This window comes from Pyrus communis, chromosome 1, assembly GCF_963583255.1.
Source record: "Pyrus communis chromosome 1, drPyrComm1.1, whole genome shotgun sequence".
Lineage (NCBI taxonomy): Eukaryota > Viridiplantae > Streptophyta > Magnoliopsida > Rosales > Rosaceae > Pyrus > Pyrus communis.
In genome coordinates this window covers 4977159-5118550 of record NC_084803.1, presented here as the reverse complement: position 1 = coordinate 5118550, position 141392 = coordinate 4977159, and the positions used below count along the sequence as shown (strand labels likewise).

General features: G+C 36.6%; 14 protein-coding genes, 2 long non-coding RNA genes and 3 pseudogenes across 22 annotated transcripts; 11 read left to right on the top strand and 8 right to left on the bottom strand.

The window, feature by feature from the left end:
• Positions 1-1112, top strand: part of LOC137715466 (patatin-like protein 2) — a 2144-nt pseudogene extending 1032 nt beyond the window's left edge.
• A 1880-nt stretch (positions 1113-2992) lies between these two features.
• LOC137742684 (patatin-like protein 2) lies at positions 2993-5702 on the bottom strand. The gene is made up of 7 exons (XM_068482618.1): positions 5434-5702; positions 5118-5299; positions 4532-4721; positions 4271-4432; positions 3746-4051; positions 3443-3615; positions 2993-3300 (listed from the first exon to the last, which is right to left on the bottom strand). Exons 1-7 carry the CDS (start codon positions 5581-5583, stop codon positions 3216-3218), a joined length of 1248 nt encoding a protein of 415 aa, XP_068338719.1. The 5' UTR covers positions 5584-5702; the 3' UTR covers positions 2993-3215.
• Positions 5703-13119: 7417 nt separating this feature from the next.
• On the bottom strand, positions 13120-15887 carry LOC137715435 (uncharacterized). Its single transcript, XM_068454772.1, has 4 exons — positions 15525-15887; positions 14699-14932; positions 14206-14307; positions 13120-13860 (listed from the first exon to the last, which is right to left on the bottom strand). The coding sequence occupies exons 1-4, from the start codon at positions 15885-15887 to the stop codon at positions 13228-13230; spliced, it is 1332 nt and encodes a 443-aa protein (XP_068310873.1). The 3' UTR covers positions 13120-13227.
• Positions 15888-29958: 14071 nt separating this feature from the next.
• Positions 29959-32145, bottom strand: LOC137715314 (patatin-like protein 2; annotated as a pseudogene).
• Positions 32146-35316: 3171 nt separating this feature from the next.
• LOC137741811 (26S proteasome non-ATPase regulatory subunit 14 homolog) lies at positions 35317-38556 on the top strand. The gene is made up of 6 exons (XM_068481531.1): positions 35317-35520; positions 35795-35972; positions 36476-36557; positions 37104-37280; positions 37358-37525; positions 38184-38556. The coding sequence occupies exons 1-6, from the start codon at positions 35379-35381 to the stop codon at positions 38373-38375; spliced, it is 939 nt and encodes a 312-aa protein (XP_068337632.1). The 5' UTR covers positions 35317-35378; the 3' UTR covers positions 38376-38556.
• A 2556-nt stretch (positions 38557-41112) lies between these two features.
• Positions 41113-42621, bottom strand: LOC137714392 (probable carboxylesterase 2). The gene has a single exon (XM_068453621.1). It carries the CDS (start codon positions 42599-42601, stop codon positions 41501-41503), a length of 1101 nt encoding a protein of 366 aa, XP_068309722.1. The 5' UTR covers positions 42602-42621; the 3' UTR covers positions 41113-41500.
• Positions 42622-46397: 3776 nt separating this feature from the next.
• LOC137744554 (succinate dehydrogenase subunit 5, mitochondrial-like) lies at positions 46398-48207 on the top strand. Its single transcript, XM_068484341.1, has 4 exons — positions 46398-46657; positions 46871-47184; positions 47271-47456; positions 47921-48207. The coding sequence occupies exons 1-4, from the start codon at positions 46483-46485 to the stop codon at positions 47975-47977; spliced, it is 732 nt and encodes a 243-aa protein (XP_068340442.1). The 5' UTR covers positions 46398-46482; the 3' UTR covers positions 47978-48207.
• Positions 48208-50489: 2282 nt separating this feature from the next.
• On the bottom strand, positions 50490-51606 carry LOC137714797 (uncharacterized). The gene is made up of 2 exons (XM_068453935.1): positions 51276-51606; positions 50490-51160 (listed from the first exon to the last, which is right to left on the bottom strand). Exons 1-2 carry the CDS (start codon positions 51540-51542, stop codon positions 50717-50719), a joined length of 711 nt encoding a protein of 236 aa, XP_068310036.1. The 5' UTR covers positions 51543-51606; the 3' UTR covers positions 50490-50716.
• A 980-nt stretch (positions 51607-52586) lies between these two features.
• On the bottom strand, positions 52587-53809 carry LOC137717673 (uncharacterized). The gene is made up of 2 exons (XR_011065822.1): positions 53579-53809; positions 52587-53417 (listed from the first exon to the last, which is right to left on the bottom strand). It is a non-coding gene; the product is annotated as an uncharacterized lncRNA (long non-coding RNA).
• Positions 53810-54001: 192 nt separating this feature from the next.
• On the bottom strand, positions 54002-55710 carry LOC137715838 (uncharacterized). The gene is made up of 2 exons (XM_068455191.1): positions 55535-55710; positions 54002-54775 (listed from the first exon to the last, which is right to left on the bottom strand). Exon 2 carries the CDS (start codon positions 54748-54750, stop codon positions 54217-54219), a length of 534 nt encoding a protein of 177 aa, XP_068311292.1. The 5' UTR covers positions 54751-54775; positions 55535-55710; the 3' UTR covers positions 54002-54216.
• Positions 55711-56407: 697 nt separating this feature from the next.
• Positions 56408-60611, bottom strand: LOC137739428 (uncharacterized). The gene is made up of 7 exons (XM_068478996.1): positions 60055-60611; positions 59742-59830; positions 59487-59622; positions 57967-58065; positions 57705-57830; positions 57251-57513; positions 56408-57152 (listed from the first exon to the last, which is right to left on the bottom strand). The coding sequence occupies exons 1-7, from the start codon at positions 60221-60223 to the stop codon at positions 57039-57041; spliced, it is 996 nt and encodes a 331-aa protein (XP_068335097.1). The 5' UTR covers positions 60224-60611; the 3' UTR covers positions 56408-57038.
• A 2325-nt stretch (positions 60612-62936) lies between these two features.
• On the top strand, positions 62937-65277 carry LOC137718610 (origin of replication complex subunit 2-like; annotated as a pseudogene).
• A 3970-nt stretch (positions 65278-69247) lies between these two features.
• On the top strand, positions 69248-70048 carry LOC137728655 (uncharacterized). Its single transcript, XR_011067931.1, has 3 exons — positions 69248-69677; positions 69791-69889; positions 69976-70048. It is a non-coding gene; the product is annotated as an uncharacterized lncRNA (long non-coding RNA).
• A 2529-nt stretch (positions 70049-72577) lies between these two features.
• LOC137738316 (uncharacterized) lies at positions 72578-75976 on the top strand. The gene is made up of 7 exons (XM_068477956.1): positions 72578-73051; positions 73575-73632; positions 73755-73835; positions 73971-74006; positions 74285-74524; positions 74610-74751; positions 75202-75976. Exons 1-7 carry the CDS (start codon positions 72870-72872, stop codon positions 75711-75713), a joined length of 1251 nt encoding a protein of 416 aa, XP_068334057.1. The 5' UTR covers positions 72578-72869; the 3' UTR covers positions 75714-75976.
• Positions 75977-76892: 916 nt separating this feature from the next.
• Positions 76893-79521, top strand: LOC137713729 (B3 domain-containing protein At3g19184-like). The gene is made up of 6 exons (XM_068453075.1): positions 76893-77030; positions 77120-77218; positions 77316-77519; positions 78058-78264; positions 78534-78622; positions 79305-79521. Exons 1-5 carry the CDS (start codon positions 76893-76895, stop codon positions 78564-78566), a joined length of 681 nt encoding a protein of 226 aa, XP_068309176.1. The 3' UTR covers positions 78567-78622; positions 79305-79521.
• Positions 79522-79983: 462 nt separating this feature from the next.
• LOC137713720 (B3 domain-containing protein At5g42700-like) lies at positions 79984-82864 on the top strand. Its single transcript, XM_068453065.1, has 6 exons — positions 79984-80179; positions 80316-80414; positions 80552-80755; positions 81178-81384; positions 81510-81566; positions 82627-82864. Exons 1-5 carry the CDS (start codon positions 80036-80038, stop codon positions 81564-81566), a joined length of 711 nt encoding a protein of 236 aa, XP_068309166.1. The 5' UTR covers positions 79984-80035; the 3' UTR covers positions 82627-82864.
• A 2180-nt stretch (positions 82865-85044) lies between these two features.
• On the top strand, positions 85045-89843 carry LOC137740361 (probable protein phosphatase 2C 12). Of its 2 annotated transcripts, none has more exons than XM_068480243.1 (10): positions 85045-85215; positions 85512-85839; positions 86354-86525; positions 87225-87378; positions 87459-87522; positions 87735-87842; positions 88110-88235; positions 88413-88651; positions 88865-89067; positions 89183-89843. In XM_068480243.1, exons 2-10 carry the CDS (start codon positions 85639-85641, stop codon positions 89206-89208), a joined length of 1293 nt encoding a protein of 430 aa, XP_068336344.1. In that variant the 5' UTR covers positions 85045-85215; positions 85512-85638; the 3' UTR covers positions 89209-89843. The 2 variants fall into 2 exon arrangements, with proteins under 2 accessions (XP_068336344.1, XP_068336336.1); XM_068480235.1 differs by having other exon boundaries at positions 85045-85229.
• Positions 89844-95016: 5173 nt separating this feature from the next.
• Positions 95017-96413, top strand: LOC137714636 (BRI1 kinase inhibitor 1-like). The gene has a single exon (XM_068453800.1). The coding sequence runs from the start codon at positions 95215-95217 to the stop codon at positions 96184-96186; it is 972 nt and encodes a 323-aa protein (XP_068309901.1). The 5' UTR covers positions 95017-95214; the 3' UTR covers positions 96187-96413.
• A 4427-nt stretch (positions 96414-100840) lies between these two features.
• Positions 100841-107551, top strand: LOC137749388 (phosphatidate phosphatase PAH2-like). Of its 6 annotated transcripts, none has more exons than XR_011070207.1 (13): positions 100841-100962; positions 101070-102639; positions 102827-103739; positions 104318-104625; positions 104725-104798; positions 105019-105103; positions 105497-105583; positions 105684-105756; positions 106095-106138; positions 106293-106421; positions 106520-106618; positions 106761-106910; positions 107012-107551. XR_011070207.1 is itself a non-coding variant. In XM_068489483.1 (12 exons), the coding sequence occupies exons 2-12, from the start codon at positions 101593-101595 to the stop codon at positions 106815-106817; spliced, it is 2916 nt and encodes a 971-aa protein (XP_068345584.1). In that variant the 5' UTR covers positions 100841-100962; positions 101070-101592; the 3' UTR covers positions 106818-107551. The 6 variants fall into 6 exon arrangements, 3 of the variants coding, with proteins under 3 accessions (XP_068345584.1, XP_068345603.1, XP_068345589.1); XR_011070206.1 differs by having other exon boundaries at positions 107007-107551; XM_068489483.1 differs by having other exon boundaries at positions 106761-107551.
• Positions 107552-141392: the final 33841 nt, after the last annotated feature.

Genomic DNA, 141392 nt, shown 5'->3' with positions numbered 1-141392 from the left:
ACTATTTTTCATTGATTTTTTTAATTAAATAGAGTATTAAGATATATTATCTCCTAAACAAATTTGAACCACATTATTGTTATTCCACTATGAGGCTTAGCCTACCTCCCCTCTCCCTTAGTGCAGATAACATCATTTGTTCAATAAAAAAACAATATATTATCTCTTTATCTCCTTTTAATATATAACACGGTGTAGAATGCATAGCGTCTAACTCTCAAACCTAAAGGTTAAGGTACCTACACTCTCTAAGAGCCTGGCGCCTCTTCCCCCTTTCTTATTCAAATAAATAGAGAAAGACATAGAACTAGAGGGGAACATATATAAAACCAAAAGGAGGGCATGAACCCCACCAATGAACATTGAACACCATATTGATCAACACCATGCTAAACAGTCAGCAACTTTCTTATCTTTATATAAATATGAGAAATCTGAATCTACATTTAGGGGATCACATTTACCTACTACATTGTTGACTACTTAATTATCAATAAAAGTGATACAAAAAACACTATGTTAATTAGGCGCATTTGGAATTTCTTTTGTAAGAATAGCTTTTGCTCATGAAGCAATTTTATTAGAGGTGTTTTTGTTACAAATATGTTAAAATTTCTGTTAAAAATTCAACAACTTCTTTAGAAAGCGTTTGTTTGACCCATATCCATGTTTTTCTGCCAAACACTATTCTAGTTTTTAGTTGCCAAGAGTCCAATACAGGCTCCTAATCTAATTGTAATAACACAATTAAATGCAATAAACAAAAATGCAGGATGACACATTAACTGGACAAGTATCTTCTGTGGACATAGCCGACAAGAAGAATTTGGATGATCTTCTCAAAGTGGGTGAAGGCCTCTTGAAAAAACCAGTTTCTAGGGTTAATTTGGAGACTGGCAGGGTTGAGCCTTCAAAACACGAGTCCAATGAAGAGGCTCTCACTAGGTACACCATATCAATTACCAAAACCAGATATAAATTTTTACAGTTTCTGTGGTAAAATTTTTGTAGTAATAGAAAATTGTTATTTGTGATTGTGCAGGTTTGCAAAACTATTATCTGAAGAGAAGTGGCTTCGCCTTGCAAAGTCGCCTGTTGCAAAGCCTAACTGATATATCACCCTTTGAGTCTATGACCAAACTAGCCAAGATTCTTTCGTTTTTGTTTTTTGGATAAAAATCGTGACTCTTTTCTTTTGGTAATTCATTTGAATGATAATTAAATTGCTGTAATAACGTCAAGTTGGGGGCAAGTGATCCATCATACTGTTGATATTATTCTTTTAGATTCTTTTTTGTGTTGGAATAAGTTTTCTTCCGGGTGTTGTATATGCCAACTTAATGACTTTTCCAAAATAATTGTAAGTTGCCGAAAGAGAAAATAAAAAAATAAAAAATAAAAAAAACTTATACTATGTTTGGATGAGGAAAATAAAATTGAAATTTTGACAAAAGATATAAATTTATAATTTGACATGCACTAATTTCCTTATTTGAATCATAAACATATAAATTTAGAATTTCTGTGTGAAAAAAATAATTTGAATTTGGGACCTCCATTTGTCAAGTTTGAAATCCATGTAAATAGGTGTCACTTCCAAATTTCTTTGAGTGAGAGTTTAAAAATAAAAAATAAAATTCATATTCAAGTGTCATTGTTCTTCTAGGTTAACCAAACAAAAAAATTTACAAATTCTAAAAAATAAAATTTCGTCATTTCTATTTATATCATTTTAAAATTACCTAATAATCTTAGTAATTATAAATTTCCTTATTCAAACAAAGTATTAGTCAATAACCAATTGCGGCTTAAAACTATATATGATCAATTGATCTAATTAAATACTTTCAACAAAATTTAAAATATAATTTTCTTTTGAAATGCAAAAACTCCTCATCCCTCTTGCTACACACACACACATACATATATATCACAAGATTGCTACATAATTGTCTTTCTTATGAAAGCAAGGTTAATTATATTTTTTTTCACTCATATGTGGTTCAATTTAAGCATGCCTAACCACTCTCGCCGATAAAATTCGATTCGTAAAGAAAGTTTTGAAAAGTTGGATGTGACATACGTGAGCGTTTGGAACGGTTGGAGGAGCATGCATATTTGACCAAATCACAAGATTGCTCCGTAATTGTCTTTCTTATGAAAGCAAGGTTAATTATATTTTTTTTCACTCGTATGTGGTTTAATTTAATCATGCCTAGCCACTCTCGCCGATAAAATTCGATTCGTAAAGAAAGTTTTGAAAAGTTGGATGTGACATACGTGAGCGTTTGGAACGGTTGGAGGAGCATGCATATTTGACCATTTGGTCAAGCTATGGTCCATGCTTGATGAGTCTGTCGTATAATGACTCTTACCAGCAAAATCCACAATTATAAGTAAAATGCTCTTAATTAATTATTGTTTAGATAAAGAACACGTGAGCTATCTATCATACGAGTCTGACTGCTTTATGGAAGTGGAGTCATTTCGTGATGGAACTTGTTTCTCAAAGACCCGCGAAAGAGACTTTAAAGATTGATTTTTCGTTCCAGCAAGCAACAAAACCAATGAAACAAAAACATAAAAGTCTGAGAATATTACGTAACAGAAAAGGAAATTTACACTTTGGTCGGAACTGTTCAAACTTTAGTCAATTGGCAATGTTGGGGATAGTTAATTAAACTCTGCATAATTTGGTTATATATGGCTCTTAGCCATATTGTTGTTTCAACTTTTTTAATTATATATAATATTATTATTGTTAGGAGTTGATTTTCACACACTTTTTTTAGTGTCCTGCACATTTTTATTTACAGTGTGAAAGGCTAAAAAAAATTAATTAAACAGGGTGAGTATTTATTTTTTATTTTTTTCTTTTCGGAAGAGAGTTAAGCGGACTGAGAAAAAAAAAAAAAAAGGAAGGAATACAAAACCTTGATAACTGTCGAAGAAAAAAATTCATAACCGAATCAAAAATTACAAGATGAAAAAATAATCAAAACCAAGAAGTTGAGCGGTATTTATTGGGGGAGAAAATAATGAATTTCAGTACTGAATTACAAGAGTAACTAATTAGCAATAATTTCACCATATGGTTAATTATTTTTCTATATAGTGCTTTATTTTATCTCAAATGACTTGATTAATCTTCCAAATAAAAATTGAATTTTATTAAAGGGAATACTAAGTGTTTGTGAGAGAAAGCAGCTTGATCATCAGTTGGACTTGTTGGTTACGGCCTTTCCATGTGGTGATTGCGTTTCACGGACCTTCCTCTCCCGAGACAGAATTCCAGCAATCCTGCAGCACGTGAAGATTAATTATTAGTCAAGAAAACAAATAGTAATTAGCAATTTTTAATCAATAGTATTACATATATGATCATGCTAAAATACGTATATAGTGGAAATATGTGGTGAATGATGATTAAATTATATATTACCTTACGAGAGCCTCTTCATTTGTAGATTGATGGGCAGGTTCAAAGACACCGGTATCCATATTCACCCTTGAAACAGGCTTTTTCAGCAATTTCTCTCCGACTTTCACAAGATTATCCAAGTTTTCCTTCGTAGCAATGTCTACTGAAGACACTGTCTTTTCCAATGTATCATCCTACAAACATAAATTTTACTCACGTAAATATTTTTTTAGCATATAATTGATTTATATAGCAATATAAGTATGCTCTGTTGTCAAAGTGTAAGTATTTTAAACATACATAGAAAGATCGATGTATATATACCTGGATTCGAAGATAACTTTTCTCACAGTTAAGAGCTTGGAAAACAGTGGCAAGGTGAAAATCAACCATGTCACTGCTGGCTTGGGTAAATACATCGGTGAGTGGACAAGAACCTCCGCTTGTCAACCATGCCAAAAGACCCCATTTAGCTACGTCATTGGCATGGTACTTCTCCTCACATTTTGCAGAACCAGTTCCCAACGATACAACTAAGAACCGACCATACCCAGTTGGTCTCGTGGAAAAGTTGAAGTCGGAATTTCCCTGGTGGATTTCCTTCGTGACTTCGTTTATGGCAACCAATGCCTGAGAAATGAACAAATTTAATTAGAGGAAATCGAAGTGCTAGTTGGTAATTATATTGTCATGAATAGCTAAATATATCTTTTACATAAAATATAGGTGTTTAGATTGGATTCCTAGATAGGTATTCCCATGAAAATTCAAAATTCTAACACTCGAGTTTTTAATAACAAATTAGTCTTATCCATATTTTAACTATGGAAACTACGTATTAATGTTTACCGGGTTATTAGCAGCGACACCACCATCAATGAGATGGAACTCTCTTGTTTCACCAGTGGAAGTTTTGGTTTCAAAATGATGTGCTGGAAGGTAGGTTGGTGCTGCTGAAGTTGCAATACATATGTCCGAGAGTAAAGCATCTACGCAACTCTTCTTCTTGGCCTAAAATCAACAACATACACACATTAAATATATATGTAGAGAAAGAGCAAACTTTTTCACAAAATTATTCCAAGAGAGAGTATTAAAAAATTAACCAACCTCATAGCTGGAAAAGATGGTTGGTTGGAGCCGCTTTATATCAAAAGTTGGGATTATAACGTTAGTCAATGTGTCGTTCAATCGTTTGTCTCCTAATTTTTCCTTCACTATATTATGTAAATATTTCCCATCATATTTTGGTCCTGTCAAATTTTTAACCATATCCACGGCTTCACCAATTAGTGGAGCGCTGAAGAAAAAAAGAAAAAAGATTATCTGATTGTTAGCAAGTGTAGACTTGTGAAATATAGGAAGGAAAAGAAGCAGAAAGAAAGGATTAACGAATGAAAAAGGTCGATAAGCTTATAAGAAGCAATTGAAAAAAGTTGTGATTTCATTATAAAATCAATTGGCAATATGGAGTGACTTAATTTAATTACTTATAAGTTCATGCAAGATCCTTCCTCCTACTCTGATGAAAAAAAAATTGGGTTCTACTATAAAATTAATTGGCAATATAGTGAGTAGCCCAGCTCACTTAAAACCTAGGCAAGGTGTCTTCTCCCATCATTGTAGAATTCATTCTCAACGCATGCAAGGTCCATTTCAAACAGATTTCAAGTTAAGATTGTAATTAAGTAGGTACCTGCCCTGGGGGAAGATTTTCGGGCAGTGTTCGAGGTAGAAAGCGTTAATATCTTTAGCAGAAAACAAGGGACGATTATTTTCATCTGGGGTAGTAAGCATGGCAGTCACAAGTCCACCTGTGCTAGTCCCTGTAATTACATCAAAGTAATCTGCCAGCCTTGCATCTTCACCATCCAGCTTCTGCATATGGCCAACAAATTAAAGTAAAGGTTAGTTCGAATGTGCAAGCATATGTTGTGCTTGAGATTAAATTAAAGTGACGTTTAACATTTTTAATTTGAAGTTAAATTATGGATTTAAATTGATATTTATACCTGAAGCTCAGACTCTAGGAAGCTGAGTATAGTTCCGGGGATAATCCCTCGGATACCACCTCCGTCAATGCTAAGGACAGTGACGAGGTTTCCATAAGTGGGAGACTGAAGAAATGATCTTGCTCTTTCCATTTGAGAAAACGAAGGCATATTATGAATGATAGTCGGCACAGGGAAGGGTACGTAGGAACGAAACGGTAAGTACTATTATGAACCGGAAACAAATGCAGAAAGCAAACTTGGGTGATGACAATTAATCTGGGGGATGACAAGATTAATTGAGTGTAAGAACTTTGAGTACCTATCTACGCCTTATATAGAGATCTTTTCCCCTCCAACTTTGACCCTAAGCTTATAGGTATGTATCCAAAACAAGTTTTAGTTGGACCATTATCTATTCCTGACTTTTCAAATTAGGTATTGCATTCTTGTGGACATGGTTGGTTAATCAAAATGACAGATGAATCTTCTAGGTGATTACACTATCAAGCATAACAGTCCACTTTAAATCTTATTTAAATTAGGGACTTTTGAATTTTAATCCTTGAAGAAGATTAAAATTTAATAAAAATTTTAGTCATTTAATATGTACTTAATTCAAATTCATATTATATTTTTGTTTTCATATTTAATAGATATCTTATTTTCTCAAAAAAAAAAAAAAAATTCTTATTTAATGTCTCTACATTAAATTTTAAATTTTAAATTTATTATTATACACATTTTAATTCTTTATGTCACATCCCACCCCGGAGCGGATCACTTCCCAGGCCCGCTCCATCACCGTAGCACGATATTGTCCGCTTTGGGCTTACCATTCCCTCACGATTTTGTTTTTAGGAACTCACGAGCAACTTCCCAGTGGGTCACCCATCATGGGATTGCTCTAGCCCCTTCTCGCTTAACTCCGGAGTTCCTACGAAACCCGAAGTCAGTGAGCTCCCAAAAGGCCTCGTGCTAGGTAGGGATGGGAATATACATATAAGGATCACTCCCCTGGGCGATATGGGATGTCACAATCCACCCCCCTTAGGGGTCCGACGTCCTCGTCGGCACACACGCGGCCAGGGTTAGGTTCTGATACCAAATTGTCGCATCCCAGCCCGGGGTGGATCACTTCCCGGGCCCGCTCCACCACCGTAGCATGATATTGTCTGCTTTGGGCTTACCATTCCCTCACGGTTTTGTTTTTGGGAACTCATGAGCAACTTCCCAGTGGGTCACCCATTATGGGATTGCTCTAGCCCCTTCTCGCTTAACTTCGGAGTTCCTACGGAACCTGAAGCCAGTGAGCTCCCAAAAGGCCTCATGCTAGGTAGAAATGGGAATATACATTTAAGGATCACTCCCTTAGGCAATGTGGGATGTCACACTTTAATTTTATTTAACTTCCTTTTTAGTGTACCTAAACGTCTGTACCATAATATATTTTACTAAACTAGTGAAATGAAATGTTCGCACCTAAATTGTGAAATCCCGTTCCTGGATTTCATTGTTCTAATCTACGTATTTGTATTATTGAGATTTTATATTATTTCTCGAGAATTTATTTTAAATTGTTTGAATTTAGATTTTAACTAAACTAGTTACAGTGAAGTTTGGAAAGTTATTATTTACTCATTGAGTTTGTCCGAGAGAAAGTCCAAGCTCTCCTTCTGCTCGGTGTTGGGAGAACTAGCAATGGATTGGTTTTTGGGAGTGTAGGCGAAAACTGTTTGCGAGTCCGGATTATAACGGTATAGTTACGAACATTTGAAGTTGTGATACTATAGATTTTAGGAATTAATTAATTCTCACTTTGTGGGTAAGAGGGCAATCAGATATTTGGGTTAAGGAGCCAATTAGTTACAAGAAGGAGGGGACAAATGAGATGTTTTTTTTTTTGTGGGGGGGGGGGGGGGGGGGGGGGGGAGGGAGGGGAGGGAGGGATAGGCAGCAGCCAATGGAAAGAAAAAAGAAAAAGAAAAGAAAAAAAAAAAAAAAAAGGGGGGGGGGGGAGAGGGACCTTCCTCTTCTCGTCGACAAAACCGGTTTCGACCCAGTTCTAATTCCGGCCAATTTCTGCCATTTTTCAGGGGAAATTCACCCATCCAACACCTGAAAACTACTCCATAACCTCCCCTCTACCACCTCCACCGAAATTTGAGGGTTTTTAGGCCCAAAATCATAAGGAACTCCACTGGAGCACCGGAGGTGCTCGACGGTGATTCCGCCGTTCGGGTGAGTTTCACCACCCACTACCACCACCCGTAGTCAACTCCCCTTGGACCTAGGAACAAGACCCAACAGGTTGTGGGGGTGTTGGAACATCAAGGAGGTCGAATTGAAGAACACCCATCTTAGGGTTCCCGTTGTGTGACATTCAATTTATGAAAATGTTGTTAGTTGAATATATTATCGATAAGGTCTGCCACTTGATTATTCTAACAATTGACGATCTTATCATTGAATTGACACTAAATTTTAGTATGCTATGGTACATATTGTTTAAGGACCTTAGGAACTTACTAGTGAAAATCTAATGATTGGATCTTACGGAGCAATTGACGTAAGATCATGGATCCTACCGCAGAACAACGGTTCGATCCCTCATTAAATGTTGTTGTGGGAGACATATGAGAGTTTTTAAGTATGTAATATGGTTATTACCTTGATTTCTTATATTGGTATCATCTGTGAATATGACTTGGTTTTATAATGTGATTTCTATTGAAATGTGATTATATATATATATATATATATATATTTAGCCAGACCTATGTTATTAAACATGATTTGGCTTGTGTACTGATGTTGATAATGATATGTGATTGATATGCATATTCGAAAGGTGGTTGATGTGCATAGATGGTATGATATAATGAAATGTTAGTGACTTTAATATATGTGAATATGAAATGGTTTTATAATTATGTTTCTTATAAATTGTAAATTTTTACATTTAGCCATCAATGTAGTCATATGAAGTGGGATTTGACATGCATATTGGAAATATAGTTTGTTTTGTATGATTGGCTTGATTTAATGAAAGGTGAGGGCTACTAGTGGACCGTTAACTCATTGTCATGGGGTTTGTTGCTTCGAAACATGTGTCAACGCTCGTGTCATTATTTCATTCTCGTTCGTTGAGTCTTTGTAACTTGAGTAACTTGATTCATGTGTTGTTTCATTGATTGGTTGTTATGCATTGTGCTCCACGATTCCGTTGAGTGATGGTCTGGAGTCGTGTCCTGGTTTTGATTCCGTTGAGTGATGGTCCGGGATCCTTCCTACTCCACTTCGTGATTCCATTGAGTGATGGTCCGGAATCGTATCCTGGTTTGGATTCCGTTGAGTGATGGTCCGGAATCCCTCTTACTCTACAATTCCGTTTGAGTGATGGTCCGGGATCGCATCTCCCTTGGATTTCATTGAGTTTGGATTGAGATAACTTCAAGGATGTAGACTTCGGCTAAACTGTGTCGCTCTAACCCTACTTTCCATTGTGTGTATGAGAATATGGTTGCGAGATGTTGTGATTGTTTCAGACGAACCGTTGGATGGTTGGGTGACTTCCTCGGAGTTTTCAAAAGTTTGGTATTGATTTCTTATGAATGATTTATATTCAAGGTTTATAAATTGTGATTGATGGCTGGTTTTATTATTGTATCACATGCTTATATTATTGTCACAACCCTGAGCCTCGTAGCATATATGAGTGCCTGATTTGCCAGTGCACCAATCTCATAATGTAGGCATTGACTTTACATATGACAGGTCTGGGTAGATTACAAGAAACCGCTTGATATTTTGGTTCCGTTGAATGGTTTGGAACCCAATGTTGTTGGATTTCATTGAGTGGTTCGGAATCCTTGCTCTTGTTCATTTCCTTAAGGTGATCTTAGAATTCTAAATTCGAGTGGATGGGAATTACCCACAATAGATATTGTGAATATAAATTGGAATTACCATGTTTATTACTCATAATCCAAGTGGGGAATTATATAGAGTTCCTTGGTTAATTCGTGAGATGTTTTGTTATCGCATTGCTTGATTAACGTAATTAAATGCTAAGATTGTGCATCTTGATTCACGTATTGATTAATTGACGGGATTGTGGAATGACGTTGGATATGAGTGTTGTTATTATGATTATGTTAGTTGATTAATATTTCTAGAGAATAATAAGGTGCTTTGTCAATTCTTTAATACGTTACACGCTATGAATTGTGATTTCATGTGGGAACGTGATGATTTATGTGATAGATGAAGTGGAAATAGTATTCGTCTTATAGGATTATTACGTTGGATATCATTGTTATGGTTATGACTAAACGTGTTGATAAATATGGCGAGAGAATATGATTGTGCTTCGTCGTTTGTTCTTTGAAGGATTGCATGCTATACATTGTGATATTTTGTTGGGACATAACGACTTATGTGATGAATGTTCGAGTATAGTGAAATGGTGAACTACGAAGGGCTTGATCCCTGTTGAGGATACGTAGGCAGTCTAACGAGGAGGTTAGATGCAGCCATAAAATATTTGGAAATTACTATGCAATTTGGACCTTGAATGGTGATTTATTCATATCCCGGAGGCGGGGTATGTTAGATATACAAGTATTTGGTGGCGTCACGTGTTGAGATCGGGGCATGACATAAATATATTTTAATGAATTAATGGCATATACGAAAATATACAAAAACATAGGTGTACCGAAAAGTATGTACCTAAATAGATTACACTAAATTAGTGTATCGAAATGTCCGTACCTAAATATATTATACCAATCTAGTGTACCGAAATGTCCGTACCTAAACATATTATACTAAAACTAGTGTACCAAAATGTCCGTACCTAAATATATTGTAATGAATTAGTGGCACATAAGAAAATATGCAAAAACATAAGTATATTGAAAAGTTTGTACCAAAATTATTTCTTTGTTATATAAGATATTTACAATAAATTGGTGATGGAAAATGTCAACAAATAAGGCTAATTCATTTTAATTTCAAATGAAATTAAAATTTACAATATTTTACATAAAATGTAATTCATGGACACCATAAAATTATAAATATAAAAAGAAATTGAATGCATATGATGACATTAAATAGAATCTAGGGGACTAAAATCAATATTTAATCTTATATAAGACATTTTTCTAAACTTCATCTTATTTAAGAATTAAAATTTAGTTTTCTATTTAAATTATAGGCTTATTTATTGTTATGCTCCTGAAATTCAATTTCAATTTCATTTTGCCCCCTGAAACTCAGAAGCCACTACTTTATTCCATGAAACTCGATTTTGATCTCATTTTACCTCTTGAAACTCAAAAAGTGCTACTTTATACCCTGGAATTGATTTTGATCCCACTTTGCCCTTTGAAATTCAAAAGTTGTCATTTTACTTATTGAAACTCAATATGCACTCCACTTTTTGTTTTTTTTTTCTACCCCCCCCCCCCCAAAAAAACACCTTCTTCGTATGTTTTTAATGGCGGTGGCTGGTGAAAGAGATACGATGGTTTTTATTTTTTTGTTCTTTTTTACTATGCATTTATTTCAAGGTGAATTTTGGCATCTTACTAATTATAAATTTTGAAGGGATGAACTTATTTAAAAAAAATAAAAACAAGGCAATGTAAAATGAATTTTGAATTTCAGGGAGTAAGGTGACGATCTTTGAGTTTCAGAAAGCAAAGTAAGATCAAAATCTAGTTTCAGAGAGTAAATTGACGATTTTTAATTTTCAATGGACAAAGTGGGATCAAAATTAAATTTCAAAGAGTAAAGTGGTAACTTTTGAGTTTCAAATGGTAAAGTGGGATCGAAATTGAATTACAGGGAATGTGATAAAAAAATAAGCCTAAATTATACAAGGAAGATAATTACACATACAATGAACAGATCATTAAGCGTGTGAACGTGTTTTGGTGAATAAAGTTGGTGATTTTCAGCATTGTTGATTACATGCTATGTTCTCGCATGTATGAATGGGGAAGAAAATTCATTCAAACGAGTAATAATCTTATTAGTGATGATATTTAAACATACAAAATTGAAACTATTGATGATTAACTCTATAAAGTACTTGAGTTCCACATACAATCATGAAAGGTTCACGTTTTTATAGAGTGCTAATAATGATGTCGATCTTGTTTGTCAAAGCGTTATTGTAATAGTGCATGGCATGGGCACATACTTATAAACATACCCTTTATTATTCTTCATTTAAAAGTTTAAAATACAACCTATGCTATTATGCATGTCAATGTTTCAGAGAGCCCGATTAACGCTCATTCATAACTATATCAATAGTATCTCTAACTTGTATCTTAATTATCGGCTGGACAACACAACATGTGTGAACGTTTTAACACAAGAAGTCTTGATAGTAATAAAAGTGCAATCATTATTCATTATATATTATAATTTATTGGCCTTACGTGCAGCCAATTTCACAAGTAGCAAGATATTAAACTTGGTAATTCGGAAAGGGCAAGCTAAAGACACTATTAGGGCCTACATTAAACTCGATGGTGCAAGGTAAGGGCTCAGTCACAAAACTCAGTTTGATATCATGTCAAAATTTGAAGGAGACGGACAACTGTTCAATTCTAATCATACTGATATTGTTTTCGAACTTAGATTTTACTATGTGTATGTAAAATTTTATCATGAAAACCTGCACTAGAACGGAAACCATTTATCATATCTTGTAGTTTATTTCGCTAATTTTTCGATGTTTGATTCGTTTAAATCTTCAACATGACAAACTTTCTTGATTTTAATTATCCTTAACTGTTCTGAATTGTTGTTCAGCCAAACAAATAGACATACAATCGCGAGCCAAGTCAACTACAAGTCTACGAGAATTGGTCAGACTTTATGTGGCGTCTTAAAAAGTCATTACCTAGACGACTAAGTATAATTTTCAAAACACACTACTGGACTTTTATTTCTGAATGATTCAGTTCGAATCCAACACGACAATTCCAATAGAGCACTTGCATCTTAAAATAATTAACTATTAAATACCCACTACTAGAAATTTGGCTATAAGCCACTCTTTTCATTCGGTGGCTATTGTCAAGTGTTGCCACTCATATTGGTGGCAAACCTGTATGGCCACTAAGCACCCACTAAACTAGAGAGTGTGGCCTATGTAGAGGACTATATTGTTACAATAGCTACCAATATTACATTGGTGGGTATGTGAATAGTACAACATTTTTATATTTTATAATTATTTCTAAATTTCAAAGCATGTCATTGTCTCTCTTATTAGTGGCTAGGTTTGAGACTAACATTGGTGGCTTTTATACTCATACACCCACCAATCCTATGTGTCTCTATTAGGATTAGTGGCTTTTAAAGTTAGGCACCAACACTGGTGTGAATCTATAGCATTCCAAATGTCCGGTAGGTTGGAATTGTATTACATGCATTTTAGTAATAGCTATGTACTCTATTAAAACTCAGCTTCTTAATATAGAATTGGCAAGAAATTTAAATTTTCAAAAGGATTCACATTGACAACCAACCACACTTTATATCCCCATACATTTATCAATAACAAGGTTTGTCTCTATTAAAGACACCATATTACATTCAAGTCTGTTGTCCAACACATCCAAGTACCCAAGGATGATGACATTACATTTTGTTTCACCTATGTACCTATGCACATCCACCAACAACAAACTGAACAAACAACTCCACCCACTTGGATCTATGCCTTCCCTATGGCATTTGTATATATACATGAAGCAAAATTCACAAAAACGTATCACAGTTAGCTTATCACTTACTGAAGCCAGTGACATTCACCATGCATGGACGATACCCAAGCTCATCATCTGTGCCATTATTCTGTACCACAACAAAACCCTCATCTTCAACTTCTCCACTTGCTTGGATCTCCATACCATTCCCTTGTTCAATTCTATTGACACAAACTTGAGGCACATCAATGTGATTTGGTTCCACCATGCCTCCATCAGCAGCCCTCTTCAGCGCGAACATAATTTCAGCCCTCATTTCACGCTTCATATTCTCCACTTCCAATTCCACCTGTCTATTGTGTGCCACCATTGACTCGGCATATTCTTTCCTCAATTGTGCAACCACATTTGCTGCCTCAATCCTTTGCCTTTCTTCTCTCTCACTTGCCTCCATCTTAAGTTTCTCAATTTCAAAGTTAGCAGCTTTTCTTTGCTCCTCATACGATGCTTTAATTGCTTCAACCTCTCTACAAATTCCCCTTTTCTCAGTTATAATACCTGGCACATCAGACCACACAACCCCTGTCCCAAACCCTCTTACACGGTTGTCTCTCTCAGGCCCCAATACATTAGCGTACACAATATGCCGAACCTCATCAGTTATGATCTCATTCCTATCCTCGTACAACTTCAGGTTTGTATTGAATTCATCCTGCAAGTTGTTTCCAAAATTAATTACCAATGTATTTGCACTGTATATACATTTGAAAGCCTTCTAAATCAAAGATATTCCAACCATGTTTCTCAAAAAAACTAGTACTATTAGTTATTGTTCTGTTCTTCAGACTACAGTGCCTACCAATAAACTCATATGCATCAGAATCTTTCATTACTTCACTGTATTCACTAATGCAAGCTGCTGTTGCCTTATGCTCTTTGTTTCACTGACATTAAATAGCACATAATCTAATACACCTGATTGTTCACATTCCACAAACCTTTTATATATCTCACCTACAGATAAATTGTAGCAGCCGGTAATTGATGGCATACTTACAATTATTGCAGCTGATCGAGCATCCACTGGTTCCCCATTCTTCCGAGTATGTGTTAGCGTAAAGAATGTGATGCGGTCTGGTTTGCTTCCATTCGCTTGTTCCTGTTAACAGAAATTGTCAAACAACTAATTGACGAGTAATTTCATAACATTGTTTTCGACCGGCACCTTCATTCCATGTGCACTAACATGTAGTTAAGTTACCATAACACAGAACTCACGGCAGAGCCTTACATGTTCGTGTCTGAATTGCGCAAAAGACTTGGTTCCAGTCGTGTGATTTATTTGTAGCGCTTTCCTGTTCTTTCTACATGATGTAGCACGCTTCTACAGATGCCAAGTTTAGCATGCATTATTAGGGCTATGTGAAAGGAAATTCATCCTAATTTCCAATACATACAATCCATACATTTATCATCCACATTATGTCATAACTAAATAAAGCATATATGGTGCATAAAAAAGGAAGAACTTTGATCATTGTGTGTACTACCTGAGCATCTACAGTGTCCCATAGCTGTACTAACAATTTCCATTGGCCTTGGTTGACACGGCCATCATGACAATGGAACCTCTCCGCTAACGGTGAGTGCAGGCATGGCGTATAGTATGCCTTCTTCAGGTTTGCCTTGTAATCCTTCCATCTATCATTCAACTTCTTCTCACAAACCCGCCGAATTTTGGGCTCCAATTCGAGTGTTATACCATCTGTCCAATCAAGAGTCCCCTGCCCATGTACATATACATGATGTTGTTAATTATGCACCATCATTTAATACATGAATTATGAATTTGTATAGTGAACCCGTAATACCCATCCAGTAGGTTTGAAATATTTGTGTAATCGTACAAATTAAATTTACAGCAGACAAAGTTAAAAGAAGCCTCATTGCGCATCACCAATCTGCATAGATGCTGCCTTTTAGTGGTGTATAATGTGCTATACACCGTATTGTAATTGTCTATGGAGCCTCTTACGACATAATTGGTGCATCTCATTTCAAATATATCACAATGAACCCCAATTTATTGTATTGCTACTTTCTAAGTCACCAACTGCAAAATAATTGACATGGCCAATTATTTGTTAAACTTGTGTATGGATAACAGCAGTTCAGGTCAAAGTAGGTTTCGAATGCATTAATCATAATTAAAAGCCTAAGGCTTCAACCCTGCTTGTTGAGTAAGTCAATAATAGGCCATGTGATGCCATTATGTGGTTTTTTTTTTTTCCAGGGTTACAACTAAAAAGCAATGAAATAACTAGCTATATATATAGGAAAACCAACCAACCATTAATGCCTTTACTGTTGATTTACCTTAATCCTCTGCCAAGCACGATCCATGTTTGAAGCCCTGTAGAAATGCCTCCAATCAACTACATTAATTGGAAAATATGATGCTTCTTGAGCTAGCATTCCTAAGAACCTAGAAAATCTAGCAACGGTATGAGGAGGCTCTACCGGCTGCCCTTGCTCATTAAATTTCATCAGCTCCTTTGTACCATTTGGTGCCCATCGTGGCCTATTTATTCCCCTACTCGCCTGCACTGAACGGGTTATACGTTGACGTTCATCCACGATGCCTTCGACATTATTTGGAATTGTGAATTGCTGTATGTGGTCATGTTCCATCAGGTTGAATGCCAATGGTTGAGTTTCGATGCCTTCGTCAATCGACATTGATGCAACTGAGTTATTCTTGCTGACCCACAGCACCTTCGTAATAACTTTTCATGTAAACACAACACAAGAGTGTTTAATTAACATTTGTAAACAAAAGCATTTCAATTTAACACCTCAATTAATTTCCTAGTAAGAAGAGAAGAGTGGTAGATACCTGCTGCAATGGCTTTAATGTAACCTCTCTGCCTGAAGATAATTTCTTCTTTGAGTTGATAACTTGATGCATCTAAACAGCTAAAGTGAATAAAGTTAATTAAATGAATCCACACACGTTTCCTATTTGAGAGCAGCAAATTGAAAATTTGGCAGATACTTAACTTGAGCGGGAAATCCTCCCGCCCAGTAATCCCTAGGAAAACAATTATTTAATTCATACACACTTATGGAGGTCAGCAGGTAGCCACAAAAAATGGCCAGGTGTTGCTATTACCAAATAAAATAATTGGCAACCCATTAAATAATTGATCAGTCTGTGAGGTGGCAGATGGTTGATGAGATTGGCATATGCATTGTGTGGTCAAATTTGAGTGCTTTTGTAAGAAGAATCCCGGAACTATTAATTTTCCACACCCTAATTAAATGTTAATCCACTAAGTGGGTGTGAACTTACAATTAAGTGCCCTGCCCTCCATTCTAATCTCAATTATAAATATCAACCTTGAAGAGGTTTTTGGACGTACAGCAGTTTCAACTTCGTCTGAAATTTACACCTAATCACCAATGTCGCCTTTATTCCCAAATGCTCGCAGACAGCTATTTTGTAACAGAAGTGAAGACCTTTTTCCTACAATGGATCATGAAGTGCTTAGTCCCACGATGCGTGCCCCAACCAATAACATTGCAACCCCAGTTCCCACCCAAGAAAACCTTGTCCCTGTGCTCACTGCCAATCATGAAGATCCTGATTTTTGGCGTTACCTAGAAGCTAACTTTCACATTCAATTCGAGTACGAGCAAAACCCCACACTGGATTCAGGTGCTAACCAGCAGTTCAAATCCCCTGCAAAGACAACTACTGCTTCGGGTGAATGGAACGACTTCTCGCATGGCTCTAACATGCCTATTTACCCTCCTCAATCACCCAATCCCTTGATCAATATTTATTGTCCTCGTTATGATGAGGCAGCGAAAAATGTGATCTTGAAAGATGAGCACTTTCCATCTGATCTTCCAGGTTTCGGTGTGAATGTGATTCCTCCCTGGTCCAACGAAATCGGCTACATGAAGCATGGTAGCAGTGGAAAACATCCTTGCATCAATGGTGATATTGACAAATTAATGAGTAGTGGAAAGCAACCTTCCATCAGTGGTGACACAGTGAAAATAATATCATCTTTTTTCCCGGGTGATTCATACCGCTTTGATCCTATTGAGATTTGCAATGCTGTACATTTCGATTCTGATTCTGATTGTACCAGTACTGCGAGGACTCGTCATCCTCAAAAAAGGTACAAGGCAGTTAAGGAGTGTGCTGCGTGCGAATATGTGGGTGGTCAAGAACATTGTGATTGGATGAATCGTGCTACAGGTCAAGCAAAACAGGAAGTCATCCCCAAAGATATGCAGAATGCAAAATCACCATCCGATGATGCTTATGGTAAGAAGAGTTGAACCTGTTTGGGAATGGATGTTATATTATGCTATTAGTATTCACGTATGTCTAGTGCAATGCAAGATATCAACCTTTACAAAACAAATCTCTAGTCTTTTGCTCTATGTAAACATTCATACTCAGATTGTACCTCCGTACAAGATATGGATGTTTATCTTATGAACCTATGCAGTTGGTAACTATATAGACCGTTATGTTATTTTTGTTTCTGTATGGATGGTTTCTGGAATCAATATCATGTATGACTACTCTATGTATTTTGCAATTATAATAATGTGTAGTAGTTTGATTTATACGTATTCAGCTACAGTTGCGCTCATTAAATAGCATGACAGAAAAACAAAGAAATCTGAAGACAAAATATATAGTCAAGTAATGCTTACATCTTCCAGAGCAGATGAATGGTTAGAAACTTCAAAGTTTAGAGGAGAAAACGTTGGTTGCGAATTTCCTTCAAGATCCCTAGCTATACCATGTAGAGCTTTAATAGTACAACCAAACATGTTTTTAAGCTTTCCTAATCTTCCTCGTAGTTCTTCAATAGCTTTCAAAATTAAGCCAAATTAATAATGAAGTTGTATATAGACTGACAATTCAATCTCAGGAATGCATGCAAAGACAATCATCTTCTTATCTAGACCTTACCTCCGCCATCGTTGATACAAAGGACTGCATGTCCTCTTCCATATATTTTAATTGCTGCTCCTGTTGTGTCACTGCAAATGCCACAATGTTATGCAAGACTTCAAGGTGCTGAGTTAATGTGGACTGAAATTTCTTGACTAGTATCCGGTTTTCATCTTCAATTTTGTCATTCCACTCTACAAAACCATCCATGGTCATAATCATAAATAACCCGAAGTTGTGAGGGAGATCTGATGCAGCATTCTCTAGCTCTGCTCTAATTAGCTCAAATGCACGCCCAACGAGTGATTTCTCTGAAAGTTAACAATGGAATAATAGTAAGAAAAGGGCATTTAAATGTACCTTCCAGCTTTAAATTAATATATGCATAAATATAAACATGAACTAGTGTAGAATAATCCCGAATGTCGACTGTATAACTTTAAAGTAAGATGAAATGGAGAGAATCTATCTATGGTCTAAAAATGCAGATGGTGGCACGACAATTTGTTTTAGCAGCCAACTTTGCTCACCCAATTGGAGGAGATTGACTATCAGAAATTCCTTCTCTTTCATGGTCGCATTTGCTTGTCAACGCTTGTCGTCAAGATTATATAGTTCATGTCCAGTTTCCTCAAGCATTATCTGAATATAAAGTGTTTAATTATCTCAGAACAAGAGCAGAAAGAACAAAATGAGACTCTGTAAGTCCATATTACAAATGTATTACCTCAGTTTTTCCAAGTTTATCATTCAATTGTACAACCAAAAGTTGTTGACAACTGTAAAGTTCCTGAAGCTCCAGCAATTGCTGCTCTTAGGCCAACGTAACGTTTATATTAGTTCCCACCTTGTAGTCAATATTATTCAAAACGAAAGGAATGAAATCTTGACGGAGATACCTTGTCTTTTGAATCATAATAAAGTTCAATCCGCTCTATCTTTTCAGCCACTGCATACAGTAAATAAAGAGTTAATGAAGTTAATAACCAGTCAATTGTGAATGTAGGAAAAGCAGTCCATAATTCATTTAAATGACAAGAATAAGACCTTCTTCTCTGCTTCTTCACTAACATAACGATCTCATGGTATATATATTCCATTCTTCTCTCTGGCAGCATATACCTCTGCATGAACATAAGAAACATGTCATACAATTTAGCTTGCAGCACAGTAACACTAAAGAATCATTAAATAACCTGTGAAACAAAAAAAAAATCTCTGGACAGAGAGATTGAGAGCACATCAACGCTGGAATCAGTTAACAACCTTGCTTGAACATACGATCAATCTCAGAATACAAATCGTTGATCAAAGCAGACTTCATCATTTTTTGATTGACCTGAAACATTAACCAACAACAAACCATAACAAGGGTTAGAATGAAAGACATTTGAACTATATAATTTGTGAGAACAGGGATGGTGCAAACTTTTCACCTCTGGTTTGTTCTTTATATTTTTGGCACGGTGTGCATAGTCGAACGTGTTGAGTGTTTCTTCCAAACACTACATGAAGCTGCCACTTAAAGACACCAATTAAATATATTGCATATAATACGAAATCAAAAAACTAATAGTCAGGGCAATGCTTGGTTCAGGAATGAATGTCAAAATGTACAAATATTTCCATATCCTACAACACTGTCAGCGAATCAATACTTCGTATAACTAGTACGTTCATCAAAAGTGAGATGCTTTTACAAGCAATCTTCAAAGTCTTGGGCGTCTACATCGATTCTAACTCGAACCTCATCATTATCACCAATTGCATGTTCGACATCTTGTCCATCGCACGGATCATCATCATGTGTTGAGGACATATCAAAGAAATCACGTGGTCTTGTTTTGATTGCAACATGCCATTCTATATCTGTTGGGTCTTGTACATAGAACACTTGTAGTGCTTGTGATGCGAGAATGAATGGGTCACTTGTAGACGAAATCTTATTGAAGTTAACCAATCTAAAGCCATATCTGTCTGATTTTACTCCCTCACCTGTATTTCTGGAAGTGCCATCAAACCAGTTGCACTTGAATAATACCACTGTCCGTTCCATATGGTACTTGATTTCAAATACATCTGTTAGAACCCCATAGTAGTCTACCAAACCGGTAACAGGGTTCCGGTCACGTGGGCCAGCATAACTTGGAACATTAGACTGTAGGAAAACACCATAGTTTTGGTAATTCCCATTGGATTGTGTGCCTATTACTTTGAACCTGAACCCATTACATACAAAAATCTTATATCTCCGACACCATTTACTAGGTCCATTAGCAAGCGCTACTAAGTCGTCAGTTGCCCTTGGGTCACTTGATTGTTGCAATTGATTAACCTACACAATTTACACCCACGTTCATATGCATAGTTAAGAATAGGAAGCTAAATAGGAAACCAGTACACGCAGAATCAACTTATTCCGTACTAACATGTTTTTCAAACCAATCTGGGAAGGATTTAATAGCTTCTTTCTCTGCTTGTAGCATGGTTACACGCCTCCCTCGAGTTTTTTGAGCATTCTCCACGTAACTTCTGTATGTGAAAATAAAGTCATTCTCACTCTGTATAACCAAAAGGAGAGATTCAGAAGTTGGTGCCATTTAACTGCAATATATAAGATTTAAGTGTAATCACCTCCTATATGCCATTGACTTATCACAATTGGCTAAAACATACGATCGTGCAATCTCCCAATCGTGGTTGTCAAGATGATAATCTTCCCGCATACCAAGTGAATGCCCAGTGGCACAAAATATGTCAAAGTCACCCTCATAGTCAGGACGTATTCTATCTGCATTTCGGCTTGGACGGTTCAAACGTGTCTCCACGCCTTCCAAATACATCCCACAAAAAGACAAGCACTCCTCAGCCAGATATCCTTGGGTCATGTTTCCCTCTGGTCGATTTTTATTTCGAACATACTTCTTCAACGTCAGCAGGAACCTAATTTAAATAGGACAACATCAAATTTGTTGTTCTAAATTGTATGATGCACAGATGTAATAACCATACAAATATATTAAAAGTTAAGGAATACCTCTCAATTGGGTACATCCATCTGTAGTGCACCGGACCTGCAAGTGCAGCTTCCTCGGCAAGATGTATTGTGAGGTGAAGACTGACGACAAAGAATGCAGGCGGTAATATCCTTTCCAATTGGCATAGGATCATAACTATTTTGGGTGTGAGTTTGCGAAAGCATTCCACTGACCCTTTTTTAGTACACAAATGTCTGAAGAATGCACTTAGTTCCAATAATATCTGTGCAGTCGCAGTTGGGAGGCATTTACGTATGGCAATTGGAAGGAATTGCTGCATTAAAACATGCCAATCATGACTTTTAAGTCCCCTTACGATCTTTTCCTTTGTATGCACAAGTCGTGAAATATTGGACGAGTAATTGTCAGGCACTTGTATTGAGGCTAAAACCTTGCAAAACAATTCCTTCTCTAATGGTTTCATAGTATATACACCGGGAGGCATCTTTGGCTTTCCATTGACAAATTTTCTGTGCAACTCCGGTTTCATGCCCATCAATTCCAGATCCAACCTTGCATTCAAGTTATCCTTGCTTTTCCCAACAATACCCAGCAGAGTTGCAACCAAACTTTCAGTGACATTTTTTTCAATGTGTATGACATCAAGGCAATGTCGAAGCACAAGATGTTCCCAATACGGCAACTTGAAGAAAATACTATGTTTCTTCCATGGCCCAACTGTTGCTCTAGGTAGTGGTCTTTTTTCTCCAACCATTTTCCGTGGGGTCTTACCATATTTGAACCGTAAAATGGACAACTGTCGACGACATTCACATCCGGTCAAGGGGGAAGGTGCTTGCTCTCTCTCGTCAGAAAGATTAAAGGCTTTCCTCTGTCGACGAAAAACATGTGACATGGGCAAGAAACGACGGTGACCCATATAACAATATTTCCTACCCTTTTTAAGATATGTCGACTCAGTCTTGTAGTTGCAACAAGGACATGCTAATTTCCCATGTGTGCTCCAACCGGACAAGTTCCCATAGGCGGGGAAGTCGCTAATAGTCCATAAAACAGCTGCTCGTAAGGTGAAGGTCTCTTGCCTAAATGTATCATAAGTGGGAACCCCTGAGGTCCACAATACTTTCAGCTCGTCTATTAATGGTTCAAGGTATACGTCAATATCATTTCCCGGAGATTCTTTTCCCGGTATTAACAAAGCCATCAATATGAACGGTGCTTTCATACACAACCAAGGTGGTAAATTGTAGACAGTCAACAATACTGGCCAGATGCTATAGTCGGAGCTGCATTTTCCGAAGGGGTTGAATCCGTCACTTGCCAACCCAAGACGTACATTGCGCATTTCATCACCAAATGTTGGAAATTTCAAATCTAATTGCTTCCATGCAAAGGAATCAGCTGGATGTCTTAAGAAGCCATCCTCGGGGCGAGAAAGCCCATGTCAACACATATCTTCACTGGTGTGTCGAGACATGTAAAGCCTTTGTAAGCGAGGTGTAATAGGAAAATATCTTAGCACCTTCCGAGGTATTCTCTTTTTACTGCTTCGTGATGTCTCATCAACCTCGGTTGTATATCTGGACACACCACATGTTTGACAAGCATCTAAACCACTGTTATGTTTCCAATACAACATGCAGTCATTTTCACATGCATGGATCTTTTGGTGAGGCAACATGAAATTTTTCAGCAATCCCTTTGTACTCATCACGTTATTTGGTAAAGAATGACCATTTGGGAGTATATGTTTCAAAAGCTGAAGATTAGCTTGCACTGCACTTTCGCTGCACCCATATAAACACTTGTTTTGAAATACTCGTATTAGGAAGTCCATTTTCTTCATACCACAACCCGGATATAATTCTGCGTTGCCGTCTTGCACCATGGCTTCAAACTTACGTGCATATGCAGGTATCACAGTTTCCTGCCCGCTGTGATTATTAATAGGCATGCCACCCATTACACTGGGACGAGAGAAAATATCTTCAAGCAAGGGGCCTAGTTCACAATAAGGATTAGTAACAGTAGCACTTTGTTGTGCAGCTTGGCTACTTGCAATAGGGTCACCAAATGTCTCTCCATGCCATACCCACGAGCCTTCCAAGTATGAACGGTCCATACCTTCAACAATTAGATGTGCTTCAACTTCATTCTTACTCAACCAGAACCTATTCAAGCATTTAGCACATGGACATTTGATGTTGCCATCAAGAGAAGAAACTTGCAATGAGTTTGAGATAAATTTTGCTAGCCCTGTTCTGTAATCCTCTGTAAACGGATTCAAACTGGCCCAACTTTTGTCCATCATTACTGAATATAATCAATAGTTTGCAGAATTGGAACAATAAGGTGCCTAAAAATGAATGCACCCACCCTCTCTCTCTCTGTCTCTTTCCTTGTAATTGCGCACCCAAACCCTATGGAAAATCCAACAGTCAGAAAAGGAATTGAATGGGAAATCCAACAGTGAGATAAGGAATTCTAACCTATATTCATATTAGAGATAAGCATAAATGTAGGAAAAGATTTATAACATATTCGAAAAGTGTAGAGAAATGGGATTTGAAGAACCATTTTAATGAAAACAGAAAGGAAGGAATATGCAATTTTTAACACCCCAACCACCATTATCACTTTTACACCCTGTTGTGGTTTCATAAGCTTCTCATTTTCTTAGTATGAAGCTCTCTTTGTGGGCCAAAATTATAATAATAATAACAATACTAATTCAAACAGTAATGGAGATTACCAAGGAAATGAGTTTTAGGTTCTGAATGGTTTACTAATTCGCATCCATTTGGTGTGAAGACTTTCTTTGTTTCATGTTAGGTGACGCACAAAATCTCACAAATGGTGGTTCGACAACTGACCTTGCTCCTAACAAACTGCAAGAACAGAAATTAAATCATATGAAAATAGTAAAAAATTATTCTTTCATCGTAAGTCATAAGGCTCGAAATTTTCTATCAAACTAATTCAGAACCTCAAACAGAAAACAAAACTTCAACATTCACAGTAACAACCCTGAACAATGAACGAAACATTAAACTGAAATCAAATCATGTCATACCTTTTTAGGTGATGCCCCTATCAGAACATCAGATAATGTACCTCAAAATGGACTGAAAAGTGGCAATGAGAAGAAAACCAAGCAATAAATAGAAGCAAATACTTCATGATAAAAACTGTGTTCCAATGTACGACAAAAAATTGTAGTGCTTAGACAACTGGCTCAGGTGAGAGCACCAAAAGGGAGACCCCAACAGTCATTGATAAAGAGAATGTGTTTGTGCCAATAAAAGCCTCCTTGAAGTTAGAGAGAGATATGAAGTACTACTATACCGCTCTTTGATTATAACTTCTAGATTTTATTAGATCATCTACGTCATCTATGGAGGAATAGACCATATGGGTTTGCTCACCCCCCGCAAGTGGTTAAAAAAAACAATGCAGGCTCAAGCTAAAGATGTCTGCATCTGCTAAACAAAGAAGTCAATGCCTACAAGCAGTTAGTAGGCAAACCTGGAATATGAAGACTCAGACTGTCAAACAGAACCATTACAGATGCTTACTTTGACCTTAAGCTGGTTCTTTACATATAAGATGGTAGTAATACCTTTTCATGGAACACGAACACACTGAAAAAAATATATCCAAAATTAGAGTGTGTTGTTTTTAGCAGGTGCTTCTAAAATTTTACAGTATGATTGTCGGACGGCCATGTGATATTATGTTTATATTTCATATAAATAATACATATCTAATTAATGTATATCAACTGTTATTCACTCATAATTTAGCTAATGAATATGCGTAACTATGTGACTGAAGAAAGACACAGCTCTTTAGTAAAGCTGTGTCCAGCAACCCATGGGATTATGGAATGTTAATCCATCACTCTTGGAGAGCGGTGGAAAAGCTCTAATAAGGGAAAATCGCATAGTTATATCTATTGACGAGACAAAATGAATGCACGTAGGTAAACAGCAGGGAGTTGTCCAACAGAGGTCATGTCGCTTCCTCGTCCACTAATAATAACATCGTTTTGAAGGTGTAGACCACATAACGAAGCATGGAATGTAGCTTAACTATTAGTTCTCATGCAGTGGTAGTAGGTATCAGCTAAAAAGCATACCAAAACTTAAAAACAGACAAATTATCATATGCAAGTTCGTTCATAGCCATGTTTCAATAAGCCACTTTCTCTACCAAAGTCTTTTTTTGTGTTTATGATGTTTACAGAACATACACAGAAAATGCGATATCCGTATAGCATAAGCTTAACCAACAGTGGAACTTTACATTGACATTTCTACTTATATCCCTTTTCTTTTAGTTTGTACAAGCTGTAAGGATAGTAGTTTGTAAAAAAAACGTAGTTGCGATTGCCTAACTCGTCCTTTCGTTGAAACAGTAAACGAATTCATATATTTATATAACAAGAAATGAACACCTAGCTTATATCTCCAAGAACAATAATAAGCTTAAACCCTATATGGTTTGCAGTTTGATCCAACTTGAACAGATAGAAGAAGCACTTCAAACCCAACCTTTAAAAACTCCAAAGATTCGAAGACTTAATAAACAAATTGAAAAGTTAGATCTTAAAAATGCTGAAATTAAATATAAGAAACACAAAATTACCTGTTTTTACTCCCTAAAAGCAATTCAAGGTGATGCAGCCCCAAATTAATTGTAAGAAACCCAAGCGAACATAAATAATGAACCGAGCAGCTTAATCTGATGAGAAATTGAAAGGGCGATGTATGAGAAACAGATAACCAGCATCGCGGGAGTGGAGCTTCCGCTGCCCACGCCCGTCGCCAACTAAACGAGGCTGCTCACAGTCTTGACAGCTACGCCCTGTCCGCATCGTGGGAGTGCAACTGGTTCACGGAACTACCCGACTTCATCATCGATGCAATAATGGCCGAGAGATGCGATTAGGGTCCAACGCTCTGTCCTTTTATGGGTTTTGGCCTCTCTATCTCCCTTTAGTAAGTCATCATAGGTTTTGAGAACCAATCAATATATATCCCTGCTTTGAAAACCAAAAAATTAACCAGCACCAGGTCCGAACAAAATAATAATGTAATAAAAAAGTAGAAGAAAAGTAAATTTAAGAAATAAAGTTAGCTAACTGATACCAATATTGGTGGCTGATTTTTAAGGCCACTGATATCAGTGGAATCCCACTGTTTAGCCACCAAAAAATAGTAAGAGTAGCAACTTTATATCCATGGCCACCAATTGCAAAGGGTGGGCAAAAAATGGTGTGTAATGAGCATATTTCTAGTAGTGACCATGAAAACTTAAAAACTGTGTCGAAACTTTTGACCCATATTCCTCATCCATAATAGCACGAAAGTGTACAGTAAATAAATAATTCCCTAATTCAATCACCTTGGGTGAGTCTAACCTAACCCTAAGCCTCTCTAGCCGAACCCTTGTTGGTTACGTAAATACATAAGGGCTGCAAAGTGCCATCTTGGCATTAGAATTGTCTACCAAATCCAAATATGCATGTTGTCTCTTTGACGCTACTCTGAATTTATTTTTTTGCATGAACATTTTTTACTAGAAGAATCTAGTCTGAACAATTTATTAGAGAAGAGGCATTAATCCAAGTCATAAAAAAAATCAACAAATACAGAACGCGTTGTCAAATCATGGTTTACCGCGTACTGGTGTTTGTTTTTCTTTGTGAGATTTCCCAGTTGATTATAATTCATCCTTTTGGCTCATAGAGACTAGTTGGGCATGCTCAAGTACCGTTTCTTATAGCTCTTTTGACTGGTTCTTGTTTTCTTTTCGACAAATTCTTGTTGTTTGACTACCCTGCCTTGGTGTATGGTTTTTCTAATCTAATTCTTCATTACCTTAGCTGCTGTCGCCAAAAAAAAAAAAGAACAGAAGAAATGTTATCTGTGGTTATAAATTTTCAACTAGCTAGAAGGTAATGAACTATTACATCCAAAAATATCTGCGACTATTAGAGCATGTCTAGCGGTGATCCAAAAGCCATGGCAATTGAATCAAATTGCCCTCGCTTCAAAAATTGTTGGTCTACCGGTGAAAAATTTTGGCTGGCGATTGGTGGGCTCCAGCAATCCTGTTGGACTGCCCTTGCAAGAATTGCAAGGGATTTGGATCCTCGGATCCCCTCCCTGAGGATCATAAGGATCAACGAACACAGACCGTTTATCAAAAATCGTGCAGTCACAATTTTTTTCTTTTGTTTATTTTTTACGCAAAACGATGGTGTTTTACTTTTAAAAATATAAAAAGCATTTAATTAGAACCACACGATTTTTTATCAACAGTCAGTGTCTGGCGAGGATCCAAATCCAATTACAAGGCCTTACTCCCACTGGCAATGGTGACGTCAGCCTTGCAACAGGGTGGGGTCCACCCACGTGTTGTACCTGGAGCCAAACGGGTCCAATTTTTGCGCGCCACAACTGTTGAATTTTTAACAGTCTGTTGATCAAGATCGTTGAATTTCCAACGGTAAAGAAAAATTGAAAAATATGTTGATGTGCCACATCATGTGACATCATTTGGCTTATTTGATTTATAAAAAAAAAAATATGAAAATCAACGGCTAGGGTTAGCCTACAGTTAAAAAATCGACAAAATACAAAAATATAAAAAACTTACAAAGTTTTTATACTTAAAACAATCTTACAAAGTTCACGATTAAAGAAACGTTCAATACACTTAAAAAAAAATTGAACAAACGATATTATCTACACTAAAGAGGTGGGGGAGTAGACTAAGACAACCTAAGATCTCTCACTTACAAATGAAGAGGAAAACCATTAGATAGTAGTACTAAGTGATAGTACTTGCAAATTAAACATACTGTCTAGAGTGAATAGTAATTGCCCTTACCTTTTCTCTTCCTAAACGGGTGGACTTACACAAAGGCAATTATGGTTTAAAGTGAATAGTAAGGACAATTTCATTGCCCTTGCCCTTGCCTTCTCTTTGTCCTCCTAAAATGAGTGGACTTGCTCTTAACATCAACAATTCAAGCATAAAAGTCTTAAGATGGGGATCGCTCAACAAAAAGAAAAGTCTAAGCCAAAGAAAGTTGAGGTTTAGACTTATAAGCACATGGGACAACCTGATCTAATATCATGAAGAAAGTTAAGGTTCCACCATAAATCAATTGGTAATATAGAGAATAACTCAATTATTTATAAGCACATACAAAATTTTTTTTTTTTCACCATGTGAAATTAATACTCTCAACGTAAGACAGAGATGATTTGAGAAGTATATGTAGATGCTTCTTTCTTTACAAGTTCGTAGTATCTTAAGAAAGTTTTCCTAAAGAAATACAAATGTGAACCACAAATTAGTCAAGGGTGAAATCTGTAGTCATTATTCAGTTTAATTAGTATTTGTATCTAGAAAGAATTTTTCCAAACATATAAGAAAATTTTGCAGCTTGTCTTGCAGGTTTTTACCTTTTAGGTTTAATGGAGGGGTTTGGGGTCTATGTCTACCCAATCTTTTTTTTTTTTGTATTTTCTTTTTCAAGAGGGCTAAGGTCTATGCCCCCCCCCCCCCTTTCTTTTTCTTGTCTTGCAAGTTCTTACCTTTTAGGTTTATGGAGGGGTTTGGAGCCTATGTCTACCCAATTTTTTTTTTGTATTTTCTTTTTCAAGGGTAAGGTCTATGCCCCCCTTCTTTTTCTTGTATTCTTTTTCAAAATGGGTAAGGTGTATGTTCTCCCCCGCCCCCGCCCCCCCCCCCCCCCTCTCTCTTTTCTTGTATTTTTCATTTTTCTTGCTCTATGAGGGGTAAGGTTTATGTCCCCACTAATTAGGTGTAACTTCTTTTTTTATATCAATAAATTTCTCTCTACTGACAAGGTTTTCCTAAAAGACAAAATATAAATAAATAAAAAGTCACAATGACAAGGTCTTCCATGGATACACGAGGCAGATTTTATTGGATCTCACCTAATCATGAGTTGAAATTCTATACAGAGGAAAGATTTTTTTGTTTCGGAAGTGATCCTCTACCACAATGGTGGAGATGAGTATTGCTTTAAAACCATAGTGTGGGTTCGAAACTCATGAGATCGTGTATGACAAAAAAAAAATAGAAGACTTTTTCGTTTCACACAAAAAAATTCAAATGTCCGGAATTCTTTTTCTTGGCTCAAACCGTCAAAGTCCAGAATAATAAATTGGCTACCGATGTGTGAGTATTCTCCGCAAAGTAGAAGTTTCGTTTTCTTTATGAATAACATTTTTGTTTCTTTTTTACGATTAGTTCCTTAATAATTCATGCATGGCTCGGTTACACCATATACGTACCAAAATCCAGTTTTTGCCGTACTGTTCTTTATTTGGCTCAACTCCGATCGAGCTGGTCTGTTTCAATTAATTATTTGGGATATCCATGTTACGTTTCTAATTCATGGGATTGCCTTAGAAGGAAAAGGAAAACTTATGCTAAAATAAAATACTTGGGTAGTATATATAACCTTTCAAATAAAGAATAAAGAAACTTAACTTAGGTTAGCTAGAGCTAGCAGTATGCTCTACCTCGATTATCACATGAATAAAAAATGAAGGGCACAATGCTAATATCAGAACCAACATGTATTTATTGAGAGAAAATAAGTTCAGTACTGAATTACAAGACAAATAATTGTTTAGCTATCATTTCATCATGGCTTTATGATAGCTTTTTTGTTTTTCATAAACAAATAACTGAATGAAGGGGATAAATTCAATAGTATATAATCGTATACATGTAGAAGTGTATATACGGTCAGTATTGTATTTTGCCCTGGAATATATAAAGATCAGTTGGATGCTGCGTCCTTTCCATTTGGTGATGATGATTTCAGTTCATGAACTTTGCTCCTTTCAGCCCTCTCCCTTGAGAGAACTCCGGCCACCCTGCACATGGAAATCAATTTTTGAAAGAAGAAATAGTCAGTGAAATTTGATATACACATATAGTTCTACAACTTAAAATTAATTTTGGATTTGGTGATGTGCGTATGCAGTATTCAATACCTTATGAGAGCCTCTTGATTTGTAATTTCAGGATGAACAGGCTTTGCTTTTCCAGTATCGAAGTCAACTCTTGAAACTGGTTTGTTTAACAATTTCTCCCCAACTTTTACGAGATCATTTAAGTTTCCCGAAGTAGCAATATCCACAGAAGCCAGAGTTCCACTCAGTGTGTCATCCTGCAGTAATTTTTCACTTTCACGCATTAATTTTTATACATATCTTACTAGCTAGGTTAATTCGCTATGTTAAAATTAATCATTTAGTCTAGTAATATTTTCTTCACTTTACTGAATCAAATTGTTATTGGATCATAAAAAGATTGTGCTCATGCGTACCTGAATTCGAAGATAATTGTCGGGAGACTCAAGAGCTTGAAAAACGGTAGCAAGGTGGAAATCAACCATGTCACTACTCGCTTGACTGAATATGTCTACCAGAGGAGCTGAAAAATTAGATCCAATCAACCATCCCAAAGCACCCCACTCAGATGCTTCCTTGGCATCGTACTTCTCCTCAGATGTTGTACCGGTACCCAGAGATATAACTAGGAACCGCTCATACAAATTTTCATTTACACCCAAAGGAACGAAATCAGGGTTACCCTTGTGGATTTGTTTTGTAACTTCGCTCATAGCAACCAAAGCCTAAAACAAAAGAACAAAAAATAATTAATACTTAAAATTAATGAACAGACACGTGTGTTCATAGTGAAAATTAATTAAGTTTTCGGATCAATACCGGGTTATTAGCAGCCACGCCACCATCAGTGAGATTGAATTCTCTTGTTTAACCAGTTGGATTAGTCGATTTAAATTGATATGCTGGAAGGTAGTATGGAGCTGCTGAAGTTCCGATACATATATCCGATAGCAAAACATCTAGGCTATTGTTCTTTTTCAACTAAAATCACGACAGAAATGCATATACAAAATCAAGAACCATTGCAAGGAGCAGAATATAAGAACATAAACAAGAAAGTTTTGGCAGTATATGAGATTTTTATATTGTCAGAATTTGAACATGAACTTTTGATCAGATTGATTTTTGAGGGTACGAGAGATTCACAGTTTAGCAATGCAATAGCAGACTCTCAGTAAGAAAATATTGACCCATATATATGTATATATATTGTTCGAATTAAGAGAGAAACAAACCTGATAGCTGGAGAAGATAACTGGTTGGAGCCGCTTTATATCAAAAGTTGGGATTACAACGTTAGTTAAGGTGTGGCGCAAGTGCTTGTCTCCTAACTTTCTTTTACTACGGAATGTAAATACTTCCCATCATATTTTGGTCTTCCTAAAACTTTCAAGTTCTTAGCGAGGTTATCAACAATAGAACTGTTGTTAAAAGGAAAATAGCTAGGTTATTTTTCAGTTAATATATAGTCACCGTATAACATTAATTAACAAATTTAAGAGCTAATATATCTGACAATATATATACCTGTCTTGGGGAAAAATTTTAGGGCAGTTTTCAAGATAAAAAGCGTTAATATCTTTAGCAGCATACAAGGGACGATTGTTTTCATCTGGGGTGGTAAGCATGGCAGTTACAAGGCCACCTGTGCTAGTCCCTGTAATCACATCAAAATAATCTGCAAGCCTTGCATCCTTGCCATCCAGTTTCTGCATAGCCAACATAACTTTGTGTTATTATATCAATCTACCAGAATTAAAACACATGTATATACATTTCTTGATACTACAACTCCGAAGTTTTAAATTCGCCGCCCATCATGTGTTACGGTTGAATCGTATTAGTAACAATATAACATGATGTTAGGATAATAAGCCTAAGTAATAAGCATATATATATGAGTTCTCATGCATTGGTCAATTTACCTGAAGCTCGGACTCCAGAAAACTGAGTATAGTTCCAGGAATAATCCCTCTTATTCCACCTCCATCAATGCTAAGAACAGTGATGAGGCTTCCCTTAGTGGGAGAGTGAAGACATGATTTTGCCATGAATGGTATTGGAAGAGATCAAGGTGATGCACAGGACTTAATATTTTGAAAGTAAAACTGAGGGAATAAGTAGAGGTTTTAAGAATCTAAAAGGAAGGCCGTTGATCAGGAGGAATGCAGGTATGTCATGAACCTGAAGTTGTAGGCTTTATATAGTGAAAATTTCAGTCCAATTTTAAAAATTCCTGACAGATATTTTGTTTAGGATTGTATTAAGGAAATTAAAAGTGCACAAATTCTTGTTCTACAAGGATTAGGAAAAAATTAAGTTTCTTTGTACAAATTAAGAATCCTATAAGCCTAATTGGAAAAAGAAAGAAAGTGTACTTTCTTATTAGAATAGGAAATAACACTTTCTTTCCTATTCCATATAGAATAGGAAAATAGGCTTTTTGGGGACGATTGTTCACATGAACAACAGAGTGAAACACTTGGAGAGTGCGAGATATAAAGACCTAGGGTTTGTGACAGCAAAGGAGGTTTTTCTTGTAAATCAAAGGGGTTTCATACTAGTGAAATATCTCGGTAATCCACGGAGTGGACGTAGGAGTTTTGACAAAACCGTTCTTTGTGTTCATGGCGCGTGCGTTTTATTTTGTGTGGTGTTTTGGTTGTTTGTTTATTCTTTGTGCTTAGTTAATTGTGCGATGATAGTTTGTCAATAACAAGATCATGGAGAAAGCATGTTTGTACTTCAATACCAACATGTATATATACTAATTCGACGTCAATTTCACGTACTTAGAAATATTATATACTGTTTATCCATAACATGTAAAATATACCATGTTGGTATATATTTCACATATAGCAACGTACTGATCTCGCAAGTAGTCACATAAAATTTTCGGATGCAAATAATTTTCAAAATAGCACTGTACTTCGAAAATTTTATATGCATTTTTGCCGTGGAAAATTCATGAATCATATCCACAACTAGGAAACATTTTTTTGCTTATCCGAATACATGCGACATGGCATGTGGTTCAATATCCTAGTGGACAAAGTGATGAGTTTCTACACATGCGTTCCGGGGGTTCGAAACTCTCCCCTCCCTAAATTTTAAAAGAATGGAATTTAAAATAATATGGTTAGAGACTACATATAACTCGTCAAACTTTTTTTTTTCAACAAACGATATTATCTACACTATGGGGAGAGGGTGAGCGTAGTCTCACAATGGGATAGCAATAATATGGTTCAAAATCGTTTTTTACGATAATCGAACCTAAGACCTCTTACAAATGAAGATAAATACCACTAGACCGTATACAAAGTGACATAATTTGTCACCTTGAGACTTCTATTGTAGACTGATTCAGAACGTTCACTAATATTCCTAAACGCGTACGTTTTTCAACATGTATTAATATTGGTATCGGAAAATTCCAGTATTTAACGTCTGGAAATTCATTAATTTGTGGCCATTGCTGTCCTTATCATCACCAACTTACAACTTGTTCAGTCTTTCGCCTCCATTAGCATTAGGCATTTTGATTTTGATCGTTTCATTGTACGTTGTGTGCTCATGATAGCTGTAAGTCTGCAACTACAGGCCACACGCTGTTACATTCTTCTAGTATACAAAGAAATTTCAGATATCAAGGAACTTGAACGTCGTGTTTTCTTAGTGGTATTTGGTTCATATGAAACATTTAAGGTGCATTAAATTGTATTGACATTTCGTTGTTACAGCTGGAAAACTAATTGACAATATGAGAAGTAGCCTGATTACTTAAACATGCAATTTTCCTACTTATTGAATGTTGGATTCATACTCTCAACAAAACAATCCTCTTTTCAAAGTAAATTTGAATGAAGTTTCATACCCATTATTCGGATTAATGATTAATTCCAGTCCAACCCTTTGAATTAATAATTGCCAAAAGTGAGAGAAGAATGGTTGGTAATCAACCACTAATCAACCAAGAGATATATTGTGAGTGTTTTAATGATTTTTTTTAAAGCAATAATAATATTATTTAGACACATAGAAATCATTAATAATATTCTCTAATATATGTGAGAGTATTTAGTGGTGTGGTTAATTGTGTAAATCACCATAGCTAAACAATAATTTTAGTTAAAATATGTTGTGGGACTCAATTTTGTATAGGAAGCTAACATGGTATATATAAGATTTTTTTTTATTTTTAAAAATGGGGACAGCTGGTGGCAAGCCACGTTTATCCACTCATTTCTGGGGCCGGTAAGACTCACAAAGGCATTTCAGCCTCCTCCTAGCCACAGTCAAGCAAAGTCACCAACTTGGAGTTTCGAACTCAGAATCTTCTTGTTTTTTTGTATTTTAAAAGCCAGAATATGTGCCCTTACCACTGGGGCATTTACTATGATTATGGTATATATAAGATATGAATGCCGCTACTTTTTCAATTGTCATATGTTTTGCCACATTTTCAATTGCCACAAGTATTATCCTTAAATTTTTACCTTTAATATGACTTACATCCTTTTTTACTTTACCTTTTAATCCTGTCAAATTTTTATTATACGAGTAGTGTTTGTTTATATACCACGGTTTTGTAATGAAGCAGCGCACTTAGTTGCATCTTAATTTTTGTAGAAATGGTGGTTACCATGAATAGGAATGGTTTTATATGCTCTTGCTAAGTTTATAAACGTTTCCATTCGTATCTAATAAAATTATTTTACCTCTTGAGAAAAATGTTTATAATATAAGTAGATGACAGACTTACATTTCAAATTATGGCACTAATTGATAAAATCATGTTACAAACTGCACTATTAAAACCACAGTGTAGTTTAATAGTTACATTGAAAAACTTCTCATGTGAAAAATGAAATAGCATTGCAAGTGCCCCTCTATCACAGTGGTGGAGAGGAGTGTTACCCTTGCACTACGGCGTGTGTTCGAATCCGGTCGGCTTCCTAATCTAACATCTAAATTTTACAAATCTATCATTTGACCCAAAAAAAAAAAAAAAAAAAAAAGATGAATTAGCAGTGTCCTCATATTTGTCTGTAGTTTGGGCTGAAAATGTTTGTATTTCATCGTAGGCTCAGCCCACTAGTCATAAGCAGCCCAAACTATTAACTGGACCAATCAAATAACGGCCTATCAGATAATATTAAACAAATTTTAATATAAAGAGGATTTTTCCGAATATTTATTTATAAACGAGAGCAGAGCTGTCTTGCTAGAAAAGAAAAGCAGAGAGCTCCCCAAACCCAACACACTGAAAGCGAAGAGAATGTCTGGCATGGAGAGGCTTCAGAGGATGTTCGCCGGCGCCGGAGGAGCTTTGGGCCACCCTCCTCCAGATTCCCCCACCCTAGATTCCTCCGAGCAGGTTTACATCTCCTCCCTTGCCCTCCTCAAGATGCTCAAGCACGGTGAAGCTCTCTCCTTCCTCTTTCTGTCTTCCAGTAATTTACGTCTTCTCGAATCAGCTTGAATTTCGAATCTCGAAATTGGGGTTTAGGGATTTGATGCTTTCTGGACATTGGATTTGGGATTTGTTTTTTGGATTTCAAAACCCAAAATAGGCTAGTATGTTAGTAAATCATGTGTAAATTATTCATTTGGGATCGTAATTAGGGTTTCTGGAGTTCTTATATGTAGTTAAATTTTTTTCTTACTCGTGCTTTGGGACTTGATAATTAATAGGAAGGGCGGGAGTCCCCATGGAAGTGATGGGATTGATGCTCGGTGAGTTTGTGGATGAGTACACTGTTCGAGTTGTCGATGTCTTTGCGATGCCGCAGAGTGGTACTGGTGTTAGTGTCGAAGCTGTTGACCATGTTTTCCAGACTAACATGCTTGATATGCTGAAGCAGACTGGAAGGTATCCACTCTTCCACTTTGATTAATGAAATTTTGGGTAGTTGTTGAAAATGCTTTCCACAAGTTCCGTTTTCCGAGTTTTAAGTGATAAACATGTCATTGCTTCTTCTGGCTTGCACATATATTACATTCAGTCGTTTTTTTTTCTTTTCGGAAAACCACTAAGTTAATAAGAACTGTATGATTCAGTTGGAGAATTTTATTGTAGAAGGCGCTCGTGCATGGATTTCCAATGTAGCTCTGAGTTTTAAATTTTTCGTTTCCGTTTGTGAGAAGCTTGATAATCGTGGATTTTCGTGAAGATGAGTGCAATGTGAAGTTTGTGTTAGATGATAAGTTAGAATAGCTTATTAGAACCTGCATTGTTAACTTGTATAATACTTATACAATTGTGTCATGGTTTCACTCTGTGTTCTGCTGCTTCTGCACTTTTGTTGTTATGAATGACGGTCTAGTTATGCTGATTCCCTATCATAATATATGTTCTACTGATTGGCAATGCAGACCGGAGATGGTGGTAGGGTGGTACCACTCGCATCCTGGATTTGGCTGTTGGCTATCTGGTGTGGACATTAATACACAGCAGGTTGGTTTGATTCATACTTTATATTTCATTGAGCTCAATTCATTTTTTTTGTTGAGATAACACAAACTTCTAACCATGCATAGAAATTTTTTTATCAGTTATTAGTTTCTCTTAATGTTAGATGTTATATTTATTTGTGGACATCAATGCATGTTGATGTCTTTGTTATGAAGAAAATAGTTGGTTTTTAGGCTCATTGGCATTGTTCTGTATTGGCTATTAACTTCTGTCTATTTTGTTGTTACAGTCTTCCTCTTTGGACCCCAAATATGAGGATTTCCTCTAGGCTTAAATTTCTCTGGGTCCAATTCTACATATTTATTTTTAGTTGCCACTGACATTGAATCTTTGATGTGTTTAAATTCCTAATAGTTTACCGAGATCATATGTGTGTTCATGTAAAACATGCTTTGGTCCTTTTTTTTTATCAACTAAGATTGAGTAATGGTATACCATTACCAGCGGTGATGCCCTTGATTAGAAACTTGATTGTTGGTTGGTGTAGGAGGGCTGTGGTAAGTAATTGTTATGCTTTTATTCTTGCAGAGCTTTGAAGCTTTGAATCAACGTGCTGTGGCTGTGGTGGTTGATCCCATCCAGAGCGTGAAGGGAAAGGTCGTCATAGATGCCTTCCGTCTCATTAACCCACAAACAATGATGCTCGGCCAAGAACCACGGCAGACAACTTCAAATCTTGGGCATCTTAATAAGCCATCCATTCAAGTAAGTCCTAAACAAGTAATTTTAATCTCCATTCTTTGTGATCACCACTTTTTGACTTAATGCAATTTCCTCTTCAGGCATTGATCCATGGTTTGAACCGGCATTATTACTCTATAGCTATTAATTACAGAAAGAATGAGCTTGAGGAGAAAATGCTGCTTAACCTCCACAAGAAGAAATGGACAGATGGGCTGACACTTAGGCGATTTGATAATCATTCGAAGACAAATGAGCAAACTGTGGAGGTAAGCAAGGTTTTGTGAACCTTAAGTGTGGTGGTTTGGGCTATTGAATTTTTATGTTGAATTGGGTGTCTATCGCTCAAGTACATGTTAGTGATATTTACCCATGGAACCAAGTTAGTCTATTAGCATCACGTGCACTTTGCTTTCTTGATCAGTATGAGGTCATCCGTTGGTAATGGTTTCTATTGAAGGTGAGTAGTAGGTGGTGGATGATAAGGAAAGCAATTTAGGGCCACCGTATGCCTGATAATCTGCCGTAACAACTTTCATGTGGTAGAATGTTCATAGGAGTAGTTTATGCAAGTTTTAAACCATGAAATCTGGTTGTCTGCTAGGCAGGTCAAGATATTTCTTTGACTGTCCAAAAATCTAGGATTGTAGTTTAAGAAAAAACCAATGGAGACCTGTCTCAGTGTTGTGTGCCTGGTTAGGGGTCCATGTCCTCACAGAATAAAAACTATAAGGACCTGCCAGAATTAATTTTCGAAAAGGTTTGAGGTTACCCTTTGTACTATAGGTCCATCCTCTCTTGCTAGAGGGACTGTTGGAATGTTTTGTTCAGGAAATTCAAAGTGTGAGCTGGTTTGCATTGATTATAGGTCCTCTAAAATTTAATCGCCCAAAGTCACGATGAACTTTTTTCTTTTGGCTTCTGCAGGAGATGAAGAACTTGGCTGTCAAATACAACAAAGCAGTTCAAGAGGAGGATGAGTTACCACCCGAGAAGCTTGCAATTGCCAATGTAGGAAGGCAGGATGCGAAGAAGCATCTCGAAGAACATGTCTCCAACCTGATGTCCTCCAACATCGTTCAGACCCTGGGAACAATGCTCGACACTGTCGTGTTCTAGAGAGTTGTGAGTGTGAAACGAGTCTTCACTGTTTCAGAAGGCATTGAATAGTTTTCATTGCTTTGAACAATGGGCGTATGTAAGACTAGTTTCATAAAACTTGCTGCATCTAGATGCGTCTGTTATATTTGGAGAATTTTCTACTTTCAATTAAAACCGTTACCATGTTGGTTTAAATTTACTGATGGATTGTGTTCATAGTACATGAAAAGGGTGTTCCATCTGTCTCCTTTGCTTCATGCCTTCCTATTTATTTTGTGAAACACATCGCCTCGTACGTACTACATCAAAAAGCGCCACTCCTATCGTGGTATCCCGTTTCAATGCAGTAATAATATGTTTGAATTTCAATCCTCATGGTGTTATGTTATTGGATCGGAATATCCGGTGACATTGAACATATTTCATATAGGCCACTCTCCGTGAGCAATGCCATCCCAAAGAAACGCCTTTTAAACTGTCCACGTTACGCACGTCTTTCTGTCGGGAACAGGTTGTCCTCTATAAACAAAGCCAAGGTTTAATTTGATATATTTACTTTTTGGCTGAGCATCTCCAATAAAGATTAAGTGAGTAGTCAAATCTTATTTCCATAAGTCACGCAGGCAAATATAAAAGTAAAGGTTAAAGATGAAAGAAAATAATAATTTGTTTAGACAATTGAACATACAGCATGACACGTTAGTTTTTATAGTACAGTTTTACTTATTTTGTTTGCCTACCCCATTAGAGACGCCTAAAGCTAAGGTTTTATTTAGACTTAATTCAAGGATTATGCAATAACACAAGAAAATTTATAACTCAGCTGATAATTCACCTTTATACTTAAAAGGGTTATTATACAAAATGGCCCTTGAGATTTGCATGATCAATAGAAATGGTTTCTGAGATTGAAAATCAATAGAAATGGTCCCTGAGATTGTCCACCGTCCGTGATTTTGGTCCTTCTGTTAAAAACGATTTTGGGCAATTTTCAAAGCTTTGTAACTCAATCGTTTCTTTACCAAATTCGACCCATAATATATCAAAATGAATATAGGAAAGTGTAGAATAAGATTATACATATTTGGAAGCACAATGGTTGCCGGAGATGGCCGAAAAATGCTTGAAAGGTGACTGATCCGCAGAAAAACTGGAAAACTCGCTGGAAACTGGGTAAACTTTAAACGTTCATAACTTCTTCAATACTCAACCAAATCAAGTGATTCAAAAACGAAAATAATACTTCTTGACGAAACGAAGATAATGGTACCTTTTTCGAAGGCTAACTCGCCGTGGTTTGGTCAAACAACGGCTCGAAAGTGCCTAACCATTTTCGAGTTAGCCACTTTCGAGCAGTTTTCTGGCCAAACCATGGCGATTTAGTAGTACAGAAAGATATCATTCTCTTCGTCTCGTTGAGAAGTATGATTTTTATTTTTGAATTACTCGATTTGGTTGAGTATTGAAGAAGTTATGAACGTTTAAAGCTTACCCAGTTTCCAGAGAGTTTTCCAATTTTCCAGTGGACTAGTCACCTTTCAGGCTATTTTCCGGCTACCTCCGGCAATCATTGGGTTTCTAAACAGGTATAATATTGTTCTACACTTTTTTATCTTCATTTTGATATATTATGAGTAGAATTTGGTTAAGAATTGATTGATTTACGAAGTTTTGAAAATTGCTCAAAGAGTTTTTAACGGAATGACCAAAATCATGGATGGTGGACAATCTCAGTGACCGTTTCTATTGATTTTCAATCTCATGAACCATTTCTATTGATTTTCAATCTCATGAACCGTTTCTATTGATTATGCAAATCTCATGAACCATTTTGTATAATAACCCTACTTAAAAATTCTTTGTTTGATCTCCTCTTTCTCTTTCGATGAGATTCCGAGTTCTTTTCTCCTCATTCTATGAGATTCCGCATTCGTTTCTCCCTTTTCAATTATTATGTTGCCCCCAACCCCATTAATAGATCACACTAGTACAATCCTTTTTTTCTTTTTTCTTTATTTTTGAACGAGAAGTACAATCATATTGCAAGTAGCTTTTATTTATTTCATTGCATCTATCCGAAAGGGATATTCTTCAGATCTTTTTCATCAAATCCATCAAATTCATCAATTTAGGTTTTTAAAATTTGATCTAACGATTAAAGTTATTATAATTTTTAAAATGAGCCCATGTTTTTAACTGTTTAATCAAATTTTAAATACCCATATTAGTTAATTAAGTGGATTTGATTGAAGGGATTCAGAGATGATCCATTTCCGCATCTATCAACAAGGCGAATCACCTTACAAATGAAACAAAGACAACTGCAACAACAACAACAATGAATGACAAACATTGACAAAAGTACATTTTTCATTTTTTTTGAACGAGAAGTACAATCATATTGCAAGTAGCTTTTATTTATTTCATTGCATCTATCCGAAAGGGATATTCTTTAGATCTTTTTCATCAAATCCATCAAATTCATCAATTTAGGTTTTTAAAATTTAATCTAACGACTAAAGTTATTATAATTTTAAAAATGAGCCCATGTTTTTAACTATTTAATCAAATTTTAAATACCCATATTAGTTAATTAAGTGGATTTGATTGAAGGGATCCAGAAATGATCCCTTTCCGCATCTATCAACAAGGCGAATCACCTTACAAATGAAACAAAGACAACTGCAACAACAACAACAATGAATGACAAACATTGACAAAAGTACAATCCTATTGAAAGTAGCTTTTATTTATTTTATTGCAAATGGATCTACTTCGGATTCCTTCCATCAAATTCATTAAATTCATCAATTCGAACCCTTAAATTTTGATCCAACGATTAAAATTATTATAACTTCTAAAATGAGTTCCTGTTTTTAGCCGTTTGATCAAATTTTAAAAATCTGAATTATTGATTAGATAAATTTAATGAAAAGGATCCGGAGGGCACGATCCCTTTCGCATCTGTCAACAAGCAAATCACCTTACAAAGAAAACAAAGACAACTGCAGCAACAATAACAATGAATGACAAACATTGACAAAGGAATCCCACCATTGAAAATGGTCTTCACCTTGTCATTTTCCCACGTAACAAGATTTCCCACAAACTAAAACAAATGCTTCCAATCCATTCCACCTCCACTAATCTTGATTAACGAACTTACCCAAATCCCTAATCAAGATCTTAGCCTTGTCGCAATTGGGATTAAAGATATGAAAATCATGATCCTCCCCTCGTGTTTCAATCAACTCCTTCCTCCCTCCCCATTTGCTCTTCACCAATTCCTCATAGTAAAGCCTCCCTCTATCCCTCAATATATCTTTTTCTGCCACCATAACAAGCACTTTCCCACAAGCCAACCCCTCCAACCCCGGCGCTCCGTCCAGAAACGGGTTGATAAGCGGGTCATCGCCGCCTTTCTCCGACGGACAAACGAAATTCCACCACGTGTCCACCATTGACTTCCTCACCAAATCCCCCACCTCCCCGCCAATTGGCTTCTTCCCCCAAAAGTAAGGATTAACCATACCAATCCCGGCAATTTTCAACTTCGGATCCGGGTCGGAGTCCTTGATCCGTAAGGCCAAGTGGTGTGCAATGTTGGCTCCTGCGCTGTCTCCGACCAAAAACACGCGCCCGAAATCGACGTGGTCCTTGACCCACGAATCACGATCTTCGCCGCCGTTAAAAACCCAGTTGAGGGCGGCCCAGCAGTCTTCATAGGCGGTGGGGAGCGGGTACTCAGGGGCTAATCTGTAATTTACTGAAACTGCGATGGCGTTGGCTTCTGCAACAAGATTGTTGAGGCTGGTGTGGTAACACGGGTCGGCGGCTGAGGATATGCAGAAGGCGCCACCGTGGAGGTATACAACCAGGGGGAGTTTTGTGCCAGGTTTGGCGGTGTTGGGTCGGTAGAGTCGGGCTGAGACGCCGGTTTGGGGTAAGATGACGATGTCTTTGGATAAAACTCCAGTTTCGGGGTCTAAGCCTGGAGGAGCAACTTGGGTTCCGGCGACTCTGTCAATTGTGCCGTCTTTGAGGACTCGGAGGTATGGAAAGACTTCGAGTAACACCTCTGGTGAGGTTATTGCAGCCATTTGTACGAAAGAGAAATAAGGAGAGAAGGAGGGTGAGGAGGAGGAGCAGGAGGGGAGGAGGAGAGAGAGAGAGAGGCTTTGGACTTTGGAGTATGACTTGAATAATAGTGACAGGAGATTGTGAAGGATTTTATGCGATGACATGCATTTTATCTTATGGAGGGGGGATGCGATGAGGTGAGGGAATGGAATTGTACATAAATATAGTATTTTAAAGGAAGAAGCTAGATTAGGTTAGTTGAATAAGACAGTATTATGTGCGGTTTAGTTTAATTTTTTTGTTTTTTAAAGGGGTGCGAGTCTCGGTTATCTATCATTTTCAGGAGTTAAAAAAACTCATATTGGCATTTCAACCTTTCCTAACCAGAAGTTTAACTTTCACACAAGCAACGGATAGAAAATAAAAGCATTTATAGTTCCTTGGTTGAAAATCTTCAATGCTTCTCCTTCTTGCCTTCTTGGTAGTAGAAATGATTTTGGGGAATCACTGTGTCAAATGTCTGTCATGTGTTTCTTCATAACGACAAGGATTGTCTGCCCTCCCACTTTCGGTGCCCTTCCATGCTCTCCTATTTTGTGTGGTCACGATTAAGCCACATCAACATTTTATATTGTTTTTTTATAAAAATAATAAGACAAAAATAGATAGTAATATAAAATGTTTGACGTGGCTTAATCGTGACCACACAAACAGAAGGACACGGGAGGGCACCGAAAATGGAAGGACAGACAATCCTTGTCCTCTTCATAAATGCATTTTGACATGTTGTTTAAAAAGCAAGCACTTTAATTTTTTAATAAAATTTAAGTGCATTTCAAATTAAAGCACTTCTTTTTTAGTTGAGCGAGATAACGTTAGTAAGATGAATATTAGATTAGTCACTGATAGAGTTTAAATTCATGTCATCATGCAATGATACAACATCTTTCCATCACTGTGTTAAAATGACACTTGCAAATTAAAACACTTCTAGCATAACTGCATAAGTGTTTATAAGCATAAATGATTTTAAGACAAGCGGCTCTTATTATAAAATATAAAACATTACTGCAATAACAAATTTTTTAAACTTCTTTTAAGCCCCACAAAGTTCTTCTTCTTGTTTTTTTTTTAACAAACAAATATTATCTATATTAAAGGAATAGAAAGTGAACTAAGCTTTACAGTGAACTACCCATAATAATGTAGTTTGAATTCATTTTTGACGAGAATTGAACCTAAGATCTCTCACTTACAAATGAAGATGAATATCATTATACCATAATACAAAATGACCACGACGTTCTATTTTAAAAGGTGAGAGAATTGGATTAAGCCCTACCATGTGCTAACCATGTCACAATGTCACACGTTTAAGTCTTGTATTAAAAACGTTATCTACTCTTTAAGCTAAAGTGTATATGTATATAGACGTTTTTGTGGGTAGTAACTTACCAGCAATTTGTAATAATCAGACAAAAAGAAATACGTTTCTGTGTGTAAAAGAATTATAAAATTAAAACAAAATATTAAGAAAAAAAGAATTACAAACAAAGTTCCAGCCCATTCCATATGGCGAAGCAGCCAGCTTAACCAAAAATATAAGAAGCAACCACCAACTGTTGAAAAGACTGGTGGGTAATGAATGCCCACAGTACATTGGCAGAATTTTTTCAGCATTGGTAGAAGTTTTCAATGCTCATGCAAAGTAAAATTAAATTTGTAAATGCATGGAGATTGTATTGTCAAAGGAAGTGTTGTAAACTTTAATGAGCAGTTATTGCATCAGTTTAGAGTTGGTCTATAAATACAGCACTCCCTATGTTTTCAAGTGACAGAGAAATATACAGACAGAAAGAGAAAAAGATCAATAACATCATCTATTCCTTTGTATTTATTTGTTATCCTCTTGTGCTATGGTTTTAGTGTGACATTTTACATCTGCCTCGCACCTACCATTAAAAGGTTACCTCTCTAACTTTGACTTATTTATAACACGTTATCATCATGAGTCTCTAAATATAATTATTCTCTCATCTCTTTTTGCCGAACGAAAGAAAGAAAAAATGTTTCCTCTAAGGTTTTTACTGTTCATTTTCTTCCTCTGCCTCAACTGCGCGATGTATCAGGGAGAGATACATATTAGGAGGAGCATCCATGATACATGCTTGTTGTACTCTTTTTCCTTTGATTAGGATTTTTCCCACTAGGTTTTTCATATCAAGGTTTTAACGAGGCAACATAAGCATACTTGACACTACATCAACGATCCAGGAAAAGTTGTACTCTTTTTCCTTCGCTATGGTTTTTTCCCACTGGGTTTTTCCAAGCAAGGTTTTAACGAGACAACTCATGTTGATATGTGGGCATCCAAGAGGGAGTGTTGAAAAGACTGGTGGGTAATGAATGCCCAAAGTACATTGACAGAATTTTTCCAGCATTGGTAGAAGTTTTCAATGCCCATGCAAAGTAAAATTGAATTTGTAAATGCATGGAGATTGTATTGTCAAAGGAAGTGTTGTAAACTTCAATGAGCAGTTAATGCATCAGTTTGGAGTTGCTCTATAAATACAGCACTCTCTATGTTTTCAAGTGACAGAGAAATATACAGACAGAAAGAGAGAAAGATCAATAACATCATCTATTCCTCTGTATTTATTTGTTATCATCTTGTGCTATAGTTTTAGTGTAACATTTTACATATGTCTCGCATCTACCATTAAAAGATTACCTCACTAACTTTGACCTATTTATAACACAAACAACATTGTTGATTGGACATCAATTAGTTTTCTAAAAGTGGTCAAATTTCGAAATTAAATAAACAAAAGAAAAAGCTAAATAATGAAAGACGTGTTTCTTTCTGGAACATGAAAATGGGACAAAGCAAGGTCTAATAATTTGATCTACAGGCTTCAAGATTTCAGCTATCTTTTTTTTATAAAGAGTGCATTTTTGCTCAACATCATTTAATGTGATGTATATTCATCATCTTATTTATCACAGTTAGATGAATTTGAATTTTGAGATTTGTGCTTATCTACAATTCGAATCTCGAAATTCAAACTCATTTAACGGTGATAAATAAGATGATGAGAATACACCACACTAAATGATGATGAGCAAAAATGATCTCTTTTATAAAATATTTTATTATTAAAGAAAGTGTAAAATATTATAAACTATTATAATAATGTTAAAAAGTGGAAATTACGAATTCGAGACGTGGATAGAAATACAAACGCAAGATTTCAGCTACCTGCGTTGAAAAAAAAGCGTGAAAATGTGTGTTTGCGTGGGCAATGAGGACATTAAAATGTCCAACAATTTTGACTTCACAGTTTGAAATTTGAAGATTGTTGCATTCACATTATTTTTTCTCCTCACTTTGCCATCATACACTTAAAAATCAACATTTCTTTAATTAATCTTGTATCAATGTTGGGAAGTGATTCTAGAAGGGATAAAGCATTTTATAACAAATCAATAACGTTAAAAATGTTTGTGGATCGTAAAAGCAACCCTAATACTATAAATAGTTGAACAACAAATTTACATCGTATTTTATTTTGTGTTTCTTATGTTGGATTTTTACATGCTTCAACAAACTAAACTCGGAGTTGGACGGAGGTTGCACGAACGAGCTGAACCCTAAAGGAGCCATCTAGCAAAATAAATATGGATGGACTAAAGCAGTCTTGCTCGACCCACTGCTCACGCCAAAGTCGTTAATATTTTGGCTCACCATGCGCAAGTGGTGGTGAGCATCACCACTGAACGAATTCCGTTTTAATAAATTTAAATTTCGAAAAATATTATCAAACTGCAACTAATGCGATCGTAAGAAAAAATATGCACTCTCACAAATTCAGGTATCCAGCCCAATACTATAGGCCGAAACCCAACATAAAAGCCCAAAAGTAATTTCCACCTGAGACGCTAATTGTTGTGCAAAGGTGTCAACAAATCCACTTGCCGTTCTGCGACCCGTCTCTCCTTTCCCAGTTTTCCCTGCCCATCGATTTTCTTGTAAACGTCCGTAATAATGGAGAAGATGATAGCTTTGAGATCGCTCTACCGCTCAGTCTCTTCCAGATCTTATCGAATAGCCGCCGCTAACCAGCAGCTACTACGCCACTCTCAGCCTCTCCACTCTTCCGCCGCTGCTGCGCGAACCCTCTTCAGTGCCTCATCCCCCCTCGCCAAGGACCTCTCTTCCGGTGCGTCCCCCTTCTTTATTCGACTTCAATTTCTTGTTTCAATGAATTTTTTTTTTATAGATACGAAGCAAATTTGAAATGGGTTATTGTTGCAATCTGATTTTCTACATAAAAACTGCGTATTTGAGCTTCGTGTGATGCAAAATGATCTGGGTTTTGTAAATTTTTTTATTTTCTGCTGAAATTTCATGTGGGTATGTTGCAAATCCGCAGATGATTACAAGTCCCCGTTTTCGAGGGGGTTGGGAAGTAGGAAATTTTATAGTGATGATGTGAGTCACTTGCCTGCCATTAAAGACCCTGCGCTGCTCAATGTTTTCAAGGATTTGCTGGCTGCTAGTTGGGATGAATTGCCCAATAGTGTCGTCCATGAAGCGAAGGCGGCATTGTCTCAGAATACTGATGACCAGACCGGCAAAGAGGTTGTCACAAATGTTTTCCGGGCAGCGGAGGCTGTTGAGGAGTTCGGCGGGATGATTACTAATTTGAAGATGGAACTTGATGACAGTGTTGGTATGAGCGGAGAGGTATTATAATCATTAGGGACTTTGTGGTTTCACTGTCGTCTGTCTATGCAATTCTCTTGATTTTTGTGTTTTCGTATTGTCTGTAGAATGTCAAGCCATTGTCAGATGAGTATGTGAATGCAGTGAAGACCATTTTCAGTCGCTACATTACCTATTTGGATGCATTCGGGCCTGAGGAGACCTATTTGAGGAAGAAGGTTGAGACAGAGTTGGGAACTAAGCTGATATACTTGAAGATGAGATGCAGTGGCATCGGTTCTGAGTGGGGAAAGGTATTAATATAAAGATGATTAAAGTTATAGCTAGATAAGATTTTCGGTCAATAACTTTTATAATTCATGATTATTACCTTTTGAGAAAGCCATATCAAATCATAGGTACAGTTATTTGGTACTTTTCTTATCCGTATGAGCAGCATTGAAGCAAAATTATCGTACTCATTTAGCTCACTTAGGAGAATAGAAGATCAAAATTGACATGTTTGAGGATATATATTTTAGGTCTGGTAATGATACTCGGCCCCTTATTTTCTTTCGCTCTTCCCGTGGGAACTGGAAAGGGGTCTTTCAACATAAACAATGCTTAGGCATCAAGCTTTTCATTTCGGCATTTGTGGTACATGGTTTGTTATTATCCCGCAGTGCAGGGACTCCTGTTTGGCATATCCACCTGTAGTGTGCAAATCAATGCGAATCTATTTGTAGACTTGCTCATATGATTTTGTATTCTGTTGCAGATCTCTGTTCTGGGAACTTCTGGACTTTCCGGGTCATATATTGAGCAAAGAGCTTAATCCCAGCATTTCAGAGAATGTTACCGTAATTGGAAGCTTTCCGGTTTTTGGAATCGCGTTTGTTGGATATTTGGAAACAGGCCAGATGTTCAGCTTCTGATGACAGTTAATAAAGAGAATATCTTTCTTGATCTATTAATGGAATACTGTTGCATCCTGTTCTTTCATCTGTGATGGTGTATAACGTTGTAAGTTTGTTTCGTCAAGTAATTTCCGTTTGATTTGTTTCATTTGCTTCTGTTGAGTTGATAATATTGATGATGGAACAATTGCCAACAATATGCAACGATAATACGTCATTACGTTTTATTGGAAATCATGGTGTCACATTATTAATGACATATTGACGGTCCATTTTTTACACATTGGTTCCATAGACACGGACTAAACAAAAGAACGTTCAATTTATTTGGTTAAATAGGGAACTGCAATGGTACTCTAAAATGTTGTCGTGTACTCAACAGACATCGTTATGTTTCGGACTGGACACATGTGAAAGCAAGTAAATATAGGGTCTAGTCACGAATTAGTTCGAGCTGGTTTTGGATATGGGAATCCACGTTGGCCGAAATAAACTACCCGAATTCGACCTACATCTCCGATCAAATGTATTGAATTAGTCGTCCTAGATTTTCTCCCACTGCAAGACTACATACACATTTGAATGGTGAACGATGCACAAGTTGAAAATAACAGGTTTAGGAAAAATTTGGATTTTTCTACAATCTCATAGTTCTTTGTAACAACTTCAATTTAGAATTCATCTCCAATCAAATGTATTGAATTAGTCGTCCTAGATTTTATCATATGCTCCTGTGAGAATCTCATACGGCGTTAATCTCTGTATGTGTGTTACAAGTGTAACACAAACCGTCTCCAGTCTAATTGTCGCCTTTCTCCACATAGTTCTGTGGCAAGTTAAGTTCTACCATATGTTTTTCAAGCAATCAAAACCTCGTGATTGTTGTCCCTCGATTCTTCTCTCTTTTCACCGGAACTATTTTGTTTGTCCGATGGTCAACTCTTCTACCTCTGCTTCTGTCGCCCGGTCTGTTCTTCCCTCACGTCATCACCGTCAAGCTCGATTCCAGTAATTACCCTATTTGGTTGTCCCAAATTGTTCCTTTGCTTAAGAGTCATAACCTCATGTGTTTTGTGGATGGTTCTTCTCCCTGCCCTCCTTAGTTTCTCTCCGACGATGCTGGAAACAAAACCGACAGTGACAGCCGTGATTTTAAAGATTGGGTTGAAAAGGACCAGCTTGTTCTCTCCTGTATCAATGCCTCCATAAGCCATTATGCGCTTGGTGACACCGCTCACCGGTACCATACCGCTCGCGAAACTTGGCAAGCTTTGGAGAAACGATTTGCCTCTTCGCATCAGAAATATATCTCAGAGCTCCGTAGTCGTCTTCATCGCACTACTCGCGGTTTCTCATCGATTACTGAATTTCTTCAACGCGTCGGCACTATTACGCATAAGCTAACGTTAGCTGGTTCTCCTGTTCCTGAGACCGAGGTCATTGAAGTCGTCATCAACAATGTCGGCTCCCGTTTTGACAATGTCACTTCTAAGGTTCGCGGAAAACCAATTACTAACGACGAATTAAAGGCTCTCCTCCTCAAATCTGAACATGGTAAGGATGACGTTGACGCATGCTTTTGCAAGGGGGTTCTCGCGGTGACATTGCTAATGCTGTTTTCCATGTTGTTTGCCGTGACTTGAGCGATAACAAGAAGCACAAAGGTCGAAGCTAAAAGGTTTCGTCTACTCGGTCGTCATCTCCAAGCTTTCTGTGCTCGTCGCTCGAACGCCCTGCTCGAATCTGAAGGACTCGCCGTTTAGTTCTAGTTTCTTGTGTAGGGGTGTTCGTCTTGTGCTCCGGGTTTAGCTTCTGGGGTTCTTTAGATTTCTGTATGGCTTGTACTTTTTAATTGTTTTTGTTTTGTCTCTCTTCTGTTTAAGGTTGTTTTGTTTCTCACAAATAAACTTTATTCTAGTTGTCCATTTTATTCAATCTATTCAATCATCTAGACTCAATCTCATTAAAGCTGCAATTGCGGAACAAAATGATCTGTATCTTAATTTATCATAGATTATGTTTACAAGAAATTAGACAAATTAAAAACCATCAAAACATCTGATTGTAGAGAAGAGACATAGTAAGTAATTGGTGTAAAAAACATTAAAATGACCAAAAGCACTCTATTAAAGGTCAACGTATGTATTCAATGACAGTTTTTTGTCTTCTTCTTTCTTTTTTTTTTTCTTTTTTTTTTTTTTCGGGTAATTTCATGGGTTTCCTTATTTAAGTGTCCAATAATTTTCATTTATTTGTTTACCTTTTGCATTAACAATTTATTGTAAGTAACTTGTATAAGAAATTTTTAGGTATGAAATTTTTTGTGCACTTACGGATTTTGCATAATTTCTTCTGTGTTACCAATATATTTAAATATAGACGTTTCGTTACACTAAATCATTATAATATGTCAAGGTAAGAACATTTAAGTATACTAATTTGTTATAACACATTTAAATAGAGACATTTTGGTCCAGTTGTGCATTTGCATATATGATAGCTTTACTTATCACAAAGTATAACATTACCATTTCAACTAAAACTTTATTCTAATTGAATTATATTCCATCCATTTAATCATCTAGACACGAAATAACTTTGAATAACTTGAACTTTGAACCTCCTTTGTTGGTGGTGGGGGTGGAGGAGCTACGACTTTAAACCATCTTAACGAACTTAGTGCCTTTTTTCCACAACCACGACTCAGAGGGCGACTTTGGCAGCGGTGGAAGCAACACAGCCTTCCGGCAAAGCCCAAACGGCCAGCCATCACAATGACGGAACTGCTGAATTATGGACTGCCTTGGAAAATCTCTAAACTCGATCCCATTAAGGCTCGAACAGCGCGACAAGCTTGTCTTGACAGAAAGAAACACGTCTCTACTTGCAGCGTCGCTTGAGCAGCAAGAAAGGCAGCTTGCAACCGATAAAAAATCTGCTTTCTCATCGTCTTCATGATCCTCCTGCTTTTCCACTCCTTTCTGTGTTATGAATAAATCACCCGATTTTGAAGAGTAGACGAAAGAAAAGCTATCTGAGAAGCTGCGCGGCTTGCGCCTCAGCTTTTCCATAGCACGGCTTCGAATCGCAGACACAATAACCTGATGGAGAAAAAACAAGTAACAAAAAATGATAAAACAACCTGTAAAACACTCATAGATTAATGAAAACATGAAAATTTTGTATGGAAAATCTTTGTTCGGGTACATAGCTTACTTCCTGTTCCTCATCAAAGTCGCTTGTCAAGCACTCCTCCGCACGGCTCGAAACCGAAAGCTTTCTGCCGGTATGGCAATTCGCAAACGCATCGGTGAGACAAGCAGCAAGAAATTTGCATCTTTTGGAAGGATTTGGTGATTGTTCATCTTCGTGATAAAAGATGCTCATGTTGGAGTGAAAAAAAAAAAGTGCTTTGGGTTTGTAAGCTGTAAGCCAGAGGTGCTTTGAGATACCTACAAAACTAGTGCTTTTGGTGTGTGTCATTCTTACTCGACATGATGTTCGGATTAGACCTTCACCTGCTTTTTTTGACAGCGGCTTCTCAGCTTATTGGAAAATGGAGAAGATTGGTTTCTATTCTTTGGGTTAAAGACAAAGCTAAAAAAGCATATTAGACGTTTTAACAAAAGCTAAAACTCCTCCCCTTGAGGTTGAAAATGCTTTTGCTTATCTCACGGCCATTAATATTATTCCCATTGAAGAAGACCTGTAACTTCAATCCGTTTCTTCGGTTTTTTTTTTTCCTTTATTTAGTGCTGCTCCTGTAGTCTTCATGTTCATGCTTTAAGTTGAAGTCATGGGAATTAGGACATGATACCAAACCTAATCTTGACATATTTGTTTTTTTTTTACAAGACAGTATTCTAATCACTTTAAATTATAAGAAGAACAACTCGAACTTGAGTGCTAAAAGCAGACACACTGGGCCTAACTGGCCTAACCCACGCTTACGAAGCTATTTGTTGAATTTTCCTAAAGTGAGAGTGCCCTCAAAATGTTGTCTCAACTGAAGAAAATCTTGACACAACACATAAATTTGGCATCTTTCCCCAATTTCATTTTCATTGAAAGACAATGGAAACTAGTTGAAATTAATGTGGTGTCCCAACATAAAGGTAAACTAATTAGAAATTTCTTGGCCGTTAAATTCTAGGAAACATCATAACAAAGAAAGATCATGAGTCTGAGATCTCTTGAGCAATATCTTTGATTTTATTTTCTCTAGTCTCCCTAGACACCGAGTTCATATAAAACCCTAGATGTGAAAATGGATTGCGACTTAACTACACCACGTATGCCAGTGCGGGTCCCAAACTAATAATGAGTTGCCAAGTAGAAAAAGAAAAACAACACATAACAATGTGTGTCGCTTGTTTTGGTGTACTGTTAGGTTGAAAGTATTAGACGAGTCTTCCTTGACAACTAAATACACAGTTGCATACAATCGGTAATAAGTCAGATTTGCTCGTTAACGGCACCAATCATATCTAAATTAATAGAAAAAAAACCCAAAATTTAGAAAAGAAGAGAGGAAATTCTGTACTAATGATTAACCATGGTTAAATACATCATTCATATCTCAACTGATCAAACAATCAACCAAGTGTTTAGACCTTTAGGCAAGAGCAAAGGAAAATCCTGTACCTATACAACTATACAAGTACTCAAACCTTATCTTTATCTGTAAGGCTTTAAAGCATCATCTCCATCACCAACCACCCTCGTGAAATCTGCTCCGGACACTAACGTCTACATCTCCCCTGTTCCCCAATTGATTGATCATTAAATAGCTCCAAATTATTGTTGCCGACCTCCAAATCCGCATGAACAGAGCATGGAAAGTTGGAATCAAACATCCCAAATTTTGATGTCATAATAAACTCCGCTGCACTCGAGATCCTGAGTTCGATTCCTCCTTCCCCACCATGGCTTGCATTAATTATAAAGGGCAAGATAAACTCAGCTGGTGGACTTATGGAGCTGCCGAGATGTGAGAGAGATCAAAGAGTGGAGCTTGGTCACGGCAGAGGTCTGATCAGGCGGGCACATAGAGAGAGAAGTGTTCAGAGAGAGAAGGGCCTCGTCGAGTTTCCCAGCTGCCAAGGCTGCGCAGCCTGCCTTGTAGGCTTGGTCCGCCATTCGTGCACTGTATTCCGGTTGATCAGGGATCTCCGTTTTCCCCGTCGAAGACGAAGAAGACGGAGAGTCGACAAGAGCGGTGGCGCGTGCGTACTCGAGATTGCAGATTGCTGTGTTGATCTCCGCCATTAGAGCTTCCGGCATTGCTTTGATGGTCTTCAGCTTCACGCCGTCGAACACGCTCCGCCACTGAGAGCTTTTTTCTGAAGAACCCATCTCCTGTTTCCGATTTATGAGAAACCCGATTGGGAATTTTAGTTTAAAATACCCAAAAACACAATCTTTGATGAAAATCAAATTTCTTTCATTTCACAGGAAGAACAGTGCCCTAATTTATTTAATTTTTTGTAAAATTACCAAAAAGGAGGAAAATATCGTACCTGGGAATAAAGAATTAGGATTTCAACCTTATCGGATCGATTGGAAAATCAGCAACTGATCGGATGCTGAGAATCGTAGACCCAATTTAGATTTTGTTTCTTCAGGACGTGACTTTCATTTTTATTTTTTTGTCATTGAGAAAAAAATAATAATAACAGAGTAATGGGTTCCTGATGCAACCAAACTCGTACAAGGGCCCATACAAGTGTTGGGCCGCTATTCAGCTCCAAAAATTCCACTTCGATTTTCGAATTTCAATTGTCGCGATTTAAGTTATGTAATTTGTTAATCGTACCATTTAAAGAATAAGAACTCATTTCCGTCAAATCTTCGGATTAAAAATATATATAAACAGCGCAAATGCTTATCCATTGCAAATTCCGTGTATCAAAAACAAAAAATTGCAAATTCTACGGAAAAAATCACGAAATTAGTACGTTCTTATATTGAATCAACTAGTAAACTACAAAACAAAAATCGCGACAACCGAATCTACAGGACCGAAGTACAGCTTGTCCCATTTTCTATCGTCCAACTTGTCCCATTTTCTATGAAATTTCAACATGAAACGCACAAGGCTCCCGTCATTTTAAGCTGTTGAAACTAAAATCTTGAAACGAAAGCCTTCGTCCCCCATTCAATGGTTATCAACAATCGTAATAAAATCATCTGAATTGATCAATATCCGAACTTTCAAAGAACAAGACCCGCAGGGGATGACAAGCGATGCTGGCAATGCGTTTTGTGCCTCGAAAGATATTTTCCTTCCATCTCTTAACAAACCATATCCCATCTTCTCCAACTCCAAAGAATCAACGAAGAAATAGTCACCACACCGGCACTGGTAAAAGAGCTGAATGGCCTCTCCCGCATCTTCAGCCATCACATCTTTTAAGCTGATATCTTCTGCAACCATAGCATCAAGACTCGAAGCTCGCAGTGCGCTATCATAAAGTGTGCGAGACCTTGAATCGCCAAGGATTTCCCAAGCCTTTTGCACCTTCAGGAATCTATCTCCCGATCCAGAGGTACTTTGTGATTTATCAGGATGACTATCAAGGATGGCAGATCGGTAGCTTGCTCGGATATCTTCATAGCTTGCATCTTGTTTCACGGAAAGTATTTCATAGTGAGTTTCCTGAATGGAGTTGTTGCAAAGAACCATACTCATAGCTACTTGCTATCGATTAGCTTCACTGCATATGAAATGAAAAAAATTCTGTAATTTCTTTATAGGCAAATCTAAAGAACCATCAAATGCGATGCGTGATTTCAAATTGCAAACACCCCTACGCGCCACAAAGTTAAGGTTTTCGATATGTTCTAAAAAAATAATCGGACCAAACACATAAGACATCTGGATCGACCATTCAAGCTTCTATCGCTAATAAGATTGCTATTGCAAACAAGGAAATTAACATCAAGCACGAAAATACAACGGCATTCAAGTATTTTACTAATTATCTCTGCAGCTCAATAAACCCTAACCCTTGTCCATCGTTCTCGATGTCCACCGGAATGCAGTCCCTCTTTTGGGTTCCTCCGGTCAAGCGCATAAACCAAAACATAAAAAAAAGGTTTGAGCTTGATTCATTAATTTTCTAATAAAATCTGTGACAGGAGACAGCAAGTGCTTGAACCCATCTGGGAATCGAAAACCCAAATTGAAATTCAACTAAACCAGATAGGTATATAATCTGCAGATCAAGTATAGAACACAAACTAAATTTTCAATTTCAAAGAAGCACAACTTGAAATCAGAGGTAAAACTGGGGCTACAGACTGACAGGAATTTCAGAATTCTTAACAAGAACAATGATTTCAAAGTGCAAAAGAAAAAATTAGAGAATTAAATCCAACCGGATTGTTGGTTTTTCGGAACCAAGTAAAGATCGGATTATGCACAAATTCAACCAAAATACGAAGAACAAAGGGAAACGTAGAGATTAAGTTACCTTCGCGGGCCGAGTCAGCTCCAATCTCTCGCGCGATGACATCAATAATGGCGGGCGGCGAAGAGCGGGGCTTGGAATCGCTTAAACTCTCACAGTTTGTAGCGACGATGAGAGGCAGCGGCTCTTAAAGTCTGGTATAGCTGGTAGAGCACGGACAAAACACAAAATACATTTTATATGACTCCATCCCATTATTAGGGACGCAAAGATGAAAATCTTAACGTTACGTCTACTATCACGTGCTTTTATGATTGCATTTAATAATAAAAAAATTACGGCTAGTTTAAAACTGCTTTCAAAATGATTTGAAAGCACTTTTAGTTCACAAAAGCACGTATTTTCAAACAAGTATCAATTATATGCTTTTTACAAAAAACACTTTAAATATTTTTTTCAAGATTCACTTATATTTTACTAAAAACTAGTTCAAAAACCACCTTTATGAAAAATGTTTTCACTTATTTTAAAAACACTTTCTAAAAGTACTTATAGATATATAAAAATACTTTCTAAAAACAGCACATGTCAACTGATTCTTTGACGAAACACTATTAAATACTTTACCGTTTTATGATAAAACCTCTGCTAACATAAACCCTTTTTTTTCTTATGAACATAACATAAACCCTTATTAGCAAAAGTGTTTGTTTAGTAGGGTGGTCCCAATTTACTCAAACTATCCTCACTAATCATCCACCCACCTTCACTATAAACACCCAATTCCCCATCCTAAAGTTACCTTGTTGGTAGAAGTAAGTTTTGCTCTCTAATTAATAAAATTGTTCAACCTCCCCCGTATCATCGAGGTTTTCTCAAAAGATAATTCGTAGCTCTCTCGTACCGTCGAGATTCTCTCAAAAGATAATGCATACCGTTGCGGTTCTCTCAATTCGGAACTGTACTTTATCCTTTATACAGCCGATGAGCATTAGAAAAACATAAATGTTGAATGCTTACATATCACTTCTCAAAGGTACAAGCTAAACGATACTTGAGCAACAAGAACTGAAAATTTCGTACTCTGTCTCCTTGTAAGGATAGAGAGCATTATGTAGTTATCCAAAGAATTAGAGAGTAATACACAATGTTCAGAGACAGAAATTCATATTCCCCATTCGTTACCGATGCACGGGGAGAGTTTCAACGTCTAACAACAAAGCTCACTATGCCTCCGACCAGGACTTCTTTATCTTGAATCATCGGCGCCAAACACCATGACAGACCGTATTACAAAAATGACTTGTGAACAAACAAGCAGCATGGAGCGCATCCTGAACCTTACAGTCACTCCATCTCCCTCTCTTCGAAAACTCTTCCTATTTTCCTCTATTTTTCACAGAACAATTAACGGAACAAAAGTATATAAACCCAGGGAGACCATGATTACGTATTCCAGTGAAGGGTACCTTCGTGTGTTTTGTGATGTTTCCAGAATATGGTAAGCCTTTGCAGGTCAAGTTACAATGACAAGGGTTTGTCCTTTTCTGCTGGGAGTGGCGAAATCCTATCGTGCGCCAACAATGCCAGAGGCCCAAGGAACAACGAGTGGTGCTGATGGATGGCGGTTTCTATATGATTCAGGATACTTGTCCTTGAAATTAAGTTTAGGCGTTTCTGCCTGCATTTTGATGATTGAAGACAAGAAATATTAGGCTCAACTGGATCAACATAATCACGAATATATAAATTATAACGAAACGGTTATTTAGTTCTTACGTATTTAAGCCAGCACTCTCCAAGTTTATGCTCATAGATATCTGGAGAATGGCAACCAGTTTCCGACGGGCAATAAACCCATATATTACATCTCTTTTCATTAGGCTTAGCACGTTTAGCTTGATCCAAGCAAGCCTGACAACAGTCAGCTGCACTATCTTTGTGGTGGTTAAGCCCCCATCTTACAGCAGCACCATCATAATCTGTATGAACTTCTGCATGGCATTCAGGAGGAAGCGGCCTGCCGGGCAAAATTTGATCGTCTACAGAAAATCAAAGGAATACGTACATCAACACATGGAATAAGTTTCTACTATCTAAATGAGTAAACTTCTCAAAACTACCAGACAAGGATCGTGACATTTTCTTTTTATTTTGTAAAGGAAAATAAAAGATGATTTTTTTTTAATGATAGAACGAAGAGAAGGGCATGGAGCCGAAATTGATGAAGTACCTAACTCCTCTTCTTCACCCTCAGGTTTATCATGATGTTCCGTGTTACGAATTTCAGGAGGAATCCAAAGGCCCAAATCTTCCAACAGCCAAGTGGAATCAGATTCCAAAGCTTTTACTAGCATTTCTATAGAAAACAAAATCAGAACAGTAAACACCAGAGTTTGTCAAAACAATTGTACTACCATTCATAGACTGCTGCATCATATAAGCTATTGAATCCTAAAAAGAAACCACACATAGTTCACAAATAATGACCATACCTGCTTCCTCATGAAGGACTGTTGAATTTGAAGCCTCGGTCTCAATTGCCAACTGCTTAGCTTCTTTTAGTTTTTCCTTGCACCATCTTTCAACTACTTCTGTTTATTTAAGCAACCACCATCAACATGATAACTTAATTACTACAAGTAATGAGAAATAATAAACTGAATTATATAACACATATTTTGTATCCTTTAGCTCATCACACTAATCATAGTTGGTCAGTTTAATTATTAGCAGCTGATAAGTGTTTGTAAAGAACTTAGTGTAGCCATGGGAATTTAAACAAATTCAAATTTATATATCCAAATGGGTCAAATTGATTAATGGGAACAACACTTTACAAAGGTTGGTGGTTTACATGCAATTGAATTCCGGTATGAGCTGGGGTAACCTTTTGGCATCTTTTCATCGTTAAGCGAATATGTTGTAAACTTGTAATGTACGAGTGAAAGAAGCACTCAAAACTTGAACAAGGTGGAAGCACTTTATACTTAACTGGAACATATCTAGGTACTAAAACACACAAGGTACTCACATATCTGAACTATGGCCACTCTTACTAAAAAGACAATCAGTATCGACCCCACTTAAGTCACATGATAAATTGAGAATTCCATAGTTAACTGAAAAGCAATTATCCAGGGAAAAAAAAACAACAATTATCCAAGTCATCATGCACCACCTACCCAAAGAGACAAAAATGGCACAGAAAACAGAAAAAGCTACGTTAGACTATAAGTTTTTGAGTGGTTACAGAAATACAGAGAAATGCCTAAAGCAATCCCTTCCTTACAAAGATCTGGTTTGTCATAAAATCAAGAGAAAATTTACATGCTACCAGAATATCAGGAAGCAATTTGTTCCTCGAGACAAAACAGACAATCTTCTATATCCTTTCACGTGAAACCTACCTAAACTTCCCTTTAACGCGTGTTCTCGCCTTCACTCCTAAATATGCTATTTCTGAATATGTAACGGATAATTTCCTTCAGAAAGCTGAACAAGTAGTTGGAATATTGAAAGCAGGAAATCTACCATACGATGATACAATATCATAAAGAAATAGATAACGGGAAAGCATGCACAAACAGAAAATGAACTTATAGAAAAACATAAAAAGCCTAATGATTAGGGATTTAAACTAAAGCTACGAAATCTTTGGATTGTCTCCCTTACCAAAACTTGTACAGTTGCTCAAGAAAACGACACTTCATTCAACCTTAATGTGACAGTATCAAAGAACCACTCAATGGTTATTAGAATTTGTTATCAATGTCGATAATTTTAATTTCAGATACAAAAACTGAAATCAACAAAGATAAAACATAAATTCATAATCATATCTATTTCAAGACAGAGTTGAAAATCACGGAATGATGAATTATGTTTTAAACCATTTATACAAGATTTGATATTGCATGGCTATTAATTATTCTAGTCCAACATAAAAGATTTGCTTGAAATGCAGATAACAAAAAGAGATAAGCTAAAGAAAATAAAATTGAGCTGCACTGACCTCTCTGCTCAGTAATATTTGCTTTGGGCCTCAAGGTTCTCAACCTATCAATTATCTCATTAGTCATCTTCAGTTTCAAAGGCTGCGGCAATTCAACCGCTACCTCTCTGTAAAGCTCCTTCTTCAGTGCCTTTACCTTTTGCGCACAACAGAATAGTCCTCCATTAAATTAAAAGGACTCGCAGCATATCGCTCTACCGATTCAATCAAACGGATCTACCTACCACCACAGAAAACTCATAATGCATATCTTACCAATCTAATTAGCTCAACCGGTTCAGCTGCTTTTCGAATCCGAACTGATTCCTCCATCTTCCTAATCTGATCCGGAGTGTACTCAAACGCTGAACCAATTCACAAACAAAACATTTCCTCAAAATTCCCAACTGGGTTTTCTGAAAAACGCCTCAAACAGCTAGTGGATAATCCAAAGCAACAAAATTTAAAGAAAACTCATCAAACATGAAGCTAAATTCCCAACTGGGTTTTACCAGAAACACCTCAAACAGCTAGTGGATCATTCAAAGAACCAAGATTTACAGAAGCTAGAAGAGAGAGAGAAACGTACTGGGGCGTGTATCTCTATCGGAGTAGATGTAGAGAGAACCGTAGAGAGAGCGAAGAACATAGAGAGCAACAACGATGTTAATGGAGCAAACGAGGAGAGTGGTCTTCTTGTACGAAAAACCCCAAATCCCTCTACCTTTAAATCCCCATTCTCCTCCTACCCGAGCCATGCCTTCGTCTCTTCTCCTTCATCCCACCATATCTGCCGACCTCACAGATCGATCAGAGCCAGACCCAGATCAAAAACCCAAAAGCCCACAACTTTCGAAGCCTCCCCTCTTCCGACGACAGACCCAGGTTGTCCCTTGCTCCAAGGCAGCAGTGGAATGAGTGCTTTTGGCTTTTGGCTTCTGGGTTTTTCCTGTCTTGCCTTATTTGCTACGATTTTGTGAGATACACGCAAAGCCGTCGTCGTAATTAGGATAGAGAAAGGGATTAAATGATAATGATTAAGATTAATGAAGAATAAGTGGCCTGGTCTGCGCGGGGGATTAATGAAGAATGATTATGGTGTTTTCTCAGATGATTCCGTGATTGTTGGTGTTTGCTCGGTAGTGGTGAAACAGCTTAATCAACCTATTTGCCTTGTCTCCTCTGCCTTGCACTAACATGCGCCGTGGGTGGATCACGTCCTAATCCTATGTTATATTTTGGGAGAACTAATTTTTATTTTGTTTTATTTTTGCAATACTAATTTGCCTCCATTTCTTCCTTTAGATTTGTTTGTTCCAATATCTATAATCGTACAAAAATTAGTTTGAAAACGTTTTTAAAAAAAATAGTACTAAGTGACAGGCACAATCATATTTGAATATGACATTAACAAAATTTTAACGTTTTTAGATGCTACCGACATAACTTGAAATATTACACATCGATTGTAAGCAAGTAAATGTCACTCAACTAAATTTAATTTGAATCTAGGAACCTCAAAATTTTGACACCATAGCAAAATAATCATTTTTGTTGTTGGAACCAAACCTAATTTTAACCCAGTAGATTTGACAATTTTTTAACTAATTGATTTAGACCTGATTTGGTACTGAGGTAATTCTGAAAAAAACTGATATAAAAAAAAGCTGGGAGTTGTTTTTGTGTTTGGTAAACATTCAGCTTCAGCTTTTTTTCACAGTTTTGGGTGAAAAGAAAGCCAAAAACAAGAAGTTGCAAAACCCAGCTTTGAAAAATCGGCTTTTTTTCATATCTGTTTTACATAAAAGTTTACCAAACACTATAATACTGTTTTTTTTTTTTTTTTTCAAAAGCACATTTACAAAAAAGTTTACCAAATACTCTGCTGCTTTATTTCACAGCCGCTTATTCTCACAGCACAGCAGAATCAGTTTTTTTTCAAAGCACAGCAATACCAAACCAACCCTTAAACTTTAATTGTGTAAAATTTCAAGTAAACTTTTCACCATCCAACACAAATTTGGCAGAAAATGCCTTAAGTTTGAATTCATGTCTGCTGTTAGTAACAAATATTTAATGATTATACTCACTTATCAAGTATATCAAAAATTTAGTGAGCAAATATATTTTACTTAAATTGTGATCAGTATCCAATTAAATAATAATATATATATATATTTTTTAATTTGTGATATATACCTAATCAAGCTAGTCATACGTGCATATATTTCATTTTATACAACAATAGAAAGATGTGATGTGCCATAGTTTTATTTTTTTAATTTATTAGGAGGATGTGACACGTATAATTGTCGGCACACTAAACATAATTTATTTCTTCTCCTAGTTGCCACGTGTCGAGAATTGAGGACAATTTATTTAATTCGAATATCTTAATCAACTTTGGATTAATTATCGGATTAATTGTAGGAAACCGAGAGTTTGATGGAAGGGATCCGGAGATGATCTCTTTCTTTACTTGTAAACTCTAGGCTCACTTGGAAATTATAGCATATAATATTTATTGGGACAGTTCTGTGTCACTATCATTTTACACAATTGTCAACACACATTTTTATGAGGTACACTTCGTCATGTATTTTAACTATTTAAACCGTTTATCATTAAAGTCTTCCCTTAAATATCATGTCTATCAAAAATCACCCAAATCTGAACAACTAAGGGTTTAAAGTTTCTTTGTAGAATCGCATGTGTTCATTTTCTTCACTACATATATTCTAAAAAGTAAACGATTCAAATTATTAAAATACATTATAAAGTAGTATTCACATAAACACTGTTAAAAGTTGTGTAAAACAATTGAACCCCACGTCCGCCCCCAATATTAAATAACGTGAAACTATGAAATTGGTAAGACCACAACAAACGAATTTTTTTTTTCTTGTTTTTTTTTTTTTTTTTTTTTGGAGAACACGAATTTGCTTCACTTAAGGTAAACGTTCCTTTGTAAGAAGTCAACTATCACATTCTAATTAAGAATTTGATTTAATTTCGTGTTGTCTAATTTTATTTTTTTGTTCATAAGATATTGCTGGTTACCGTGTTTTGCTCAATTCTAATGTGGTTATTATGTTTAATTTGTTAGCAATAGTACGGATTGTTTGAGACAACTTTTGAATTACAAAGTAACGTTCCTAACTAAGTGTTGCACCAAAATTTTAAAATGTTTATGAGGCATACAAATACTTTCCAATAAAAACTTGGAAGTTTTAATTAAAAAATTAACGTGCTTATAGTAAAATCACTTATTGCAAAAACGCCGTAAATGCTTTTTCAAAAGTAGTTTTAAACAAGCCGTTAGACAAGTGACTAAAAAAGAATGGGGCTTACAAGGGAAAACAGTAAAAGTGGCCCAATAGTCCAGACTCGGCCCATGTCCAGTTACTCAAAAGAACAGGAGAAAAATCGCGGGAAAATCAAGAACTGCAAAAAGCAGCTTTACTAGGGCACACGTCCTCTGAGACTTGGAGTGATTTGGGGGCTGCAATCAAGTCGAAATCAAAGCCATGGAGATGAACGACGGCGAGAACGAAAAGTTTGGGTTCTCCAGAAACTACTTTCTGGCAAAGGAGCTCCGCGGTTCCGGCAAGAAATCGCAGTCGAAGATCTCAGATATCGATATCGTCGACGAACAGGTAATGCTGGGTCGCCTTCAATTCCTTCAAAATTTCCAAATTTTTTTGTTAATTTTGTTAAATCTTGAAACTTTGGCCGGAACTAGTTGCGGCGGCGGCTCAAATCGAACCCAAACACGAGAAAGAGGTGAAGGATGTGATGAATAGTTATAAGAGTTCGTACCCAGAATGGGCTTTTGAGCTTTGGTATTCCTCTAGCTTGTAGATTGATTAGAAATGTTTGAAATGCTGTTATTTCAATTGGGTTTTTAGATTTCTTTGTTTCTATTTCGGCATTCAGGTTTCGTTTGTGTCTAGGATTGGATAACTCGTATGGTTAGGTGTACAACGAAATGAGAAATGAAAATAGAGGTGAAGGAATTTTCATTTTCTAGGGATTAGAAGGGATAAGTTACGAGGCCTCGATATCCCACTAGTTTATTGCGATTGCAAGTGATAAGTTTTCATCATGACTTGTCCATGAACATGCCTTGAATATAGTGAGTTATTCAATTCATGCCAATCCTGGGCACCAAACGAGCCCGTAATGTTCTCATCCAGATGGACTTGCAAATTGTTTGCCAAAAGAGAACGTATTGATCATTCTGGCTGCATATGCCACAAATTATAGTGCTTTTTTGTACTTGAGTATATAATTGACCACAACTGCTTTGATGCATTCATTCTATAGGCAATATCTACTAATATTTTCTTACAACAAGGAGTTGCGTTATATTCTTTTAACAAATGATTTAGTTGTGGACTTGATGCCTTCCATTTCGAATCAGTTTTTCCGTAGATTATAGTTGAAAGGTTCTGCTAATGTGTGTTCTTATTCACCCTTTTTTAATGTGTAGATGTGGTCTTGGCCTTCTTATGTATGGATTTGGATCTAAGAAGGCCTTGCTTGTAGATTTTGCTTCAACATCGTTAACCGAGTATTCTGTGGTTGTTGTCAATGGATATCTGCAGGGAACAAATATAAAACAGGTAATATATTTTGGATACGGTTCCAAAGCATTTTGTTATCGTTCTACATTTACCAATTGTATGGCTTTACCGGGCTACCAAATGTTTGCAATGTAGGTTGTGGTAGCCTTAGCTGAACTTCTGTGGGATCAATTGAAAACCAAAAGGAGTCCTTCCAGGAGCTCGTCCAAAGCGCAACAGCCATTTAATTCCAGATCCATGGATGATCTTCTTGCATTTTTGGATGGATCGGAAGATACCACAAACGAATGTGTAGTATGTGTCGTCATTCACAACATTGATGGACCTGGATCAAGGGACTTGGAAAACCAACAGTGTCTTGCACAAGTTGCTTCTTGTTCTCATATTCGCATTATGGCCTCTATTGATCATGTGAATGCACCTCTTTGTAAGTCTTTTCTTGTTATAACTTGTTATATCGGTTTACTTAGGACCTCTGAATTCTGAGTCTCTGACTCATGTTGGTTCCTGAAACTTTGCGTCTCTGTCTTCATAAACATAAAACTAAAGAAACCGTTTTTTGTTACTCTGCAAAACAACAATATCATATGCCATCAACTTAATCACACCTTCTTTTCCTTTAATAGTGTGGGACAAGAAGATGGTTCACACACAGTTCAACTGGTGCTGGCATCACGTTCCTACCTTTGCACCATACAAGGTCGAAGGAATGCTCATTCCGCTGATCCTTGCACATGGAAATACCACCCAAAGTGCCAAAGGTGCTACAATAGTTTTGCAGAGTTTCACATCCAATGCTCAGAGCGTGTTCAAAGTTCTTGCAGAATATCAACTATCCCACTCGAACGAAGAAGGTAAGTAGCTATAAAGACTATATTAACTCTTGGAGCTTTAACCTCTATAATCCATTCCATCCGTTATCTGATAACTTCCGTATTGTTCAGGGATGCCGATTGATAATCTCTACGCAACCTGTCGAGAGCGGTTCCTTGTGAGCAGCCAGCTTACCCTTAACTCCCATATGACAGAATTCAAAGATCATGAGTTGGTGAAGACCGAAAGGAATTCTGACGGCCAGGATTGCTTGCACATCCCTCTCACGAATGAGGCACTTGAAACACTGCTAGCGGATCTGAGTCAATGACTTGTAATTAAACTACTCAGTCCTTCAAAATTATGTAGATTTTATGTCCTGATACAAGTGGCAATAATCCAAAATTTTCACTCCCGGCTTAAAAATTGACGATGTATTGAAGTGTGCACTAATCTCCTCGTGCTCCAATCATGTAGAAAAATTGACAAATTTGAATGTAGGGGGTCAAATTTGAACGTTTAAAAAAATAAATGGCTCAAATTCAAATTAAGAGTCGAAAAAGCAAAAAAAAATTTGACTGGTATTTAAATGGTTTATTTATGCAAATGCAATCATTCAGGGCAATGGTTTATCTCATAAGCGGGTGCGTTGAACGCGTAGTTGAAATGAAAAAGACAAATTAGATGGACTAGGATTTGAGTCAATAGAATAGCAGCCAAACACACCTGCGTAGTTGAAATGAAAATGACAAATTAGATGGACTAGAATTTGAGTCAATAGAATTGAAAATGACAAATTAGATGGACTAGAATTTGAATCAATAGAATAACAGCCAATTTGAATGAAGGTGGAAACAGTGCAAGAAAACGACAAAGTTATCAAACAACGTTACTACACGGACTAATCTTCCCCCAAAAAATCAAACGCAAAAAAGGGCGATAAAAAAATAACTCACAAAATTAGCAACTCTTTGGCGTACGGGTCTATGTCTATCCAGCGTGCTGACACCTCCATTCAATAAAACACCACCACGTGTGAAGTAAGCGTATTTCCATGATTAAAGGCTCAAACTTACAGGATTTGGCACGCTTTTTTGGTGGCGAAGTGTGGAGAGAATTTTTGGTGTGCTGCAACGGTTTAGTATAATAAATATCATGAGAAGTTGTTGAATATTTTCAATGCACCGAAAAATACGACAGTTTGGACAAATCAGAGCAAAGTTATCTGTCCCACCGCACCTACCTCCCTCCCTCTCAAAATCTTTATACATACGTCGTACAAGGTTTTTTTATACTTTATTAACATTTGGAGTTTATTTATACTTTCATTAAGTATAACATAAGATTTTATAGTATCCACTTGTGTAAATATTTTAAATTGACGATCGAATTAGTTCTTGTATTCATATAGGATCCAAGAGTGTAGCTATAAAAAATCATCAAAATCGGAGTTAAAACTATTGTTAAATGGAGATTTTTCGTTTATAACCGTTGAAAAGGTTTGTCCCATTACTTGTGTATGCAATCTCGAAGCATATACAAACAAGTTTGACGGTTGGATCTTTGAAACTAGTTTCGTACAATGTGTTTCCCATCAAGTTCAATGGTATATATATTTACTAAGTATATTTTAATTTATTTATTTTGTACTTATAACACTTAAGAAATTGAATGATATATATGTAAAAAAAAATTATTGTGGGTTTTTGTTAGAAAAAATATATTATTGTAGGGTTTAAGTAAAAAAATTGAATTTGAAAGGAGGAAAGTCATATTTTCAGTATTTTTTATAATTTTTTTTTTTAAATAATACCTTGCGAGACACCTTAATGTGATCGTCGCGTAAAACCACTTTGTGCGACGTCAAATTGTATACTTATGTCATGCCAGTTGTGATAATTTTGGTGGTGCAATACTGAAAAATAGGCGTTTTTTTTTCAAGTTTCCAAGTTTGGACCCCAACTATTTCTTTCCCGTAGACCTCACGTTTCCCTCTCGCTCATTTCTCCCCCTCTCTCTTTCCCGTAGACCACTCTCTCCTCTTCTTCGCAAGCTTCAACCCCAAATCTTGAACCCAAACATGTCTTTCCTCTTCACAATCTCAAATCCAACCACCACCACCACTACTCTGTCGGTTGTCTCTCTCCCTCTCGTTCTAAACAACGGCCCGCCACGCGAATCAAGTCCCAAAATAAAGGTAAGGGTTTCTGTTTTTTTATGGGTTTTTGTTATTTAGGGCTTAGGCTCAAATTGCATGTCGATTTTTGAGTACTTTGTCGAAATCTCCAGATAAAATTGGATGTTGGTTCTGGTTTAGGGTCAGATTGCTTTTTTCGTGATGTGATTCGAGTTGATTGTCTGAAGTTTTTGCAATTTTGTTGATCTGTATATGTGTTTTGTGTATGAACATGGAGGTGTTCTTGGTGGACTAGGGAGGAAGGAAGGTTTAGGCGATTGAGGAACTTGGATATTGATTAAAGTGAATCTTGTCTGCAGGTTATTTGCTTAAATCGTATATTTTTTTTGTTTGAGGAAATTGAATATTTGGATGTGAATTGAGCATTGGATAGTGATTTGATATTGGTAGGGACGATAAGAGTAATGAAGTCCAACATGTGTTTTTGTACATTTGGTTTTCCTGTGTCTTTACTTCATGGCGCAAGAATATATTCACTTTTATCGTTTCAAAACCCTAGCTAATGTGATTATAATTCCGGACCCATTTTGCCATCTTGGCATTTTTTCATCTCACCTAGTTTAAGTGATACGTTAGAAATGTAAATGCTTGCAGATGGAAGGATAGTATGGTAAGAGTGATTGGCCGGCTGTCGAATATTAGGTTGTATGTTGAATAATTTGTTCATGGTTTATGTCGTTAGTCTGTTGGCAATTCGTGTTAGGAAAAAGAAAAACACAGGGGTCTACCATTTCAATATCTCTTCCAGGAGTGCATAAGCTTATTCCATCATTAATTCCTTGAGCGTGAGATGAAGGATTTAGGTTGCAAATAGCAAATTTAACTTTTTTTCCTTAAGGGTAAATGATCAAATTTAGCAAAAGCTATTACTTCGTAATGCTGCAATTATTTCTTTGTAATGGTCATGGATATGCAAAAGTAACTTTAATTTCCTCATGTCAGTTTTTTTTTTTTAAAGTATTGTATTGAAATGTTTTACCTTTCCTACTTAACACTCTCCAATTATAATGCGAAACGGGAAAATTCATTCCTATTTATATGTCAATCACAATTGTTGTATTTTTTCACCGCAGTTTGATTAGATGCTAACAATTTAATCTCACCATAGACAAGAAGGAAAATGCTCTCCTTTCATCCCCAAAGGTCAACTGCTGCATGTTAATGCATGCAGTGTGTACTTTTTGTTTTTCCTAAAATTCCAAAGTTGGTTTATTTGTTCAGTTTTCTTTACTTTTTTCTTCTAGTTTCAAACGCAAGGAAGGATTAGTTTTCTTTGTTTAAATTGTCTATTTTTTTTGTTTGAGGAAATTGGATATTTGGATGTGAATTGAGCATTGGATAGTGATCTGATATTGTCTTAAGTCGATCTTCATGTGTACATAGAATTGAGTTCTTGATAAGTAGAGGTACTAACTTTGACTGGCTCTGTTTGCAAAGGATTATGGATTTGGTAATTTGTTTTCTTTAGTCGTTTCGATTAGTAATTTTTGTGATTAAACACACTAAGCTTGGGAGATCAAATTATATGTAGTAAAAAAAAAAACAGTCCATCGTGCTACCTTCGATTAGTAATTGTTGTGATTAAACACACTAAGCCTAGGAGATCAAATTATAGAAAGTTGGGTTGGTGTTTGATAGATTAGGATAGGTCTCTTGGTTTAGGTTTAACTTTTTTTAATCAATCGTGCTGCCTTGGATTCATTACACTTTTTAATCTTCGGTTAATGTTTGTTCAGTTTTCTTTGCTTTCTTCACACATGGTTTATTTGTTCAGTTTTCTTTGCTTTTTTCTTCTAATTTCAAATGCAAGAAATGATTAGTTTCTAATGTTATATTTTTATTGTTCAAAAAGTGTATAGATGTCGCAGTTGATCACTCATCGTCGGAGTGTGACCAATGCGCCTCCCGCATTATCAGCATTTACTACTCCAGGCGTGAGTGCTCCATTGATTGGGGAGCCTACACCCCTTAATGAGGCTACTCCTACGGTGTCTCAGGTGCCCGTCTCATTGACGTCATTAGTGTTGGTTTAGCCGCTCAGTGCACGGCGGCCTCATCGGCGCCGCCGCGAGCAGGAGTCTTTGCGGGTTGTGAATTACTGTTATTTTACTATTTTAAGGTTTTGGGAAATACTATACTATCAGGAGAAGTTGTGTCGATTTTTTTGTACAAATTTAAGCTTAGGGTTTTCACCATTTAAGTATTTTTGGCTAGCTAAAAAAAAATCAGGGGGTCTAGTTGAATGCTGAAGTAGGTACATAGCGTACGTCAGGCCGCCTCCAAGATCAAGATTGCGTATGACCCGCGACATCGTGAAGCGGCTACCTCACAGCAACATAGCAGCGTCGTTAGTAGATGTGGTGTTGTTATTCGACAAAATTGTCCTTTTTATATTCGTAGGTCATTTATGATCTTCAGGACATATCCCCCGAGGCCATGGCCTACTTAGAGGAGTCTTTAGCAACCTGGTACAAATAGTGCAAGAACAGTTTTCACACGTATTTTAAGCGATGGAATGATCCGGAGATTGCTCGCCTATATGTTCCAATCGAGTTGCAGGACCGACCGGAGGATTGGGAGTGGCTCTGCAAACATTTTACAGACCCAAAATTTGTGGTATGTACATAATATTTTAATAATAATTTATTATTGTTTTAGTTATTTTTTAAGCTTTTATTATTATTTTATTTCAAATAGTTGCACTAACATGTATATTGTGTGTTTAACAGAAGAAATCTATTGCTAGCAAGAAAGCTCGGGAGTCAAAGACACTTCTCCACCATTTCGGTTCGAAACCCTTTTCGTATAGGCTTGAGGCACGACATCAGGTAAAAGTATATTAACTTTGAAATTTTATACAATTTATTTATTATTATTGATTAATAAAATTTTCTTAATGTTTTTTTTCTTCAAGATGGTTATAAGTTTTTAGAGATCGACCTGTTCGAGGAGGTTTACGTTCGACCTGGTGATGAGACCACGGATCAGTTTCATGTAAGTATATGTAATTCTTATTATTCTTATATGTATGAATCGTTCAAATATTATTTATATTTTGTTATTAAACATTATATGTTTTTTCTTTATTATTACAGGTTGTTATGGTGGAAAAGAGCACTGCTGTTCTCTAAGAAGCAACATCGCAGCTTCCCCTAGAGACCCCGATCGAGGATGTCACGGTACTCGAGGATGTAGGTTTTCAGATCCTGACTTATGTCTTGGATCAAAACTTCAGTCGTCATCATGACAAGGTTGTTCGGTGTATGGGTAAAGCGCGGGTTCATGAGACATGTGCCTCTTCTTCCATATTTAACACAGCAGAGGTCAATGCATTAAAGGAGGAAGTGACAACCCTAAAAGGTTAGCTTGCGGTCCAGGGTGAGGAGATAAAGGCCCAGCGAGGAGATGAGGACCTATGCCTGGACGGTGAGAGACCTTGTACGAGCCATATAGATGTCCGACCTCCAAATCTCGCTACCAGCACTTGATCTTACTCTACCTTTGACCTCAGAGCTACCTCGCCCTGCTGATACCCAGTAGCTTGATGTATCAAACCTAGAAGACTAATTGTAGTTTTTTTTTTTGTTCGGACATCTTGTATGTACAATTTCATATATTTTATAACTAAATACTTTTGCTTGGTTAATTAATTATTGTTTAGAATTTAATTACAATATTTATTAAAAAAAATTAAATTTTTTTTTTTGACATAAACAAAAAAAAAAAAGGGTTTGCATGATGCATGCCTACGTCGCTCAAAGCCACTAAGCCACTTGGCGCAACACATGTCCTATGTCGCGCAAAGCCACCTAAATCACTTTGCGCGACGGACTCCCTGCGTCGCACAAATTGTCATTAAGCGACGTGTGTTTCCTCTTCGTTGCGCAAATCCTATTGTCACTGCCTTTGCACGATGAAGGTTTTGTTGTGCTATTTTTCAGGCAACGATTTTTGACTTTGCACGACGAAGGTACCTACGTCGCTCAAAGTGATTTTTCTACTAGTGGATTAAGGCTTAAACTTACAGAATCTGGCACGCGTTTGGTGGCGAAGTGTGGAAAGAATTTTTAGTGTGCTACGGCACGGTTTAATATAATAAATGTTATGAGAAGTGGTTCAATATTTGAAAAAAGAAAATATAATTATTTATATTATGATTCTTGATGTACTCAATTGTGTTCCAGGTATTACAAGTATAACTTTGTACAAATCAGACCAAATGTCCTAATATGTCGAGCATAAAAAAGAATTTTTTTTTCAATGTGCTCACACAACAAGTACATCAAATATAATAATACAATTAATTAAAAACTTAAAAAAAATTAATCAATTATATTTTGACCCTTTATATATCTATATAGGGATAAGATTCAGAAACAAAAATTTTTACAAATGCTTTTACACTCTTTTTAAGCCTTTTGATTACATGACATCTAAGAGTTCTTATTTATTTATTAAATGACATGGATGCTTATGTGAATTTTAATTACTATTAAAGATAAAAAAAAACATAAAATCTGGAAAATAAAAAATATAATTAAAAAAGAAAGATAATTTAAGTGAAATTGGTTCTCTAATTCCTATTTCGATCAAGACTTGGATTCAGACTTTGAACCCTAATAAAAATATCATGAAACTTCTTCTTTAAATTCATATGCTTGTGCAATCAAACACATGCCTGATTTCACCCATGTATTGAAAGGTTCTCGCAAACAGACCTGATATTATCAGAGAAGATTATATGAACGAACTGTGCATTCTTCAAGATGACGTTCCTCCCTTCCCCAATAAGGTAGAATCTCAATTTACCAAAAAGTTATTGGTTCCAGTTGCTTGCATTTGTGATGAGACACTTCTACTTTGTGGGGTTTGCTTAATTTATTATAGCATATGGCATGCATTGATTCAGGCTGCCTTCGAGATAACACAAGAAGAAATGGGGCGACCCCTCGAAGCTGTTTTCAGTAAAGTTTCATGATTTTTTTTGAAAAGTGTTGTTGGTACTTCAAAAATCTCATTCTATACTCTTTATAAGTGTATTTTTCTTACCAAATATAGAAAGTTTGGAGTGTAGAATAACATTTTTGAAGTGCTAATAGCAATTCTCTTTTTTTATTAGATTCGAAGTCTGAATCCAAGTTTTGATTGAAATAGAAACGAGAGAACCAATTTCAGTTAAATTACCTTCCTTTTTTAATTATATTTTTTATTTTTCAGATTTTATGTTTTTTTCAGTTTTATTTTATGTTTAATACTAGTTAAAATCAATATAAGCATCTATGTCATTTAATGAATAAATAAGAACCATTGGATATCATATAATCAAAAGGCTTGAAAAAAATGTAAAAGTATTTATAAAAATATTTGTTACTTGATTCTATCCCATATATATATATATATATATATGTACACACACATATATATATTCAGTGCACCCAAAAATATGACAGTTTGGACAAATCAGAGCAAAGTTATCTGTCCGACCTCCCCTCCCTCCCACCCTCTCCTCTCTCTCTCTCTCTCTCTCTCTCTCTCTCTCTCGCTCTCTCAAAATCAGCAGAAAGTCCAAAAAGTCCAAAGCTGGAAAAACGCCCATTCCCCTGCCCGAAAGATGCAAGCTTTTTACTTGGGATGGAAACCAGATAATCACACCCTCCATCTCTTCATCCGTTTGATCGAATTGAACTCCAACCCAATAATTATCTGCAGTTCCTAGAGAAACCCAATTCGAAAAGTCAGCGTTTTTCAGCTCGAGTTCTGAGAATTCTGCAGAAAGAAAGAGTTGGGTTGCTGGGAGCGGCGGAGGAGATGTGGGGGTTCGGGGGTCGGTGTTATTGGGGAAGGAAGCAGCGGCGGAGCGATGGGGTTGAAGGGATAGTGGTGTTGTTTGCGTGGATGTCGAGCCAGGAGAGGCAGCTGAAGAGCTTCGTGGAGCTCTACTCGTCTTTGGGTTGGAACTCTTTGGTCTGCCACTCTCAATTTCTCAATATGTAAGTTGTTGTTCGGATATTTTCGCTGAATTGGTGATGTTTTTCCTATCAAGTTTCTGCTTTTACTTTCGTTCCCAATCGGGTTTGACTTGTTTTGATGAATACGTAAATTTGTGGAGGAGAAATATTATTTCGATGGCTTGCAACTTATTTATACTAGTTGGCGGCGTTTAGGGAAACATTCCTGGCAGCAGGCATGTTACAGAGAAAGGAAGGACTGCCTTTAATTGACGGAATTATTCTTTTGTACATGAATGTTTCAAGAAGATTACTAAGTACATCGTTGTTTATATTCTTCCTCCCAGTGATGATATAATTCGCCTTAAAATTCAATCTTTAAATGTTTCAAAGCTCAAAATAACTTGCAGAACTTGCAGAACTTGAGCTATTATGTTTGGATCTGTCTGTTTTTGTGGCTGCAATCAATCATTTATGTATAATTGCTACTTGTAGAATGACATGGGGCGGTTTGCACGCATCATTTTGATTTTGGACTAACGTTTGATATGCATGATTTCTGCAGGTTCTTCCCTGAGAAGGCTACAACTATAGCAACGGATATTCTAAATGAACTTGTTGAGGTCAGTTGTAACTTATACCACAGTTATATATTAATAGGTTCAGAGATACTAAAGAACCTGTTTAATTGATTTTCCTGAGTAAAGTTGACCAATTACCGCTTTCCTTTTTATATGAAATACAGGAGTTGAAGATTAAGCCTTGCCCAGTGGTCTTCGCTTCTTTTTCTGGTGGTCCAAAAGCCTGTATGCTCAAAGTTCTTCAGGTAAACTCCTTTCAGTTCTGAATGCTCCATATTTTTTCGTACTTTCAATGTCAAAAGGATTTCACTGGTCATGTAAAGTAGCAAGCATCCAATTGATTGAGGATAAGTATTGACTGCATCTTTCATTTTGTGCAGATAATTGAGGGAACTTGTGAAGAAAAACTGAGTCTGGTATACTCTTTTATTCCTTTGAATTTCATTAGTGACTGACTTGACTTATAAAAAATAATGTAATTTTTGTATTTAAAAGACGTTGAGGCGTCACATAAGGGGACCAATGAAGAAAACGACTGCCAATCTCATTTATCACTGAAATATTTTAGGTGATCATTGGTATTTTTTATGTTAGGGGCAATATGGGGTGGAACGTTCCATTTGGACTGATTCTTACAGTTTTGAGAGTTCTATTATCCGTAATCTTATTAATCTTCATCTTTTTGACCGTGAAGGATGATTGCCGACTGGTTAAAGACTGTATTTCTGGCCACATCTTTGATTCCTGTCCAGTGGACTTTACTAGTGATCTGGGTGCTAAATTCGTTCTTCACCCAAGTGTCCTGAAAATATCTAAGCCACCAAGATTTGCATCCTGGATGGCGCAGAGCATTGCATCTGGGCTCGATGCGCTCTTTCTTAACAGGTTTGAGTCACAACGTGCTGAGTATTGGCAGACTCTCTACTCCACAATTGTGAGTAACTAAGTATACTCCAGGCTGTCCTCTATCTAAAATGTCATTTTGTTCTCTTCATTTATTCTTTATGATTCTTATGCAGGGCATGCAGGCGCCGTATCTCATCTTATGCTCGGAGAATGACGATCTTGCCCCCTATCAAGTTATCTATAATTTTTCGCAACGCTTACGAGAACTTGGGGCTGATGTTAAACTAGTAAAATGGAATGGCTCTCCTCACGTAGGTATGCTTCTAAACTTAAACTCAAAGGCTATTTATTGAGAAAGTTGAGGTTCTCCCATAAAACTTATTGGTAATATGGGGAGTAGCCCAACTTATAAGCCGATGCAAGGTTCCTCCTCCCATCAATATGAGATTTATTCCCCCTCACGTGTGATGGTGGAGCATGTGTGGCTGTTGGGCATCATATCTGGGACAACTGCTCTAATAATAGGAAGAAGTTGGGGTTTCACCATATTGCCATTGATTTTACAGTAGAACCTCAACTTTCTTCATGGTATAAGAGCAGGTTAGCCTGCATGTGAAGTCCAATGACCACATGTGCTCCACGTCAGCCAGTTCTTATTTATTTCCTTTCTTTCCAAATTCTTATTTATTTACTTTCTTCTCTCTTATCGATAGCATATGTGAATATACTAAAATCCTACAACTTGATTCATTGTTTCACTCACAGGTCATTACAAGCATTATCCAGTTGACTACAAGGCTGCCATAACCGAACTCCTTGGTAAAGCAACCAGAGTTTATTCCCTAAGAATTAGACGGCTGGAAGGGGAAACAATTGGCATGCAGGCAACACAAGATGAGATCGTTGACAATGAACCAATGAATAGCCTTAGAAAAGCTGCAGGAGGCTCAAATGGGTTTCGAGGAGTCACTCTGGCCTCAAGTGATCACTTCTTCACGCCCGGCTCAATGGAGTACGAGGGAGGTAGAGATGTTGGGTCCATGCAAGACGAGCGCAAGGAAGGGATAATTCACCTGCCTAACCCGCCAACTCCAAGCATGAATGCCCACGGGGTTCTTGGTCAGATCCTTTTCGACGTCTGTGTTCCAAAGACTGTTGAGGATTGGGATATAAAGTCGTCATCAGGTTCTTTGAACGGGAAAGGCAGCTCAATCGCTTCAAGAAGACGACATGCCCCCTTTAATCCAATCAAGTGCATACGTCGCTCAAGATTATAATTTGGCACAAGACAAGAGAGATGAAGTTTGTTATCTTTACTTTTTCATTTCTTGCTTTGTTTCTGGAATAAGGAGGATAAGGTACATTCGGAGGCGGTAAGCCGACGATGATCTCATTCTCCGGCATAAAACATGTACTGGCACTGAAGAAACTTTAGGTGGGTGATGAGAATCGTTGTAATGAATATTAGAGGAAGCTGTAAATGTAGAAAAGAAATGAATCGTATGAGTTTGGCAAAATATTAATGTTTTTTATTTTATTTTATTTATTTATTTATTTAACAAACGATATTATCTATATATAGGTAAAGTCTCACGATAGGTTAGTCTTAAAGTTTCTTATACCAAAATAAATCTTAAGAAAATATGAGTTTGGTCATACTTTGTCCAACGAAAGTCAACTTATGTCATTTTGAACTTGAAACTCAATTTCGTCTTACTTTGTTTCTTTTTATGAAAAATCAATCAAATCATTCATGTGTACAAAATAACACTAAAAATATTTAATATTTTCAAAATAGTAATGAATATACAATCATGTATCTCATTTAGAGTTTAAACAATGAAATCTTGATAAACATTAATCAAATGATAAATTTAATTTTTTTTCATTTCTAATGTTAGGTAGATTGAATTTATAATTAAATGATGTGGCATTAACAAAAAATAAGTACGGTAATCAACATTAAATTAATAATCCAATAATAATGTTAGGAAGACTAAATTTGTAGACAAAATTTACAAACTAAATGATATGTCACAAATACATATGAGCATGTCTATCAATACTTAAATCATAATCCAATTACAAACTTTCATGTTATTTAATATACAAAATTTAATTTACGCACTTGGTCTTTATTAGCATTACCCTTATTCCGTTTATCTCAAGTAAACACGCCCTTAAGAACCATTGGGTAACTAGGATTGCAAGTGGTAAATTTTGAAAATTCGAATCTCAACCGTTGGATCGATTTGACGCTAATTGGTTGAGAAAGGAATAGACTATTCAGCTTAAATTCAAAGTTGAGTGCTGACCAATCAGCTTTACCTGTGACGCATCAATTACTCAACGCAGTGGGGAACTTAGCAGTCGACTACCACTGGGTTTTCAAATTTACAATTTCCCACGAGGGAGAGAGCCCAAGAAAATTTTCTGTTTGTTTCTCGGGAAAAAAAATGGTGGCGCCTAAGTTATCGTACGAGGAGTCTCGCCGGCAGCGAATGGAGGAAAACAAGAAGAGAATGGAAGCTCTGAATCTGCCTATGCTTGCTCAATCTCTTAAAAAAAACTCAAATTCTCCAAAACCCTCCCCTGTAATCCCTAAAACCCTCGACCCCTCCTTCTCTCACACAAAAAAAAAAGAAAAAAAAGCTCTCATTCTTAATTTCTCTTTTATTCGCAGATGAAGCGCGCGAAGGCCCGCACGGTGGAGAAGCAGTTGGTGGAGGTGAGGAGGTCCTCCCGGGTGGCAAATCTTCCGACCCCAGTCTACAAAGAAGTGGTGGGTATTTTGATTTTTCCTCTGATTGATCATATGCTTCTTTCTTTTTGTTTTCGAATTGGAAAGTTGAAATCTTTAATGATTTTATGGTTTGTAGAAGGTTGTGGTGGATCGGGAGATGAGGCCCAGAAGGTATTCTACTAATAGACATAGGGATTTGTCGAACCGGGTTTATGCTTCGGATGAGGCCAGAGATGACGCCACTGCGAGAGCTGAGGCATTAGAGTCCGGTTTGGGATCCAGTTACCCGACCATGGTGAAACCGATGCTGCAATCCCATGTCACCGGTGGATTCTGGCTGGTAAATTAGTCTGCTTCATATGATATATATTTCACATTTTCATTGTATGTTTCTTCTGTATTCTATATACTGTTGGTTGGTTGTTAAAAAGCTTGCGAACTTTGTACATTATCTCAACTGATTCAAGAACTGAGACATTGTTCGATTGACGTTCTGTTTGATGTGAAATTTGGCTCTAGGATTGGATTGAAATGGCTAACCCACTATATTCAAGGTATATTGAAGGCAAGGCAATCGATTTTTTATTTTGAGGGAATTAGACATGAAAAGAACTTATCCCTTCTAATCCTACCATTTTAGGGTATCCGCGGATAAGTTTCCTTAATGAGTAATCTATCTTCCACCTGCAAGTTGGACACAATTTTTGCATTCCTTCTTTCAGTATACCTTGAATATAGTGGGTTATCCATTTCAGTCTAATCCTAGACGCTAAACGAGGCCTACGTGTGTTATCAATTATCTTCAGTATCCTACTTCATAATGTGTAAGTATAGGCGTACTTGCACTCATTCTGTTTAATGTCTGCAAACTGCAACAGGGTCTTCCAAAATATTTCTGCAGCAAGAACCTCCCGAAACGTGATGATATTGTGACTTTGATAGATGAGGATGAGGATGAGTGCGAGGTTATATACTTGGCTGAGAAAAGAGGACTCAGTGGTGGATGGAGAGGGTTCGCAATTGATCATGGTTTGGTGGATGGGGATGCATTGGTCTTTCAACGAATTCGGCCTAAAACACTCAAGGTTTGGTTACAGGTTTCTTGACAAAGTTGAACTGAAATTACAACAGTTTAGTTCACAAGCTGCATAAAAGTTTTAGTATTTTACACTTGGTTTGGTTAAATGAGGCTGATTCTTTGTTAAGCTCCAGAATAAGTATATTACCTTTAATAGATACCAATTAATTAAACTAGATAAGTTCTCTACATATGTCCATTTGCTGTATGAGACCACCCTATCATCCTGGTTTCAGTGTGCGTTTTTTGTTTCATGTACTCGCATTGTCATTTCAGGTGTACATTATAAGGGTGGAAAGAGCTGAATAGGGCTACAAGCTTTAACTAATGTCAATGTTGGGTTTTTTGTGGTCATTGTTGCTGAGGTAAAGTTTTAAGTATTTTTCTCTTGCCCTTTCAGCTATGCATTGACAAATGGTTGAACAATATGTCATCTGATTTCTACCGCTTCCTCGTCATCTAAGACTGCTAGTGATGTTTTCTACGATTTGTAAATGCACATTTCATATGTAGCCTCTTGACCAAGTCATACATTTACTCATTTGCTTATGGTTTCCCAAGTTCTTCAACATATCAAGCCCAATGTTTGTTCTGCTGCGAGAAAACCTACAAAGCTGTGATTTAATGAACTTTAAGCTAGTTTCAGAGTTGATTCTTCATATGCAAACACTACGCAAGGCAGTTGTTTGCATTTATTTAGTTAGAATAAAGACTTCTCGAAAGTTCAAGACTCGAAAAATTTATCACATCATTGAAGTTACATAAGCTTGCATGATGCATCTGTCTGTGTTATACGTAGAAACGATGTATCTTCTAAATTCTAATGCCCCAAGTTGCTTGAATGGCATACTACGATGCATGTACCCGAAGTTGCCTTCAGTTTTCCCGTAACTGAACGAATGGCGTTCTTCCTTGTTTGCCTCTTGGACTAGGTTGCTTTCTGAATAATGTTGTTGGCAGTTTTTACCTCATTAGCGTTCAAGCGATTTTGTTCGTCTTAATTCTCCTGTCTTCTCCCTCACGCAGCTCTTTTACTTACTATTGCAGGTAAAAAGGATTTTGACAGACTCTGTTCAGCGACGAGCTTTATTTGTTTCGAGAAAATTACATGTTTTTTTGTGTGTAATAGAAACCACCAAGGGAGCCTTGTAGGGTTAGCGATGAAGCAATCGTCTGCAATCATATTTTTGAATGTTCTCCGGTGTCCCTTTAAGACTTGTATGAAGAACCCATGAAACGAACAAATATGAATGAACATCCGAGTTACTCTTATCTTTCACGTTTCTCTGCTTCTATATTTCACTCAAGATTTTCTTTAACATGGACACGCGACAAGCGATGACTAAACTAAAACCTCCAGTTGTTTGATTGTTGCATCGAGATAAACTTAGTTAGATTTAAATATCCTTGTGTTAGTATATCAATCTAATCGTATGTGACCCAACATGTGACAAAAATGCTGCTGCATTTCACCAGATTTACAGTCACTAGACCGATGGTAAATTTGAAAGTTTGAATTCACCACTTTAATATTAATTTTAATGGAGGTAAAAACAAAATATTTACGAACTCGAAAAAAAAAAAAAAAAAGAATAAATATTTACTGCTGGGTGCAGACCATTTCTCAAGGCAGTGGGAACCCAACGGTCGACTAGCAACGACTCTTTTAAATATTCACACTGTTGCCACCATTTCGCTTCATCCTTCCACCCAAAAACCAAAAAAACCAGAGAGAGACAGAGAAAGTCCGAGAAAATTTTCTGTTTGGTTCTCGGAAAATGGTGATGGCAAAGTCTAAATTGTCGTACGAGGAGTCTCGCCAGCAGCGATTGGTGGAAAACAAAAAGAGAATGGAAGCTCTCAATCTGCCTATGCTTGCTCAAGCTCTTAACAAAACCCCAAATTCTCCCAAACCCTCCCCTGTAATCCCTACAACTCTCTCTCTCTCTCTCTCTCTCTCTCTCTACACACACACACACACACACACACACACATATATATATATATATTTCTCTGTAAACACACTTCACATTCTGCCTATTCTTCCTGTATTTTCAGATGAAGCGCGCTGGGAAGCCTCGCACGTATGAGGTGCAGATGGTGGAGGTGAGGAGGTCCACCCGGGTTGCAAATCGACCTGCACCCGATTACAAAGAAGTGGGTCATTAAATTTTCCCTCTACTTGCTCAAAGCTTCAGTCTTTGGCTTTTGAATGTGTATTTTTGAGTAGGGTTCTTCTGGGCCTCTGGCATTGTATGTAAAGTTTCAATTTTTTATGTCATGGTTTGTGACAGGTTGTGGCGGAGCGAGTAATGATTCCGAGAAGGAGCTACGCTACTAATCGGCATAGGGATGTGGCGAACCGGGTGTATGCTTCCGATGAAGCCAGAGCCGCCGCGATGGTGAAAGCCGACGAATTAGAGGCCAGTTTGGGATCCGATCACCCGACACTTGTGAAAACAATGCTCCAATCACATGTCACCGGTGGATTCTGGCTGGTAAACATTAGTCTCATCCTTTCACTGTATGCCGTTTGTCTGGTATGGAATTGTTTGTTAAGAAAGAAACCAACTGTTTTGAACAACATTTTCAGTTTATTTGTGTTTTATATGTTAGAAGAATGTAAAGTCTCATATCGAAAACCCGACAAAGTAAAATACTACATAGAATGAATGGTTTCACTACCAGTCGCACCGAGTTTTTTTTGTATAAAACCCCACACCCGTTGCACTGTGCATGTGATTAAGTTGGTGTGAACCGTAGTGAAACGTATATCCCTCTCCGAAATCTTAAATATTGGAGCAGTCGCTGGACAATGTAGCAATGTGCTGTCGATGAAGAAAGTTGTATTTGCTCAGTATATGTCCGAAGTGCTGCTTCATATTGTGTATGCAATCGTATCTTGTGTAATTGGCAACAGGGTCTTCATGTCAGCTTCTGCAAGAACCACCTCCCAAAGGGTGATGAAGTTATGACACTGATCGATGAAGATGGCGACGAGTACCCGACCATATACTTGGCCCGAAAAACAGGACTCAGCGGCGGATGGAAAGGATTTGCAGTTGCTCATGATCTGGTGGATGGTGATGCATTGGTTTTTCAATTGATCCGGCCTACGACGTTCAAGGTAATTGACAAAGCTGCATAAAAACCTTCCGTATTTTGCACTTGAACTTCCGATAAGTCAAGTAATCTTCTTTGTTTCCAGACCAGTTTTGTTTAATGTCTAATGCACTTGTATAATCTTCTCAGGTGTACATTATACGGGTGGAAAGACCCGGACAGGCAAGCTCAGAAGTATCAACTTAGGTAATTTAATTCTGATCATTCTTGTTGCCGTCGAATTTACTTATTCACGTGTTATAATATACCAATCTACGAGTTATAGCATGATTAGACAATATAGTTGATATTTCATCCGCTAATGGTATACATGATGTATACTTGGAAATGTGTGACTCTATTCCTTTTGTCAAGTTGGTCAGTAAAATCGTTAATTTGAATAACGTGAACTGATATGGTGTAAGAATATTAATTTAACAAATAGATACACGTGTTATAAAATCTACGTATTCCTTAGTTCATTTGTGATGTCTTTATAGGAACACCAGATGGAGGGGGCAGTTAGTACATATAAATGAAACAAGTTGCATATGCGAAAGGACCACAAATGTGATGCAACTGTCGGTGTTTATATAGAAACCATGTGACCTTCACGCAAGTTATTCAATTTATTATGGTTTAAATTGTCCCTTTCAAACATTCATACATGTATCCTATTTTTGTCTTCCGATGGCTTTCCTTGTAGAGATTTTACTCATCTTAATCCTCTTATTTTCGAGAAATTTGTAACTATCTTTGGTTGTATATATGTATTGTTTATCTCTCTTATTTAGTAATGAGAGATTGGTAAAAATAGATATACAACCGGTTACAAGATAGATTCTCTATTTGTACTCACGATTTCTAATCCTATTAGTTAAACAAAAACGAATATACAATCAGTTGCAAAACGAATATATGCAAGTTATTCAATTTATTATGGTTTAACTTTTCTCTTTCAAACATCCATATATGTATCCTATTTTTGTCTTCCAATGGCTTTCCTTGTAGAGATTTTACTCATCTTAATCCTCTTATATTCGAGAGATTTGTAATTATCTTTGGTTGTATATATGTATTTTTTATCTCTCTTATTTAGTAATGAGAGATTGGTAAAAATAGATATACAACCGATTCCAAGATAGATTCTCTATTTATACTCGCGATTTCTAATCCTATTAATTAAACAAAAACGAATATACAATTAGTTACAAAACAAATTCTCTTTGCTTTTCACTTTCTCACTCTATCCTTTTACTTTTTGCAGGTAAAAGAGTTAGGGGATTGGAATGTGGAGAGTTTTATATGTAAAATTTGCAATGAGCTCCGTTTGTTGCTTTTTGTGTAGCAGAGAGAGTCGTAGTTTCTGCAGATGAGTCAATCATATCTGCTGTTCATCGAGAGATATATATGAACCCCATGATCATGATGACCCAAATATGAATGGACAGGATCATTTTCTTATCTGTAATTCCCTTCTTTCTCCATATATATACACACTTGATAAAGAAAGACAGCTATATTGCATGTTATGGGCACGTGGGGGTTCAGAGCCTATGAAAACTTTTCCATGGCAATTGGCAATCAATTGAAGCTGTTGACTTCATTGCCAATCACACCACAACCCCAATAAAACTTTTCCATGGCAAATGGCAATCAATTACTTTAGAGAACTTTAAAGTAGAAGGATTTTCGCACGTCTTTTTCTTCTTCTAGTTACTATGTACTCACGAGAGTATACGTACGGAAATAAAATCATTCTTCTTGATTGATTATATCAGTAAAAACATTATATAATCAAATTACAAGAAAAATTGCTCATCTAAAATTTAACAGTAGATAAATGCAATAACGATTTGGATTCAGAGTTTTTCCTTCAAAACGAGACTATTTGGCATAAAACCAAGTTATTTTCATTTAATTGTTTTGCAATTTCTTCAACATGGGCAGGCAAGCAAAAGACCATATTTAATTTAATTTAATTTGCTAGGCCGAAAAGCTTTGGGCATTTCCAGCTTGCAAACAAAAAAAAACAAATGCAAATAAATCAAACATGCCTCTGCGTCCGCGCAACATGTGTGAATGATGGAGCTGTGATCGTGTACAGCCGGATTCACTGAACGAAGCCGAATGAGCCACTGGAATCCCAAGCTCCTCAAGCTTTTGAGCCGATCATTATTCATTATTAATGTAAAAAATAATATTATGTATTGGCGTGCCTGATTAATTGACTTGCCTTTACGCGGAGTTGGTTGTTAACTGGCGCCGAGAATTCCGGACCTTCCAGGTGGAGGGCGGGACAAGCGGTTAGGTTTTTTCCAAGCGAAAAATAAATGTTCCTGTGGGGTCCCTTAAGGCCCCATGGGTCCCACACTTGATCACAATCTTTGAACTACGTGACATCAACGTTGTGTTATGATGAATCATTAACATTAATCTGAAACAAAAAAATGTTTATCATTATGTCTCAACTTTGTGGATGCTTAAAAGTGAAAAAAAAAAAAAAAAAGAAGAAGACAAAATTTGCCTAGTCAAATTGACACCTAGCCGTCCTGTGAGGCCAAACTAGCCTCAGTGCTAGTCCTGAGAGGGCGGGACCCATTATAACAAAAAAAATCGATAAGTATATAATCGTTTTGAGTGGCTAGATTTTGCATCTAGCCTCCAGCACTTGCTTGACACGTTAACTCGAAATTTGTATTCTCTTAGGATGACGTCTGTTTTGATTGGAGGCTTGAGAAGAAGTTTGTGATAATTCTACTTACAGTTTTTTCTTTCTTTCTTTGAGTGATATGAAGACATAAATTTAAACTTAGATATCAGGTTTACAAGCACCTTGCATTATCTATGTGGTTGGTAAACACATTTTTAAGATGTGATACTTGTTACATGATTATCAACTCATCGTGAAAGAATAATCTAATGGTCTTTCGTCTAGTTAAGAAATGCTTTCAGCTACTTACATAAGCATTTACGCATATCTTATCTACTTTACCATTATTGGAAATTTAATGAATCTCGTGCAAGTATAATATACTGGAAAATGAACCACATTACTTCCTAAACCAAGTATCGGCATAAGACAAGATAATGATTGATGATTTCATTTTTAGATGACTTCTTCAACAAATCAAATACCACTTAAATCCAAAACTAGTAACAAGTAAATGAAAAAACATTAATTATAGTAACCGGCTAAAACGGTCATTGTGTAAGAATTTGATATTGTGATTAGTGTTTTGTGAGGGGTTTACTTTTCTTGACCGAGTCCTTGTCGAGTTTTTGAGTCTTCTTTGCTAAAAAGAAAAAAAAAATACAAAAAAAAACAAATCACATAGTTTGTCTTAATTGGTCGACTTCAGATTCCTCACACGCAAGGGCCCCACCGGAGCCCACCCTCCCCCTGGGCCCACACAGAACTATAGAGCGAGAGGCAGATAGATCCACGAAGAAGTCGCGAAGCAAATCCTTTTCGCTCGACTCTAGCGCGGCACACAAGTCAAACGGCGCGTCAGAGACGCGGCTCGGAGCGCCGAATTTAAGAAACAGCGCCATTTCCTGCCACGTCAGCGCCAGTAAATATTTATTAATTAATATTTTCTCTCTAATTTTATTTTTCTTTATTTTATTTCATTTAATTTTGTTTTTGTTAAAAGAAGAAAGGAAAGGAGAAGAACATGTTCATTTCATTTGTGCTTTTTCCATCTCATTATTCGCTCTCTCGAAAGAGAATGGAATTTCCGCAGTGCGCCGGGATCCACGTTTCTCGATCACACCAACCCGCCACCGTCGTCGCTTCCGCCGCGCCTCGCTCTCGTCTCCTTCGCGCGTAATCGTCATTGCTGTTTGCTGATCGGTCCTTCTCTTCCTGTAATTTTTCTCCTCATTTTCTCGGATTCGTGTTCATATCCGCATTGCGGTTTCTTTGCATTTGTTCATAAAATTTACAGCTTTTGAGACGGTGAAAATCGTCCGATTCGTTTTTGTGAGTGCCCTTTCGTTTGAAGATCTCGGTGATTTGTTGACGTTTTAGCTGCTGATATTGACCATTTTTTTTGGGAAAGGATTTAGATTTGTGATTAGATTTGAGAATGCTCGAAACAGTGCGTTTGATTGACGCGCGTATGTGCTGGTTTTTGTTTTGTTTTGCAGGATTTGGATTGAGAATCGGCGATGGAGGAATAGAGTTAGGAGGAGGGGAGAGAGAGAGAGAGAGAGAGAGAGAGAGAGAGAGAGAGAGAGAGAAGCTGTGTGTGGAGGTGTTTGAATTTGGGGAACAATGTCCACTAAGAGCGAAAATCATCAAACTGTTCCGCTTTCGGTGCTGCTCAAGCGTGAATTGGCCAATGAGAAGATTGAGAGACCGGAGATTATACACGGTCAGGCGAGTCAGAGCAAGAAAGGAGAGGATTTCACGTTGGTAAAGACGGAATGTCAAAGAATTGTGGGAGATGGAGTTTCTACGTATTCAGTTTTCGGGGTATTATTCTTTCATTGTTTGTTTCCTTTTGTTTTCCGATTGTCTACCATTTGTATTGACAAAAATGTAGAAATAGCTAACTTTGATGTTCATCAAATTGGTAAACTTTTTGACCAAATGGTATGCTTAAAAATGTTGATCACCTAGTTTAGGTGTGTGGTTGTTCATGACTTCCTTCTTTGTGTTTTGATATGTGATCTTTTGGTGTTTACGATGCATAATATTTACATAAACTAGATGTATCTGAGTATGTAGTTGATTGCTGTGATGGTTTGACTAGCCATGTGCGATTTGGTGGTTGTGCTGGGAATTTCAAACTTGTGCCCATGTTTGATAAACAATCAAGTTCTTTTAAGCCATTTTAAGGATTATGTAGATTATAAACATTGTTAGTCCTTTTTGCTCCTACCTAATCTAGGGAACTCGGTTTTATTTATTTTTCAAATTTTATCAAGACTGGAAAACCCATTATTGAAGAAGCCTGGATATATTCTTACTGGACTATTTCTTGCAGCTATTTGATGGGCATAATGGGTCAGCAGCCGCTATTTACTCCAAGGAGAATCTTCTAACTAATGTTTTGGCTGCTATCCCTTCAGATCTAAACAGAGATGAATGGGTAGCAGCATTGCCAAGGGCTTTTGTAGCAGGCTTTGTCAAAACAGACAAAGAATTCCAAGAGAGAGGTATGGATGATTTTAATCTGTTTTTAATTTTAGCTCTTGCTCTACCTTAATATCGACCAACACTGAATGGTATTTCCTTCAGTAAAATTCCTATCATAAATATTGATATGTGGGTATTTTTGTATAGTTTGAAACTGGATTACCTTTGTAACCTGTGCATGCTATGGAAACTAGAGTTAATAAGTAGCTGGTTCGGCGGTGCCTTGGTCATAAGGGGAGATGCATAATATTATCCCTTGTTAGAGAAAGCATCTCAAATCCACACCGTTTATGAAATTGCTCATATATCCAACTTATACTGCATGTTAATCATACTTTGGTTTATATAAGATTATAAGTTAACTGTATGCCTATTGCTACTTTTTTCCAGTTATAGAGCCACTCAATCCCCATGTATATTTTTCACTTTCTTAGCTTAACTTACCCTAACTTAAACTCCCAAAACATGCACATGCAATGTACATGAGATCCTTAAAAAATGTGTGTATAAATTTTTCTTCTTGTTTATGTGTTATCAAAATGTTTTCGTCCATTTTGGAGAGCATGCATGCTTAAGGATATCAACGAATAAGTTAATTGTTGTATTTGAGGGTTACCAGTTGTACATTTGATTTTGTAATTTTTATGAGTTTTAGTATAATAGTTAATTTCTTGTTTTGTTGTGTGCATGATTTCATGCATTTTATTGCCATCTTTCAGCTCAAACGTCAGGAACAACTGTCACGTTTGTGATTATTGAAGGATGGGTCATATCTGTTGCATCTGTCGGCGATTCTCGTTGCATAGTTGAACCTGCTGAAGGTGGAGTTTACTATTTATCAGCAGATCATAGGCTTGAAATCAATGAAGAGGAGTAAGTTCTCTGTATAATATATTTTATGACTCACTTAACTATCTGTAACCTTTATTAACCCTCCAACTAAATTTTAATAGGAGACAGCGTATCACCTCAAGTGGGGGCGAGGTTGGTCGGCTTAATACTGGTGGGGGGGCAGAGGTAACTTTTATTCATGCCTTACTTAAGTGTATTGTTCACGAAGTTTTCTGTACAAACACAAATTAAGATCTTAAGAAAGGCATATTAATTCCTGGTGGATGAGACACGTGCGCCTAAGGATAGGTTGAATATATGTAGGACCCTGATGTTGATAAGATTAATCTTGAAAATGCACAGACAAACTAATTTGGATATTTTTTTTTTCCTTGAAGATCGGTCCTTTGAGGTGTTGGCCTGGTGGCTTGTGTCTGTCACGATCCATTGGTGATATGGACGTGGGGGAGTTCATTGTTCCTGTTCCTTATGTAAAGCAAATCAAGGTTTGTTTCTAGTCTTGTTATATTTTAGTGCCCTTGTTTTGATTTCCATGTGCATGATTCCCTCTTATATTGTGATGCCAAAAGATTCCGCAGACATTCATAGAAGCAACTATTGTATTACTTTGAACCTTTGAAATAATTGCCCTTATATTATTATGATTGGTTGAAATAATCACCTGTTACTTTTCATTGTTGAAACTACAGTATTCTTTCGGGCTTCATTTGATATGATTGTCTTACACAAAATGTTGTACTTTTTCCCCGTAGTTGTCAACCGCAGGTGGCAGACTTATCATATCAAGTGATGGTGTCTGGGATGCTTTGTCTGCAGAAGAAGCTCTTGATTGTTGCCGTGGGATGCCACCGGACGCTGCAGCTGCACAAATTGTAAAGGTATGATAGCAGCTATATGTCTCAGTTTTCTGTATAATGGTAGATTTTTTATATATTCCATAGCTTTGGCGCCTTGACCCATGCTTTAGATGCTTTGCCAGAACTATTGTGCTGGCTGGGAGGAATCTTGCTTTCTTACTTCAATACTATGTTTTAAACTTTTTGTTCTATTTCCAGGATGCTGTAGGGCATAAGGGACTTCGGGATGATACAACCTGCATTGTGATCGATATTTTACCACAAGAGAAGCCACAAGTTTCATTACCCCAACCAAAGAGGCAGGGAAAAGGAGTGTTGTTTAAATCCATGTTTAAGAAAAAATCCTCTGAATCATCTTCTAGTGTTGAAAAAGAATATATTGAGCCAGACGAGGTGGAGGAGTTATTTGAGGAAGGTTCTGCTTCGCTTTCCGAAAGGTTTGTGCTTAAGAAACATCTTCATAAGAGTGTAGACTAAACTTTATTTTGATCTTCGCGTCAGGCGTCATGTGAAGTGTTGTATTTTTGTTTGGAAGTTTTGTTAACACTTGAACTTTCTATCGTGGAGTTGTTTCATTTCAGTATGACTTTGTCTGGTGGGGGTTTATGTCGATATTCTGGCTTCTGATAGGATTATTGTGTGGAATGCAGGTTAGATACAAAATACCCGCTCTGCAACATGTTCAAATTGTTTATGTGTGCAGTTTGTCAAGTAGAAATTAAACCAGGAGAGGGTATTTCGATACACACTGGATCATCGAACCCAGGAAAATTGCGACCTTGGGATGGGCCCTTCCTCTGCTCGAGTTGCCAAGGGAAAAAAGAGGCTATGGAGGGGAAAAGACCATCAGGAAGTATGACAAACTTTCCCCCGTCTCTTTCAATTTTTATTATATTTTATTCATTTATTTTTGTTGTTTTTCAAATTTATGGCACATCCTCTAATTTATTTCGGTTTGTTTCTTTCAGGAAGACATGATAGCGATAGTGATTAGCCAACCTTCCTCAGCATTATTTTCATTCGAGAGCACTAACAAAATTACTTTGAGGTTGTTGATGAATGGGAAGGTGGTGCATCTATTGATGCTATTTCCCTTCAATATCTCACGGGGATTTACAAGAACAAGATCCGTTTTGGCACTCAACTTAGAAACCCTATCTGAATCTATCTCATGTTCTCATGTTTCAAGTCGGAAGATCCCAGATAGAGCTGCATGCTTTCTTTAAGATCCCTTTTTTTGACTTCAGAGCCACGTAAACAGCCGTGCTAAAGCTGGAAGGGCAAGCATAAATATGCATCGGAGGTACTTTCTCTCTGGATCCATACCCTTCTATTTTACAGAGCTAACTTTGAATCAAAACACTCTTCGGTGTAATATTATTATATAGGTGAACTTGATGAGACCTCAGACAGATTCCTTACACAGTAGGGGGAAAATTGACGATGAATTTTTATTTTTCCTTGCCTTACGAAAGATGTCTTTTCATTCTTTTCTACTGATGTCTCTCCTTTCCCTCTTTGTAAATTCCCTGGTTTCCAGCCATTGTTCTTCAAATGGTCAAAAGGGTTGCTGTAATTGTAATTTATAAATGAACCAAAAAGGGAATCATTTGATAGGTTTTTTTTTCATGGATTCGCAATGTGCACTTGAATCTACTGAATTATTTTGTTCATCAATTTCGTTTGCTGTCAAGTTCGGTTGTTTGGAGTCGTCGTCGTCATTTGGTAGTGTAGTGACCTTGAGCGCGGCTGTGCTTGTCATTAATCCGCTTTACAAGTTTTTCGTACCGAGGGTCTCAATCCCTCTCTTTCGTGTTATTTTGAGGTTAAGGCTGGCAGCAAGTAGCAGGGACCATTTGGCATGTTGGTTTAAAGGAGCCACGTTACATGTGAGCTTTGCTAGTTTGTTGATTGGAGTTTCGATTTTCATGTCTTGTTTTGATTTGTTAATATATGTTATGCGAGGATGAATTTTTTACTTTTATTTTTTGTTTAAATGCACAACTAACTGTCAGTAGAGATTCTAATATATAACTGGTTGTAAATCCCCGTATTAGTAATTCTTTCTTTACGTAAAATGTGACGCAACTGGTTGCACCTCACTAAGATGTATCCTTGTTGTGTGTGAGATAGAACTATAGTCCAGCCCTATTTTGGATACGTTAGGGTATTAAACTCTTTGAAATAAATGGTTGGTACCATTTTCGTTAATTTTCTTTAAAGAAAAAACATTACATGTTCCACACAAGGGACCTTTTTGTGACAACTAGAGGGAGAGATTTTTCAGTGTGACGGGTACACGAAATGGTACATGATATGTCATTATACAAATGGTGGGATATGTGTGTTAAAAAGTTAGTAACTTAAACAAAAAATTTTCCCACCACTCCTATTAAAACACGTGGTATACCACTTGTGTTCTCGTCACAGTTAAAAATTTCTCCATCTTGAGGTAAGAAATGGAAGCTCGTCGGCACAATAGAATTGGTTGACTTTATTTGACTGTTGTTGTGCTAACGATCCTTGAAACTTCTGAGATTGAACCTGCTTTTGCGGGTTTGGTTTGGCTCGAAAAATCGAACCAAACCGGACCATTTGGTAGGGTCTGCCAGCTCACCGTTTAATTTGCGCCCTAATGTACAAAACCTCACACGCTGGCGTTTGTTTGGTAGTTGTCACCTTTTTTGCTTCTCGATGGCTTTAGGGTTTCCTTTGACCTGGTAATCCTCTGAAAAAAGTAGAAAGAATAAGAATATGAGTGGCTACTGGCTAAAGCAAAAAGGAAGAAGGGCAAACTTTACAGACTCTCTATTAAGATATCCCCTATGGAGTGAGTGCGAAATCTTTGTTTTATGCCATGTTTTCTTCTTCCTCTCTCTCTCAACTGGTCTATTTTTGCAATGTACATGTAACATCATCGGATAACGTTATTATTCAACTCAAATTGTAATAGGCAGACATGTTTATTTATAAGGAATGAGAATTAAAATCATTTCTATTTTTTAGTTCCCTAATTTTACTAAAATAGAGGAATGAAAACCAATTCAGTTCCAAACTTTCCCTTATGTTTACTAACACGAAGGGAATCAAAATCAGATCAACTAGCACTGATTTTCTTTCCATACTTTTCCTATTTCTAAGTTCTCTCATTGCTTTCTTATTCCATTTCTGTTAAATAAACATGTCATATATTTGTCTTTTAATAGTATACTAAAATCAGGACATATATGTGAACTACATCGTTCACACTTACTATAAAACGTGAAATAATAAACCATGTTGCTTGTATTCTCGGGGGAAAATTCCACCTTTTAAGTAAGTATAATCTTATCCTTTAGAGAAATGAGAAATTAGAATATGAGAATTTGAATGGTGTAAGAAGTGGCCAAGATGGGTTGAGTTAGTCGACCACATCCACAATAATTGGTACATGATTGAGATGTTGAGCTTAACCATACGAACAAAATTCCTCTACTATGGATGATGCCTCATGGACCACTGCGTGCTCGTGTGTTTGGGTCTACCATCACTCACACACCTAACTTTACAATTTTGTTTTTCACCTGCAAAATTTGCCACCCCATTATTTAGTTGTATATTCATCACCCCTCTCATGTATTAGGGTTGCTCACATCATCATATGATAAAGGACATACTTTTTGTCTCTTTTTACACACATTTATTTGTTATTTGTATTGGTTGAGATTGATTTAATCTAAAGCGGTTTGCGTAAATTACTTTTTATTTTGTAGAAAAATAAAACCTTCTTACAAAGAAGTTCTTGTTGTATACGACTAATCAACTATCATTCACACTGTGTGCATTTGATCATATACAGTCACGTGATTCATAATGTGCATTATTGATGAGTCACGTGAATCTATTCATTGTATGACATGTCATGAGAGACTGGTTGTATACAACCAATAAAATAACACACAATGTGAGATTTTAAACAATCATGTATTTATTTCTTTCGTTATGTAACTTTACAACATGAGTTTGTCTCATCATTTGACACGTGACAAGAGAAAAAAAGTCGTTGTTTATACAATTAGTGATAAAGAAATTAAGACCGTTCTAATTGGCTTCTCACACGTTCATGTGGAAAACCTTACTCCCAAAACAATTCTTGTACACAAACATCTTATATAATCTTCATTTTGATAAAACAAAATTGGACTCAAATATGCAACTAGTTGTATGCAATTAAACTTTTATCTCTTCTCACGTGATCGAGCAATGACTGCAAAAAATTTTCTCCACCCTTCACGTGATCTTTTGTTGTGGTAAGGTGACTGCACACAATAATTTTTCTTCCCCAGGACCTCCTCCGATGTCATGCATCAAATGTTTCAAAACTGTTTGATGGGTGAACCATATGAATCCAATCTTGGTCTTCATGGTTAATCTTATGACAAAATATCATGATATGGGCCCTTCTCTCTCCGACGTTGAATCATCAATCATTTGCATTTAATTATTTTAGGCAGTTTACACAGATGTATATATTATATACAAAGACCACGGACCACGGTTGTGTTCTGTCTCCCTACGCAACTTGCGTTAGACAATGGGATCGTTTTACAGAGATTAGGATATGAAGATATCTCAGTGTCAACTGGAAGTAGACAACTTTGACATATTAGATGATCAAGATATGAGCCCGTGAGGTTTAAGATTTGAGAATCACAATCGTCGAGAAGATGGTTTGAAACTTTAATCCAAGCTTCACGTTACTCAATAGAAAATGAGAGGTGTTCTTAGTTTTTTATTTATTTTTTTATTTTAATTATACAAAGGAATATATTGCACAAGGAGAAAGTTGTAACAAATTTACTTATTTGAAAAGAGAAAATTGTGGACCAAGAAAGTGAGGAATACGAAAGAAAATAAGAGAGAAAGAGAATTGGATTAACCTTTTTCCCCTAATCAATTTAAGTCTTGAATTTTCAAGTATAGATTACAAATTATAATGTGAGAGTTATTGCCACATCATTTTTAACTTCATACATGAGAAGTAAAAAATCAAAATAAGTTTCTGCATTTTTAACTGCAAATTATGCGACTTAATTTAACGGAAAATTGTATAGAATAATTTCAGATCTAATACTAGGGATGTAATTGTCAGATTTTAATTAGTTTAAGAACTGATTTTTAAAAATAAAAATAAAATGTTTAAGGACCTAACTTTCACTTAGGTAATAATTGAGAAACTAAATTTGCACATTGATCTAATTTTAATACGCAAATGTTAGTAAACACATTAAGTCATCCCTTCAGTCGAAGATTAGTGGCAGGCGAACGCACAATAGCTTTCCTTCATGCATGGTGGAACAGTGATGCTTTAGGATTCCAATGTATTGCCTTGTACTAACATGTTTATACCAAGATTCTAGAGTTGTACATTACAAGCGAGGTTGCATTAGGTTACATTTTGCCTCGTCCTCAAGTTCATTCCAAAGAACGTCTTAGAAAACTTCAGAGAGGGTAAAAAAGGAAAGCGTCCGTGGAGAATTTATGATGTGCCCCTCAAATATTTTTTGCGTTTAATTGAAGCTTGCTAGTGGAGTCATACATTGTGACTCCTTGTCCCTTCACACTCCGATATTGTTCTAATGTAAATACCTGCATAGTCTAATAAATACTAAAATTCCAGAATTGTATTCTTAAACGAGTTAGTTATTTAAAATTTAACATTAGGGTTATTCTGATTTATAACTTTCCTTACTTATTTTGTATATGAAGTCGACAAATGATGAGTTAAGTTCATGTTACAGCATGTAATCCAAATTATCTTTAATTCATGACTTCCCAATCTCATTTCTAAAATAAATAAATAAATAATCATGCCATACGTGTATCCGGTGTTTTGCTTGGTTTGAAATCTTATCTTCTCGATCAAAAGGCCTTCAACTCCCACGAGTGCCATCTGACATCACACACAACATACATAGATTATAGATATACTAGAAATCTGAAACAGTACAAACACCTTCCCCAACGTTGTTGTAGTGGCGCATATAGTAAAAGCGAAAGGCAGGAGCAAATAAGTGCCTTTGGTTTATAAAACTTGAAGATTCTCTTGATAATACGGGGCAGTAATAAACCCTAGCCAGCTAGGGTTTTGCATTTTTACCGTGTACGGTGTACGTGAGAGAGAAAACATGAGAGGACGAGGGAGGACCAGTCCTCAGTGGCAAAACAGTTAAATACAAAGACTTAAACCCGAAACAAAGTGTTGCCTCGCCATTCTCCTCTCCCTTTTTAGAGCAAGTTTGGATGTTTCTGACCCTAAGTTCGCAAATCCTTCTCAGTAGCTGTTAGATTTCGACAAGGACCCACCAACCTATAGAAATACAGCTAAATTTATCATCTCATCCCATTCTACTATGTATAATGAAAAATGCTTGGTTACTTCTCAGAAAGGAATCGTTGCTCGTTTCAACGAATCACTGTTTAATAATAATATTAAACGAAAAATTTATACACAGATGTTAGACTGTGACAGGATTATAGAAATTCTTAGTGAAGTATTTTCCGGATTTGGATCCTCTCCGGAGCCTAAGGAGAGGATCCTCCTGACCAACATATGTGAGCCGTTAGATTTTTATTCAACAGATACAAATAGGGGGTCCCTTTAAAGTTATAATAATTATAGCAGTTGGATGAAAATCTAACGGTCCACATGTGTTGATCAGGAGGATCCTCTCCTTGGGCTCCGGAGAGGATCCAAATCCGTATTTCCATCTATAAAGCCATTATTCATAAAAAAGAATTAATAATGCATGGAAATATGGATTATTCTGCATAAAAGACAATGGAAGCCCAACTATTTCTCTCTCCCGTCTCCTCTCTCTCCACTGCTTCCTGATCTTCTTATCTCTCCCCCGAAAGGTTTGGTACTATTCAAAGAACCAAAATCTTTTAGAGAAAAAAAAAAAATCAGAAATTGGGGTTTTGATCCTTTTTTCAAATTTTCAACAAAATCATTTGAGTTATGGCCACGCATCAGCTGGAAAAAACCAGAGAAATGGCTCTGGACACCTTCAGCAGGCATGAAGAAGAAAGGTTAAAACCGTTGCCAAAAACTGCCCCTGCCTCACCACCTTCATCTTCCTCCTCCCCCTCCCATGAATTCTCCTTCACTCTCTCGCTCCACACTTCTTCTTCCACATCAAACCCTAATCACCAATCCAAATCCAAAACCACCACCCCACCTTCTTTCGCCATTGATTTGTCCCCCGCAGACGAAATATTCTTCCACGGCCACCTCCTTCCTCTCCAGTTTCTCTCTCACCTGCCCGTCTCTCCTCGCTCCTCCACCAACTCCCTCGACAGCTTCACCCTCCCCATCAAAGAGCCGCTAGAAGATCAAAAACCAGCCAGGGAAACCGCTACCACCTATGCCGAAAACTGCATTCGAAACCGAAACATCCTAAACAACAAGAACAACAGCTGCAGCAGCATTGACAAGAGAATCCCACGTCAGGGAAGCAAACACGAGACCAGGGGAGGAACAAAGTCCAAGTCCTTTTCAATTTTCGGGCTTCCCAGATGGCGAAAAAATTGTGAAAATGATGAAAAGGAGGAGAACAAGGAGATGAAGAACAAGAGGAAGGTGAAGTTTGATATTAGTCAAATGCTGAAGAGGTACGTGAGAATGGTGAGGCCGCTGTTGTTGTTTAGAGGGAGGAGAGAGAAGGGGCAGTTACGACGGCAACCCTATTCGTTTTCAGGGAATTTGAGTATGTTAACCAAGCATGAGTTGAAAGGTGGGAGGGGGGAGTTTTCGGCTCCGGCATCGATAAGGACGTCTCCAACGAATAGCGGGCATCTTGTTGCAACTGCTGCCACTAAAGTTCCTTGTTCTACAAGTGACAGCACCATGGAAGAGTTGCAGGCTGCAATTCAAGCTGCAATTGCTCACTGCAAGAACTCCAATGCCACAGAAGAGAAGCCCAAATGTTGAAGAAAATTAGATAGCTAGAGCCTAGGAAGGTAAAAATCAGGGGAAATTTTATATTCGTATTTTATTTGTTATTTGCATATATAGGGGATTTTCATATATATAATAGCATATATGATGATGGTGTATGTATTAAATGAGTTAAACAATTTTGTTCAGTAGATTACTCCATCTGCATTCAAATGGGTTCAGGATCCAAACATGGCCAATTCATGAGAGTAGATGCATTTTTTTTTATTGTTACACAAGTAGCTAGACTCGTTTTTCAGGGCACACTGATTTTGAAGCCCTTATTTTTGTCTCTTGATTCTTTTTTTTTTTTTAATTATTATTTAATTCAATCTAAAGGTTAAAAAAAAATAAATATAGAGAGAGAAAAAGGGAGTTTAAAAATCATTTCCCTCTTTAGTATTTATCTCTAGGAAGTTTCTTGTGACCAACTGATTTTTTCATGTAACGTACATAGTTAACTGCGGTCTAAAGTTTCCATCAAGATCTCCATTTTCCAAAGTTTTAGAAAAACTATAAACTATGAGAGTATAAAATCATCACACAAAGAATACGCACATGAGAATGAAATTTTTTCATGTTTTCAGTTGTGTAAAATTAGATATATATATATCTCTATCATCACATGATGAAAGAGACATGTACAAAGTTGTATACAATCGGTAATTTACCCACACAAGCATGTCATGAAAAGAAACAATTGAACTTTAATGTGTTCCTAGTCCCTACAAAACGAGGTACTGAGAAAAAACTAGAACCTTTACCTATCAAAAGCGTAAGGGGCTGTAAAAAAGAGAAGGTGGTACCAACAGAACACAATGTGATTGTGGGTCAAATGGGGTTGACAGCCGCAGGATTTAGAAAAAGAAAGCAAATTCACAAGTACAATTATCATTCGAGTTAACAATAATGCACAAGGTAATACAAATCAAAACACATACGAGCAAATCAGATGGCTCTAATTGAATCATACTTTGTGATTAAAGATGTGGTGCAGAAGTGATTGAATGACTCATTACTTTTTGTGGTGTCATCTTCTATGTTTGTTATAGTGTCACATAGCATTCACAATCCCACCAAACCGAAAAAAAAACCACCCAATTCCTTGAATGTGCATGTCTTTTGTTCCTTTTAATCATTTAAGGGTACAAAAAGAGAAAGGGGGCTCCCAACAAAAACCCTTTTTCTTCCAATTGGACTTTACACTCCTAAAACACTAGGGATAGTGCCTTGTGTGTCGGTGCTCACTATGACTGGAGCTCGTTGGCCTTAGCTACGAGAGAAACTTCCATAAAACATGTTGCTCATCTTCTCTCTGTATCTCTCTTTTTCACACGACCTGTGATAAGAGATATAAAGAAAATGAGTATATACAATGTGTGATAGTAAGCTTTTCTCCTCACCTGTAGCTGCATATATATATATATATATATATATATATATATGTGACAGTTTTCCAAAGCATTAGATGGTGACCAACATAATAAAAGTTTGTTGCTGCTTGGCTCAAGGACATCTTACAACTCATGATTAATTTTGCATATTTTCCCAAAGAACTTTTTATCAAGCCAATAAAATCTCAAAGCCTATTAAGGGTTGGGACTGAAAAATGAGATCTCAGATGCATTTTACCCTACCTAATATAAGAATACAACTAAATTGGAAAACTAGCATTTTTACTAACACATTAAACACTTTCAGGCTGCATTCTTAAAAATCTAGAAATATATCCACCCGAGCCCCCTCAAACAGTTCTGGATCCCCTCGAGTTGTGCTTGAACCTCCATTGGCTATGCTCGAGACCCTTAAGAGTGGTTAAACGTCCAAACGTCCAATAAATTAGGCTGAACTGAACGCATTAAACATATCCAAAATTTAGCTCCGTTAACAAATTTCTCATTGCTCCCTTGTAATTCTAAGAAGACCACCCAACAAAAAAAGGGAGGAGAATCGGTTTTTCATTAGAAATGGACATGAAGCCTGTTTGTTGGCAAGCTCATTATTCGAGTCACGCCCATGGGCATGGTGAAAGCTCAACACGACTCAGCCCAATGTGTATGCCCTTGATCTACCAACCCAAAGCCCAAGTTGCCCACATGAACCAAATATGAGCAAGCAAGGGTTTTCAATTCATTTTGCTCGTCATTGATAATGTTGGGTAGTGTTATTTACACGGTCATCTTTATTTTCTTCTTTCTTGTGTTAATTTTTATCTATTAATCTTCTTCAATTCATTCAATCAAATGGCCGAAAATTGAGAATAATATGTGAAAAGGCAAAAATTTTTGTGTGAATTAAGTAAAAAATCTTAGGTTCGATTAAATTGGATTTTGAATAATTCTTAATGATGGCCTTAGTAAGTGATTAACTGAAATGCCCCAATCTATTAAAATAGAGTACCGTTTGTATCCAAAAATTTATTTGTTGATATTGGCTCAGGATTGTTTTACAACATCAAAGACTCTTGGTACATTTTGTTTATATGCACAATTTTAGTGACTGGTGCATAAATCATGATTGAAAGCAAGAGACGTATAACTTCATCTATTTACCTCGTTACGACGGTTGCATATTTTATGCAACTTTAAAACCCGCAGCATCGTGAATCACCTTCATTCCTTTTTATAATTGAAAACTGGAAAGAAATATCCTATAAATGTATGCGGATATTTCATATGATATGCCCCACTTGCTTGCATGTTGTGCAACTCCATGAGTCTGGATCCTCGTTATATCTTCTTTTTGAAGATTTGAAAATTCGTGAATCGTGTCCATTTATTGTATATCGTGCGGTAAGAAATCATTTTAAATATTTTTATTTAAAAATAAACATAAACAGTACTTGACAAAAACTGACAGTATTATGTACGATGAACGAACATGATTCAAGGATCCCTAGGATCCTCATCAAAAGAATTAAGAGAGGATCTTGTTGGCAACTCCATGGTCAACACCCAACTACCAGCCGTTAATGAATTCCATCGTAGTTTTAAATAACTGACTAGGACACTAACTCATAATCTCATATGATCATGTCTATATATATAGAACAGTACTTAGCTTTACAAAAGTTGTCAATTTTTTATTTCAAAATAATTTAATAGTCGATTCATAGGACTTTGTACTAATGATTCAATCTATTCATATTATATATATGCGAGATCAATTAGTCATCTAACATAAAAACATTTTGTCGAAATTGATAAATTAGCTCAAATTGCTTATGGCGGGTTACTGTAATGACAAAAAATAATAGTGTTTATGCACTATAATACCGGTTTGATCCTCATTGATATTTTCTCTCACTAACAACTAACAATTTAAGTCAACAGTAACTATCGCTTGTCAAACACAGTTTAACTGCTCATCTCGAGTGTTGATGACGCAAACTCGAAGCTGCTTTGATTCCATATCTATATCCTTATTTGATGAGTAGAGCAAATGGGCATCAAAGTATAGGCAATTTTGTACCATTTGATTTAATATGCGGTCAATTGCTGAATCAAGTTGATGACCAACTTGAATTGTGTCACAGCAGTCATTGCAGTTGTATCCCTATGCACGTACGTGATGTGGAACAGATAACGAAGCAGACAAACAACAATTTAAAAAGAACAAAATCGACAACAAAACCATTTCAAATCTGGGTTATGAGCTTCCGTGCTAGAGTCAAATCCACTGCAAAAGATGTGATCTATGGATTTTAAGTTTATAATGTCCAATTCGATTTTAAGTTTTGAAGATATTTTTCAAAGTTTGCTATTTCTTAGATTTTGTTTCCGATTTTGATTCCAACATTACTAATATTTCAAATTATTGTTTAATTTTCTTTCTTATCGCATTGCGTCACAATCAACACAACAGCGTAAAATAAATCATAATGAAAATCACCGTGCTATCATGACAAATCGAAAGTAAGAATGATCCAATCACGAATGGTACTTTTGTTGGTTGAAGCTTAAAAATTGGAGATTTCAAAGTTTTTGAGTTTTTTTTTTTTTTTTCCCAAAAATGTTTTTGAGTTAAATAGATTAGCATTCATATTTTGATTAGGTGATATATAGGTAGATTTCACTGGCGATATGGTTGTCAACTTTATTTTATTTTGGTACAACAAAGAAAAAGTTGGACATATTTCCACATGGCGGCAAAAGGTTACTTGGACCCCACTTAATCAATTGTCTACCTAACTCAAGTCAATGCCACGCCACCTATAACCCCATGCGTCTCCTAGATAACAGATTTTTTTCTAGTAAAATCGCACCGCTAAACACAAAATCATGCCGTTTGAGTTCAGTTTTTTTTTTTTGTTTTGTTTTGTTTTCAATAAGTTTTTTTATTATTTATTGTTAGTCACACATATAGCTGAAGTCTCGTGATATTCATATATGATTTTTTTTTATTTTTTTTAAGGTTTATACCCCGTTATAAAAGAAAATGTAAGAGAAATTAGTATTGAAGCAAAAAAAATATAAGAGCACAATTGAAGAATAGAATTCACGTTTCACTTAATTATAATAAGTGATGAACCACCATGAGATTTCTTAATAATTTTTTATAAATTTCAAGTTCGTATTTTATACGGCACATCTTAACTGGTCTTTTTTTTTGAAAAAAAATAATTATAACAAGCGGTGTTCGTGGACATATAAAATCCCTCCACTTGAATGATCTCTCATATGCTTACGTGCAACAACTCGAGATTGCCAAGAAAACAACACTCTCTCTTTCCGTAGAGATAGCACTCTTTCTTTCTCATCCTCGTTTCAGGTCAGTTTCATTTCTCCAACCCTTTTATTTATTTAGTTTAGATTAATTCCTCTTCTTTTTTTCTGGGTTTTTTTTTTCTTATTTATTGAATCCATCATCGCTGCTAGTCAGAAGAATAAGGGGAAGAAGAAAAAAAGAAAAAGAAAAATGCGGTGCCTTTATATATTTGTTGGAATTTGAACGATGATTGAAGGCTGGGCACATTGGAATAACTAAGACGGAATATGCTTTCATCACCATAACTTCCTTTGGCGGTTCCACAGAGCTTGGTCTTCCATTGAATTTGATGCTCTTTCTTGTTTGTTTCTTGATTTCGAGCTGTTTGTGGGGGATTCTGATTAAAAAAAGGGACCCTTGAGAGGGATTTTGTTCTTTTTCTGATGCATGCAGTAACTGATTTGGAGCTAAAACTGTGGGAAGTTGTTAAATTTTGGGTTTTGATCAATTGGGTTGTTATATTGTAATGCAGTCTTGGTAAATTGGTCGTCTGGGTTGTCTCAGAATTCAATTTTTGGATTAAAAGTTGGTTGCTTTGAAGGTTTTTCCTGAGGAAATCGACCGGGTGTGTGTAAATTATGATTGAGTTTTGAGATTTTGGTGTCCTGAGAAATTTGATAGGGGAGGAATAGGATGTATGCGGTTGGGAGGCTAGGGAGTTATATATCCCGAGGCGTTGTACAGGCCTCCGGCCCGTTCCACCCGTTTGGTGGAGCTGTGGATATAATTGTAGTTGAACAACAAGATGGGAGCTTCAAATCGTCGGCGTGGAATGTGAAATTTGGGAAGTTTCAAGGGGTTTTGAAGACAAAGGAGAAGGTGGTAAACATTAATGTCAATGGGGAGGATGCTAGTTGCCATATGTATTTGGATCATAAAGGGGAAGCTTATTTTCTTAGGGAGGTTGATGCAGAGGAAGGGGAAGCTGTGTTGTATCCTTCGTCTTCAAGTGATGAGACGGATGAGCAATGTCGAGAAAACGGGCAGCCATTGAAGTCCATGAGTTGCAATTATGATGCTGAGAATTTGACACCAGTTGGTCAGATTGAAACGCCTAATGGGAAGATTTTGTCCAGGACTAACTCCCGGAGGTCAAGAATTTTAGGGTTATTTGGGAGCAGGTCGATGAAGGAGCGCAAGAGTAAGGAGGAAGAGGGGGTTGATAGCGGGGTGAGTAGGGTGGATTCGTTGGAGCGGGCGGAGTTTGCAGCAAACCTTTTGGAAGTGAACTGGTCCACTAGTCTTGCCATTAAGAAAACTGGGAAGGACAATGCTTCCCGTTTTTCATCTCCTAATATGTTGGTTAATGAAGATATGCAGATTGATGCCAAGCAAAGCCAGTTGAGCTCGTCTCTGCCTGTGTCTAGAGTATCTAGCGACGTTGATGAATCTATTATTGCGGCAACTGAACATGATGGGAATGCAATGGCTGTCATATCCAATGCCACATGTTCTGATCCGGAAATTCAAAGTTTGGTTGACCTAGAAGCTTGCCCTGGCAAGCATTTGGATGAGAAAGATGTTGTATTACCTGGCTGTGGAATTTCTCATACAGCTGGTGGGATAGATCAAGTCCAACCCTTTATTTGTTGTGAAACATTGTACATTGCCAGAGAAGGAAGTGGGCAAGTTCATGTTCATGCTGAAACAGTGCATGCCAGAACTGAGCTGCTGTCTAAGGTAATCTTTCTATCAAATCTGTTGCAATAGAAACCAAAATTTTAAAGTTATTTAGGAATTTTCAGATGCAGTGTTTTCTATGACTTATTTACCAACTCAAATACGCTCAGTTAGGAAACAGAATTTGGTTATAAATGATCAATTAGCTAACATTATTCTTAATTATGTATACACCTGGATGCTTCAGACTGAGGTATTTAGTGTTCTTCATCAGGATTCAGTTACTGGGCAACATGCTGATAATACTTCTGTGAAGGTACAATTAGTGGAGGCTCCTGAAATTTGTTTACAAGAGACAGATACACATTCATGCACAGACTGTATTGCGGGCCCTGAAGGGCCAGCAATAGTTCAACCATGCAATAGTCAAACAGTCCAGGAAAATTCATTACCTGATTCAGTTCAAAAAGTTGAGTCACAGAGCATGTCTAGTTTAAGCACCTCTTGTGATCGAGTTCAAGAGGAGGAAAATATAGAAGAGGAAGATGTCGCATCATGTGATTTACAAACCCCTTATAAGTCCGTTAATGGCCATGTTGTGACAGAAGCAGCAAGTGTGTTGCCAGTGAGACTAGAGGAAGAACAATTCCTCTTCAGTGATGATGAAATCAGAGTCACTGAGGTTCAGTGCACGGAGTCACATTTTCCATCATGTGTAGGCGGAGAAAATAGTCTCTTGTGCAGTCCAAAAGACGGTACAAATTATGAATCATATTCATCTCTGGAAAAGTTTATTCCAGAAGATCCCTCAACTGATTTTCAGAAATCAACTGGAAAACTGAAGGCAGCATCAGCTGCAGTTGGTATTCCGAGATATCATACGGCTGCTGCTGGCAAGGAAGTTGGGAGGCTGGTCGAATCATTGCCTATTATGTGGCCTCAGACTGACAAGTTGACTGCACTTGATCTTCATTATCCATTAAGCCATTCTCTGGACTCAAATGTCCATCCCTTGAAGTCGATATGGCAATGTAAAGATGATTTGAGCTTTAGAAAGTTTGACAGAGAAGAAGAGCAACAATTAGCACTGGAAACACCAGATAGCGAGAATGCTTCAGGTTCAGCGGAGCTCAAAGATGGTCCTGCCTGTTCTGCAGTTGGTGAGAAACTTGGATATTTGCTTGTATGATATTTTACAAACGAGGATTTCCCGCACTGAATGTTGAAAAAATTCTATTTGCTTTCTTGTCGGTAGTGTGTACATAATTACAGTACACTATTAAGAATTGATATATTCCAAGTCAGTGAAATATGACTAATATGACCATTTTTTCACTTTATTTTTTGTTTGACTTATTGCCAGAATTTTCTTACTATTCTTTTTTCACTTTATGTTTTGTTCGACTTATTTGCCAGAATTTTCTCTGTGACGAAAATTGGAAGGGCCTCATTTTTTTTTTCAGGAACAAAATAATCCTTAAGTGGTAAAATGTAGAAAGTGACATAAATTTTGCTTTATGCAAAGCTCTCGTTGCAAACACTTCTTATATGTACTGCTTGTCAAACATTTTCTGAAAAATTGGATCTTGATATATGTACTAATTGATGGACTTATTACCTGAATTCTTAGTTGTTTTCATGGGATATAGCTGCTTTAGGATGATTTTACTTGGGAAAGTGCAAATATTTGATCTCAAGGGCATATTAGCTGTCCACTGAGTTGAGAAAACTATTACAGGAGATCCATCCAAAGCAAATGTTGCCGCCAGTGGAAGTTGGAAACTCTGGCCCTTCGGTTTTAGGGGATCAAATTCCAGGACAGCAATGCAGCCAGATGTGAATGGCAGTAAAAGTCCTGAAGCTGAGAATGCTTCAGAGAGCACCGTTGGCACAGATGGACATAAGAATATGCTTACACCCAAGGGGATGAAGAAAATGGAAAGGGCACTCGCTCCAACGTCTGAGCAGCTGGCTTCCTTGAAACTGAAGGAAGGGAAGAATACAGTAACCTTCACATTCTTTACTGCAATGCTGGGGAAGCAGCAGGTTGTTTATTGTTGTGATTTTTATTTTCGTTCTCATTCTGGCTGTTTGTTTTTCAGATATAGTTACTGTCCTTTTCTTATAGTTCTTGTTGCTCAACAGGTTGATGCCAGAATTTATTTGTGGAAATGGAACACACGCATAGTGATCTCAGATGTGGATGGGACAATCACAAAGTAAGTCTGTTCTTTAAAAAAAAAAAAAAATCTTTGGTACATTGTATTTTGACAAATTTTTTCTGGATAAATAATGAACTACAGTGGTTTTTTAGATATATTTATCAAATATGAGTAACAGTAGGTTTTCTATAACGGTTCAGTTCTTTATGCATTCACTTGTTGATTACTGGGGATTCTCTTGGTCTGATCCCGCTTGGTTTACAACTTTGTTTTACAGGTCAGATGTTCTAGGTCAATTCATGCCCTTGGTTGGGGTAGATTGGTCACATGTAGGTGTTACACATTTGTTTTCAGCCATTAAGGTTTGTTTGTCTTGTCCTTTAATATTCTAGTGCTCATGATGATTATTGTTTTGAAATCATGTTTATTTAGTGATGGCAATTTTCACATTGCATTCATCACTCCTTACCATGTATTTTGAGCACTCTGCTGGGTTGGCCTGTAGCCAACATATGTAGACGAAAACACATTGGGTCTCACAAACCTGATATGTTGGCCCGTCTGTGACCCACTTCTTCAGTCATATGATGTCATCACCTTACAAATTATAGTCTTGATTACCTTTATAATGTGCCGTCTCTCATCTCCTGTTGGCCCGTCTGTGACCCACTTATTACGTTTTATGTATGAATTACTTATATAACTACACTGAAGTTGCATCTTAAAAGGAATTGGTTATTATTTCTATGGTGCAGGAAAATGGATTTCAATTGCTTTTTTTGAGTGCACGTGCCATTTCTCAAGCCTCTCTCACCAGACATTTTTTATTCAACCTTAAGCAGGTGTCATATGCTTAACTCATGCTAAATCCGTGATTTGCATTTTCAAATAAAAGTGACCAAAATACCGTGTTTATTTATTTCTTTGCTTTGAAATATGCAGGATGGGAAGGCTTTGCCAGATGGTCCCGTTGTTATTTCCCCAGATGGACTTTTTCCTTCTCTCTTTCGCGAAGGTAAGTGATGTGGGTGCACTTCTTTTTCTAGAACTTCAACAGATGTTTAATTTAAATTGCTAAAGTGTCCCATTTAGTTTTTCAGGCATGTTATAAGTTCGGTTCATTGCCCTTTTTTTGCACTTATCCCGATAAAACTGAAATGGTAAACTGCGTTTCATAGAGAGGAAGAGCATCATTTCCTTGCTGAATAATGCATTTGTTGAGAAAAAGATTTTAGTGGCTAACAGAGCGGAATGTAAATTACCTTTACTTAGATCACTAGACATCACATGCAATTTTCTTTTTACTAAGTTGTATGTAGTTTCTAATGCATAGACCGACACTGTTTTCCTCAGTTATCAGGAGAGCTCCTCATGAATTCAAGATCGCATGCTTAGAGGTTAGTGTATAGGGTTTATCTTGACCTATTCACTTGTTTTACTGCGTGTTTTATCATGTTCCTGATGTTAAATAATTTGTTTCATAGGATACGTCCAAACAATATTATGGGTTCAAATATTCTTTTAAATATCTTACATTTTCCTATTTTTCAGGATATCAAATCATTGTTCCCTTCTGATTGTAATCCATTCTATGCTGGCTTTGGAAACAGAGATACCGATGAGTTCAGCTACCTTAAGGTTGGAATCCCGAAAGGAAAAATATTCATTATTAATCCCAAGGTAATTATGATGTTCATGATAATTTAGCAGCAATCCATATATCTGTAATTGAGTAATGTCAAATGCCTACTTTTCCTTTTGATGATTTGGGTATGCAGGGTGAGGTTGCTGTGAACCGCCGAGTTGACACAAAGTCATATAGCTCTCTTCATGCTCTAGTGAATGGCATGTTTCCATCCACGAACTCATCTGAGCAGGTTTTGATTTTTCAACTTTAAATATTCATAGAGGCCTTATTTTGATAAAAAAGGCCTTTTTCTTTCCCCACCGTCCTCTCTTTCCTTTGTGGTCACTAACCATTTGAGCATGCTTTTTGTTTTTTTTCCCTGTTGATTGCAGGAGGACTTTAATACGTGGAATTTCTGGAAACTCCCCCTGCCCGATATCAATGTCTGAGGTGTTGAAGGGAGTTCATTGCTTTCTGTAGCTAGCCTCCTCTAGATATGGAGACAGATAAATTTCGCCATGCCTGTGTTTAGAACCGCTGAGGTAAATCCCAATTTCTCATTCACTTAATCTGTCAGAAGCTGTGCATGGAGTTTTTGGTTGTAGAATGACAATGCTAACTTTATCAAGACATTTTAGGACAGTGTGTAGCTAGGAATTATTGTCTAAATGTCTACATTTACCCGGCTGACTGATTTATTGGCGACCTGAAACAATATATTGAAGATAGGCGCACGTAGAAGAGTTGGATCAGTCCCACCTCCATGCTGCTGCTTCATTTTTTTTCCCCTCTTTTTCTGTTCAATCTAATTTTGTATAGTCTGTTCATATATATTCCGTGACCACTTCAAGTTGTAACTATTCTTTAGAAGTCAAATGGGTAAATAGGCATTCACATGTATCTTTATCTGTAAAGTTATTGTTTCCAAATGCATATTGATTTCTCATGTGGATTCAAGTATGTAGTTTTGGTCCTTCTGTGGAACCCCTGTTGTTTTTCCCGTACTCACATTTTGCGAGATGTTAAAATGAGTACGTTAAAGATTTTCTAGGCCGGACTTGCATGTCTTCATGAAAACATCTAACCTTATTTCAGCCTCGGCCTAGAAAATCTTTAGCGTATCCTTTTTTGCGGTCTTCGGTGATGTTTTGGCGTTTCTTCCGCGGCGTAGAGGGGTATAGAGACTAGTTGAGGTGTATAGGTTTTTGCATTTACCTCCCTTAGTAATTAGTATTAGGAACTTGTGTAAAATTGGGCGTATTCCTGTGTGTGCTCACGTAATGTAGGAATAGTTAGTCAAATAATACATGATTTGCGGACTTTTATTTGGTAAATGTATTAAGAAAATTTTACGTCAACTCATTAGTTTGGTCTTTTAAGTTTAAAAGTTACCAATTTTGTTTCTTGTCTATTACCAGGTCATCAATGTAGTCATTGCCGTTTATGTTAAAAATATGTTTCAAAGTTATCAGGTGATGACACCTAGATGAACCCAATTCTGTTTAATTAATTTAATCTTTTTAGGCCTATTTTTGGCAATGGCTCTTATTCTCTTCAACAAGTCTCAATTTACCCTTACACTCTATTGTGTCTCATTTTACCACGTGTGTTCTTGTTTTGTGTTTCAGTTTGACAGGTTCCGTTAATTCCGTCAATAAAATCGTTAAGTAGCTGGTGTAGCATGAACATTTAATAAATTTCTTAACTAAAAAGAAAATTAGAAGAAAATAATCAACCCACACGTGTCTCCTCCCTTCAGTCCCTTTTTCTTTCTCTTTCTCTTCCATTTCTTCAGGCATCTTTTGTATCTCAGTCTCAAAAAGTAGAAGGAAAAAATATCTATGCGAAGATATACGAAAATGGAAGGGACAAAACGGGCATTCACGCTTGCCGAATAACCTGTACACAAACCAATAGCTACAACAAATGCCACCATCAACACAACACCCCCAACTAGAAAGATGAAGGAAACTGTAATTCTTAAAAACAAGATGAATAGATGGCTGAGGTTTTTTTTTTTTTCTTTGTTTTAATTTTCTTTTCAATTTCATAAACAGTATTTGATTAACCTTCACGAGATAGCTCAATGGTTGAGGACGAATATCAGATCCCTATTTCATACGGCATGTCTTGGGTTCAATTTCTAACGTTAGTGAATTGCATGATAGTAACTAAGAAGAGAATGAAATACCACCAGCTGGTCCCCTTTGCCAGAAAAAGGATAAGCTGTATTTCACTTTAATTGATAAATTTCTCATATGTCTATGCCCCGTCAGCTACTAAACAGTTTTGTTGACAGGAATCAATGGATAGGGCAAATTGGAACACGAAATAAGAGCACAGGTGGTAATTTAGATCTTCGTACAGTCAAAATTCACAATAGTGACAATTTAGATGTTCGTTTTTCTCCTGCTACTTAGATTTCAGAAGAATATTTTACCTCTACCTTGCCTTCCCCGTTGCTGCCATATGCATTGTGTGTGTGTGTAGGGAATTGTTATTAGCATTCTAAAAATCTCATTCTACCCTCCAAACTTTCTATATTAAGAAAGAAAAATATATTTGTGAGAAGTGTAGAATGAGATTTTTGGAATGTCAATAATACTTATATATATATATATATATATATATATTTATAGCTACAGCTACTCATATGTAATTCAAGACTACGTACTATACATACACACAGATGCATACATACGAGGAGACATAAATTATATTATCAGAGACTCCTTAATACTATAAGTACACAGATATATATATATATATATATATAGAGAGAGAGAGAGAGAGAGAGAGAGAGAGCTACAGCTACTCATATGTAATTAAAGACTACGTACCATACACACACACCATACACACACACACACAGATGCATACATATGAGGAGACATATATTACATTATCAGAGACTCCTTAATACTATAAGTACACAGATAGAACTAGAACAAACCCTGTACTTCAGCTTAATTTACAGTTTATACCCACATTTTAGGGCATAACTGGTAAGTTCTCCGATCTCGTCGTCAATAGAAATAAAGCCGTCCTTGTTGGCATCTGCATGCCATAGTGCTGTCCAAGCTCTGAAGGAGCTCCAACGCGACTCAAATTTCTTGAAGGCTGCCTTCAGCTCTTCCTTTGAAAGCCTGCCGTCTCCATCCTTGTCAAAACTTTTAAACACTTCCATAATCTGCTCCTTCGTCCACGGAATTATTTGGACCTTCTTATCGACAACTGTAGGCTCCTTGGTATTCCAGCACGGAACCCGGATCTCTCTAACCATATTAATCTTCAAATTCTAAGCCTCTGACTGATTTGCTCACTTTCTACAGGAAGTACAAGAAAGGACATATATATATATATATGTATGTATGTATGTAAGTAGAGGGTTAGTGGCTTTTATGTATAGCACTATGTGCTTGTGGGGGTACCCTAAACCCTAGCCTTATGTTCGAGAATTAAATAATATTTAATTCCCATCAATTAAACTGAAATATTATGCTTCATCCAAATCTTCCCAAACAATAGCATCTAAATAATTGGTATATGTGATATTTTTTTGGTTTGTTTTTGTGCGTGTACGTAAAGCATGGAACTTTGCAAAGTGATGGATAATTTATATATATAGGTTATTCTTGTTGATTAGGTCACATGGGTTTGCGATGAGCTAGCTTTGACTTTTCCAGCAGTTTCATTTTGATCTCTACAAGTGAGTGATGAAATGCCGAAAGCTACAATGGATCACAACAAAATTATGCATATCTGACAACAGTTCACAGAGATTGAAAATAACAAATCAACTTTTTAAGGTTTGGGAAGCATCTGTTCTCATTTTCTTTCTTTGGACACGTAGAGACAATTATTTAAATTAGTTAGGCATATAGATAGTTGCAGAACGCATGATATGAACGAACTAAATCAAATTATTAATATTTCATTGTTGCATTCATCAAACAGTTGACCTATTATTTGGGGTTGGAGAGAATCAGAATACACCACGGTGATAGAATTGATGAGATTATGAGTGCATAGGATTATGACAAGTGTCTATGTGTTATTGGTAGTGGTCTTAGTTAGTAAAAAGGTGTCTCACTAATGTATAAATATCAATAGTTGTAATTATTCTAAACAAGTTGAACGAAAGAAAATATTCAGTTTTAACAAACTTTCTTTCTTTTATTTCTCTCTCTAGTTTACTTAGTTCTTAAGCTTTTACGTTGTTGACATGGTATCATTGCCGGGAGTGGCTCACTCCTCCCGTTCACGATCCTTTGTGCTTCCGCTACTCTTCTCCAGTTGTGATTAGTGTTAGGTGACATCTCCGATCATTAGTTTTTTGTCTTCTCTTATTGTGTATCGGTGTTTGGTGTTCGCACTGTGCTATCTGTGATTTGTTGATCGATGTTTCAGTCGGTTGAATTGTTGGTTTCTTGATCATCGTCGTACATCATGTTCTGTTGATTCTTTCGTTTCTTTCAGCCCATCCGTGTTTGATCTGTGAATTGTTTACAGCTTTCTAATAATTTGTAACCCTAAGATTTGGGGGTTTCTTGTTTTGTATTCACAAGATTGTTGATTTCTGCAATTACTGGCTTATTGTTGTTGTTGGTGGGTTCAATTGAATTTGTGTGCTGTTCTTGAGGATTAAAATTGTCTCAAGATTGTTGAAGTATGACACACAAATTGATGAAAGCTATGGTGAATTCTATTCAATTAGCGCTTACACAATCTCTTATTTCGTCTTTAATTCCGAGTGTTAGGAATATTGCAACGGTGAAACTCTATGATTCCAACTATGTTACATGGAACTTTCAAATAGATCTATTGTTGGAAGGAAATGGAATTGTTTGTCTTGTGAATCATTATATTCCATGTCCTTCTAAATTTGAGGATTTTGATTCTGAGGAAGATACTGTTGATAACAATCACCATGTCTCTGATGCGTACAAAGTATGGAAGATTCATGACAAAGCTTTGATGACTTTGATTTTTGCTACATTGTCTCCTTCTGCTTTGTCTTGTATTATTGGCTATTAGAGTTCCAAAGAGATGTGGATGAATCTTGGAGAATGGTTTTGTAGTGTTACTAGAACAAGTATTGTTCAAGTCAAGATTGACTTGCAGAAAATCAAGAAAGAACCTGAATGTGTTGATGCATATCTTCAGAGGATCAAGGAGTCTAGAGATCAGCTAGCTGCTGCTGGTGTAACCATTTCCGATGAGGACATTGTAATTGTTGCACTGAAAGGTCTGCCAAGTGAGTATAATACAATTAAATCAGTTATACGTGGAATGGAGAACCTTGTTTCACTCAAAGAATTACGATCTCAATTGAAGGCAGAAGAAAACTCTGGATGAAGCTACTAAACAGATTCATTTGATGTCTACCATGTTCACTTAAACATCTAGATCTGGTTTTGATCATGATGGTTCATCAGGAATAAAGTCTGCATCAACAATGAATCAAGGTTTTGTTGGTACTCTTAATGCTTCACTGCCATTTATGCCAATGTCACCCATGCCACTCCAAGGTTTTCAGCAGGTGCCTCAAGGTTTTTAGCAATTGCCTATGCCATATATGACTAATGTTCCTATGGCTTTTGTCACTCAACATGGTTTTGGTTCATACAACAATTTTAGGGGCAATAATTACAAAGGCAAAGGAAAATGAAGAAATTTTATGGGAATAATTCTGGAGGACAGCATAATGGTTCTATTACTCAGTTTTATCCTCAAGGAGGTTATACTCAGTCTAAGTTCTATGATGTATCCAACACTTCTCAGAATAATGGAACACAACAGTCAATGTCTCAGCCTTATAATCCAAATCAAATATGCCAAATCTATGATCGCAAAGGCCACTCTGCATTGAACTGTTTTCAACATGGGTGTCAGATATGTCACAGAGTTGGTCATGTTGCTGCTACATGCTTTGATAGGAATAAGACTTATCCAGGATTTCCAGGACATTCTTCTCAGGGTTTTTCTTCATCTATGCCTGCTCAAATGACTAATGGACAATATGGTCAAGCTCATGTGTGGAATCTATTTGGATTTTCTCAAGGCATGTTCCTACAGTCCTAAGGTTCACTATTTCAACCTTCTATCATACCACGTATGTATCACCCCAATATGACTCAGTCACATACTCCTCTTGCTATGTAAGCACAAACTACCTCAGTAACTTCACAAGATTTCTGGCTACTTGACTCTGGAACAACCAATCATATATGACTTCCAACTTATCAAACTTGCACATGGCAACAACTTATCCATCCAATGATATTGTGACTAGTGCTAGTGGTGAATGTTTAGCTATCAAATGTATTGGTTCATCTTCTCTTTCCACTAAGTCACATAAGTTTAAGTTGAATTCTGTGTTTCATGTCCCAAAATTGTCTCAACACTTACTATTCATGAATCAGTTGTGCAAAGATAATAAGTGTTGATGTATAGTTGATGATGTTTTTCTCTGTATACATGACAAGTTCACTGGGAGAATGCTATTCCAAGAGCTGAGTAATAATGTTATTTATCCTCTTCCCATACTCAAGCTACAGAGGTTTATATCTGACTTTTCTTCTCCAGTAGCTTATGTGGGTCAAAGGGTTTCTTTTGCATTATGGCATTACAGATTAGGACATCCTACACATTTTGTAGTTGATGCATCACTTAGTAAATCTCGTATATCTTTTCCTTGTAACTCTCAGTTTCATACATGTAAAGCTTGCTTACAAGGCAAGTTTACAAAATTACCTTTTCCTGTAATTGCTTCAAAGTCTAATACACCTTTTGAAGTAATTCACACTAATGTTTGGGTTCCCTCACCTAGTATGTCTATAGAAGGTTACAAGTATTATGTTTCCTTTATAGATGAATGTACAAGATATACCTGGATTTTTTCACTGAATAATAAAGCTGCAGTGTCCACTGTTTTTGTCAACTTTCTTACCTTTGTTTCAAATTACTTTGCTGCTCATGTGAAAATATTGCAAAGTGATGGTGATGGGGAATACATTAGTACTCAGTTTAAGCAATTTCTTCTTACCAAAGGCATTGCCTTTCAAAAATCCTGTTCTTATACCCCAAAACAAAATGGGTTGGCTGAGAGAAAAAATATACATGTTGTAGAGACAACTATTACACTTTTACAACAAGCCTCATTACCTTCACAGTTCTGGTTTCATGCCTGTGCTATTGCTACTTTTCTAATAAACAGAATGCCTACACCTGTTCTACATACGAAGTCTTCCTTTGAAATGTTACATCATTCTCTACCTAAGCTTGAACATTTGAGAATATTTAGGTGTCTGTGTTATCTTTCTAAGAAACCCTATAGAACCAATAAACTTGACCTTAAAACTACTGAATGTATTTTTCTAGGGTATGCTACATAATACAAAGGGTATATATGTTTATCTCTCAAAGATCATAAGTTGTTGATGTCTAGACATGTTATTTTTTATGAATCATATATTCCCTCATGTCTTGTCTTACACTCCTAAAGTTGATTCTGGTCAGTCTTCTTCCCCAAGACCTATTGTGTATACAAATACATTCATACATACAACTTATGTTTCCCCAACATTTCCCTTTATTGGTTCACCACACCCCACTACTCTTACCTCTAGACTTCAACATGTTACTCAGTCCACATCTTCTCAACACAATAGTTCTGGTGATCTTGTTCATTCATCCACAAGTGCTGGTTCTTCTTCAGAAATCATACCTTCTGTGTACTCAGAAGCTCATCCAAATGTTGTAGTGTTTCAGGTTGATAATCTGCAACCAGTGTGTATTACTTCACATAATTATCATCTAATGCAAACCAGGTTGATAATCTGGGATTGTTAGAAAGAAAGTGTTCTCTGTTCAAGTAGATAAAAGAGTCTGTATTAAAAAAAAACCTCAATATTTTAATATTGCAATTAAGTGTATTCAGTGGAAAACTGCCATGAAAGAATAGATGGATGCTCTAGTTCAACAACAAACTTGGAAACTTGTACCTTTACGACCTAACAAAAATCTTGTAGGTTGCAAATGGATTTACAAGATTAAGAAAAATCCAGATGGTTCAGTGGCTAGGTACAAAGCCAGACTTGTAGCTAAGGGGTACTCTCAAAAGGCTGGTCTTGATTACTATGAAACCTTTAGTCTTGTGGTTAAACCAACCACAGTTAGATTGGTTCTGTCCTTAGCTGCATCTCATAACTGGTAGCTTAAACAGCTAGATGTCAAGAATGCTTTGTTGCATAGCTTTCTTGAGGAAGAAGTTTACATGTCTTAGCCTCAAGGGTTTGTGGATCCTAGTTGTCCAGATTATGTTTGCAAATTGTAGAGATCTTTATATAGTCTTAAGCAAGCTCCCAGAGCCTAGAATGACAAGTTTTCAAGTTTTTTACTTGAGCTAGGGTTCAATTTCTCATATGCAGATCCCTCTCTATTTGTCAAGTGTGATAGTTTTTCAATCATTGTGCTATTACTCTATGTTGATGATATCATTATGCATCCTGACGCCGCATTAATTCTCTTCAACTGATTAATTAGTGTGATCTTAATTTGCAAAATACTACAAGAACTTAAGGCTGAAGTGACTTACTTGCAATATGAAATTAAGGGCAGATTTGTGCATATATATAGGGCTCTGCTCGGTCAAGAGCCCAGTCTTCTGCATGCATGGCCACATTTCGAACTAGGGGCAGGCAAATGGGTATAGGAACTGTAGATCAGGGCGGGTAATCAAGGTTTGGGGTAGGTACGGGTCGGTTCCAATTTTTTAATAAGAGAAACGGGACGAGGCGGTGCGATGAAATTTTAGGGGCGGGCCGGTTCCAAATGTATAGAAAAAGAGGGTCCCGGACTGGCCCGTTTGTAACATTTTCCCATTCCTTTCCTATTTTCTCACACCTTCTCGAAGACTCTCTTCTCCTCAGTCCTCCCATTCGAATTTGTCGATTCTCAATCTCTCTCTCCCCCAGTCTCTCTTTCTCTCTCCCCCAGTTTCTCTTTCTCTCTTCGGACACCTCTGTCACAAAATCTATAATTTAATCTCGGCGAGGAGAGAGCAAGTCGACTCGGAGCTTCGCTGACTCATTGAGCAAGCCAACTCAGAGACTCGCTGACTCACTGTGCATTTCCCCGAACCTTCTTCTTCGTCTCTCTCGGTATCATTGATTAAATATCGAGCACAAAAAGCTATTTGGGTCTTCTTCTTCTTCTTTTTCTCCGATTGAATATCAAACGCAAAAAGCTATCTAGTTCTCTTCATCCTCATTGTTCTTCTTCTTTTTCTTCTTCTTCTTCTTCTCTGATTGAATATCGAGCACAAAAAGCTATCTAGTTCTCCTCCTCCTCCTCCTCCTCCTCTTTCTCCTTCTTTTTCTTCTTCTTCTTCTTCTTCTTTTTCTTTTTCTCTTTCTTTTTCTTTTTCTTCTTCTTCTTCTTCTTCTTCTTCTTCTTCTTCTTCTTCTTCTTCTTCTTCTTCTTCTTCTTTTCTGATTGAATATCGAGCACAAAAAGCTATATGGTTCTCCTTCTTCTCCTCTTCTTTCTTCTTTTTCTTCATCTTTCTCGCTATCACTGATTGAATATCGAGCACAAAAAGCTATATGGGTCTTGGAGATAATCATTTCTTCTTCTTTAGTCTCTCTCGCTATCACTAATTGAATATCAAGCACAAAAAGCTATCTGGGTCTTGGAGATAATCACAAGGAGAAGTTTTAGTTTCGGTTCTTCCGCTATGGATAATCTCTTCTCTAATCGCTCTCAAATTCTTCTCTAGTCTCTCTCGCTATCACTGATTGAATATCAAGCACAAAAAGCTATCTGGGTCTTATAGATAATCACTTATTCTTCTTCTTCTCTAGTCTTTCTCGCTATCACTGATTGAATATCGAGCACAACAAGCTATCTAGGTCTTGGAGATAATCACAAGGAGAAGTTTTAGTTTCGGTTCTTCTACCATGGATAATCTCTTCTCTAGTTGCTCTCGGATTTTATTGCTTGGTGAGTTATCATATTTCATCTGATTTTGTTGTTGGGTTTTCTTCAATTTGATATTTTTCATCATTTTTTTCTTCTTCAGTTTTTCTTTGGTTTCAGTAACATGGCTTTTCCCCAAAGATTGGATCTTTTGTTTTTGAATTTTACGTTTTGATCTTTACTTGAAAGGATATGAAATTGAAAATCCAAAATATCTAATTTGTTGGAATTATTTGGCTTTTGGTTCAAAAATTTAAATGGAAGAGGTTCCGTTGGTCCATTTTTGACCAAATTTTTATGTTTTGATTAAGTTTTGTTGTTATCAATGAATTTATGGATGAAGATGGCTTGTTGCAGAACAGAGAAGATGAAGATAACTTGGTGCATATCAGAGAAGATGAAGATGGCTTGTTGCAAATCGGAGAAAATGAAGATGGCTTCTTGCATATCAGAGAAGATGATGGGCGCGAAGCTCCAACTCGGCTGGTGACCGCCCAATTTGGTGTCATTCGACCGATTCTAAGTGCTCTTGACTCGATCAATGACCTCAACGAGGTCGTCCCATGACTCTCATTTGTGTTTGCTGACAAAAACCCGTGAAACCGGGTGGAATTGACCAGTTTGAAACGGGTCGGGTTAGGTTCGGTTCCAAATTTAGAAATCTCAGAACCCGGCTCGGCCTGCCCTGTTTCATTTTTAACCGGTTCCAATCCGGTTCCTTCAAATTTGGACCCGGCCCGGGCTGTGCCCAACCCTACTCCAGACCATAAGAATTATTCTAATTCTTGGACCTCAGGGGTCCACATGTAGAAATATACAATTAGTCAATTTTTCTTTGAGTAATGCTAGGAAAATTAAAATTTTAAACTAAATTTTGTAAACCAAATAATGTGACTGTTGATGATTGGATTATTATTTAAATGTTAATTAACGTGCTTAGAGCATCTCCAAATGAGAAGTTAAATTCAAAACGTCAAATTTAAATTTGATGGCTGACTTGACAATTTCACATATTGTTAATATTTTTCATCCACTTGGTATGCCAAAATTTATGCTTCATTTATGTTTTTTCAAACAAAAATAATAAAAGTTGGGTTGTTGGTTTAAAAATAATAAAATAATATTTAAATATGCTAACATTTAAGGTAAGGCAAGTGGAACGCCTTTGGAAATAACAAAAATCAAATTTGAAGGCAGATTCAAATTTGACATATCTTTATCTATGTCAGCTTAGCCGTATTTTCCTTGTCAACTTTATCATCTCGGTTGAAGTAAATTGTATGTCATTTGTTACCGTTATATATCTATGTGGCATTTTTTACATCTCCTTTGGAGATAATCTTATTTCCTATTGGTGACATATCATTTGGTTTGCAAAGTTAATTAAAAAATTTGATCTCCTTAGCATTATCCTTTTTTTATATATAACTACCAACCTAAAGTATTTTGGTCAGCATTTGGTTGATCCTAGGTTGATACACATTTGGGACATTAAGAAAGAATAATTTTATTTAACTACAGTTCTTGGCTACTTATCTCTCTCATGAATCTCACTTATGTACATGCTATCCACATATCTAAAAGAATAGGTAAGTAAAATGATTAATATAGCATTTAGTAATAGGAAAGTGTTATTGGTATTTCAAAAATCTCATTCTACACTTCTCACAAATGTATTTTTCTTTCTCAATATAAAAAATTTGGAGTATAAAACGAGAATTTTTTAGTGCTAATAACAATTCTCTAGTAATATTGGCAATGTACCAAGTTCTATATTTTTGCATATTATACCACGCTACCAGTGGATTATTTGTAATTTTCTTATATACAGGTGGGCTAGATTTTTGCGTGCACATACATCATCGAACTTTGCAGTAGTAACAGACTGATGGAAACAAATAGTTTGTTCAACTTTTGGTACTAGATTCTTGTACATATGTGGACTAGTCTATATGTTGACTAGATTCTCATCTGCCAATGTTTGCTATGGACAGTGATGGAAACGAATAGTTTGTTCAACCTCTGGGTTTATCTTTATGGGAGTAGGATTCTATTCCTTCTTTTTTTTTCTTTTCCTTTCTATTTTCTTCTATTTAAATGGTTACAGTTAAGTCACGTTAACATCTTATGTTAATTTTTTATAGAAGGAGAAAGACAAAATAGAGAATGTGAGATGAGGGGATGGAAGAGTGATGGAAAGAGGAGGAGAGATAATCTTAGTCCATCTTTACGAAGCCTAAGAGCAACTCCAATAGAAGTCTTTATTTAGGGACTATCATCATTATTTTTTAGTACTCATTTAAAGAGAATCTTTATGTCCCTAAAAGAATATTGCATTCAATGGGAATAGTAGATCCCAAAATTTGAAGTTTAAAATTTGAATTTTTTATGATTTTATGTGATAATTTGATTAGGTGCACATTTTTTGTTTATATTAATCTTTTTTTTAATTAATTAAAATCATTAATCAAGATTTTGAGCCCATTTTTCATCCAAGATGCACATTTTTTTAGGAAAACTAATGAAAATGACTTGAAAATTTTGAGTTTTAACGATAAGGATAAAATAAAAGGTAAATTGAATAGTATCATGATTTACTTTTAGTGTAAAAATATGGTTTTTCGTTAAAGTGAACAATACCTGGAACTTTTCGTTAAAGTGAACAATATCTTGAGCTTTTCGTTAAAGTTCCCCATATTTTTTTTTTGTTTATGTTAACTTTTTTTTTAATTAATTAAAAGTATTAAAAGCTTCAATCAAGATTGTGGCCTCTGTTTTTCACTTACGGTTGTCCATGTATAGTCCTTATATGTGAAGCCATACACTATGTATCCGGTGAGTTCCTATACTTTAGGGACTCACTTTCCGATCCATTGAAGATCCATTTTGTCCCTATATTTGTTTAATACTCATTTTATACGATGGTTATCCCTATTTAGGAACTCACTGGAAATGCTTTTAAGATTTGGAAAACCTCTTGGAAAGTGCCCAGCATGTATTTATAGGCAAGGTCTCTTAATTCTGTGTAGGGATAGGATTGAAGGATACATATACGCATTTTGACATAGGGCCAGCTTTGGCCCAAGACTAGTAGGGCAAGAGTTCATGGCCTAGACCACTATGACGTAAAAAAAGAGGTAAATTATATTTTACTTGCTCGAAGTTGGATGCAATTGCAATCTCATATAATATTTTTAAAACATTTTAATTTTCTACACAAACTTGTATTTTGTTGTAATTTCATACATCCGTTAATTAAACCGATAATTTTCTTGTTAAGTAATGATGTGACGAATGAATGACTCACATATTTGATGACATAGCATATAAAAAATAATTAATTATAAAAAAAATTAAATAAAAAACTAAAGTAAAACAAAATAAAATGGGGCCCACCCCTCTTTTCCCACCCGAGCATCCCATCTTCATCTCTTTCTCCATCACCACCAGCCATCCCATATAACCACCAATCCTCATATAACCGTCAAACAAAATAAAATATATTACCTCAATTCGAAGCAATATGACTATCAGACAAAAATGATAACCATTTTAGTATTTCTTTGTATAATCATATGTTCGTCCATTTTCTTCACTACAAATAAATGTCCTAATGATTTTGGATATGTTTAATTTCTTGCGATAATGACTTATGAACGATGAATTGAAATATAGAAGGTTCATATCCTTGAAAAATGTTACATAATGATAACCATAAAAAAAAAATGTTAAAATGTTTGTCAAAAATGTACGTCACCGAATCTAACCCATATATCAAAGCTATATTTCTTGTAGAAAATAAAGTCAAATTAATTTGACTTGGATAAATAAGAATAAAATTATAGTCACATACAAGGTGAAATTTTCCATAACATCTTCGAGTCCAGAAGGGACGGATAAACGTAGTTTATCACCAGTTATCCCCCATTTAAAGAAAAAAAAAACAAGAATAAAACTATAGCACATGTGTTGTCTTTATAAGAATAAAATTTAAGGATGGTACATCTCAAAATATTTCACATCGCGTAAAGGATGGCACAGGTTTTAGGTATATCCTCCACAAGTTGTATTTATAGTGTTGTAAGGACAAATTCTATATAAGATGCCTAGTGACACCCAATTTTCAAATAAGTTTTGTTTTGTGCGTGTACTTAAAGTGTGGAACTTTGCAAAGTGATGGATAATATATAGGTTATTCTTGTTGACTAGTCATATGGGTTTGCGATGAGCTAGTTTTGATTCTTCCAGCAGTTTTTCATATATATATATATATATATATATATATGTCAATAATTAACGGAGACAGACAGGAATAATTCAACTTTTTAAGGTTTAGGAAGCCTCTGTTTTCCTTTTCTTTCTTTGGACACGTAGAGACAGAGAGTTGCAGAATGCCTAATTTGAACGAACTAAATCAAATTATCAGTATTTGATTGCATTCATCAAACAGTCGACCTAATATGTGGGATTGGAGAGAATCAGAATACATCACGGGCCATCAATCAAAAAAGATAATCATCTTTTATGGATTCTTTTCGCCGCCCTCTTATCTGAGGACCCATGGAATCCACAATCTTATCTCAAAGGTGGTTTGGTAAACTAGCATATATATCAGTCAAGGTGTTTGTGCAAGAAAAAATTCCTACAAAAAACACAAAGGGTTAATCAACATTTGCCCCCCTAAACTCTTGGAGTTTTCCACTTTAACTCTTCTAACTGTTTTTGGTCTCAAGTTGGTCCTCAAACTTTGAAAATGTGAAAAATAAGGACATCAGTGACCCAACTACAAAGGTTGATAGAACCACTAGTGGATTCAATTCGATGCGTGGCTGGTTGGAATGTACCACATTGTAAACTTCAACCCGACATCACCTTCTGTAGATTTCAAAGAGAGATGAGAGGCAAAGCAATGTAACACTGAAATAACTAATTAAATTGTTGCATCTGTAAAAAAAAAAAATATTAAATCACATCATTTGTTCAAGTCGGTTATAATCATGTCCCTAAGGTAAAACTAGCTTCTTCAATTGGATTCATTTAAAACAAAAATATTCGAATTGGATCAACTTATTCATTTTTTATGGTTTTGTTCATTTTTTTCAGCATAAATGTATATTATAGACAAACATATTCATGTTTTGATAAATCAAGGGCATTTTGGTCATTGTAAATGAATATTTAAATGCCCTTAAAAAAGTGGTGGCATATTTGTCACCTTTGAAACAAAAATTACTTTCTTTCATTGCATTATTTAACACACTTTCAAAAATTTAGGGACCAACTATAGATGAAAAAGTTGAAGGACGAAAGTAGAAAACTGTAAAAGAAATTAGGGGCCAAGTACGAATTTAACACCTCGCCAAAAAAATAAATAAATAAAAAAAGAAAAGAAAAAAAAAGGAGAAGGAAAACAAGGTATCTCATATTATTGCTTATAGTTATAGTAGACACACCAACCACTTTTCCTTTTTCCAACTATCTGATATGATAATATTATTTTGGAGCCATGGATATTGATATAAGGATTCTGATTTGTGTGTGTACCAAAAGTGGGAAGAACGTAGTCACATGGATTGGAAGTTTTTTTTAAGGTCATCATCGAAAGGAAACTTTTAAAGAAATTGAAAATTTTAACATAATTAGAGTAAATAAATAAACATTCCATATGAAATACGTGCATAGTCGAATGCATATATAAGACATGTGGACTAAAAATTATGGTGGATTAGTGGTATTCTGACTTCTCAGTCGGCAAGGATGTTGAGCCTTCCTTGTGGCGGTGCTGCTGGTCCCCGGTGCTATGGCTCATGTGCTGCTATGGTTCTTCTTAGGCACGGGTGGTACAAGTCTCTCAAAGACTCGTGTTTTCATCTGGCTTCTATATATGGAGTATTGTCCATATCTTGTATGTGCTCTTTGTTTGTGCAAGGTGTATTGATTTAGATCAAATCTTTCTCTTTCATAAACCCTCCTCTGTTGGGTTATGAACTTGAGACTACTATTTAATGTAAACTTTATTTATTTAATTTTTTTTTTATTTCTTTAAAGAGTATTCATTCTTCTTTTTTGTACACGTCTCTTTTTTGAGTTATTTGTTCCACACTAAAAAAGGAAGGAGTGCAAGAGAGAATAATGAAATGTGGAAATCATTTCCAAAAATAAAAGATTTACATTGGCTTGTTGATTTTCTTACGAGTACTCCTACATGGTTTCACAAAACTGACATTATTGGCCTGGCTGAAGTGCATGTAAGTCTTTCTGGTCCTCAAAATAGTTCCAACTTCCAAATAATCCAAAATGATAAAATTATGGGATTATTCATTACTATTTGGATTTCAAAACGTGGACATGATTTGAACCTAATGGAGGTCATGATTATTCATGGATTTATGAGATTTCAGGTTTGCGAATATGATTAATTATATGGAGAACAAAAGTAGAACAGTTGCGAAAGAGAACATACGTGAAGGAGAGATGAGATACGGTGTAAACAGTGTAATACAACATATAATTTTGACGTGGATTGATACAAACTCCTAGATTAACCCAATAGTTAAGATTTAACTATCCACAGATGCTAAATGTAGAGACTCGAGATCCCAAATATATTATACCCTGTCCAACGAGGGGATGCGAAAGGTCACCTCCTTTATTCGTTACAGAATACACGTACACACATACAACAAAAAAAAAAAATATATATATATATATATATATATAGAAATACCAGACACAACGAGTAAGATCTTTAATATATACTGCACATAAGTGATATTAAACTGATTATACTAATTTGCAGTATACCCAAGATTCACGGCATGGTCGACAACCTTGTCCAGCTCCTTGTCTATAGAAATTAAGCCGTCGCCGTTGTCATTTGCATGCCTAAGACCTTCCCAAGCTCTAAAGGCAGGCCATTTCGCTCCAAGTTCAGCGAAAGCTGCCAAAGCTGCCTTGAGCTCGGTCTTGGAAAGTTGCATGGGCGTCTCCGTCCTTATCGAATCTTTTGAAAATCTTCATTATCTGCACCTTTGTGTCATCTTTGTTTGTGAGGCGAACACGGGGCATTATACTCTTTAACTTGATCAACTAGCTAGCGTGATCTTAATTTGGAAAATACTACAAGAAATTAAGGCTGAGGTGACCTGCTTGCACTATGAAATTAAGGGCAGATTTATACATACATACATACATACATACATACATACATACATATAGGGCTCTGCCCGGTCCAGAGTCCGGTCCGCTGCATGCATGGGTGAATGAGAATCCTCTCCTGATTCTCTTTGTAAAGATCCTGGGAATCCTCAAATCATGTCCGTTTATTATATATGGTACGATCAATTTTCGTCAAGTACTGTTTATATTTAATTTTAAATAAAAATATTTAAAATAATTTCTAACCATACGATGTACAATGAACACTCACAAAGAGGATCCGAAGAGGATTCATTCTGCATGAGCACTCTCCAGTCTCTACCGTAGGAATTATTTTAATTCTTGGACCTCTGGGGTCCACGTGTAGAAATATATAAGTAGTCAATTTTTCTTTTTATATAACTACCAAAAGTATTTTGGTCAGCATTTGGATTATACTAAGTTGATATACATTTGGAACACTAATAAAGAATAATGTTACTCAACTATAGCTCTTGACTACTATCTCTCTCATGAATCTCACTTATGTACAATTATACATGCGATCCACATATATAAGAAAATAGGTGTATTATGATTAATATATTAATGTGAGTAGAATAGCAGCACTCATTTAATAATATCGGCCATGTACTAAGTCCTATAGTTTTGTATATTATGCCACGCTACCCGCTCATTACTCTCCCTCTAAGCAAAAATTGATTCCCATGGATGGAAGTAAAAGGTGTTCAATCTTCTTTTGTTGAGTCATTTTTTTTCTTATTCTAGCTAACTTCTAAGAGCTGCATGTTATAATTCAATTTCTAGCGAATTATTTATAATTTTCTTGTATATATGTGGACTGGATTTTGCACATAAAGCATGGAACTTTGCAATAGTAACGGACAGTGATGTTAACGAATAGTTTGTTCAACTTTTGGTACTAGATTCTGCATATATGTGGACTCGTATGTATGTTGACTAGATTCTCATCTGCCAATGTTTGTTGTGGACTGTTATGGAATAATTTGTTCAACTTTTGGGTTCATCATTTTGAGGCCTTGGGATTTTTTATTTTGTTTTGTTTGGCTGGATTTGTGAAACCTCTGGGAAAGTGCCCAACATCAACATGTTTTAATATGCAAGGTCCCTTAATTCTATAGATGATTAGAATTGACCGATGCATAGTTTGATACACATTTTAAGGCAAAGCCGGTTCTAGCCCTTCCCAGTGCCAAACAGCAACTTGTTTTAATATGCAAGGTTCCTTAATTCTATATATGATTAGAATTGACAGATGCATAGTTTGATATACATTTTGAGGCAGAGCCTACTCTAGCTCAGGGCTACTAGGGCACGAATCTAGGGCTCAAACCAAGGAGGGTGCCAAAAAAATTTTAAGTCCATTTAGATATAATGTAAACAAATTACAATAATTAAATAATGGTTTTCATGCCACGATAAGAAAGAATTGCGTTGCTCCTTGCGCGTAAGAAAGAGAACAAACACATGAAAAAAAAAGAAGGAAAAACCCTTTTCCCTTCCCGTCTCCCTCCAACTTCTAAATTCCCAATTTCAAAGAGCCGGGAGTAAATTAAATTATCTACCTATTTCAAGAAGTGAGATGCTATTCACAACCCTACTTTGTTTTACCTCCTATACATTCATATTAATTTATGTTTTTTGATATTCTTCAATTTATTTGATCAGATGATAAAAAATTAAAAGGGCATGTGAAAATGAAAGATAAGTGTGTGAATAGCACATCCCTTTCAAGAATTCACAATTATGAATTTTTTCTTCCACATCTTCTCCTCTTTCCTCTTTTCTCACAATTATGCAAAAAAAATTACAATCCAAGCAGAAAATTCAAGTCTACGGACTACAATACATGCAATTGTATTCAACTGTACAAGGTATTTGATTTCTACTCATTCAAATTCTGTTTTTCATTTTACGCTGCTAGCATTTTTCTTTGTTTGATTGTTTGGCTTTTTTTTTTTTTTTCATTGTTTTTGCATTCAATTATAGTAGTAATTACTTGCATATGTAATTTCCATACAACATAGAATTAGGAAAAGATACCGTCCATCGAATTTGAAATCCTTCCCTAATACAAATAGCCATAGGAATAGGAATAGGAATATATATTCAAGTTGGTAAACAAATATCGAATAAGGTACAAATACACAATCTTTCGTTTATCTTTTTTATTTTTACAAACCATAGAATATCCATCAAACTACAGGGAAGAAATTTAAATACGAGGCGCTAAGTGCTTTCAAGCCACTTGAATACTTCATTCATCTATTGCTTTCAATTAATTTTGTTGTCAGGGTTAACTCTATTTCCCAATTACAATTTTTTATTTAAGGATCGTAACCATATAAAAATAACTAATTGGGTTTTCTTGGTTCGGGTCATAAGAGGACGGGGCATTCTAATGGGGTTGGGTTCTTCCCATTGCTATGAGGGATAGGTTGCATTTGCGCTTAATCTCTTATGGCATAAGCTAAACTTTCTTTCATCAGATTGCCATTTTTTTGTTGTGTTAAACTTAACATCTATTATTACCTAATCCACTATTTAAATGTTAAGACGATGGAGATGGTTCGTAATTATTAAAATAATTTAGAAGAGAAGGCAGTTTCGGACTCGGACGCATAGCTGGAAACCAAACACTCAATTCATTAAGATATTGGACCACAAGTAAAAAATAAAAAACTCTTAATAATGTGAATGAAATTAATTAATCTTTTGTAAAAGAAAATTTTCAACTACTTTGTCTATAAAAAGGGCATCATTTGAGTTTTCGTCTTGGGTCTCCGAAAACTTTAGACCGGCATTGCTTTGAGATCTTCTCTCAAAAGATCATCTCTATCAAAATCAAGGTTTTAAAAGACGCTAGGCTCTAGTTGGGCGAGTGGGGGCCTAGCGCCTAGGTGCTAGGGCAAAGCCTAGGCGGACTAGGCGAATTTAAGTAAATATATTATATCTCGTATAAATAAGTGTTTGATTATACTTAAAAAATACATAATTTCACTGGAATACATAAATTGCAACATAGAATGACATATAGATTATAAAGTATTAGAACATAATGCAAACATGAGGAACACATATATCATGTGTGTTGATCTAAGTATTCAACAAGTCTTTTAAAATTTATTGAAAAATATAAAATGCAAAATAAAAGTTATATATTTTCTATCTAAGTGAGAGTCGTGACCAAGGCGGGTCTAGACGGGCTAAGTAAGCACCTAAGCAGGTCTAGGCGCCCATTCCTAATCTTCAAACGCCTAGGGATTAATCAGAGCGATGACTAGCCGCCTAACGCCTAAGTACGGCCTAGGCGGCACTGGGAGGGAATTTTAGAATAGTGTCCAAAACATACTACCTAATATCGAAACCATATGACTGTCAGACAAAATGGCAGTCATTTTAGTACCTTTTTTTTCTTTTCTTTTTGTAGAATTAAATATATTTGCTTACTTCTTTACTACAAATGAACGTCTTAATGATTTTAGATTTATTTAATTTCTTGCATAAGATGATCTATGAATGATGATAAAATATAAAAAATTCATATCCTTGAAAAAGGTTACGGAATGATAACCATAAAAAGGTGTGTTAAAAATTAAAATGTTTGTCAAAAAGTATACGTCTCCCAATCTAATCTATATATCAAGGCTATCTTTCTTGTAGAAAATAGAGTCAAATTAATTTGACTTGGACAAAACAAGAATAAAATTATAGCACATGGGTTATCTTTGTAAGAATAAACTTAAAGATGGTACGGTCTCAAAATATCTCACATCAAGTAAAAGAAAAAGATAGCATAAGTTTTAGCCTTAATATCCTCTACAAGTTGTATTTATAGTTTTGTATGCGCAAATTCTATATAGGATGCCTAGTCACACCCAACTTTTAAATAAGTTTTGTTTTTGCGCGTGTACGTGAAGTATGGAACTTTGCAAAGTGATGGATAAATATAGGTTATTCTTGTTGACTAGGTCATATGGGTTTGCGATGAGCTAGCTTTGATTTCCCCAGCAGTTTTATATTGATCTCTAGAAGTGAGTGATGAAGTGCCGAACGCTACAATGGATCACAGTAAAATTCTTCATATCTGTCGATAATTCAACTTTTTTATGTTTGGGAAGCCTCTGTTTTCTTTTTATTTTTTTTGGATACAAAGAGACAATTATTTAAATTAGTTAGGCATATAGATAATTGCACAACGCATGATATAAATGAGTTAAATCAAATTATTAGTATTTTATTGCATTCATCAAACGTCGACCTAAATATCTTGGATTGGAAAGAATCAGAATACACCATTGGTAAACTAGCATATCAGAATCCACAATATTATACCATAGGGGGTTTGGTAAACTAGCATATCAGTGAAAATGTTTGTGCAAGAAGAATTTCCTAGGAAAAACACAAAGGGATAATTAACATTTGGCCCCTAAACTTTTGGAGTTTTCCATTTTAACTCTTCTAACTGTTTTTGGTCTCAAGTTGGTCCTTAAACTTTGAAAATGTGTAAAATAAGTACATCAGTGAATCAACTACAAAGGTTGATAGATCATAGAATTACTAGTGGACTCAATTTAATACGTGGTTGCTTGGAACGTATCATATTGTAAATTTCAACCCGACATCAAATCTTCGTAACTCCTGTAGATTTCAAAGAGAGATGAAAGATTGACAAAGCCATGTAACACTGAAATGATTAATTAAATTGTTGCACGTGCAAGAAAAAATTATTAAATCACATCATTTGTTCAAGTCGGTTATAATCATGTTGCTAAGGTAAAACTAGCTTCTTCCATTGGATCCATTACTGTCATATTTAAAAAAATATATATATTTGAATTAGTGACACATCCCGACCGAGATCAAGGCATGCTGGTCGTCACGTGGAAGTGACGTAACCATGTGCACAGTGCGGAAGCTAATAAAATAATATTAAAAGTACGAATAATAAAAAAAATCAGCTTTACACCAAGTAAGAACATACATGTGCAAGCGTAAGTGTGAAAACAAAGTTCAGAGCACGAAGACCTAATGCAGTCCGGGAGGAACGACACTACAAAAACACACTCAAAGGTGGTCCTACACTGGTGATAATCTGTCAGATATGTCGGGGAAATCCTCTGGGAAGCCACCACAAGTGCTAGCCAACTAGAACCTGGAGGGGCGCAAAACGAAAAGTGTGAGTGGGCAAAAACAAAGCTTTTCAAAAACCATTTCATAAACAAGTTCTAACCCCTCGCCGTAAAACCTGTATACTTCCCAGAAAAGTATAATATATATATATATATATATATATATATATATATATATAAGTCATGTTCAGAAATATGCCATGCCAAATGCCTCGAATAAATGCAAGTGCTCAGGAAAATGTCAAAATCAATGCCATGAATCTGTCAGCCGAAGTCACCTAACGTGACCTGTACGGCTGAATCTAGAGCTCAAATCTCCATCTCGCTAACTGTACCTACACACGAGTCGGAACCACCTAAAGTGGTCTGTACGACAGGACTAGGTGTATAATAAGTACGCTCGAGTGCTACGATCACATGAAGGCTGGGCGACGAATCGCGGGTCACCTACGAGTCGGAACCACCTAAAGTGGTCTGTACGACAGGACTGTGCACCTAACTTGGATCCAAGATGAGCATGTGGTGCGGGAGGTGAACATCACGTGAAGGACTGTGCCCAACTCTGGGCGGGAGCACTAAGACCGGGGGTGCAGGTTATGAGCTCTCTATGCATCTCAAACCACTACTGAAAATAAGCATAAACCATACTCACCTGGCACTTACCTGTGCGCCCGCAGCACCAACATACATATATATATATATATATAGGCTACTAATAATGCATAAACAAACGGCAAACATAATGCATGGCATAAAAACGTATAAACGTTTCAATTCATTTTCTGGGAAAAAACATAAGTATGTAGGTATATACGGAAAACCAAAAGCCCACTCACTGGTATGTAGAAGGGTCGTAACCCCCTTGCCTCGAGTGACCGCGCTTGTCCTCGGGATAGGTCTCACCTATATGCGAAACAACTATAAAAACGTTAATTTTAAAGCACATAACCAACCTTACGAAATAACTTCTCATACAATGCTCAAATGGGGTGTATGAATACACCAACGTGATCTACTCAACCTCAGGAACATCCTCATATTTTTAGAAAAATTTTCCACCGCCGCACGCTCCCCAACGCGCCGGCCAAGGCACGGCCACACGCGCCGCCCACGCGCAGGCACGTGCCTGGCACACTGACGGCGTCAGTTAACGCCATCAGGAATATTCCGTTAACTCTAACGGATTCCGTTAACGCCGTTAGGAATATTCCGTCCAAACTGACGGAATATTCCATCATCTTCTCCGGCGAAGCTTCGGTACCAGAAAATCAGGAAAACTTTAAAACCTTGTATCTCACTCGTTTTTCAACCAAATTTCACAAAATTGGTACCAAAATGAAGCTTACAACAAGAGGAACAAATCCATACCACTTTCAAGCACTACAATCCACGGAATCTCGTCGGAAAAACACCACCAACTCCGGCCAACCTTGTAACTCACGATCCCGACGTCCAAAACCTTCAAACGAACCACCCCGAGCCTCCTAAGGACCTCACCAAGCTTCCTACAAGCTTGAAATTCCCAAAAACACAAGAATTAACGTGTGCATGAACAGTGACCAAATCAGGGTATCCCGAGTTCGACGTGAAAACGAAGGTATCCTTACCTGAAATGGGTATGGTTGAACTCCTACGGACCTCACGAGCATGAATATATAATTTGTTTCCTCTATCTGTGAAGGTTTGGATGGTTTTGGTTGTCGTCCGTACAAGAAGAATAGAAATGGGAAAGAGAGAGGGCTCGGGACAGGGCAAGAGAGAGAGAGAGTGAGTGAGTGTGGTGTGTGTGTGGTCCAAAACTAGCCAAGCAACACCCAAAAACAACCACACAACGAAACAACCATACTAGGGGTAAAATCGTCATTTCACCCCTATGATTCGAAAATCCGGAACGGGCTGTCACAATTAGATCAAGCTTATTCATTTTTGTTGGTTTTGTCCATTTTTCTAGATAAACATATTCCACGTTCTAATCAATCAAGGGCATTTTGGTCATTGTAATAGATTATTGAAACGCCTTAATAAAAATGGTGTCGTATTTGTCACCTTTGTAACAAAAATTACTTGTTACTTTCTTTCATCGCATTATTTAACACACTTTCAAAAATTTAGGGACCAATTATAGATGAAAAAGTTGAAGGACGAAAGTAGAAAACTATAACAAAATTTAGGGGCCAAATACGAGTTTAACATCCTACAAAAAAAAAAAAAAAAAAAAAAAAAAACAAAGTATCTCATTATTGCATACACCAACCACTTTTCCTTTTTTTCAATTATCGATCGAAAGGAAACTTTTAAAGAAATTAAATTTTTTAACGTAATTAGAGTAAATAAATAAACATGGCATATGAAATACGTGCATAGTCGAATGTATATATAAGACGTGGACTAAAAATTATGGTGGATTAGTGGAATTCTTCTAAAACATGCTAGGCGCTAGTTAGACGGCGAGCTAGAACCTAGCGCCTAAGCGGCTAGGAGGGAATTAGACGGGCTATGCGGATTTGAGTAAATTATTATATCTCATATTAATAGTGTCTATTTTTACTTAGAAAAAAACCTATACTAGTATTGGATGACATTGCATATAATATTTCTTTATTTTTATTAAAGTTACTATAAAACATATGAATAATTACATTATACTTGAAATTTTCAAATATTAAAAACTTAATGTAGGTCCACTAAGTCTAATAAAACACTAGAAATGAAAAAGCCCATTAACTTTCTTTTGTTATATTGTTGTTTTGGACGTTTTTGGTTGGGTCAAGAAGGCCATTAAATTTTAAACTCATTTAGCTTTGGTAAACGAAAAGTAGCGGATCCACTTAATAGCAAACGACGACCTATAATATAGGTCATTTAAACTATTCATCGTCTTCATCTTCTCACCCGCTGCTCTCGTTAATGCATCTTCTTGTCGGTGGCCACTAAACTTCACGCTTTTCGTTCTGGATGCAATTCTTTTTCAGACAAACTCAATCGCCCAAGCAGATCTCTCAGCCGCCCAGCCCTGCCTGCTCCGCCTAGCCCGCCTAGACCCTCGCTTACGCACCGCCAAATGGGTTTTCCGACTTATCAAATAATTTGACCTTAATCAGAACGGCTGGCCACCGCCCACCACCTAAGCTCCGCCTAGGCCGATTTTTAGAACAATGGTATTCTGACTTCCCACTCCGCAAGGATGTTGAGCCTTCCTTGTGGTGGTGCTGTTGGTCCCTGGTGCTATGGCTCATGTGCTGCTATATGGTTCTTCTTAGGCACGGGTGTACAAGTCTCTCGAAGATTCTGTAAACTAATATAGACAGAAATATAGAGAGAGAAAGTCGAGAGAATTTAGAGAGAGAGAAGTATAGAAACTGTAATCTTCAGTATATTTTCTTAACCTCCAAGCTAGTACATCTTTCTGTATTTATACATCTCAGCCTTCTTAACAAACTAACAACTTAACGAACTTTCTAATCTCCATACAAGTGGCAACATCCTAGCCTTTCATTATAATCCCTATCATCCCCCCACAAGCGCATGTTTGGAGGATACTAACATGAGATTGGTACAATGAAAGCGAAACAAAGGGGCACTGAGGCCTTTGGTTAAAACATCAGCAAACTGTTCTTTGGAGGATACAAACTGCACCAGTAGCTTGTGTTTGGCAACCCTCTCCCGCACAAAGTGCACATCAATTTCAATGTGTTTGGTCCGTTGATGTTGAACTGGGTTGAAAGACAAGGCAATAGCAGAAAGGTTGTCACAAAACAGCACAGGTGTCGCAGAGATGGGAATATGCAGGAAAGTAAGAATCTGTTGAATCCAGTCCAGTTCAGCTGCCGTGGTAGATAAAGCACGATATTCCGCCTCAGTTGAGGATCGTGAAACTGTTTGTTGCTTCTTGGATGACCAGGAGATAGGGTTATTGCCTAAGAACACAACCAGACCAGTTGTTGACCGGCGATCATTGGGATCCCCCGCCCAATCAGCATCGCTAAACGCATGTAAAGTCAAATCACCCTTAGAGTAGTTGATACCAAACTCCATTGTGCCTTTCAAATAGCGCAAAATCCTTTTGACAGCAGTGAAATGAGATACCATCGGATTCTGCATGAACTGGCAAACTTGGTGCACAGAAAAGGCAATATCCAGCCTGGTAAATGTAAGGTATTGAAGTGCGCCCACTACACTTCTATACATGGTAGGATTAGCATATGGTACCCCCATCATCCGTGAGTAATCTGGTGTATGGAAGACAGGGTGTATCACACGGCTTGGACTTAAGCATTTCTGTTTTAGCAAGTAAATCCTGCACATATTTCTGTTGTGACAGAAACAGACCGTTTGGGGTTTTAGAAATCTGAATGCCCAGAAAGAAGTGAAGGGGACCTAAGTCCTTGATATCAAATTCAGAAGTTAAATCCCGAATCACTTGTTGGATCTCAGGAAGATCACTGCCTGTGAGGATAATGTCATCAACATAGAGCAACAATATCACAGTATGGGCACCAACAGTCTTCACAAATAAGGAGGAATCAGAGTAAGTGTTATGAAATCCCAACCGAGGCAAGAAAGAAGTGAACCTTTCATTCCATGCCCTGGGTGCCTGCTTCAAGCCATAAAGGGATTTATGTAACTTGCAGACCAAAGACAGATTCTGAGTATCCTCAAATCCAGGTGGCTGTGCCATGTATACTTCTTCTTGCAGAATGCCATGAAGAAAGGCATTCTTGACATCGAGTTGATGGAGTGACCAATTGAAATGTGCAGCAAGAGCTAAAACAATCCTCACTGTGGTGGGTTTGACAACTGGGCTAAACGTTTCACTGTAATCAAGACCCGGTTCTTGACTAAAACCTTTGGCAACTAATCGAGCTTTATGCCTTGCTATGGACCCATCTGAATGTCTTTTGATTTTGAAGATCCATTTACAGCCCACTAAGTTTTTATTGGCGGGTAAAGAGACTAAACTCCATGTCCCTTGCTTATGTAGAGCACTGATCTCATCCTTTATTGCTTCAGACCACACTGAACTCTTAAGAGCAGATTTATATGAGGCTGGTTCACTTAGGGACAGATCAATATCATTAGAGGTCTCAAGAGTGGAAAGGAACACCTTCTTCTTTATAATACCACTCTTACTTCGAGTTTGCATCGGATGTAAGTTGAACTGCGGGATAGAGGAAACCACGTGTACAATATCTGGACTATGATCAGGAGCCACAGGGATGGGAGATGTGGCTGAAACTGCACCAGTAATGGATTGAGGTATGGAGGAAGACACAACAGATGATGGACTGGGGGATGGTTCAGAGAGACTTGACGGGCTGGAATTAATAAGTGGAGAAGGAGATGTGACTATATTATGAGATGTGACCACATGAGATGAAAAAAGACCATCAAATGAGGCAGAGGATTTGGTTTGTGTTTGTGCCAAAAGAGTTGTATAAGGAAATTCATACTCATTAAACATCACATGTCTAGACACAAAGAATTTATGTTGAGACACAAGATAACAAATGTACCCTTTGTATTTGGAAGCATAACCCAAGAAGACACACTTGGTAGTCTTGGCTTGAAGTTTAGTGGAGTTATATGGGCGTAATAAAGGATAACAAGCACACCCAAAAATTCTCAAGTGAGTAATGACTGGGACAGCACCATATAGGACTTCAAAGGGAGACTTGTTAGACAATATGGGAGTAGGCATCCTATTAATAAGATAGAGAGCTGTTTGACATGCAAAAGACCAAAACTGGGAGGGTATTTTGGCTGTTTGTAACAGTGTGACTGTGGTTTCAATGAGATGTCTATGCTTGCGTTCAGCCATGCCATTTTGTTCAGGGGTGTAAGGGCATGATTTCTGATGGGAAATGCCTTTTTGTAAAAGAAAGGATTGAAGAGATTTGCTAATGTATTCACCACCCCCATCACTTTGCAAAACTTTGATACTTGCAGAAAATTGGGTGAGAACATAAGCATGAAACCCAACAAAAATGGCACAAAGATCAGATTTATTAACCAATGGGAAAATCCAGGAATATCTGGTACATTCATCAATGAATACAACATAATACCTATACCCATCCACAGATTTACAAGGTGGAGGACCCCAAAGATCATTATGCACCACTTCAAATGGAATTACAGATTTATTGACACTGGAAGAAAAAGGTAGTTTGCAAAATTTTCCCTCTAAACAACTTTGACACATGACATGACTAGAGGCTTTGGGAAAAACAATATTAGACTTATGCAACATGAGAGATACAACAGAATTGGATGGATGTCCTAATCGATTGTGCCAGACATTAGAGTTAACAAGCTGACCAATGAAAGCTTTAGATGGGACAGAACTGTGAGAAGTTGCAGGACAGACAGTGGCAGGGGAAGAAATGGGATAGAGTCCATTACTGCACAGCCCTTTGTATAGAATCCTCCCTGTGGCCTTGTCCTGAATCCAAAAACAGAAGGCATCGAAAATAAGCCAACAGTTATTGTCCAAACATATCCTATGGACCGAAAGAAGATTCTGTGTTAATTTGGGAACATATAACACAGATTTCAAGTGGATAGGATAAGCAGAAGGTTTAAGAACAGTGCTACCAATGTGAGAGACATGCAAACCTTCACCATTTGCAGTTTGGATGACTTCATTAGTAGGATAAGGAGATGCCAGTGATAAGTTGGAGAGATCAGCAGTCATATGATTCGTGGCGCCAGAATCAGTGATCCACATTTGGGAATTAGAGGTAGAAGTAGGTGAAGGAGTGGATTGTGAGACCATAGTATGATAAGCATGCAGGGGAGCCTGTGAGTGAGTCATTTGTGACGAATAGGCAGCAACTGGAGAGTACTGATACCCTTGCTGTGAAGAGGACGCCATCGGGGAATAGGCAGGATGAGCAGCAGCACCAATATAGTTGGGACCCTTCTCATTATAAAAACAGAACCATGTAGTGTGATTGAATCGGCCACAAATTTGACACCTTGACTTCTCAGGTGGAGCAGAAAGAATAGGCTGTTGTGTATTGGGAAATTGACCAAGAATACCAGGACTTGGAGTTTGAATGACATGTGTCTGAGTAGGCATATATTGTCGAGGTGAAAAAGTCCTGGTGTAGTGATTGAACCTGCCCTTGCCCTTGTTCTTATTAACAGTGAACGGCTTGAAACCACCAGGTACATAGCTTGGGTGAGAGGATCCTCTCGGAGGTGGAGTATTGGCAACCATGGCTGTCATAAATGGTGCATTGATAGTGGACTCGAGAATAGCTTCTTCAGAGAAATGACACTCTCACGTCCCCTTATCACAGTCCGAAAAGTATTGTACTCTGCGGGTAAACCATTGAGTGCAAGTATAGCAATGTCCTCATCCAGAAAATTAACCCCAGCAGCAGAAAGATAATCTCTGGCTTCCTTTATCTTCTGCAAATACTGAGTAATGGAATTAGAACCCTTCTTAATTGTTTGTAGATTCGATTTCATCTGAAAAATGCAAGTCTTCGAGACAGTGGAAAACTGCTCTTGTAATCGAATCCAAAGCTCTTGAGAACTGGTACTCCCAATCGCACAAGACATGGCTACAGGACTCAAGGATGCAGTAAGTAATTGCATCAAGGCTTTATCATGCATCATCCAAACCAAATACTCATCACTATCAGTGGAAGACAACAAATTATCAACAGAATCGCCAGATATTGCGCTAAATCGAGCAGGACAGGGATGAGATCCATCAACAAACCCTAGGATTCCATTACTTTCAAGTAGTAATTTCATTTGAAAGTGCCAATTCAGATAATTCGAATCATCCAGTTTAACACTCACAGATGTGGAAATCGATGACACCAATGCAGTTATCGGAGATTGAAGAAGCTGTAATTGAGAGGCAGTTACCATTTTTACACTCGTGCAGGTCGAAGACTGCTGAATTTGGCAGAAATGTTGCTGAGACCAAACACCAAACACTTGGAGTGCACGAATTGAAGAAGACGAATCGCAACCAGTAGTACAGTTGCAGAACCCTAGGGATGAAGATAAACCCTAGATTGCAGAGTAAACACAAAGAATTCAACCAGAAATTACCAGCAAGAAGCAGAAAGAGAGATGAAGACGAAGAATCAGAGCTGCGGAAGACTTGGATCGAAGATCAAGCGTGAGCTTTCATGGCGATTGATACCATGTAAACTAATATAGACAGAAATATAGAGAGAGAAAGTCGAGAGAATTTAGAGAGAGAGAAGTATAGAAACTGTAATCTTCAGTATATTTTCTTAACCTCCAAGCTAGTACATCTTTCTGTATTTATACATCTCAGCCTTCTTAACAAACTAACAACTTAACGAACTTTCTAATCTCCATACAAGTGGCAACATCCTAGCCTTTCATTATAATCCCTATCAGATTCCTGTTTTCATCTGGCTTCCATGGAGTACTGTCCATATCTTGTATATGCTCTTTGTTTGTGCAAGGTGTATTGAGTTAGATCAAATCTTTGTATTTCATAAACCCTCATATGTTGGGTTATGAAACTTGAGACTATTATTTCATGTAAACGTTATTTTTTTTTTCCTTTAAAGAGTATTCATTTTTATGCACTCATTTTCTGTTTTTTCATGCATCTAATTCTCTTTTCAGTAATTCGTTCCACACCAAAAAAGGAAGGAGTGGAAGAGAGAATAATGAAATGCGGAAATCACTTCCAAAAAGAAAAGACTTATATTAATTTGTTGATTTTCTTACGAGTGCTACTATATGGTTTCACAAAACTAACATTATTGGCATAGCTGAAATGCCTCTATGAATCTTTTCAACCCCCGAAATGATAGACTGCCCTGGTCCCTTTAAAACAAAGAGTAATGCTAGGTAGAATAAACTTGTAGACTAAATTTGTAAACTAAATGATGTGTCACCAATAAGAAATAAGCGTGTTAATGAACACTTAAGTAATAATCCAATCAACTTCCATGTCATTAATTAGTTTATTAAATTAGTCTACAAATTTAGTCTCCCTAGTATTACCTTAAAATAGAAGAACACACTCTAATACATGTGAGTTCTACATGCACTAACAAACTTACCTATATTAGAAAGTGCATTTGTAATGTGTCTAAATAAATAAATAAAATAGCATTAACGGGTTTTTTTTTTTTTTTTTTTTTTAACAAACGATATTATCTACACTAAGAGGATGGAGGATTGGGTTAAGCTTCACAATCGGCTAGCAATAATATGGTTCACATTTGCTTTTGGTGAGAATCGAACCTAAGACCTCTCACTTACAAGTAAAAAAAATATCACTAGACCGTAGTACTAAATATCAGCATTATTGGTTTATTAAATATAAAATACCTCTAATATATATTTTCATGAATTTGTAGTGATCCTATATGTGATGATTCTCCTTAACACATTTCTCATGAACAAATAAAGAAGCAAGTTTAAGCACGAGATTTTTTTTCCTTCTGCGAACTTGAGTCCGATAATTATTTTTAAAACGGATATATTAAGGAGAATAATTAAAAGATTTTCGAACAATTTTTATATGATAAAATTTTATCATGCGGCCTACATGCATGAATATATTACAGAAATATACATAAATATCACTAACTAGTAAAGCAAAATTTATTTCTTTATTTTGTAGCTGTTTTGCTTAATTGGATATATTACATGATATATAATCAGGGATCAATTACATGGATCATGAGTCTCAGTATTTAGTATTCATGTATTTACACACATTTAATTAAATATTAACCATTATCTTAATCTAATGAATTTCAATCTATCCAGGTCAGTTTAATGTATTATATCATTTGCACTGTATCCCATCTCTCTGTAACTTTCATTTTCCATATCACAATTCCCAATCTCAACTTCATAGGCCAAAAATGCCTCTCTCTCTTTTTTTTTTTCCTCAAATCAGCAGAAAATTTGAAGGAAATAAATGTAGCCCATAAAATTAAGAAAAAAAATGGAGGTGAAAAGCTTTTTTGGGTTTATTGGTTTAGGAATATATAAGGTGAACTGAAAAAATAGGAAAAGGAAGAAGACGATCTGAAGAGGTGGAATTGGGGAAGAAAGAGTTCCAAATAATCCAAAATGACAAAATTATGAGATTATTCATTTCTATTTGGATTTCAAAACGTGGACATGATTTGCATCTAATGAAGGTCATGGTTATTTCATGGGTTTATGAGATTTCAGGTTTACGAATATGATGATATGGAGAACAAAAGCAGAACAGACTGAATAGTCACGGAGGAGAACATAAATGAAGGAGAGATGGGATACGGTGCAAACGGTGTAATACAGTAATTCTGGCGTAGATTGATACAAACTCCTAGATAATACTCGAGATGCACAAATGATAAATGTAGAGACTCGAGATCCCAAATATATTACCTTGTCCAATAAGGGGCTACGAAAGGTCGCCTCTTTTATTCGTTATACTATACACTTACACACACATATAGCAAAATATATAAAAATATGAGTAAGATCTTTAATATACATGGCACGTGAGTGATATTAAACTCATTATACTAATTTACGATATACCCAACGCCCACGGTATAGTCGCCAAGCTTGTCCAACTCCTTGTCTATAGAAATGAAGCCATCGCCGTCGTCATCAGCATGCCTACGACCATCCCAAGCTCTAAGGCCAGGGCATATCGCGCCGAGTTCAGCGAAAGCTTCCTTGAGCTCGGCCTTGGAAAGTTGGCCGTCTCCGTCCTTGTCGTATCTTTTGAAAATCTTCAATATCTGCTCCTTTGTGTAGGGTATTTTGAACCGCTTATACTTAGTCTCACGCTCGTTTTGGGGGATTATATTGGGCATTATACTCTTTAAGTTGATCTGCTAGCGTGATCTTAATTTGCAAATACTACAAGAAATTAAGGCTGAGGTCACTTGCTTGCACTATGAAATTAAAGGGCAGATATACACATATATATAGGGCTATGCCCGGTCAAGAGCCCGATCCCCTCATGCATGGGCACACTCTGTACAATAGGAATTATTTTAATTCTTGGACCTCAAGGGTCCACGTGTAGAAATATGTAAGTAGTCAATTTTTTCATTTTATATAACTACCAATCTAAAGTATTTTGGTCAGCATTTGGTTGATTCTAAGTTGATATACATTTGGGACATTAAGAAAGAATAATGTTGTTTGGCTACAGTTTTTGACTACCTACCTCTCTCATGAATCTCACTTATATAGAATGCGATTCACATATATAAGAGAATGGATGAGTATGTGAACTGAATAACAGCACTCATTTAGTAATGTTGGCAACGTACAAAGTTTTATAGTTTTTTATATTATACCATGCTACCAGCCAATCACTCTCTCTCTCTCTCTCTCTCTCTCTCTAAATAATAATTGATTCCCAGGAAGAAATTAAAAGGTTCCCTATCTTCTTTTGTTGAGTCATTTTTATCTTGTTCCAACTAACTTCTAGATGCTGCATGTTGTAGTTCAATTTCTAGCGGATTAGTTTTAATTTTCTTGTATTTGTATATACGTGGACTAGATTTTTGCGTGCACATAAAGCATGAAACTTTTGCAGCGGTAAAGCTTGTAACAGTAAAATTCTTCATCTGCCAATGCTTGTTATGGACAGTGATGGAAGGGAATAGTTTGTTCAACTTTTGGGTTTATCTTTATGAGGCCTTACGATTTTTCTTTTTGTTTGGTTGATAATTAGATTCGTGAAACCTCTTGGAAAATAGGTATGGATCGGGAGACATTTTTTTACCCAATTTTTTAGGGTTCACTTTATGTTATATTTTAATGATCCAATTATTTATATTTTGGATCTTCTTTGAAATATCATCTTTACCCAAAATATAGTACTTAAATTCGAAATCATACATGACCGTCGAATTAAATGGTGATCATTTTATTGTTTCTTTGGAGAACTATATATATTTGTTTATTTTTTTCATTCCAAATGGATGTCTGAATGATTTTGGATTTGTTTAAAATCTTGCAAAGATGATTTATGAATTATCAATTGAAATATAGAGTCATATCCTTGATAAAAAGTTGCAGAATAAAAACCGTAAGGTTTATTTCCCTCCTCCTCTCCCAACTCTGCAACTAGGTGTAATTTTTTTCCTTTTCCATATCAATAAAATTCCCTTATTCCGTCAAAGTTCTCCGCACAAAAAAATGTGCGTCCCCTGATCTAACCCATATAATTTAGAAGATAAAATCAAACTAATTTGACTTGGATAAACAAGAGTAAAACTAATGCACATGTGTTGTCTTTGTAAGTATAAAGCTTAAGGATGGTACAGTTACAAAATATCTCACATCAGGTAAAAGAAAAGGACATCATAGGTTTCAGGTATTTCCTCTACATGCTGTATTTATTGACATTCAACTTCTACGTAGTTTCGTAGTTTTATAGTTTTGTAAGGGCAAATTCTAGATGGGGGGGCCTTTATTGACATTCAGCTTTTAAACAAGTTAACCGAACTAGTCGATGGTGGTGGTGGGACTCGAGGTCGACGCCAGACGATGAGGAACAACAAGATCAATGGTTTTATTGGATCTCTTGGTTCCTATGTGGGATGGCTTTAACGCCCTTTTTCGTATAGGATTCTGTATTTTAATTTTAACACTCTTTTTCATCAGTATTTCTTTACTAATCACTTCCTTCATTGTTTGATTCAATTTCTTGGTTACAGTCTTACAGATTCGTACATAGGTTGGCTTCAGATTGTCGAA

What these genes read in the sequence shown, in the direction of transcription:
- LOC137742684 (XM_068482618.1), bottom strand. Translation starts at nt 5,583, where the DNA reads ATGCCTTCGTTTTCTCAAATGGAAAGAGCAAGATCATTTCTTCAGTCT. An exon ending in TCCTAGAGTCTGAGCTTCAG is followed by an intron (nt 5,300 to 5,433) that starts GTATAAATATCA and finishes GGCCATATGCAG; the next exon opens with AAGCTGGATGGTGAAGATGC. An exon ending in AATGAAGAGGCTCTCGTAAG is followed by an intron (nt 3,301 to 3,442) that starts GTAATATATAAT and finishes CACGTGCTGCAG; the next exon opens with GATTGCTGGAATTCTGTCTC.
- LOC137715435 (XM_068454772.1), bottom strand. Translation starts at nt 15,887, where the DNA reads ATGTCGATTGACGAAGGCATCGAAACTCAACCATTGGCATTCAACCTG. An exon ending in GTGCTTGGCAGAGGATTAAG is followed by an intron (nt 14,933 to 15,524) that starts GTAAATCAACAG and finishes GTACATGGGCAG; the next exon opens with GGGACTCTTGATTGGACAGA. An exon ending in GGGACACTGTAGATGCTCAG is followed by an intron (nt 14,308 to 14,698) that starts GTAGTACACACA and finishes TTCTGTTAACAG; the next exon opens with GAACAAGCGAATGGAAGCAA.
- LOC137741811 (XM_068481531.1), top strand. Translation starts at nt 35,379, where the DNA reads ATGTCTGGCATGGAGAGGCTTCAGAGGATGTTCGCCGGCGCCGGAGGA. An exon ending in TGGACATTAATACACAGCAG is followed by an intron (nt 36,558 to 37,103) that starts GTTGGTTTGATT and finishes TTATTCTTGCAG; the next exon opens with AGCTTTGAAGCTTTGAATCA. An exon ending in TTAATAAGCCATCCATTCAA is followed by an intron (nt 37,281 to 37,357) that starts GTAAGTCCTAAA and finishes TTTCCTCTTCAG; the next exon opens with GCATTGATCCATGGTTTGAA.
- LOC137714392 (XM_068453621.1), bottom strand. Translation starts at nt 42,601, where the DNA reads ATGTCATCGCATAAAATCCTTCACAATCTCCTGTCACTATTATTCAAG.
- LOC137744554 (XM_068484341.1), top strand. Translation starts at nt 46,483, where the DNA reads ATGGAGAAGATGATAGCTTTGAGATCGCTCTACCGCTCAGTCTCTTCC. An exon ending in CGCCAAGGACCTCTCTTCCG is followed by an intron (nt 46,658 to 46,870) that starts GTGCGTCCCCCT and finishes GCAAATCCGCAG; the next exon opens with ATGATTACAAGTCCCCGTTT. An exon ending in GTGTTGGTATGAGCGGAGAG is followed by an intron (nt 47,185 to 47,270) that starts GTATTATAATCA and finishes TATTGTCTGTAG; the next exon opens with AATGTCAAGCCATTGTCAGA.
- LOC137714797 (XM_068453935.1), bottom strand. Translation starts at nt 51,542, where the DNA reads ATGACACACACCAAAAGCACTAGTTTTGTAGGTATCTCAAAGCACCTC. An exon ending in ACTTTGATGAGGAACAGGAA is followed by an intron (nt 51,161 to 51,275) that starts GTAAGCTATGTA and finishes TTTCTCCATCAG; the next exon opens with GTTATTGTGTCTGCGATTCG.
- LOC137715838 (XM_068455191.1), bottom strand. Translation starts at nt 54,750, where the DNA reads ATGAGTATGGTTCTTTGCAACAACTCCATTCAGGAAACTCACTATGAA.
- LOC137739428 (XM_068478996.1), bottom strand. Translation starts at nt 60,223, where the DNA reads ATGGCTCGGGTAGGAGGAGAATGGGGATTTAAAGGTAGAGGGATTTGG. An exon ending in AGTCCTTCATGAGGAAGCAG is followed by an intron (nt 57,831 to 57,966) that starts GTATGGTCATTA and finishes TGTTTTCTATAG; the next exon opens with AAATGCTAGTAAAAGCTTTG. An exon ending in GAGAGTGCTGGCTTAAATAC is followed by an intron (nt 57,153 to 57,250) that starts GTAAGAACTAAA and finishes ATCAAAATGCAG; the next exon opens with GCAGAAACGCCTAAACTTAA.
- LOC137738316 (XM_068477956.1), top strand. Translation starts at nt 72,870, where the DNA reads ATGTGGGGGTTCGGGGGTCGGTGTTATTGGGGAAGGAAGCAGCGGCGG. An exon ending in CACTCTCAATTTCTCAATAT is followed by an intron (nt 73,052 to 73,574) that starts GTAAGTTGTTGT and finishes TGATTTCTGCAG; the next exon opens with GTTCTTCCCTGAGAAGGCTA. An exon ending in GTGAAGAAAAACTGAGTCTG is followed by an intron (nt 74,007 to 74,284) that starts GTATACTCTTTT and finishes TTGACCGTGAAG; the next exon opens with GATGATTGCCGACTGGTTAA.
- LOC137713729 (XM_068453075.1), top strand. Translation starts at nt 76,893, where the DNA reads ATGGTGGCGCCTAAGTTATCGTACGAGGAGTCTCGCCGGCAGCGAATG. An exon ending in TCACCGGTGGATTCTGGCTG is followed by an intron (nt 77,520 to 78,057) that starts GTAAATTAGTCT and finishes AAACTGCAACAG; the next exon opens with GGTCTTCCAAAATATTTCTG. An exon ending in TTCGGCCTAAAACACTCAAG is followed by an intron (nt 78,265 to 78,533) that starts GTTTGGTTACAG and finishes TTGTCATTTCAG; the next exon opens with GTGTACATTATAAGGGTGGA.
- LOC137713720 (XM_068453065.1), top strand. Translation starts at nt 80,036, where the DNA reads ATGGTGATGGCAAAGTCTAAATTGTCGTACGAGGAGTCTCGCCAGCAG. An exon ending in ATTCTCCCAAACCCTCCCCT is followed by an intron (nt 80,180 to 80,315) that starts GTAATCCCTACA and finishes CTGTATTTTCAG; the next exon opens with ATGAAGCGCGCTGGGAAGCC. An exon ending in CTGCACCCGATTACAAAGAA is followed by an intron (nt 80,415 to 80,551) that starts GTGGGTCATTAA and finishes GGTTTGTGACAG; the next exon opens with GTTGTGGCGGAGCGAGTAAT.
- LOC137740361 (XM_068480243.1), top strand. Translation starts at nt 85,639, where the DNA reads ATGTCCACTAAGAGCGAAAATCATCAAACTGTTCCGCTTTCGGTGCTG. An exon ending in CTTATGTAAAGCAAATCAAG is followed by an intron (nt 87,843 to 88,109) that starts GTTTGTTTCTAG and finishes TTTTCCCCGTAG; the next exon opens with TTGTCAACCGCAGGTGGCAG. An exon ending in TCTGCTTCGCTTTCCGAAAG is followed by an intron (nt 88,652 to 88,864) that starts GTTTGTGCTTAA and finishes TGTGGAATGCAG; the next exon opens with GTTAGATACAAAATACCCGC.
- LOC137714636 (XM_068453800.1), top strand. Translation starts at nt 95,215, where the DNA reads ATGGCCACGCATCAGCTGGAAAAAACCAGAGAAATGGCTCTGGACACC.
- LOC137749388 (XM_068489483.1), top strand. Translation starts at nt 101,593, where the DNA reads ATGTATGCGGTTGGGAGGCTAGGGAGTTATATATCCCGAGGCGTTGTA. An exon ending in CAATGCTGGGGAAGCAGCAG is followed by an intron (nt 104,626 to 104,724) that starts GTTGTTTATTGT and finishes GTTGCTCAACAG; the next exon opens with GTTGATGCCAGAATTTATTT. An exon ending in ATTTGTTTTCAGCCATTAAG is followed by an intron (nt 105,104 to 105,496) that starts GTTTGTTTGTCT and finishes TCTATGGTGCAG; the next exon opens with GAAAATGGATTTCAATTGCT.